Consider the following 118780-nt stretch of genomic DNA (forward strand, 5'->3'; position numbering starts at 1 on the left):
ATCCTTCCAATCATAACATTTGAATCAAATCATTGTGTGCTGCTCAACATACAGTGCCAGACTCAAAACACATCAACTGCTCAGTGCCGTGAACATGCTACGTCTATGACAGGCCGTTTCAGTTTCCCTCAGTTTTAAGCCACAGCAAAATAATCCCCCATGTTTTCCGACCTCTTTTCTCTGAGTCAATAAATACCACTCCTGACCCTGGTGAACTCTGACTCAGAGCGTTTACATTGTTGGGCCACCATAGTCAAACAATATGCTGGATGGATGGGAGATAAAGCCTTACACATTCTCCCATTACTCACATAAAGAATGCTGGCCCCTCTGCGATGGACAGAAAGCCTGGATTCCAGGGGCCTAGTTGAGCCAACACTGACAGTTATTTCTGGCCTCAGAGCTGGAATGAGGCAGACTGAAAGAAGGGCAGTCTGCACAAGGAGCCATGCTTCAACAGTTAAAAAGGCTGATCAGTTTGAGGTTGTGCAGCTCTCACTAACGTGGAAGCTGTCATTCAAGTCCAGCTACCTCTAACTGGAGGACAGGTTCCATCCATGGATCGCTGAACAACACAGACAGGCCCTTTTCAATTAGAACTGGCTGCAATGTATCTGCCCCATCTTTCACAGGCTTTTAGTTAGACATAGACGACTATACTGGGAAGGCTTCAAATAAAGATCATTATAATTAAACTGACAAAGCTTCCAGGACACAGAAGTATTAAATTAGTTCTTAAATTTATTCTGAAATAATATGTCCACTTGGTTGCTGATTGATAGAAATTAAAGTGGTACTTTTTAAAGTGTACTACAGTAGGTAATATACTTTCACTTTTTCTATTTTTTCTTTTTTTTTCTAATCTACTTTTTAAATAACAGATTTATAAGATAAAAGACTATATTCATAACTGAGAGTTCTTCAAGATTAATGTGCACGTTTTTAATTACTGCATGTAATACCTAAATTATGGAAAAGTAATAACTTACCGGGTTATCTTTAGCAGCAGCAACTACAATCAAATACTCAAGTATAACTTGGGGTTTTCATCTCTGACCTCGCTGTGGTGAAAATTGGGCACTATCATCTTTGCAGAAATACTTACTTACAGCCATGTTTGAGGCTATGCGGGCATGAACTGCACTTCTCAGCATTACAGTGGGGTTTGGGTCTGGACTTTGACTAAGCTGCTATACATTCTTTAGTGGTTGACTTAGTTTTATGGTTGGGATCATTTTTCTTGCTGTTCTTATTTTGGTTTATCACAAATACAGATGAACTGACAATCACCTTTACTTTTATGTCGTAGAAACAAACGTGTTTTCCTCAGTTATAGGAGGCAACTAGTTGTGATGCCATGACTAGAGACCATAGAAGGTGCGACATGCAAAATGGTGGGAACACAGAGCAAGCAGGTCTCAAAGTTTGCTTAACCCCAAGATAAGTGATTGAAGACTACCAATCTGATAACAATGAAAGGGTAGTAAATATGTTGGACAGCTGGAGTTTCCCAGCTTTCTGGTTTCCTCTTATAGTCCAAGTTCCTAGTCACTTTCTACATCAGCAAAATATCCCTATTTTAAGTTCAGTGTACATTTATTTAACAAAAACACACACTACATGCAGTTTTTATGTGGGCATGAACTACACTCTAGATTACATATATTTATGTACATACTGACATAATTACATAAATATAGTAGTAAGATTATAGTAGGTACATCTGGCACTGTATTTGTTGAGAGATGATGAGATAAGCTGAAAACTGTCATTAACCTTGATGATATCAAAGCTTTTCTTGTTAAGAAACATTTCCTTATGATCCTTATGATAGGTCTGGTGTTTACTGAAGTAATGTTATCAGCAGTTCTACAACCAATATATAGTGCAGACTGATAAAGTTATTGTAATCAGCCATGCAGTGTCTAGATATGCCTAGTTTTAACAGCTATCCAAATGTTTTGTTCTCTGTAAATGCCCTAAGAAAACAATGATAGCCCCCCTGTGCATGCAGTGTTAAGACAGTATTTCTCCCTATAGGCCCCACATCCCTGCAGAGGTGGCCAGTAGACTAAAGGTCACCAGCTAATGAGCCTGGCTACAGTAAAGACACAGTAACAGCTTGAACTTTTGCAGAACCTTCAAAAAATGAATTCAAACATTGTGAACAAGAACATCCTTATTATTCAGCCACAATGAATGAAGTGACCTTTTTTCCTAGGGTGCATTTCTGGAAATTTCATTTAGTTTGTTTATATATTTGCAGGCAGCTTAGTGAAATTAGTACAGTTTCATTGGAACAGCAATACTTGCATGAAGCCTGTATCGTTTTTCTAACAAGTCCATACTGAGGTATGACATTATATGTCAGCCATAAGGGAACGACTATTCTAAAAAATCTGATTGGAATCTGCGGAGTACAAATTGCTTTGTAACTCATTCCAGGATATTGTATTTCAGTCGCCTACTTTTTCTTTTCTTCTGGTACTTTTGTTGATTTCGGAATAATGTGCTACTGGTGAAACATTTTAGTCAACTTTACGCCTGTGAAAATGGTCATTGTAAGCGATGGTGTGATTAAACAAAGCTGGTAGTAATCATGTCTGGTTCAGCCGCAACCCGTTATCAGTGCAGTTTGTCAGGTGTTTTTTTGTACTTAGTAACTAAGGGGGTGTACACTTTTTCCCACAGCCGCAGTTTATCCATACATAATTCAAAACTTTTGTTTTCTCTTGTTGCCTTTGTTTTAGATTGTAGATGATCTGGCACGCTACTTAATGTCGCACATTTTGTTTAATTCCTAATGAATGCTTATATTGTTGCCATCGAATGTTTTGTATTAGCGTGCAGTCAGATAGGGTTAAATTTTACAGGCGACATTGTTATAGATAAAATGTCTGCCATGAAATGTTTTCTGAAATTGAGCGAGGAGCCAATAATTGCATCTCCCCCTTCCAGAAAGATTATCTGTTTTAGCATCATGTCTTTCCTTTGTCACAGAGGAACACCTGGGAGAGAGTGTGAGCACAGCATACACAGATTTCCGCCTTTCATGCCTTGTGAACTACTCATCCCTTTCCTGTCCATATCACACAGATAGCCGACTGCTTTCGACAAGGCTGCAATCATCGAGCCCTGATTTTTCACTCAGATCTCCACAATATCAAATTGACAAAAGGAGAAGAAGCTATTTCTGAAAGAGGCACAAGAGCATAAAAAGCCCCACAAATAGAAGAAGAATCGATAGAGATTCTCTTTTTGCAACATTGGGGATGTGCGATGTGGTGTATTGTATGGTACATCAACCTTCCACCCACACTTTGCAGATCTAAACAGACACTTCGCTTGTTGTTCGTTGTGTTGCCACAGCAATATTTCTATTTATCCTGTGAGACAGCTATACAAATAGATGAAGTGCAACAACATGACATTTTCTGTACTTCAATTACTTTGCAGGGCTGGGCCACGTGGGTTAAAAGCCAACAAACCATAACTTTCCCTGACATTTCCTCCCCCCACAGTGACCGTTGATGGATTCTCCCTGACAAAGCATTCATTATCGCAGAGAACAGAGAGTGCACTAAAATCTCTTCTCTTTTCTTCTCCCCTCCATCCTCTGCCTCTCTGTCCAAATCGAGATGAACTCAGCTGCAGAAGGAGAATGGGCTCCACACGCACACACCGTCTGAAGGAAAAAGCGTTGAATCGCTGCAGGATATTCACTGGCAATCAAAAAGTATATCCTTATTGCAAGGCAGCCATTATGGTGCAGTGGGCAGAGGGGCATATCAAATGGAAACAACTGTTCTGTGCCAGCTCAGATTTGATCCTGCTACAATGAAAAGCCTTCTATGGAAATGAGCTACGATGGGATGCCATTGAAGATTAGCTCCCTTTTATCATTTATCTCAGAGTTCAGTGCACTGAAGCTCAGTGGTCCAAGATGCATCAAGTCACCATACGTGACAGGCAGTGCCCCAACCCCACCGCCCCACCCCCCATAAGCCCTCTGGAAGGGTGTAGCTAAGATGTACTATTCAGACAGCTCAATCGGTGAAACAGTTGAGCATGCATATGCAGAGATTGAATTTGAAGTCTGGCTCAAAAATAAACCTGTGCTCCTTGTTTTACTTTCTTTCCTTTTGTTTGTTTAATGTGATCGCATAGTAGTCAAACATGCGTAAGGGAGCAATTTACATGCCAGAGTTAATGTCTTAATCACATCTCTTTTGGATGGATGCAAACAAACATACACAAACACACACACACACACACACACACAAATACGCACACATTTTATTCACCTACAGGCAGGGGACTGATTGTCTGATAGCATTAGCATTCCTGTCCAAGTCTGGTAGAAGCAACACAGGAATCAGGCTCACTTCAAGAGGTGCACATCGCAGACAGAAACACATCCATTCACTGTGGACAGGGTAATAAATAAAAGAGTAACCCTGTGGCAGTAACAAGCCTATAAAGTATAGCTATGTTTTACAAGTGAATCAGACGGATGGGCAAGAAAGATGGTTGTCTCGCGATAGTCAGGTATTTTATAAGGCTGAGAGTAGTGTGTGACTGTGCAATACTGCATTCTGCTGCAGATTGACTCTGCTTCATCATGATATGAAAATCTCACTGTCACAGCTTGAGTTATCATGTTTACACTGCAGAGATGACACGCTTCTCAGGTGATGTGCTTTTTTCGTAAGATATGAGCTGGATTAGAAATGCATCCAAACATCTTGACACAAAAACTCTCTTTTAGAGTTTAAATACACACCTGTTTAAAAGCTTCAAAGCACTTTAATTATAAACTTTAATCTGAGAACAAAACTAATTAATACATCAATGATGTAGTACATTAATTTATGGCTATAAAGTACTAAAGAATATTTTGTATATATCAATTTCCCAATCCTTATGATTTGATTTGAGTTGGAAAATTCATCAACTCTTAAGGGCAAAGTTTTGTTGTCATATAAAGAATTGCTTGAATGGCAGTAGTGGTCAAAATATGGCACTTCTGGCATCTAAGATGTATTGATCTCCTGTTTTGCAGTTTGGACAGATTGACCCAATGATCCCGTTCTGAGTAGATTATAAAAAAGTGAAATAACACATAACATGTTGTAATCTGACTGTATGACAAAATCATTTTTCTTTCATTTTTTCTCTTCTAGACACAATTTCTGGTGTTTTGTTTCAAAAACAGCTTTCAGTGATGGCACTCAGCGTGTGCCGGAGGTTCTAGTCATGCAGGATGACCTGAAACTGGAAAAATCAACCTTTTAAAATACTAATATGAAAGTAAAAAAGTCTATTTATTCCTGAAAAAGTATTGGAATTATTAATTTTGATATTATGTTGTAAATCTTTTTGTCCTTTTAAATATTACAGTATGGATACTTTACATGCTCTCCAGTGTTCTTATTACCACACTAGACATTGCAACCAGAACACAACTATATCACAAGTGGACAAAAGATAGAGAAATTGCTCTGAGGCTCCAGTCTGGCTGTCATGCCACATTCACGCCTGGTAGACACACCACTGCTCGGTAACTGACTCTATGTCAGCTCCAACATATGCACATCAAATTGTGGATCAAAACGCTGGTGGACATAGCATCTGTTTCACAAGAACTAAAAGCCAACCAATCAAAGCAAGCTAACTCTGCTGCCTCAATTACTGGGATCGCCTGAGCAGCCAAAACACTGGCCTCATCATGTGAGCGTTAGCCCTACTCCTGTCCGCCGAGACTGCAATCAGCAGCACACAACACAAATATAAACACATTAGCTTTAATTAGATTGTGGCCAGCACTTTGACTCCATCAAATCTAATACATGTTATGCTGGATGTAATCCAGCTGGTTGCTATGGTATTGTTGCTGTTGCAGACTATGGGGGCTGGGCCAATGCGTGCTGCTGTGGAAACAGATCTTTTTGACTGGAGATTTAGATGGGAGAATGTAAGTCTGGTTAATATGAATGCGTGTGCAGCTCATGCTCAAAAAATGTATACGGTTTTTCTGTAGGTTTGCATACAAGAGGGGAGTTTGTGCGAGTTTGTTAAAAGTGGTTTGGGCATAGCTGTTCGTGTAAATCCATACCGCACACACACGGGTCTGTACAACCATAAACCATCTAACATATGCTCTGTAGAAGTTCACTTTGGATGGAAAACGAATTGGGGCAAAAGGCAGGTCTGTTCATGAAACGATCCAAGAGGATAATGTGGAGCACGTTTGTGTTGGCTGCACAGATGACCCTGGGGGCCTTGAGAAGGCTGGCGATCTGTTTGCGTCCTGACTGTTATTGTCTTGTCTGTTTACTGGCTGCTGGAATGCAAGATGCTATACAGCTATGCATTCCAGCATTTGGAAGAAGTGCAGTCATACACATTGAAATGTATGCACAGTTGTAAACACATGGCATTTGACTGGTGGACTTGTGGTCGTTTGTATACAGAGTCGAAGCTTTGATGCAAAACAGCTCAGGTCTGCAGTTCATCAGATTGAAAAGCAGTGGTTACAAACAGAGTACACACAAGCACACATGCTAAAATTATAACCAAACACAAGTGTAGATAGAAATATAACTTTGCAAACATCAATACACAAATATGCATGCACATTTGTACAGGGTGAATTATATGTGTAGACACAGTGATGTACTGATTGCTTTTTTAATGCCATTAAAAATTCAAAACTCAAAGATAATTAGGAACATCACATGAGGCATAGAAAACCATAAAATTTTCATCATTCAGATGCTTAAGTGAATGAAGTGGTTTGTCCTTAAATAATGTGTTATCATAATGGTTCGTTAGATAGGATTTCCTCAGTCTATTTTCAAATGTGTCCATTGTCATAAATACGTCATGGGTATTGTCATTGCACCAACTCACCATCATCAGTAAGAACTCATTGTTGGCATACTGCCCTGCCTATATTCTACATTTCCTAGTTTTACCTTTACCACATGACACTGGTCAGAGTCTGACAGCTCCAGAGACATCACCGCTGCCATAGACCAGAGTCTCTTCAGCTCCCTCAGACAAGTCCTGCAGACATTTCAGTCCTTTCTCTTTAAATTTATTAAGACACCTAGGGGGCTGGCCCATCCACAGCCTTGCTTCTTATCCATTATGACCTCAAGGAAACCCCTCAGGTTCAGCTGTCACTCCTACTGTCTGTTTTACAATGGCATCCCTATTGCCATATTGTCATTTTGTTTACATGGTGATCTATAAATCAGAACATCTAAATAATCCTAACATGTACTTTCCATGACAAAGAGAGGTAAAAAAAAAAAAAAAAAAAAGCAGGAAGACTTGAGGAGTATTATTCCAACCTTAAAATGTTAAAGGAAGCATCTTATGTTTCTTAAAAGATAACATTTTGCCTAGTATAAGTGTTATGTTTCACACAGCAGTTATTATATCTGAGGAAGAAGATGCCATTGCTGATGGTGCTATTCAAAATACTAAACTCTTATGCGGTCCTTTGATAATTAAAGACATTGGAAAAAAAGTAAATAAAAAATGCGTGGAATTTGAAAAAATAGTAATTTCTTTGCCTTAATTACTTTGAATAAAATAAACAGAGGAATTGAATAAATGAATAAACATATATAGCTCCTGAAAGTTATGGGAATCTGCTTCCTTCATAAAGAACTGTTATGTTTCTGTCAAAATCACCCAAGAAAAATGTTTATTATAATATTAGATTTATTATACAGCAGGAATGTCATTCAGACATTGTGTTTTTTTTTCAGCTTCAGATCATCAAACTGTGACCTAATCTGCCACTTATACTTTGACAGGATGCGTATTTTCACAACAGCAGTTGTATTCCTGAAAACTATTAATAATTCCTTGAATAAGACTGTGTTATGGCCAAAAGTTGCTTGTTTTTGATTGGCTGGGATGACCACTGATACTGTAAACCCAAATATTTCAAATACAGTTAAGTGCATCTAATGATGTGTAACGGGTTGGTTACATAACAAGGCTTATATAACCAGCTTGTCATACACTATACTGATCAACATTGTTGGTCAGTCAAATTAAAGGTAAACTGTTTTCCCACTCAGAGTGCTGGACACACTTGGAGAAAATAAAGTGCCATGTTCATAAATTGCATTAGAGATGACATTAGGTGGTGGGGATGGACAGCAGTTACATAAATTACATAACTCTTCCAGCAAAACCCTGGCATTCAGAGTTCTGTTTGTGGTTTGGTTTATTCAGCAGAAGCATTTTGTTGAGAACATGCAAAAACTGTGAAAATAAACAAGCTGGAGCTCACTGTGGATTATTTCCATTCATTTAAACCAGACCTTGATCGTTCCCCACCCCTTACAAGGAGTTTTACTTACAAAATGTAATAATTAGAGGGCAACAACACAGTTCATGACATATTTGCCTTATAGTTAATAGTTTTGGTAACACAAAGACAGTTATTTTTATATTAAGATAAGTTCCTTGCAGCCTCTCCACAGGATGCAATGTGAAACTTGAAGGTTAATAGTTTTGATTATCTGTTAAGACAAACAATATAAGCTGTTTATAGGCTATTTACAATATGGTGCAAAAGTCTTGAGGCACCTTATTTCTTAATAGTTTGCTTCCAATGAGCCAAATGTTCTATATACTTTTCAAAATGGTCTCAAAAATAGTAATAAAAGTCCAGTCCCTGTACCTGACACATAACACCATTTGAGAAACATAAAAAAGTATTTTTGCACCTGCTATTACCCTGAAATCTAGAATATATGGCGTGTAATATGGAACCAGCTGTCTGTTTTATCTTTTCCTCTCCCAATATGCACCATGACCAATGTGACATTTGCAAATCCATTTCTGGACCTCCAGTAGAGCCTATGTTTTTACCTAGTGTGGACTAGTTACATCCAAATTGCATTTGTCTAGAACGACGACCCAGAAAAACCAAGGTGCTGCTAAGGCATGCCATCAAGTACGGCAACCTTGTCTCAAATATCCCACTTTGTCTAAGTATCAGCCGGGCAGGAGGTTTAGCTGTGCACCTACTAAAGCTACGAAATCTAGCACATCTGGTGTGTAATATGCCCAATAAAAAGTGTAAAACAAAGGAAGTGGCAGAAGGGTAGGATAGAATAGTATCTGAAAGCCATTGTTTTACGAAATAGAAAAAATCCAGCAAAGACCTGACACAGGACATGAAAGGTGCATCGGACCCAATACTCACAGAAGGGTCTCAGTGTAAAGTTGCTGTCAAGAAGCCAGAGAAACAGTTAGAAAAGGCTGATGTATTATAGGTGCCAAATTACACAAAAACTGGACAAAAAATTAGTGGCAACATGTCTAATGTAGTGATGAATCCAATTTTGAGATTTTTGGTTCAGATCTTCATCAATACATACAAAGGAGGTCAGTAGAGAGGTACAACAGTAAGTGCTACAGTCATTTCTAAAATCTGGTGAAGGCTCTATGAAATAATGAACTATAAATTATAATATGAACACAGATTTTGACCCACCAAGGGAGATAAAAAAGAAGAGCTTTAGAATGTCCTTCAAGAAGCCTGGTGAGCTATTTCTGAACACTACTTAAAGAAATTACAAGAAAATTGGCCTAAAACAGTTCAGGCTGTGTTAAAGAATAAAAGTGATCCAATGCGTTATATACTGCATTTCCATGTCTGTCCACACATGTTCCAAAAAACGCTGCACCTGTTTTCCATTTTCCTACCAAAATATAAAGAAATGAGGGTTGGCTCAAGAATTTGTACACTAACATATACTAGATTCAGAATGTAGATGTACTGTACGTGTGATATTGATATTGTTTATGCTGTGTATATTCCTCTATTCCACTTTTATAGAAACAACTCCATAGGTTAATTCTTACTTTGTTGTCTGTCTTACTGTGGTTCTTTATATTACCACAGCTTCTTGGCTATGAAGGGAAATACTTGAGATGGGGGTTTTTTTTCAGTGTGGAGTGAACCCAAAGAGAAACCCTACAAATGACACAGCCGCAGCCTCAGCAGATCTCTGGCCAATGGATACAATCTGTGACGCGCAGAGCTTTTGCTGGTGTAATGTGCAAACATTACTGTTTGAGCTGATCTGGCTTTAGCCTGCACTAGTCTCTCTGCCTCTCCAAACTTGGAGAGCAGCACCCAAAGCTGTGTGCAGTTACACGTCTCTAATCCTGTAATTACTGGCCCATCAGCGCCTAGTAAAACCATAATTGGAACCAGCTGTCTATTTGTTTTGTCTTTTCCTCTCCCAGTATGCACCATGACCAATCTGACATTTGTAAATGCATCTCTGGACCTCCAGTAGAGCCTATGTTTTTACCAAGTGTGGACCAGTTAGGTCCAAATTGCATTTGTCTAGAACGACAAGCCAGAAAAAAGAAGGTGCTGCTAAGGCATGCCATCAAGTACAGCAACCTTGTCTCAAATATCCCACGATTCCACTAAGTACCACCAAGGCAGGAGGTTATATATATATATATATATATATATATTAGGGGTGCAACGATACACAAAATTCACGGTTCGGTTCGGTTCGATACTTTGGTGTCACGGTTCGATATTTTTTCGATACAAAAAAATGTTCATGCATTTTTAATTTGTCATTTATTAAAATTATAAATATATATTTTAACTCAAAAGTACAGTTTTTAAATTTAACCCTAACCCTTGTGCGTGTTTTTTATTTTGACAGCGAATGCGCACCTGCGGACCACTTATGTGCAGCCCTGGTTATTTAGCTCGTCATATTGCAGCCACAGAAATTCTTTTGTCCATGAAACCATAAAGCTGCACTTTCTTTTTGCCTTATAGTCTGATTTGTCATAACTTCTCCGTTTTGTGGGAAGCTTTTCTTTGGCTGTCACTTCTTCACCCTGACCTGTCTTATTTGGCTCAGCAGAACTAAAATATATATCTGTCTGTGAAGGTTCTCAGTCATCCAGGTCATCGTAGTCAAATATAAATCCTGCTGCTTTTACACACGCACTCACATAAGCTCAGCGATTCTCTGCGCAATCAACCTCTCACATGTTTAAGCTTGCTGCGGGAGATTTCACTTGTCATGTTTGCATAGTAAGCTAACGATTAATAAGACGATGTCAGAGGAATTGGTGCACAAATTATCATCACTCACAGATCAGTGCTGTCGCTCTCTATACACAGTTAGCACGATTGCAAAGTGAAAGCAAAAAAACAAGCGCAAATTCAAACGCGACTTCAATATGTCACATATTGACAGTGGCTCACCGATGCCAATGACATAATTACCCAGCTACATTTCTGAAAGAATGCAAAAGCATTGACATATATTTTTCCTACAATAGCCCGACGGGCAAGGCAGAGATAGATTTTGGTAGCCGGACTGAAAAAATCGCTAGCTCCGGGACGTCGGGCTAGCGATATTGCGAGCCCTGTATCTGATTGAGGAATCACTCATCTTTGGAAAAGAGAGTTTATTACAGAGAAATGGCTCTTTCCAAAATAAAAGCTATACTATCCGCTTCTTCTGGGCTATATTCTCAGCAGCATAAGGAGAATCATGTGCTAACAGCTGTCTAAATGACTCGGCTAAAGTTAGTAGCATGCTTGCTTTTTTTTGTCTGCTTCCACTTGTCTTTGCACTAGGATGATGTCGGCGTAAATGTGCAGTCATATTCGTTGTGTTCCCACTAGTGCTTTCAGGTTAATCTCGTTGAAATGACCTTAATGCCACAACACGGCAAATCTCCATTAACGAGCTACCGCCGATTGCTCTGTGCATGGGGCTAGACGGCCAACACGTTAACGAGCTAACTGCGCTAGCACACTAGTTCACACCAATGTAATTGAGCATTGCATGGCACATCCAACATACTGTTTTACTTTAGTCCATGACTCGCTTACCTTCAGGGTCATACTTCACATGAAAACCAAAATAATTCCAAACGCCAGAACTGAATGAGGGTGGGGGAGGTGCCCTGCGCTCTTCCTTCTGACTATGCTGTCTGTGTTGAGCGCTCAGTGGATTTCCGCTGGACAGTGCAGCCTAGGCGGAGTAGTCGAACACAGATTCACTGAGCGCTCAACACAGACAGCATCGTCAGAAGGAAAATTGATAAAATAAATTACAAATGTTGTATTGTTCGATACATATGCGTACCGAACCGAAAGCACTGTATCGAACGGTTCAATATCGATACGAATATCGTTGCACCCCTAATATATATATATATATATATATATATATATATATATATATATATAAAGGATACTCAAACATAAACTGACAGGCAACCAGAAGATAAGGCCGAATGAGACAGTTGTATTTATGTAAGCATTTCCCAGAAGCAGCTGTGTTCTTGAAAAAAATAAACACCTTGGTTCAAGAAATGTTTTCTGCTTTCATAATAGGTTATTTCAACCCTGTTGACCTACAGAAGCAAAAATCTAAATAACTCTGTAAAATAACTCTGTACTGACAATAAAAACATAACTGTGAAAACACGGACAAATCTTCATAGTTTCATCAGTTGACACGTTAGCTACGTAGACTGACACCACCCAGTTATATGCACATGCATATGGTTACTATTGCTAGAATGCACTATAATAATTTGAGTACAAGTGAGGCAATAAGAACTTGGGCATTTCCTCTAATCTGTCATTCATTTGATAACTGCTGCTGCATATGCCCTTAGTTTTATTTGCTTGGCTAATATTTAAAGGCGCTCTGTGGTGTTTCCTTGTACTGTAAAAGTACAAAAGTTAAAGTGCAAAGCATTGCAGAAGGAACACCTCCAACTCTGAAAATTGGAGAATGGCAAAAGCAGACTCTTTTATAAACCTCTGCTGCTGTTGTGTGTGTCAAGCACAGAAAAAAAGAAAAAAAGAAAAAACATTTCTATCTGCAAACATTATTCATTGGGTGAATAAAAACAAACTGATACAAGGTTATTTTCTCACAAATAGTGAGCCTTATACACAAGTTTTAAAAAAAAATCAAAGCACATACTTGATATTTTGGTGCTCATTCCCTGTGCATAGATAAGTGTTTACTACTCCAGAGAAGATGTTCCTCACAGCTATTCTAACCTTCATTTTCATTCAATTTTCCTGGTGAAGGTCATTGTTTGCTTTCCCCCCCTCTGTATACATTACATTTCACAGTCTATTGCTTCATTCTCATCTAATGACTTGCAGGCTCCACTGTCTGATTTGCCAAAAATGAAAGTAGTCATGACAGACTAAATGACTTCAATTCTACTCGGGAGTAGAACTACATACCCTCAATGAAAACCACGCACTTGATAAATAGTGAATAGAGAAGCAGACAGAGCTATCAAGAAGTACAGTCATGATGCAATAAAGCTGAACCACAAAAAAGACACGATTAAAGTTGTTTATGCAATACAAAAAAGGAAATGGTTATTTTATTTTGAATTGTGCTTTTAAAAAATTGCATTTCGTCAGACTCTGCGTGATTATAAAAGCCGCCTGTGCGATGTTGTCTTTTAATAGTGCAACTGTTTTGTATTTGTGAATTTCATTTGGAACAAACATAAGGCACGAAACAATTCAGCTTGGACATATTTATTAGAGTTTATTCCTGATGATTAGAACTACTTTAATGGATGTAAGAGGATAACCTGCTATCTAAAATAAATGAATGAACCAAACTGTATTCCAAAGAGTTTGGATGACCTTAGCAATTATTGACACCACTTGATATGCTGTGTAACACTGATGTCTGATAATAGTACTGCTTATCTATGTTATCTCAAATTAGATAATAACCTTAGCATATAGAGTTTACAGATTTTGTTCATAGTGTTCAATAGAGTACCTTAAGCCAGCATCGCCTTTGGGCTCAAATTTAAAATGCTACAAATGCTGTAACAACACAGGATAATTTAATAGGTTTCTGACTGCCAGTCCCCAGGAGCCAACACGAGACAGGAGGGGAAAAAGCAGCTATTCTAATGTGCGCTTGGCTCTCTCTTCCTTGCAACTAGCTCTGATAGGAATGATGGTTTTTATATGTATCTCTTTCTGAGTGGAGGCAGATGTTCCGCATTCTCCAGCAGTGCTCCGTTCCAGGGGGAAATCAGGGAAAACTACGCACTATAAAATTAAACCACTGACACTTCACCGGCCCTGAAACCAAACAGGGCCTGCAGCATCGGCAAGCTGGAGCGAATCCATCATTTCTCATTTTTAGAGGGTTCCATCTGCGCTTACTTTCATTAACACTAGCTATATCTGCAGTGAGTTGCTTTATAAAAGATAAACACTGCGATACTTATTCGTCAGGTCCCATTGTGTCCTGCATGAAAAAATTTAGGAACACCACATATAAACAGGTACAAAAGCTAACATTATCTGATTTTATTATGTGCAAAACATCAGTAATTATTTACATCATTGTGTGCCACAGTGAGATTGACTCTGTCCTAACAAAGAGACAGCCTGTTCAAAATATGTGTTTCAGTCTGAATAAGATATTTTTGGCTCAGGATGGTACAGATGGTAGGGCTGATTTCCTGGATGAGTCATTAGAGCTTTATTGTTAAGTCCATTTTCCAGAAATGATTTGTTGCTTTTTCAAACTAGGAACTAAAAATCTACTAGTTAGCAAATGCACTTGAATACTGCACACACACTGGTGTGCAAATGTTTTTGCCCATAAATGTAAATTGGGGATGCTTTTAAAAATGATGGCGTGAATTGTTTTTAATCAGGATTGATTCAGTATAAAGCGGTAAACAAGGGACAAAAGTCTCACGCGTGCGGTTTTTTAAAGTAGCTGGCAGGTAGATTGTTGTAAACACCTAACATCTGCTTTACAGAAAAGAAATAGAAGTCAAAAAGCTGACATGGTAAAACAGTTTTGGTGGACGCAAATTTGTGAGTTCTTTGATTATTGGAGGGGCTACAGTTAGAAATTCACTGATATTAAGAGATTTCCTTTCTATAGAAATGACTACAACCTCCCATAAATAATGTTGTGTTAAATATGGTTCTCCAGACTGTGGGCTGGTTCTCATAAATATAGTAAAGGGGAACTGTTCTGTTGATTGAGGCTGTTTCAGATACTTGTGCCTCTTTATCTAAACTTAGTCTGATTTGATAATGTTGATAACAGATAATAGATCATGACCACATTATCGGAGAACTCCATGTTCTTCTTGTGGCTAAACTGTCTAGTACAAAATGACTCACAGTATGTTTTTGGTCATTACCATGCTGCAGAAGAAATCTTACACATGCAGTTTTTCATGTATATTTGTTACTGTTGCTCTGTTTAGTAAAATGTTTATTCATACTGCATGAGAATAAAAATAATAATAAAATGAAAGTGAAAGCAAAATGTAATTGGAAAGAAAGGATAAACATTGGATGCTTAGAACAAAATCAAAAGATGCTGTAGCTTGATGCACTCTACAGTATCTCTGCATGTTCCATTTGAAGTCAAAAGTTCAGAGAATTTTCAACTTGTAGCAGCTTCACAAACCCTGATTTAACAGTCCAAGAGGGCGCCAGCATGCACAAAGATTAGTAAAACTGCACTGCTACTTTTATGTATTTGTGATTTGCTCCACTGGCCAGACTCTGTATATGAATGTGTTGCAGCAGTGTTATAAGGTGCAAGAAAACAAGCACTGAGCTGCATTGGTAGTGATGCGTGAATGGCTCTACCTCCTAAGGAGCAAAACAAATGCTGTTTTTCTTTGTTTTTTCCACTTTATGACAAAAACACAACTCAACTCACAAGTGACATCACTCCCAGCTCCAACATCCCACTTCTGCAGTATGGAATTCAGCACCTGACCAGTTCGATCTCCCTAAGCTTAATTGATGGCGTTAATAAAATGTATAAAATCAGTGTATTTACTTTCCAACACAGATTTAGTATAAGATCCTCATACAGCCCATTTTAATTATAGTAACTCTATTAATTTCTTTCTATTTTTTTGAGTGAGTCCATTGTAACTATTTAGCCTTTAAAGTTGCCTCCACTAGTAGCCAATGACACCCAGTTGAACCTGGATAAGAGGATTAGGCCTCAAGCATTATGGAAATGGTAAAGATCAAAAGAGAACCAGCAATGGTCAGGCTGTTCATGCAGGTAGACTGGTGGAACAAAGCCTTTTTAATTACCCTTTTAATTGCCCCTTTAACAGCATGAATTAGCATTTTAATGATGGGTGTGTAATTAGGGTGGAAAAGGCTACAAGAGCTGCAGGCTGCTAATAATGCCTCTCAGCTCAGAGATCACAGCAACAGGAGACAAGAGCAGCTGCACCTGAGTGCCAACACACACTGCATCACACAGCAAACAATGAACAGATGCTACATACAAACACCCACACACACACACACACATATTAGAGCTTTCTGCACACACAGATATATGGATTCATATATACAAAAGTTTAGCAGTCACTGGGGTGAACAATTAATGGACATCCAGAAATGAAGAGAACTCAGTAACAAACATTTTCTCACACACGACTGCTTGCCAACTCTACAAACGCCTGATTAAATCATTAAACTGATCATTAAAATAATTACACATCATCAGTCACTACCCTAAACCTGGCAGTTTCTTGTTTGTGTTACATTGTAGTTCTATATTGGGAGCAATGATCATGTTATCTACAACATACAATAACAGACGCACTTGCAAACAGACCACTTAAATACACAGACTCATACGCGCACATTTCGAGCACGTAGCCTATCAGTGCACGACTTACAGAGGATAGCTTTGAGGACCTTGGCAATTACACTATTAACTACAACCTCCCGAGCTTCCCCACTCTCATGTTGAGATGGAAACGATGGTAAAGGATGAGAGTAGTTTTGCTAAAGGCTTTCCAGCTAATTAAAAGACTAACGTTGCTTCCAAATGACCATTAGGATGCATTTGGCTTGTATGCAAAAAAGGCAGAGATGTACATCTCATCGTAACATCGAAACGCAAGTTGAAAGCAGGCGCCATCAAACTTGCCAGTGTGTGTATGCGTGTGTGTGTGTGTGTGTGTGTGTGTGTGTATTATTTGTTTCAACAGAAACCTTTACCTGTGTTTACACGCAATGCAAATTGTTCAGCAATCTAATTTATTTACATATGAACAATAACTTAAATCTGCCTGTAGGAGACACAATGCAGGCAGTAATTATGTGACATAATGACGATGTTTGAAAAACAACAGCAGCCACATATCTGATTATACTCTAGGAAGAATATCTGCAGTGCAATAATGGAGGTAGCTACCTAGAAGCTCATTGTAAATTCAAAGTATTCTTTTTCTTTTCCACATAATGAAATATAAATGCGCTCCCTCTCATTGACCCTAGATTTGTATTTTATGAGAATCTTTGCTGCTAGTATTTACATTTAGACACTAATGCCATGTTTGTTTGCTTGCAGCTTTTTATTATGTGAAACTTGTAATCAGCCGCAGTCTGAAACCTGCCATTCTTTTCACTTGTCTTATTTGATTGCAGCGTCTTTTTACAAGCAAGTAAGTTTTATTTAGCACTGCAATAGGATTATTTAACCAGCACTTTGGTCTATCATGACCATCTTTGTGTAGTTTTGTTTCTGAGGAAGAGAGAAGGGGTTATTATGCTCTGGACGTTTGTCCTAATTATTTTTCCCACAGATGAGGTTGCATTCCTCATGACCCAATCACGGAGAGGGGATAGCTTGTTATTAACGATCTGAAGACAAACAAACATGCTGACTAAATGGCATCCATTCAAAATAACCTTTTTCTTTTTTTTTCTTTTTTATTTGGCTGTCCTCGCAATGATAAAATTCAAACAAACAAATGTAGAAACACAGCGAGCAAAACAAATAAGAGAATAATCTTAATATTTTTAGCATGAGACTTTCAGCTTTGGAACAATGGAACAGATTTTTCTCTTTTCCCTTGAGGCATGCAGGACTGTGGCATGATGACACAGCGGGCAATAATGCCATTAGCAGACTATTACTGTTATTTGATGTGCATGAAGCAGCCCTTCTACAGATGGTTTAGTAATGTTCAGGGTATTAGGCCTGTTGTCATGGTGAACACAAAGGCTCCAGCAAACTGTCGGGGAAAATTATTGAGATAATAAGCCTTTCTTGTCCTAATGGATTTGTTTCCAGTGATGTTAAATGTTGAACACACATAAGTGTGACAAGCCAAAAACACAAGCCAAACAGACAAATACAAACATTCAGTTGTATTTGCTTTATTATCCTTTTGATATATGGCATACATTAAATATGTAGGATTTCTCAAGTATCCCCATTCCTTTTCTCCCCTTTTGTGGTGCTTGGAAGTCAGTTGCAACGTTAGAACGAGGCCCATTCTGTTAGAAGTCATGTATACTCCACAGACATGTCAGATGATAATGAACATGAGAGCCTGTGAGTGGGGGTCTGTAGTTAAAGACTCAATAGCGGATGGAGTGTTGGATGAATATATTGGCTGTGATATCTGTTTGGTTTTTTTCACAGATATTTGTGGTCAACTTCCTTCAGCTCTGTAAATAACTATCTTGTATGTAAAAGCATATGCTAATGGAAAATGTAGTATGATTTAAATTGTCTTAACCAGCCCATCAAATACTGCTATTAAAGCTGCTGGATTCAGAGATACAAACAAGATGTCCTTTGGTGTCCCTTTATGCAGCGGCTCATGGTCTCACTCCCAACCTTTTACATGTAGCCACTCATTGTTTTCAATTTTAATACATTTGATACTATTAATCGGAACTTTTATATTTTTGATCCAAATCGTGATTTTTTTTTTTAAGTAATTTTGTTAAAATGTGGAATGAGTATCCAGCATACATCTTTAGTGACTTTAAAAAACAAGAATTGGGTGCACAAGTTTGAATTTATTTTGAATTTTCTCTAATTCACACAGGATCAAAATGATTGATGTGGGCTGAAATATACAAGCATATATGTATTTTTAAAAAGGTTCCCCACTTTCCCTGCGGGTGGTCTTCAGACCAATTTGTCTTATACTAACTAAGGGGAACTACCAGTTGTAGGTAAATGATTTTGGCCTCGTCAAGCTAAAAGATGTTGCAGAGCCTTTGGCACCAGTTAATAAAAGATTTAGTGAGTATATGTGTTTATTTGAGCCTAAATCTAAACTTTTGATTCTGTGTCGATTAGAGAAAATTCAAAATAAATTCAAACTTGCACCCAATTCTTGTTTCATTGAAGTCATTGTAGATGTATGCTGTACAATCAATCCAGTCTGAGTGAGAAACACATTAAAAACACCAAAATACCATGACATTACTCATGGGCAGGCATTCACACCTCTGATGAGTCATCATACTCTAGATCCTTTTGGGTTCCTGGATGAGTACAATTACAAATCAATGAATTTTTCTTGTCTTGTCTTTTTTTTTTCTCAGTGATTGAGGGTGGCTAACAGCATCGTCAGCATGACCTTGGTTTGTTAAGAAAGGAAAGGCAGTTAGAAAGGCAGTTAAAGTAAACTGGCCTTGTTATCTGAGCTTCTGCAGGCCCCGCTACCATCCTTGCAGTTTACTTTTTGGTACTTTGATTACAAACTCTTTCTGTTTAAGCTAAAATATCCAACCCATAAAAATGAAACAGAATCAATATAGTATGCGGTTAATATTTACATTCATGAACAACACAAAGCAATAACATGTACAGAATAATCACCAGTGGTATTAAAATCTGTTTAGACAACTCACAAAGCCTATATAGTGACACGCGTTTGCTTTTACACACTTTTTCTTATCAAATTTGATATTTCAGAGAGCTCACTTGTCCACAGTCACAATAGGAAGAGCTGATTCTGCTGAAGGTCACCCTGACATCAGAGCTGAATGAATGACATTTAGAGTACAATTTCCTATTTTTCACCATTTTCTTTGAAAGTAGTTATGCTACGTGAACAGACCATGCATGCGTCCACAGAGCCATACTCGCACACAACCATACAGAAGCCTTTCAGCTGCCGCTAAGCTATTGTATTCTACTACAGTGAGTTACATTAATGACTTGTCCTGTCCCCCGGCCACTTCCTTCCCATCAGATCCCATCAGAATTAAAATATAGACTGATGATTCAAAATGTATTTAAAATTTGAAAATGAATTGATGGTCAAACACTGAAATAGAATATACTCAAAATAAAGTTCTTAGGGAAACACTCTAAAATATTTCTTAAGAGCCTTTGGTTCTCTTCTTAATCCCCAGAAGAATCAAGAAGTACATTAGACATTATTTCAAAAGATTATGTATTATATAAACATTCTCTTTTTGCTTATATAAATTTCCAGAATTATAGCTGGTACTTTTGCTTCTGTTATTAGAAGCTGGTATTTACTTTCTAACCCTGTTGCAAAAGGACATGTCTCTTTGTGCTCCTTTCCAGGATAATCAAGTCATCCTTGTTCACATGCCTCCCTATATCTTTCCCCCAGCACCTTGACCTTTATCTTCAGCTAAATCTTATTTGCCTTCAAGACTTTATAGGGTTTCCCAGTCATTCATAATCTATTTGCAGTGTCCTACAGACTTTTCATTGCTATGACATTTGACAAAAAGCTCAATGGTAAGATATTTCAGTCCCTGTATTTGTTCACCGTTGACTTTTAGTGATTTATTTTGGAAACATTGAGTGCATATGTTGTGAGATGCTTTCCTCGGGTTATGTTTTCCACAGTTTAAGGAAATTTTAGATATATATTTCATCAATCATTTATATTTATGAAGGCAGAGGAAGAAATAAGAAAAAATATTTTTTTAATATGTTACTGTTTACTGTCAAGTTTCAACAGAATGCAACGCACTACATAAAAAAAACTGTAGAATTACAATTATTAAGTGTCACAAAATATCGAATATAGTTTATGTACAAAGTATATTTATAATCATGTAAATAATATATAAAAATCTTGGACCTTGAAATTTCTTTCTACACATTTTTTAGGATATTTAGATGCTCATATTTCCAAACTGAAAGTACCCTGGGGAATACCAACACGACTCTGATTTGCTGTCAAATCCACAGAAATAGCTGAATTCTTACCATAAACAGCTTCTAATAAGATCTGGACAATATTATCGACAGCATTTGGAAGTGCTAAATGATATGTGCATTCTAAAGTTTAGTACCATGGATACTGTTTGGTGGTATTATGCACAGTTTCCATTGACAAGAAAAGAAGAGCATAGAGCAGCAGGAATAGGAGAAAAATAGTTCCCAAATAGACATTTCACAGAACTGCAAACAGTGCACACAATGATTCAATGGCTTGTAGAATGACCTTTAACAGCGTTAACTTGAAGTTAATGCTTTCTGTATAAATTTATCAATTTCTTACACTGTTGTGGGTGAATTCAATTGAGGTTTGCAGGGATTTATTTAGGCACAGCTCTGTTGAGGTCAAATACAGCATTTAGTCATTCTGTTGTCGATTTGCTACTGTGCTTGGAATCTCTGTCCTGTTGCATGACCCAAAGTTGACCAATCTTTAGCCGTTGGACAGATGGCCTGACATTTGACTCTACAGTGCTCTGGTGTACAGAAGAGTTCATGGTCGACTCAATGACTGCAAGGTGCCCAGGTCCTTGCAGTCATTGCAGCAAAATAAGCTCAAATCATTACCCTCTCCACCACTGTGCTTGAGAGTTGGTATGAAGGCTTTGTGTTGATATGGTATGTTTGGATTTCACCAAATATTTCCACTTTGGTCTCGTCTGTCCAAAGGCTGTTGTTTTAAAGGTCTTAAGTTTTGTTCAGATGCAATCATTTTATTTTTTTCTCCTGGCAACCATTCTAAACAGGCCATACTTGTTCAGTCTTTTTCTAATTATACTATCATTAACAGTGATATTTAACATACTAGCATGCTAGGTTTTTGTAGTTTCTTTGACCATTGCAACCTTGGGTTAAATTCACTGGGAAGTCCACTCCTGGGAAGATTGGCTGTGCTGAATGGTTTCTGCTCGTGAATAATCTTTCGCACAGTAAAATAATGAACTTTAAATAGTTTGGAAATGGCCTTACAACACTTCCCAGATTGGTGGGGAGCAACAGTTGCTTTTTAAAGATCATTACTGATGTCCGTCCTCCTTGGCATTGTGTTAAAACCCCCCTGACTGCTCCAGACCTACAAACTGCCAAAACGTCTGATATAGAGGTGGTCACACTTACTGATGATCAGTTAATTGCGTGCATTTGAGTAACAGCACCTGGCTCCTCTTAATTCCTGTGAAAGAAAATTAGCAAAATGGATGAAGACTGACCTCCAAGATCATGACATAATACTTTACCAGGTTTTGCATCATTTGTCACATAAAGTAGATTTAATGAAAGAAGACAGAAGGAGAGCCCAAATTCAAAGTCTAGTTGCTCTTGCAGGACCCAAAACCTGCAGCGAAAAGAAAACAAAAATGGATGAGAAGAAAATGTTGGACTTTTCTGAAGCTGTTTGTTGTGGAATTCCAATTTAGTTCCACTTTGTTTCTAAATAGTGTGCTCTTCGCTGAGCAGAAGGGTGCCATGGAATTTGAGACAACCATATCTTAGTATTTAAAAAAAAAAAACAACTGCAGAAAATGTTGTAAATGAACTGTTAATTTAATGTGTCAGCTCTTCAAATATACTCATTTCCCCATTAAAAAACAACAAAAATGTTTTTAAAAATATAAGGTGATGGAAGCAAGTCCATATCCAAATGGAGCTGTTACAGGAATTAAAATTTGCAGGTGTGATAATGTTTGTGTTGTGAGACAATGGCATGTTTGACAGCCCACTTTTGCATCCTTTAAACAAGCACCACCAACTCATGAGTGTCAGATGACATACATGCGATTTTGTGTGCATTTATGTACCTTGAAATATTTACTTGCATCCTTGGTGTGCATTTGCCACAAAAGGTTTGAAAACCGATAGAATGGGGGTTTGCTACCAAACATTTGGGTTTAAAACCACATTATTTCTCTATAAAATAACATGTTTCTCAACAACTCTTCTTCTTTTGTCCTTTAGAGCCGATGGACTCAGGACCTCATTTATGATCTGCTTCTAATACCTGCAATCGGTAGCTATGGTGCAAGCTTCCTTGATATCTTCCTTAATGTGGTTTCTCACGTTGTCTTTAACGCCGACTTTTGCAACTTCTGTTAGGCTGGTCTTTTGCACCACGGGAGCTTGGGATCACGGGTATCGGCCCGTGATCCCAAGTACTTAAATTTGTGAACCTGAGCCTTGAGATGATGGTTGTTGTGATTTGACACTGCATAAATAAAACTGAATAGAATAGAAGTGAATTGGACTTTAGCCTGTATGAGTATGCATGAGTTCATAGTGATTCCAAAAGAGGTGTCCGTGTCTGTGAATATTGAACTATCACCAGCAAACATCAAATGAGTTAGGAAGCCATCTTCCCCAAAATTGGACTCCAGTGTTCAATTTTTCTCCTTTATAAGAGGTTTGGAGAATAGTTTATGAGTCACCTTTACTAGTTTAAACATATTTGAGAGAAAATAGTTTTTGGTTTTTTGTATTTAAGTGGAAGTGTAATAGTAATATTTGCCTCATCTGTAAGAGATGTCATAGTTTGATATAACCAACACAGTGATATATTGGCTAAAGAACCTGAGAGGACTTGTGCTTTGATATGATAATATGCACTACCTCGTTTAGATGTGTTGAACCAAAGATTCAAGCACAGTAAAAAACAAAAACAAACAACAAAAGCACTTCTTTAAGATTCCTGATTTAAACATCCTTGTTTACGTCTGGTATCACATAATGAGGCACTCTGACATCCTAAATGTATAAATTCATCTACCGCCACGTTTAATGCCTTGAAATGCAGTTGATTGATTCAAAAACGATGTTGGCATTATTTCTGAGCGTTTTCCCAACTTTAGTTTTAGTTCCCAAACTTTTACAATTCATGGTTGCAGCTTTTTCTCTTCACACTTGTTTCTGTGGGCATTATCAAGCGGAGCAATTTGGGACACACGAACAGATAGATGTCAGACCCGGAGACTTCTAGCTTTATTATACTTGGAGAAAAATTATTGTTTTGGTTTTTTTGTGTATGCCAAATGTACCAGTGTTGGGGGTCTATATTACGTCTTCAAATATAGATTAAACCAAAAACGTGTTATATTTCTGATATGAAGTCAAAGTGGGTTGCTCATTGAGAAAGTCTTAGCTATTTTTATACAATCAGCTGTTTACGAACCAGCACTCCAAAGGCCTCTGGGATCAGATGGTAGTGACAAGTTCTTAACAATGTTTTTTTCTCTTTTTTTTTGAAAACACAAAATAAAGAAAGCCATAGCCCTCTAAACAACCAGAAACATGTTCTTGCACCACACTGTGAATAGGATGGTCTCTGTAGCCTGCAGTTGTGAGGGTGGAGGAGGAGGAGGAGGAGGAGGAGGAGGGTGCAGGCTGGTTGGAATCAGTGACATTCTTCAAGGCCAGTGTAAGATTAAAGACCAGGGCTGTCGTGCCTCTGATCATATATTCACAAAAGATACCCTGTGAAGAACACATCTTTAAAGAGAGGCTGGCTGAAAATAACACCACTACTTGTGAATATTTGTGGCAGGGTATTATACATATCATATAAATGGTCTATTACTGAGTAAGGCGCTTACAAACCAAATACTTTTTGTAACTTGCCCTTCTCATTTTTTCGCCCTCTCGTTTGGCACAGTTGTGTGAGCAGCTGCCTCCAGTGGCATGAGTTTGTCCTCTGTGATTTTTTTATGTGTGTAAAAATCACAGATCCTAGATTTGGATTTAACTGAAAGACTTTGCAGTCTCTCTAGCTCTATTTTTTCTGATCGCAATACCTCCAACATCCTAGCATTGTGGCATTGAGCTTAAAGAGCACTGATTAAAAAAAGCTAACAGCCTTGGGCACAGTGTGCAACCACAAGCATTTATGCAGAAATGAAAAATGTCAATAGTGCTTCCTTCCATAATATTGCCTATTTCTCCAGCACATAACACTGGCCTGTGACTCATGAACATAAATTCAGTGCACATAGTATACTAAACCGAGTAATGATTAATATAACTTTCATCTTGGGTTTGCTTCACTTGGTGTGGCCTTGAGCTTTTTTACAGTCATGGCATAGTGGAAAAATGTAATGGCTTGCTATTCTGCATGTCCTTCAAATAAAATATTTCCATAATGGATTCTCATTGGTAGATATATATACATAGACTGCACCATAAGCTTTGCCCTCTTTGTATCTTTCACAAGAGAGTTAATCAAAAACTCTGCTTGATCTCACAGCCCCTGGAAAGCAACAGCAAATGGCTGTTGAGAAGTATTAATATAATAATCAAGCGTTTCAGGTTGCTCTTAATTCAATTGTCTCTCTTAACATTTCCCAGCTATGTCAATCAATGTGCCTGCCTTGTCTTTAAAGCAACAGAGGAGTTATCCATTCCGGCACCATTAAAACATCAATGTCTCATTTCTGCTAAATGGCAGAGGAAAGATAATTGGCATGTGTGCATGCATATTAATTAACTGATAATGAGACGATAAGGCCCCCTCTTTATCTGCAGGTGTGGAGCCACTAATCAATTGGCAGTGAAATGGGGTAAAAATGCGCTTCTTTTATCCCACTACTGAAATTAAAAACCTATTTAGTACCACGTTTTCCAACAAAGTGCTTTTCATTTATCTTCTCCGGCGCATTATTCAATCACACTTTCCATTTGTATAATGGTAATATTTTCATGTAATTTCCCACTGCCTCTGAGATGGGTATTTTTGATATGGCTTTGTAAAATGGCTATTCCATTCCAGCTCCATTCACTGGTAATAAACTTACAACCTATATTTCAGATTAAATGTCTTCAGCAAATGGAACCAGCCTCAGACGTCTCACAGCAGCGGGGGAAGATCGCTCCTGCTCCCTGGTGGCGGCAAAGGGAACTGTTTCCCCTGTCTCTATGCCCCCTGGTGGCAAGGAACATAAAGTTCTGGAAGGTCTTCTCAATCCAGCTCTTGGCAGCAGTTTGTTATTTGTTGTATAAAGACTGTCCAAATGAACACCGGTAGCAGCCCTCTCATATGCAGAGCATCCCATCTAGCTGAGAGCTGCAAGGTACACAGAGCTAGCACATAAGTTGACTGTCTTAAAGAGTTGCTGCTTTAGCCTACAGCAGTATTGGAAGCATTTAAAAGAGAGTGTTGTAACTATCAGCTCTGACCAGAGGTGTGTGAGTGCAAGTAAAGAGGAGAAGAGAATGAAAATAAATGATTGTGAAAAAACAAAGCAAGGTACGCCGCAGGAAACGACGCCTAAAAAAGAACATAAAGGCAACAGAGGTTCAAGACAACACAATGTAATACTCCAAACGATATATTTATCACAAAATAGTTTCTAGACTTTGACAATAGGAGTCGGATTTCTAGAGAAGTGTGCGTATTTGATTATGTGTGCCTGGCCCAGATGACAGACGTTGATGGACAGTAGTGCAGCGTCGCCTCATCCTGCTTACAGGTCCTCCTTCACCCTCGGACAGGCCAATCTGTGCAAACACCAACACAGACACCACAGAACGCTTCTCAGTCACCATGCAGCCCATTTGTCACGTCAAACTGCTTCAGAAAGACACGGCGGTCAAGTTACAGAGGTAATTGTATCAAAGTGACCCCTATGCAATGGTCATAGATTGCTTACTTTACAGAGAGGTGCTGTATCCTTGTTGATTGATAGAACTAAAAGGAGAATGAAAGGACATAGTCAGGTAATAACTAAAAATCTTAAAGGCAGATTATGAATAACATTTAAAGAAAAAATGTTCTTACAAGAAGAAGAGTTAGGTTCGGTGTAAAGGTGGCGCTCAGCTGGAACTCTTCGTTTTTTCATCTTTTTCTTTTGTTCCATTCGTTTCCTCTGCAGGCGCCTGCTTGGTGGAAGTGGCAGTTTTCGGCCTGTCCTCTGGCTTTTCAGAAGGGTCAACCACTGTGGCCCCCCTACTTGTGTTGCAGCCCATGATTTTTCAAAATTTGAGAGTGTGCAGCGTGTCGTTCAGCTGATGGTTGTCCACAGGAGTATGAAGTGTCAAAATCCTGGTCGTCACCTTAAAACTTGTGTGTTGTGGGCTCAGGTGCATTTGTTCTCCATGGCAACTATATGACTTCCTGTTGTGTTAACTTTGTTGGTTTATTTTACAGTCCTTTGTCTGTTGTATCACATTGCCTTTTTGCAAATACATCCCTAAGCGACAGTGGTTGAGAATTAACTCTGAAGCAAAACATGGTTACTGATAAACACTGAAGTGGGCTGTGTGTCAATCACACAGTAGCTATGGTTACTGACTTTTCCACAGTGGAAAAATTTGTGTTTTGATTCCCTTGGAGGAGTTTTAGCCATCGTCATTTCACAAAATCCAATTTACATCAAACTTTATAGAGCAGAAAGAAACAGGTGTAAAAGTCAACAACTTGTGATCAGAAACGTTAGAATTTAAAAAAAATCTTCTTTTTTTTTTAGATATTGGATCTATACATGACATGTTTCTGAATTATCTTTTTGTGAAGTGTCTTTCAAACTCTTTGAAAATTGGTTTAATTTACAGGTTAAAGTGGTTAATTTGCATTGTTGTAAAGTTTACAGTATTGTGATATGCTGGATGGTGCAGAGCAGGCTGTGGTGTGCACGGTCACTGGGAAGTTAAGAATGTCAAGGGTGGCCGACATTAAATTAAATTTAAGGGGATGATGCTGTTTAGATTCATTCACTAAATTTGACCTTATATACTAGCTTTATTGTGTCTAGGGGTTTGCTCATATCTTTCTATATTTAACTGCCTAAATCCACAAAGACCAGTAAGCAACTGGTCCTATTCTGGACACAGTAAACTCTACTGGAGCTAACCACAGGAATTCTTACGTTACGTATTTCTAAGTTATTCCGTCGCTGAAGTGCTACAGCTGAGGGTTACCCCACCTTTGAAATCGCACGTTAACTCTCGATGTAACACAACATAACAAAAAGGAAAGAGGCAGTATATTGTGGTGCTATTCAGGAATAGCACAAATTAGTTACCAATTAAATTTTTCAAGGACGCAGATTAAATTAGCAAAATAAAAATCTCCACAAACAGAACTGCGGCTGAACTGAAATTTGAAAAATTCTATAGAAATAGAAAGGCATCTGTTCCATTGCCAAACCCTAGTTTTTTACATGATGTTGCACTGGTTGGCAGTGTTTCTTGGAGGTTTCTGGTCCTCACTGGGTGAAATTGGTTGCAAAGAAGGCGCTGCACTGAACTGGTTGGGAAATAGACATTTTTCCTAGCAACAGGTAGTTGACAGGATGTCACTGACTAATCTGTAGGCCTGCATGACTGGGATATTAGCAATCATTTTCCCAGCGACTGCCACTAACCTCCAACCATTTGCAATCAACTGAGGACTGCTCATTTCCCCCCTTCATGATGGGTTGTTTGCTGAGGGGTTCACTTGATCCCACATTATTAATTGTCATCAAGTTAAAATCTTGTGGTTAGTGGTCACGTGTCTTCAAAAGCTTGGTAATACCTACTTATTGTTAAACTCAGATTTAAAGAAACTTTGTTGCATCAGCAGATGATAATAAAGCCAACTTCTGTCAACTGACACATGTATCATTCTGCGCAATAAATCTCAAAAGCAAAACACTTTTCTGTTTGGAAAAGAGCTTTAATAAAATCACCATGCAGTTTTTGATTGATGTCCTGTTGAATCAGCTGTGATACTCAGTCTGTAATAAACGGTGGCTAAAACTGCTGACTGGATTTTTAAAGATTTATTGAGACTGAATTTGTTTTAGCTTCTACATTTATGTTGACCAGTGCAAGTTTCTGCTACTGTAACAGCACTTTTCATTTATTATTTTTGCAAAAGTCTTACTTTAGTTTATCCTCAATAGTTTTGCGATAAGTTGAATGTAAAAACAACTTTAAATTAATTTAGAGTGGTATGCATCAAACCCCTAGTATCACCAATATGCAGTCAGAATCAAATCACTTCAAACTTCAGTATTCATGCAAGTCATAGACTGGAGTTAATGTTAGTATGTACACTCAAAATTCCAAAAGTAAGTCAAACATAAAAAACAGATCAGTCTAGTGAGAACAAATGAGTACATCCTCAAATTAATCACACAGGGCCTTCAAATATGGTGTCAGTTATTAGACTCTTCTTAGAGAGTAATAAGTCTTATTTTAACCTCAGACATCCAGGGTTTGGTGTTCCCCAGTTAATTTAAATCAATAATTCTGCAAATCATCTAAAAAAAATCTTGTAGCTAAATTTAGCTAAATTTAAAAAAATAAATAGCTGCCAAATTGTCCATCTTTCAACAGGACAGTGATGAGCATGCTGGAAAATCCACCAAAAATTGAGTTTAAAATGTTCATTGAAACATTTAAAATAAATAAAACATTTTGCATACATGTAAAGGTACCATGTTATTATTATTATGTGAGATTTAAGTCATTAAGATAACGAACTATAATTATATAAATGTTCTAATTATGCAAAAATGACTAAATCAAAATTTTGTTTTGTTATATTAGCTTCAGAGGCCTAAGTTACACTTTTTTTTAACAGAATTGTTAAATTTGTGCAGAAAAAAAACTTTTTGCCCAAATGTCTATTGGATGCATTTGTGGATACATTTATGTTTTCATATTACTGTAAATATTAATTCCTGTGGATGCAGACAAACACTAACTAATCTGCCTTTTAGTTGCTAAAGTCCTGTCTCAGTCCTTTTTTTTATCTAAGAAAAACTCACTGGGCACTTTGCAGCCTTGTCTTTCTTTAAATTCATACAATATCATGAAGGACACTTCCATCAGGCAGCAACCCAGGATGACCAGTCTTCTATTACTGTGCTGGGGATAAAGTGGCTTATTCACAGACCTTCACACATGACTTATGGTATCAGAAAAAAATGGTTCCAAACAAAAGAGCCAAGCAACGGAAATTTAGTCCTTTGAGCTGACAGAGAATTTGTCAAGAAGTAAATGTGTGCTTTACTTCCATCGGAGTGGAGGTTAGGCCTGTTAGCTGGAATAAGCTAGACCTGGTCCTGGTTCATTCTTGTAATGCGATCATTGAACACATTTCTCAGTCGTCTCTGCCAGGCTGACTGCCCATCCAAACGAAGCCTCTTGGCTGAGGATCCATCTCCTTCCTCATCTCTATCCAGTGATACCGCGTAGCATCGCATGTTTGGTGACCTGCCCGTTTTGATCATGTTGTTGATCTCACGCAGAAGCTGTGAACAAAAGGAAAATAATATTCTACTGTGTGCGAGCAAAGTCAACCATTTTTATTCACTAAATCATTTCCAAAATAGGAATGTAAAATGTATTCAGCCTAGATTGTACCCCAACACACAAAATTTTTTAAGACGATCATGTGAAAACAAAAACACTATATCCACACACCTCTGGAGGACTTGAGTTGAAGTAGTAGCAAAGCCCAGTTCTGTGAGGGGAAGGGGTTTCTGTGTTGTATGGTGAAATGGAGATGGACGGGCTGTTGGACAGCTGATAACAGCGAGGAGATGCTTTCCACTGTCGAGGGTATGGAGACAAAGGAGGGGTGTCTCGCTGGACAAGAAATGAAGTGTAAGCATTACATGGAAAATAAACATTTCCCATTTTTACTGAGTTCTTAGTTTTGTGACGTCAGCTCAGAAAAAAGAAAAAATGTTCACTTACTAATGAGGTTTGAGCAAACTGTTTGGCAAAATGCTGCATCTTTGTCGTGTAGACCTGGTTGTAAAAATGGATGAGATTGCCCCGTTCCTCCTGCCCAGGTCTTGGATAATGTGTTGATGGTGTGTTGGGGGTTAGGATAGTGCTGCTGTGCTTTCCGGTATCTATAATCAACAATATAATAAAAAGTTACTTATCACTGTGGAATTACTCTGGGATAATGGATATAATGCAGGTAAAATGTTGTAAGTGAATCATTTGGTAACTTGATGGGTGTCATTTTTCTTGTGCAATGAGGCATTGCTATGAGTTCTACCTCTGTATAGTACTTTATTTGGATCTAACACAACACATGCTGCATTCGTTTTCTTTAACTCTACCACCACCAGTGCCACTGTTTCCGAGCCACATAGCCAGCTAACAATACATGCGCATTTCTTTGCCCACAGTGGATTGCAAGCATGTGAGCATGCATTACACATATAAAGCTACGATGGCAGTGAGGGCAATGTGTAGTCCCATTTTCAATACTTATTGGGACGCATTATGTACATTACTGTAATTACAAGGCTATTTTGTAAGTGTGTTTTTTAAAACAGGTGTTCCATAATATTTAAAATATATGACTTTTTTATTTAAAAGCTTTCTTACTGATTTTTTTAATGGTAGAATTTTCCTCCATCCTTTCTGAAATCAGCACGTTTTTGCAGACCTGCAGATAGAAACGGTAAATGCTGAAACAAGTGCTTTGAGTTGTTACTGTCAACCTGCTAACCTCCTTGCAAGACTGAAATGCTCATGTAAAGCAGGTATAATGATATTGTCACAGTTATTTAAAAAATGTACCTGTTAACATTAAAACATTTGATGATAAACACAAAACAGAATGTCGCTAAAACTGATGGAATCTTGGAATAAGTGGGCCCAGCTGATACACGTTTCAACCTGTATCGCTATATTTTGTTAATTCACAGCTGTATACTAAAGACAGCAAAAAATAAAAACCAAAATAAAAGAAACTTACACTTTTGTTGGCACGTGGCTGTGACTTGTAGCATTTCATTATCTGTTTGAAGGGTATCTCCATCTTGGTAATCTGTAAAGGCAAATGCCACCACTTAACTGCTGAGTATGTGTTTTCCAATGAAGTCCATGCATTACCAACATGGATTCTTTTTAGGATTACAAATACAGTTTTCCTTTAATTTCATGTCAGTGAAAAGCGATAAAAACTTTTTCAGCTGTCAAGTGCCCTCACAACAGTCTTTAATTTTATTTAAACACCAAGTAGTTCTTTTCCATAAAACTGTAAATCTGTAAACCTCCCTGAAGGTTTTACTTCTCCGTGGTCAGGGTGGACTCAATTTGGGGCAGGTGTCCAACATCAGAGGTCTAAGAAGTCTGGCCATTCTGATTTACTGTGGCTTTGATTTACTGCACCGTCTCTCTGTTTGCTGTTCTCCCTACCTACATCTTGCTGGTACTGCATTAGTCATCATCTGCAAAATGCTGGTATATCTTAGCCCACCCTGAACATTTAAATGTATTCCTCACTCCCTAAGAATTGTTTAAAGTTTATTATTCATCTTCTCTGAGACAACCACTTGCATTTTCCAGTTGCATTGTCTTGCATTATTTTAGCAGATTCTGGTGGGTTTTAATAGTATCTTTTAAAACCCACCTTTGCTATGATGTAGATAGCACACATGAGCAGTTGGTCCAGGTGACGGTCTTCCATTAGACAAGAGCAGTGGACCAAGGAATACTCAAAGCAGGTCCAGATCTTTAATCGCAGCTCATCAGATATTTCCAGCGTGGAACACAGCTCCCTCAGACGCTTGGCCATCAAGCTGTAAACCTGAGATAAAGACAGACATGACCACACTAAACATGCCATATAACAACAATGGCAACTGGACGCATGATATAGAACTGACCTTCCGAGCAAACAGATGGAGGGAGCTGCATCTCTCTTGTCTGTTTATAGCTGATGGGGAACACTGCTGCTCTGTCCTGGCTGAGTGGTTCATCCCCAAACTGACATCTACTGGCAAAAATAGTTTACCACTCAATCTATAGTAATAGTGTAAACAGTTTGCAGGGAATGGTTTTATTTAAAATGAGTCTTTAGTGCACTGTGTTAATACCTCTCGGCACACCTGGATCCGTTTGCATTGGACCTTCAAGCCTATTTGGATGCATTACCTACATTTGACACAAGGCAAAACTCTCATTAAAACCCGAACTGTTCAAAGAAAAATTTAATTGCTTTGGATATGTTATAAAATTTCCAAATATTGATCATTTATGATGTCAGGCAAAGAGTATTTGTGTTATTCCAAACCTGCTGGCAGGTGGGCATATGGCCCTCGTTGGGTGTGATTTCATCCCACAGTGGTGAGTCGCTGATCCAAGCCAAGTTCTCCAAAACCTTTTCTTCCACTTGGATGAGGTGTGTGACCACATAGTGAGGCAAGCCTGACCCAACCCGCCAAACAGGCTCAATCACCTGTGAGAACAAAGAAAAACAAAAGAGGGAGCATTCAAATCACAGACTAAATGTTACTGTATCACTAAGTGTACAGTATATGGCAAAAACAAAGTACCTTCCAAAAGTGGTATGGTTCCAGTTTGAGGATCTGAAGGAGCAGCGGGAAGTCACATGGTAAGCTGTTTGAGGTTACAGCGATCTCCAAGCAACAGGCCACCAGACAGCGCTGGAAAAGATCATGCTCCAAGATGCCCTGCATCAAACACACCTGTTTTACATGCATTACAAGCACCAGCTGCTTTACTTCAAAGATGACTCAAAATAAATAAAATACATAAGTTATGAGATCACAGGTGCTGTGAGACATTTATCTGTGACTGCTCAGTTAATATGGTCAAAGCTCAGTTCCATCTTTGGCCACCAGATGGCGTGCACTTACTGAGATGTCACTGAAGCCCAGCCTTTTCCTCTCTTGACTGATCAGGCTCTCCAAGATTCTGTGATACCAAACCCCTGCCTCATAGCAGCACTTTGCTGCCAACTCTGTGAACAATATTAGATAGATTATTTTTTGGCACGTATCAACAACACGGGCTTTATTCCAGAATTTCACACCTGCTATCAAAAGACAGCCTGCTCTCTAATCATAAGAATTTCGGCTATCAACCAGATACACGCTGAAGGCCACATTCCACTGTAAAATCATCACTGTACCTTTGGTCTTCTCATTTCCCTCGTCATCCCTGTAATGCTGTAGAAACATTTGCAGCATGCATTTCAGTCTTGTTTCAATCGCCTCAGTCGAATCTCTGGAGCAAGCCCTGAATCCAAGGCATCGTCACAGAAATTTGAGCAGCACAAAAGGAAATGGAAAATGTAATTCAACAATATTCTGCCATTGGCATAAAGTGGAGGTGTAAGTTCTAAACTGTAAATGAAATGCCACACGTGTGTTTTTTAAAGCTCTTGCTTACAACAGTAGAAACTATATTAAAGAATTCCCAGTACAGAAACTTTATCAGCTCTGTGTGCTTACACATTATTGATCTTGACCACACCCTCAGTGCCTTTTAGCAAAACACCAGATGTTAACTACACTATGTAGCTGTTAAATTGATCTAGCCACATTTGTACAGTGTGTGAGGCAGACTGATGAAAGATCTGAGGCGCGTTGTGCTTTATTGCAGCTATTAGTGCTGCGAGTATCAGTATCAGGTTGACATACACACAGCCTACACAGATAAACACTGTGTGAGTCAGTAATGCTTTGTAACTGCAGGGCTAACCTCAACATTGCGATCAGACAGTCACTAGGGCCAAACCTTGGCTTTCCCACAATCCCCTGTGGCACAGTTGCCATGGTGACCTCCTCACTCACACAGGATGAGAGTCAGAGCAGGAATCAAATGGACACCTAAACATGGAGTGAAAAAAATACACATTTTGTTTACAAACTAGAGGTAACTTTGCATGAATCATAATTGAAAATATTAGCTTGTACGAGGACCTGAGGCATAGGCAGACTAAGCAGCTGCTTATCACACACCAGATAACTGCATCATCATCAGTGTCAACTAATCATTTTCATTCTAAATGGCTCAACGTGGTTCTCTATTGGACGGTGTGCTGGCAGACCATAGCGAGCTGCAGTGAGTGTGTTTTGCCACAGGGAGGCAGTGTCCAACATTTGTGGTACAATCAATGTGTGTGCGACTCTTGCTTGCGCTGTTGTTGGTCTGTGCAAGTCACGATGTTACAACATACAAAGTACTGAAGGAAAACCAAGTGTTAGAAATATTCAAAAGCGTCCACTGCAGACCCTTGTCTGCTTCAATTCTGTATTTTTGAGCTTTGATGAATTTTGGCACTTTTACTGTTCCACTTTCACCCCCATTCTTTTCCAGTTGGCTTGTCCACCAATCAGCAATCACCTTACATCCAGTTGAGCTACTTACTATTTTAGAGGCTCATGTTTGCATAGGTTAAAAACCCCTCACTGTAGGCAAATAACTAGAAAAATACACGCAACCTTTTGACAACGACTAACCTAAAAGCAACTGAACGGGGCTGTGGCTCAGGTGGTAGAGTGGGTCCGCTACTAATTGGAATTCCAGGGAGGGATGTCCGGTGTTGTGCGCATGCGCAGAAACAACGGGTAGGATGGTTTGCCAGGTAGGATGGATTCCCAGAACACCGGCTCCTCCTGGTCATGTGTCGAAGTATCCTTGAGAAAGATACTGAATCCCAACTTTCATCTGTTGGAGTGAGTTTGTGAGAATGTTAGATAAAAGTACGTAGGAACACATAAAAGCACTGCATGATTTTGTGTGACTGGATGAATTAGACTTTTAGTAGAAAGTGTTTTGAATGTTCAAATTAGTAAACGGTACTAAATAAGTACCAGTCCACTTACAGCTACACTGCTATAAAGCTAGCTGTTTGTTAATGGACTGCAACAATTGTGTCTCAAAAAAAAAATAAAATAAAACCACACTTTTAAGCCTGTTAATGGACAAATGGAGAATATATAGTTAATACTGACTGGTGATGGATTTTACTGGGAAGGGTGCCCAAAAGCCAGCTTATTTACAGAAACGTCAAACTATGGTCTTACACCTGGAGTTTTATATTTGCTGCTGCCTTTCTTGTTATGGATGCATTAGATGGCCTGGTGGTCTTGTTGACAGCACCACTTTCCCACTCTGTTCATTTGCCTTTAGTGACTCATGTGTACTTCCTGCTCTGAGGCAGCTGTGAATAGTCACTTTTGTTCCTGTGCACCTCACATACTGAAAACCTAAGAAAAACATCTCAAACTCAGTTTCCCTGTGCAGGGCAACTGTCAATTTGGCAAGTCGTGTAACAACAAGAATATTTTAGATGCCAGAGAAGACTCATGAGGAAATAATAAGTTAAATACTGAACCATCCTTGGGTCACGTGAATAATAATGGTGGATAATGTTGACTGTTAATCTCTAAAAAGTGTGTTTCAAAGCATGGTTCGATCTGCTGAGAATTGAATACTCCGTCCCCTCGCGGTAAAGTCCCCTCTTCTTTTTACAGTCTCTTTGTGTGCTACCACCAGCCTGAACGAGACTCTGTTCCTCTAACCATTCTCACATGTGCTGTTTATTACTGCCTGTGCTGAGTCAGTCTACAATGACTGCGGATGACACTGTAGGTGGATAAGAAGCAGTTTTGCTCAAAAATGTGCCATAAGGTTTTCAGAGTAGAGCACGTCACACTCAACATTACTATTGTGATTTCCTAATATTTCCTTTCATGTGGCTATACTTTTCCCCCCACTAACAAGACAAAATCAGAACCAGAATTAGTTTAATTCTGACCTTTTGCTTAATCTCCAACATAAGGACATTTCTATATACTTTTGTGATCATTGCAGCTTAATGGATGCCTTTTGATTCTCTGTGTTCCAGATTTGCTCACAACTTACTGTTCGTGTTGGTTGAAGCAGCAGCTGTCTGATGCGTTTTCCATGTGGTGAGGTAAAATGGCAAGAAAAACTCTCATCGTGCACTCCAAATTTTAGTCCAAATGCTGATATCAGTCCAATGGCATCTTAAAACATCAAGTTGTGTCTCATTCTGACGGACTTCCAGCTGCTGCATCTCAGAAGAGACAAACAGGAAGTTGGAAGCATCAATATGCATGCAGCTTCTCATAAATATGAATCACACCCTATCTTGTTATCTTTAGCAGGAAGATCCTGGAAGCACGGTGTCGATTTAAAAACACCACAGATGTGTTTTCTGCATGTTTGTTTGCTGTTTTAATTTTGCTAAAAGCTGGCACAATATCTAAATCACACCCATTTCCTGTTTCCTCTGGACTGGACTCCACTCAAGTCAACTCACATGCAACTCATGCTAAGTGAAAATAGGCCTACTTTCACTTTCTAACATGTGCTAGTCCCTTAAAGAGAATTAAACTAAACATTGCCTTTATCTTGGTTTATAATCAGACTTTGTTATTCAGTGCAAAGCCTGCTGAAAAATAGCTATATAGATGGTTAATGTGTGCAGAGGATTCTTTTATTCTGCAGCTTTTAGGAACACTGAAGCAGATCGTGTAACTGTTGCATTTTACTCCAAATAGTCAGCTGACTTCCAGTGCAGTTTATTATCTCTGTGGAACTTTCAACGTAGCTCAAGAAAACAAAACTCATAAACCAGGATCAAAGTCACTCACCAGTGTCAGTGGCTCTTCTGGGATGGTGTTAGGTCAAACTGACAGACTTCTGCTCTTAAAAATCTCTCCTGTGTGTTTGTCTAGTAGCAGCAGAGCAATGCAGCATGATTCAGTGCAGCCAACCTGCTGCTCTGCAGGGTGAGGAAGTTCAGCCCATTGGCCTCTCACATTAGACAAGCCTCAACTTGTCATCTGGTCTGGTTGCTAAGATAAGTGCCAAACAGCAGTAGAAGCAGTTAAACAGGTCACTGAGCACCACCCTGAGGAGAAAAGAAGGACTTGCAGTGAAGAAAGGCCCTCTGCTGCAAGAGTTTGGTATGTAGCCTTGTTCATTTCCAACATTGCTGGAACAATATGGGCACTAGAGTTCTGTGTCTACTAACGTTTATGCAGCGTTTATGTGCAAATGGATCCATTAAATAAGCAGTAAATTGAATATTTAAAAAAAAAAAAAATCACAAGGAAATATGTAATTGTTTTTTTAAGAAAATACTTGGGAGTGAAATAAATTATCAAGCCTCATCTAGAATATTAACAACAAAACTATGTTTTTCCTACTGCATTATTTCAGTCACACATACTTACCTGTTGTGTCTTTGCTCTACGGCCTAACAGTTTGGGTGCTCACTGCTTCATCATTGTGTGTTACTGTGAGCTAGTGCCCTGCTGCAGTATGTGTGTAACTAAACTAATGTTGAGGCTACACAAATATATACACACACACACACACACACACACACACACACACACACACATGTATTTTTGCATGTGTTGTGATGCTGAACAAAAATTTGATATATACCTGTACAATTTTTTTAAAGGATTCAAGACAAAGCGGTCAACTCCTTGATATAACTGAATTCTTCAAAAAGTCCCTGGGACAAAGTAAAAGGCACACTTAATTGATAGTCAGAAGAATATGTTTAATAAAAATAATTAAACCTCAATTTCCTCTATAGAACTTCATAGAAAGTAATCCAATAAATTACAAATGACTTTTAAGACGTGTTTTCCTGCACTACATTAAGAATTATTTTGACTACACAGACCACAACTTGCAAATATATCAACTGTCCAATGAGGAAGAAAGAAAAAAAAAAGAAAAGAAAGAAAAAGACACAAACTGACCAGGGTGACATTTAGGATACTATCAAGCTTGAAATAAAAATACAAACCCCATGATGGTAGTTTTGTCATCTCAGTGATTACATGTATGAAAACCTCCCTGTACAGCAGTAGTGTGTTTTGTCGTTCCTCTTGCATATTGGTCATTGTTTTCTTGTGTCTGTGTTTAATGCAGATTCAGCACAGCCTCTTTAGCAGCAAGCAGTGCTTTCAAGGTCTGTATACAATATAACCTCTACAAAAAGAAGGAAAAAAAGGAAGGAAAGCAATGAAAGCGAGAAGTCCCATCTTGTGTCTACATTTATCTCTTAACGAGGATTAACACAGTCATCAATCCGTCGCTGCGGGGCAACAAAAAGTAGCAAAAGTCATCAGTCAGTCACCTACAGCAGATGTAGCAGTGGCTGGGTGTTTGCATAAGGGCACTACAAGTTTAAAGAGCGTAGAGGTGCAGATATACAAAATGACAGTGGCATGTTTAAGTTCATTGCTCAGACATAGAAAAATACCGTACTGTTAGTAATAATAATTAAAAAAGAAAAAATGCAATTGCATTGCAAGCAAACCCATGACGAGGTCTATATATAACAGGCATACAAGAAAACCACATTAAAGCAACATTAGAAATCAGGCATGTCTTCAGTCTTTGTTCATGTCTGAACCCACGGAGAAAAATGCTACAGCTACACTTAAGAACTAAACAGGTTTTTCAGCGGGCTGTCACCCTCAGCCCAAACAGAAACCTCACCTCGGAAATAATTTGTGTATCTAACAGTCCACTGTGTAACAGCAGTCCTAGAGCAAGCACTGTTGTGCTGAGAGAGACTTACAAAAAGGTACTTCGGTTCGAGTGAACTCCAGTGTTTGTGTGTATATCCTGGTTACAGGTTTAAAATGGACATGTGCACAGATGCTGAGCAAAACACACAAGCATGGATAGTGAGCGTAGATGTGAGCGGTGAATGAAAGAGAGTGAGGTACAGGATAAGGGCACTTCTACATCTATCTGAAGCTCTGTTCGTCAGAAAACAGAGTTGAGGGTGAAGTGAAATAAATCAAGACAGCGCTGAAAACTCCCAGCAACAAAAGCTATTATTGAGCCCTTCCTGAAGCTAACCCGTGTGGCACTGCGTAAAATTTAATACTTAGACAATGACAGTGATACTACAATCTTAGCCAGGAACTGAACTAACTTGTGCTTGTGCCCCATGGGCTTTGTAGGAACACAGGTTGCCATGCAATGCGTATCATCAAGCACTTGAATCCTCCAAATTTCCAAAGAGAAATTTTTGACGGTATTAAAAAAACAAAACGACCAAAAAAACAACAGCAATGCGGTTTTTTACATCTCATAGCCTGTCAGCCCCCACACCACCACCTAACATACAGCCTGGTGAGTTATGGATGCGGCGAGAGGAGCAGCTCAGGAAGCAAAACACAGAGGAAGGTTTCATTTAAAATAAAATCAAAAAAGGCCTCTGACACACATTCCAGCAGAGATGAGAACATTGTGTACATTGACAGATCACACACACACCCATGCACATGTACATTTGCACAGTGAAGCCAATCCATTTAGCAAAGTTGAGGTAAGATTCAGTCAAATACATCGGGGTTGTAGAAATAATATCCATCAACACTACAAAGACCAAACAACTCCGTCAAGACCGCCAAGGGTCAAAGGGCAGTTTTTTGGCACACAGTAGAAGGTTTTTCTCTGTTACCGCAGCTCAAGGAGCTTTTAGTTATAATTAAGAGATGTGCAGGTGAATGTGAATGCCTACTGTTGGTGGCTAAAGTGCGCCTTGAACATGCTGTGGCATGTTTGTAAGGTGATGGTGAATATTAAAATGTAAAGTCAGACAGTAGAGAAATGAATTATGTTTAACTTCTTCTTTTTTTTTGAAAGACAGATTTAAGCTTGTGTACGTCTGGAAAAATAATAATTTTACCATTTTTCCAAGTCCTTACTAAGGAAGGAATCATTTCCTACCTGGACAAGGAGAAGTGATAAATAACCTCTTCAAGATGATATGAAGGTATTTGACAGGTTTGTGAGAGTTGTGCACTCGGGTGGAACATGGCAGACAGAGAATCTACAGCTTCAGTGACATTCATTAGCTGCCCAAGTTATTGCTGACATATCCAACGTATGATCTGCAAAGCATAAGTGTCAACGAACCTGTAAAAGTACTATTTACAAGAGAACCCAAAGTGTTTGTCAAGTGTCATTCCCCACACCCCTGACAATCAAAATATATTAATAGTACAGCTCAAAGAGCGTGTTGATGTAGTTTTACTTCTTTTAATAAAATTAATCCTGACATAATTACAATAATGCCTTTTTTGTTGCAATAATTGCATGGTACAAGTTCAGAGTTCAGAAATCTACTAAAGTCTGACATGCAAAATGTCTCAAAACAAGACTGTACCTTGTGAACAAACATTGACATTTTATTTCAGTTTCTTTAGGTCAGTTTTTCCTATTTTTTTATTTCTTTTTTAAAGGTTTTTGTAGTCTTTATTACAGAACATTGTAGTTAGTTCTTGTATTTACATGTAAAGAAATCACAACAGAAGTGCTGGAAAATCCATATATATATGTGAATATATGTATACATTTCTAGGCAATACATAAATAAATTTATATTTATATATTTGTAGGATCAGTCCTCATCACTTGAGTCTGAATCGTCTGAGGATGAGGAAGAGCTCCCAGACTCTGATGAAGAAGACTCTGCTTTCCCTGAACCTTCAGGACCACTGTTATCCTTTTGTTCTATGGATTCATCCTCTTCCTCCTCCTCCCCCTCATCCAAAGCGTCTTCCAAAAGCTCGTCTTCCTCCTCTCCATCCTTGTCTCCCTCTGGCTGCTCTGTCTCCTGATGTGATGACTGGGAAACTGAAGGTAGAGGAGGAGCAGTTGGAAGGGTGGGGTCACTGTTTGAGCTCTGTGGCTGTGTGGTGGACACAGGAAGGTTAAGGCCTGGAGTGAGAAGCGTCCCTGGGTAAAGCATACTGGAGAGTAACAAGGGGTTAAGAGACAGTGGCTGACTGGAGGCTGCAGAGGCAGCTGAAGCACTTTGTGTGGCGGAGGAAGAGGAAGCAGAGCTGGAAGTGGAGGAAGGAGTCGTGTTTGAGCCCTCTGTCCTTTCTCCTTTGGTGTCTGAGGTGTGAGAGGGGGCTTTAGAGGCAGTTGGCTCTCCTGTCCCACCGCTGGTTATTCCCTTTGTTTTCTCTTCAGAGCCTCCTGCAGCTTCCTGAGCAGGCTTCCCAAGCAAGCTGCCCATACTGAGGAGGTTTGGCAGTCCAGCCATACCAGACAGCATCATGGGAAACATGGCAGCCAAGTTACTTGCAGCCAGGTTACTAGCATCAGACGGCAGCCCCATCAGGCCTGCAGTGAGCTGCAGGGACTGTAAATTCTGGAGGTTTTGCTGGAAGGCCTGCAGACTCGTGAGGTCCATTCCAGAGAGGAGGCCGTTTGCCAGCAGTGGGTTCAAACCTAGTGCCGAGGCTGCCGGGTTAGGTGGTGCTCCTGCCGCTGCAGCTGCAGCTGCCGCTGCCTTGGCCAAAGGATTCTTAGGTCGCCGTCCACGCCGACTTACCTCCTCTGGAACAATGGGTCCAGTCAGGATCCTGTCAAACATGCTCTCTGGGAGGTAACCCTGGAAAAGATGGAACGATGTTGGTAGGGTTCCCCAATACAAGCAAATAGTCAGGTAGTGACAGTGACAACAGTTCACTGTTACTTAATTAGGCTCATTGAGATAAAACTAATGTTGTCCTAAGAGAAGAAGAACAGCACATATTTGAACATATGCATTAAGGTTAGTCAGGCCAGTTTTACTACTATCTGCACTCAATAACATGAATGGGGTGAATTTAAAAACCATTTCGATGGCACCAAACTGCCGTCTCTAAAATGATCAGAAACAGGTTAAAACCTTCATGACAGTAGAACTTACGCCTGTTTAAATTTTATAAGGTATAAATTTTATAATATGTGAGGGAAGTGTTACTCTGTAACTTACCGACTGTTTAACAACATCGGCCCATTCAGGCGGGACTCCATACTCTGGGTTTTCCTGAAGGAATCGGCATAGGTCCTTCAGCGGAGGAGCAAAGGCTCCACCAATCTTCAAGAAAGAATACAGACAACATAAACCCAAGTGCACATCACTGTTATAATGTACACACTGTCAAAATGATTATTAACAAATTAAAAGCCATCTTTGTATTTGTATGGCTGGTTATGACTTAAACACCACCAACACACCTTGCGTGCGTTTCTCCTGTTGATGATCTGGACCCTTTCTTCTCCCGTCAAGCTGTTCACATCAATCTTGTTGGGGTTTCTACAGCGGTGCCTTTTCTGCTTTGGCCGGCCATCCTGGAAGTGGAACTGCATTTGCATCTTATTTACCCCCTAAACATGAAATGTAACGACAGTTAGTTACATAGAATGTCTAACTACAAGAAGTTTTCTGCTCATACTGGTTCCTCTGTTTTTTTAATTAAATATGTACTAAATAAAATAATGTTTCTAAATATCTATTATTTTAGTTAATCAGGAATTGTCTCTTTTCAACAGACAAGAAGAATTTGAAGCCCTTGGAACACTTACACAGATAAAAGCTCCTGTGTCTGCCACAAAGCCAGGGTTTTCTTTTAGCCACTGCTCCAGTTCTTTCCTCCTGGGGGCATCATCCCCAGCCAGCCGGGTGCCATCTTTCAGGTTGATAACCGGGACCCTGCTCTCAGTGTCTGCAGGGACCTGACTGGGGTTCTGACTGTAGCTTGATGCAGGGCCTGGAGTCATGCCCACCTGGCCAATACCCCCCCACCCTGGAGGTACCTGAAAGCATATGAGCATGTCATTATATACTGTATACTTTGCAGAACAGCCATTAAAAAAAAAAAAAAAAAAAAATCAGAAGAGCACTTTTAACAAATATAATTGGTTCCAAAAATAAAATTAAAAAAAAATCAGGAAACTGCCATTTGTGATTGTTTTCTGATTTCTAGCATAACATACTTACTAAGAAGTATGCTCAGCTAACAGAACAACTGCTTACCTGATCGGGAACTGTTGGGACTCTACTCTTGTTCATGAAGAGCAGGTCCATTCCCTCAACGTTCTTCCTCCTCCCTCTCCTCCTTTTAACCACTGGCTGGCCATCTATTACTCCATTTGGCCTCATCTGACCAGTAAGACCTGTAGGAACTGGAGGAGAAACAGCCTGTTAGCAGTGAACTACTGTGTCAGAAAAAGGGCTAACTCTAAATCTTTTCTTAAATTGGAGCCACATTCATATTTTGGTGTCAGGACTTTGACTTTTTCTTACATTTAAGAATATTATGAACAGACCAGATGATTTTCTTACAGAATTAAGATATTTAATAAAGAAAATGTCTGTATTGAGTACGCAAAGCCAATGCAACAGTCCAGACTGTTTTTCTCTGATCCTTTGCTACCATCTTGTGGTGCTAAAGAAAAACAGCATTGTCCATTTCAGCACACTGTGCACGAACAGATGCTCAGATCTTTGCTCTATTTACATTCAGATATATTTTAGACAGCACACATCATCAGGCAATACATTTCTATAGTGCAATGTATTCCCTTTTTGGATAACACCAACTGTTTAACTGCACACAACTAAAGCCTACTCAAATATGAATGGTCAACACTACTTGGACTACAAACAGAGAACTTCTGCTGCCTAAAGTCTTTCCTGTTGCCTAGAGATTTGCGTATTCATACGCCAAATCTGTTGAGGAAGATTATTTTTAAAGAAACATACCCGTCTGGAAGCTGGACTGAGGTTTGGTGATGTCAGCAAGTCCTGTATCTGAGGCACTCTGGAGCTCATGAAGCCGAGCCAAGTACTGCTGCTGGGCCTGGGGACCTTCCTCAGACTCCAGGGCCCTCTTCAGAGGTAGACCCTGTTTCTGGAAGGTCAACTTCAGACCTCCCTCCTGTTATACAGACAACAGTGTAAGACAAGTCTAGGAAAATGACTGTCGGGGAAATGTACAGATTTATAAACAAAGAAAAGCTTTAGACTTTATTTGTTGAGTCTGTCTGAGACTTTCCTGAATGATCACATTCTTTTTGTCTTGTGATTTAAGGATGACTAGGACTGCTGTTCTCATTGCTCTCTCTTAATGGAAATGCTTACTTGAGATCTTTGTTAATTCATCTTGTAAAAAGTTTCTCACAAAATAAAAACAAATCTTGTTCAGATATTTTCTGGTTAGTAATACTGGGACACATGGACACACAGTGGGTAGTGCTTAGCAAAGCAGTGGGTAAAGCTTTTTCAGACTGGAGTTGAAAGCCATGCCAAAGCAATAGCTGCTGTCAGCATATAATATCTTAATATTGAAGGTAACAAGCTTCTGGTGTTTAATGATCTGTGATGGTAAAAACCATAAATTTGGAAAATGATCCCCATCAAAAAACAGCATAAAAGGAAAGATGAATACAAGCAAATCTGAAGCCTGCCATGTTAATGGCCACATTGCTTAGGAGCATATCAGAGAACACCCACAGCAGAGGGCTCCATTTCAATCTGATTATTAGCAAGACCCCCTTCAGTCTAGAGAGGCTTCAGACTGAACCTTATTATATTCTCATGACTGACTGATTTGTGCTCATGTAATCACAGCCCAAGAGCCCAATTCAAATTGAGTGTGTGGGAAAAGAGAGGAAGGCTGCTATTAAATTAATCTCTCCTCCTGCCAGGCAGTCAAAACCACTAATCATACCCAAAGGAAAGCAGGAAGAAAACCAGAGAAACATGCTGAACACGGCAACTAACACCGGTCATGGCAGCAGGAAGTGGTAGGGTCCTAGGATTAGGGCGAAGCAGAGGGAGGAGGGGAGGAAGGGAGAAATCAACATACATCGTTGAGTTTTACTGAGAACTCCTTGTTTTCTGCAACATGCTTGGTCACCTTTGACCCCTGTGGTGAAGCAGAGGGGTCCTCGCACATGCTGTTGGCATTGTCCAGCAGCTTGGTGGTGTAGAAGGAGGCCACAGCGCCTCCAGGCTCATAGACCCGACGTGTTCCCGGCCATTTGCCTTTAAGCACTGCCTGGCAAATGCTGTCCAGGCGGTTAATAATCACGCGATCCTTAAAAAGCAAGAGCCACAGAATTTTAGTGCGATTTCCCCACAGCACCTGACCACACTGTAAGTGGACATATTAATGTGTTTTCAGCATTACATCATCAGCAAATTATGCAAACCGCACATATGCATAGTTAATCACCTTTGGCCAGTATGATGCAGCCAGCATGTACCCTCCACCCTGGAAAGGGTGTGAAGAGTTGTTGGAGATGCCATTCTCAGCTACATGGGTGTCTTGTGTTTCATCCTGCGTAGCGCTGAGAGATGCCACACTGTCCTCATCAAATCCCTTTACACTTGTAACAGTGGGGACTGAGAAAAATCGGCAAAAAGACATTTGAGATCCACAAAGAATGAAACAGAGAAAATGCATTTATTTGAACCTAGAAAAGCTCACTGTCAGCACTCCTAACAAAACATTACTTGCTTTAAGTTTTCTGGAACTTGCATAAGAAAGTACTCACCCTTCTTTTTTCCTTCCTCTCCCTCACTTTCACTGTCATCAGAAGAAGATGAGGAGGAGGATGATGATGATGAAGAGCCAGAAGAGCAAGATGAAGAAGAAGAGGAGGAGCTGGACCCTGAATGTGATGAGGAAGATGAGGATGACGATGAAGAGGAAGAAGAGCGTGACGTCGAACTTGAGGAGGAGCCATCTGAGTCGGACTCTGTGCCATGCCTGGCTTCCTTGCGGCCCCTCTTGGTCTTCTTCGGTTTCCTCTCTGAGGAGTTGGGTGTGAGGGGTTTCGTTCGTGCTGCCACCATCTGCCTTTCATTGTCCCTGGTTACTGAAACAGGCTTCTCTTCCAGACCTGTGGGAGTAGCTGGTGCTTGAGTCGGGGTCCAACTTGCTCCCTGTCTTTCCTTGCTCTCCTCACCCTCTGAAATTGGTTCCACTTTGGGCGTGACCCCACATAGGTCTGCGTCTCTTTGAGTGGGTGGAGGCAGTGGAGAGCCTGTCAACACTGAAGTGGTAGCTTGGTACTGAGGGTGTAAGAGCGGTGTGGATGTACGTGATTGCTGCTGTGCAGCTTTTGTTTGACTGTAGTTGCGTTGGGCAGCCATGAAGCTGAGTTCAGGGTCTCTCAGAATGTGGTAATCAGTGCGACTTACACCATGCTTTGCAGCACCAATTAGCAGGTCACGGTCATGACTACCAGCCTCCCACCAAACAGGTAAGTCAGAGCTCATCTGACACAGTGGCAGACGCTCGTACAATAATTGATGTCGAAGGACTTGTTCCCTCACCTGCCGAAGCAGCTCTATTCTGTACAGGGTACGAGATGCTCGCTCTTCTGTAATGGGCTGGATGTTTAGAGAAGGGTCCACTGCAGAGTCTGGAACAAAATGAACAAGCAGGTTTGAGAAAAAAAAAATTCTCAACAGGAAACTCTCAGACTTGTTTTTGTCTGGAGCTTCAATGTCACAGTGTTTATCTTTCCACAAATGATTAACCTTATCAGTCAGTCGTCTACCTCAGAACTGCTGAGCCAGCTTGTTTACTAAGGTGTTACAGACCATCCTCCAAAACAGAACCTTGGAGTCAGGATTGAGTGAGCCACATACTACATGAAGCACTGTTTTCACGTTAAGTTATCCAACTAAATGGATTTTCTTGATGAGATCAAATGGCTTAGAGACACTAACTGTTGAAAATAATCTGAAGGATCTTCCCTTCAGATATAGGTGTGACTGGACCATAATATATGACATTGTGATCTGCATACATGTCTGCAAATAAGAAAATGAGCATCTGACCTCCCTCTTTAGGTGGCAGGCGACACACACGTCGGCACATGGCAGTAAAAGCACAAAGGTATTTCTGCAGGCTCTCATCAGTCTTCTTGTGCAGCCGAGCCATAGCCCTGAACTTGGTCCAATCAAACCGCCCGAGGTTTGGGTCAAAAACGACACCAAAAGTAGAGACAACGCGATAAAAGTCAGCCTCTTCTCGTCTGGTCCATCTGTTGAAAGTGGAAAATAAATTTAAATTCTATTAGTTAAACATACGCTCTCTCTTAAAAAAAAAAAAAAAGATTTCTGATGTCTGGTTGGCATACTATTGACCAGTCATGTTTGAAACTGCGATACTAAGAATAGAATTTGAAAAAGTGCATCAGAAGACTGATGGCTATCGTTAACAATCTTGATTTGTATTTACTATTTTTACTATTTTTAAAACTGAAAATGAATATCCATTGGCCCATTTGAAATCCTAGAAAATTGCCTGTTGCTCTGGGAGGCTATGTCAGCAGATTGGGTAATGGGTTCCCACACTGCCCAACCCCGACACATAATATTCTGCTTTTACGAGAGCATATGAATATTGAATTGCTTCTTTTTCAGCCATCACTGATATAATCTGTGTTCTAACCTTTGTTGCCGTTCAATCTTGGCAGCCATCTTGGGGTTGAGGGTGTCGTTGAGAGTGGGGGGTAGCGGGCAAAGTGGAGCAGACAGCACCATAGTCTGCTGGGAGGACTGAGACTGAGTCTGGTGGATGTGTAGGATCTGGCGGCTCTTGGTGTAGCGCTGAGAAGCTGTTATCAGACGTCTCAGCCTGGCTGTCAGCACTGAGGGGGAGGGCCAGTAGGCACTTTCACTTTCTGTCACTGGAACAGGATCTGAATTAAATAAACAGCAAAAAGAGTGGCATTATTTCTAATATTTTTATTGAATTTACCACTTGAAATCTCTAGATTTCTCCTGCCCGTGGGAGGCCTGTGCTTGTAATCATGATAATTTGCTGTGAATTACAAGCATCTAATACTTACCTCCAGCACTGTCAGTGATAACCAAGTCTCCAGGAGAAGAGGCGTCGTCCTGAATGAGAAGAATATATGTTTAAAGAAGATTACTGGAGAACTGACAACCCCAACAAGTCAAATTAAGTATCAAATATCTTGATGCATGCTCAATCATCCAGGTAAGGAAATCCTAAAAAGTTGATTCTGTTCAGCTGAACAGAAAAACGCTACATCCACATGAACAGAATAACATTTTGGGGAATAAATATCAAATAGCAACATTCACCTTTGAGTCTTGTGACCTTACCTCCATGTCGTCCTTTAACAGTGCTGGAGCAGGCTTGTATTCTGGATCATCCACATCCCTATCCACATAGAGAAAGTTTGTGTCTTGTTGGGTTTTTTTTGCAGATGACAGATTAAAAGATATCTGGACCAGCCTAATCAAATGAAAGTAAAAGACAAAGTATTTTAACAGTTCAGGTGGGTGTCGTGTACTCACCCATCCATGAAATCATTGTTTCTCTGTTCAGCAGCGATGGCCTTCTCATCTGGTTTTCCCACACGCTCTAGGAAACACAGGGTAGGGTCTCCACGAATAGTGTTGTACTTCTCATAACCTGGGAAAGCACAGGAGGATAAGTAAACACCAAAATTAGTTAAGGATAATGCATGGAAACAGATATGAAGTAGACAAGCTGGTTCATTTCCCACCAACGAAAAATATTTTAGCAGGTTTCCACTGATGGTACTTTAAATAACAAATGCTGACTTTTCCTTTTCACCAAACTCACCACTATCATCACGGAAAAAGCTTAACTTAAAAGCTAACTTTTAGTTGGAACTTAAAATCCAGAATTACATTTTTTGTACTGAAGTTTTAAAACAAACAAACAAACAAGCAAGTCACATTAGTAGAAAAACTGTGTTACCATGCTTAAAGACACCCAGCAGAAGACACTTGTCAGAGATTGCATCCCACCACAGTGCTGGAAGCTCTGAATTGTCAGGCTCTGGAACCCAGATCTTTACTTCACTGTAGAGGACAAGAAGACGCACAGCTTTAGACGGGTATTATGGGGAGTGATGTTTATACATTTCAATATACTTGCTGATAGTTGTGACCGTTTTTCAAAAGATACTTCTTGATGCATTTTTAAAAAGCAGCTGGATTTGATTAAACAACTTTTTTTTTTTTTTGGTCGTTAAGAGCTTTATTTGATATAATGATTTTCTGCTCAGAAATACAAATGTACTGTTTGAAATAAACAATTTAGCATAAAAATATATATATATATTTTTTGATTAAACAACTTAAAAAAAACAAAAAACAAAACCCTTATACATCTATTTGCTTCAATACAAACGTCTTTTATTGTTAATCCATACAAAGCTATTTGTAAAATGTAAATAGTCATTTCATGTTCATGGCAGTTGGCATGTTTTTGAAAAGATCACAATGTGGCATTATACCTTAAATACAAATAAGGTTGCTATAGTGAATTTAGTGTTGAATCTGGCCACGTCAAAGATGCAAAAGCACTGTAGTTGAACCATCTTGTTCTTGAGCAGAAAATAAATAAGTCCCGTCTTTCACCAGCAGGTGGAGCTCTGCAACCTTCTAATGAATTTGGCTGATCATTTGTTCCCTCAACAGGTTGATACCATAGGCTAATGACACCACTCCAGGAGAGAAGTCTGTGGCAACGCCTTTAACCCTTTAACCAGAGTTGTCATTTAACATCTCTATCAAGGCATTTACTGTTGTATTAAGGCAGAGGAAGCATTGGTCTTTTCTGTACAGTGAGATTGCGAGTAGTGTACAATTATAAAAATGCTGCATAAAGGTTTAAAAGCTGTCTACTGCTAAGTATAAACAGATGAGTTATGTCCTAAGAAGAGTATAGTATAGTCCTTGCCAAAAATAAATTCTAATGGAGACCCAAGCAATAAGAGTTTCAGGAAAAACTCATCTTAGTGATAAACGGTTTTAATTCTCAGTGCAAACAACCCAAGTTGACATCATCAGACTAGGTAAAAGTCAAGCTCACCTGGAGTCCACGCCATCTAGCACCTTCTGGGCCTGGCTTCCTATCACCTCTTGTTTCAGGTAGTAGAGCATTCTGACCCTGAGCAGCACCCTGCACAGAGAAAACCCACTGGTCAGAACAAAGCCCTGACCACTCAGCCCTGCTGAGCAAGCAGAAGTAATACACAATACACAGACATACGCACACAGACTCACCAATTTGTTGGGCAGAATGCAATTAACTGTGTGGTCAGACTACAGACTGTATTGTATACTCATTTCATTTTCACTTATACATTTAGTCACATTCATCAATTTATGCCTATAATCTCTCATCTTTAAGTGTACTAAGAGCAAAGTACAGCTATAAATACTCCACTGTACTGGCCTTTGACGGAGCAGGAGACTCTACCCAACTCTTCTGAAGAGACCGGCATATGTGCCAACCCTGATCAATTAACTATGAATTATTGTATCACTTAGAGTGACATTATTGTATAGACGTCACAAGGGAGTCATGAGCACATCCACAGCTCGGCTCTGAGGACTGAATGAACAGACAAGCGTCTCTCTCCAGTTGTCATGTGGTTGTACTGGCAGTAGATGAAGGCTGGGAAGTCGAGGCTGACAAGGTAGAGAGGAGGCTGACTCACAGGGGAGACATTAGCTCTGTGATGCATGATCGCACATTACAGGCAGCAGGCTTTGAGCGCAGACAGTGAAGTGCTGGGAACCGATGTGCTGGTGTACCAGAGCTGTAGCGTCTAGCAAGCCTTGAGATTTTCTTGGTGACGAAGACCTACGGTCTAGTCATTCTGTAAGAACACATCATGATGCCTGTTGGCCAATTTTGGCTCTCAGGTTTCAAGGACAAAAATAAATAAATGAATGAATGAATTTTGAAAAATCCTAAAATGATTTTTTTAGGTCACATCTCTGTTAGTACCATTGTTGGCAGGCTAGTCTGCTTCCTTGTATTTGTGATCACTTTTTCTCATCACTTATACCACTATATTCATACATCATCATATGGATCCATTGCTTCTCCTGCCAAGGCTTCTTTTCAGCACAGCTTTTCTATCAAGAGCACTGAAAAAACTGTGGGCTGCTGCTCACAAATACATCATGTCAGGCATTCCATCTTTCTTCTGGTATAACTAGGCTAAATATTGTTATAAATGAGCCCAAAATCCTTCTTTCATTTACTGACACGACCATGAACAACCGGAGGGCTCCAGAGTCTGTCCATCTGTAGGAGTGATGGATGTCTGTGTTGACCGGCCTGGACTTGTGGCTCTGGTAAATTAGAGCTGAACGTCCTCCTCCCTCCGTCCTCCACCCTCCATATTCCTGTGTGACTGGACCCGCCCAGGAGCAGCTGCTGCTTCCTCTGCCTGTCAGCACCCCTTTTCCAAGCCTCTGTTAGTTGCATTTGTGTTTGTGTGTGAGAGATGTGGTTCACTCAGAGAGGCTGCAGAGGATCTCAGCACAGTCAAACACAGTCTTTCAAAAACAAATAACCCAAGTATGTCTGACATGAGTGGCATGCAAAAAATCTCCAATGGGCTGTACATAGAAAACACCATCAGCGTAACAGAGAGATTCTTCATCATAGATAATATTCTCATCCAAAACACGCAATGACCATAAAATGTCTTCTTAAACCTGCATAGTATAAGTATATTTTCATAATTATATTATTCAGCATGCAGTAAAAAGGGGAAAAAAATCTACTGCATTTTATTCAGTAAGGTCCAAGATGTTCACATCGTTATCACCCACTATGATCCAGTTTCATAACCTGTTGATGCTTTAAACTTTTCAAGTCTTTTAGCAAACAGTCTACAGTAATTTACCCCTTCTTCCTATAGCAACCATTGCTGTGCAAGAGCTGTGTCCTACATTTGTGGGTCTGTTAAGAAGCCAGTGCACACCCCCACCCCACCAGTCACATTCCAGGTCCTCAGAGGGAAAACGCACAAGTCAGCAAACCCTGCTAGCTGCATGTCCCCAATTGCCCGGTGTGTCACATATCAGACAATCCCTGGATTCAGCAATACTGGAAAAGGAAACAATGGAGAACTTTCTATGGAAGCTTCAGTGCTCTGCATCCAAAGCCCAATGGACACAAGCTCTGCGTTTTACAGCGCTATTCCCCCCTCTGTAAATAAGAGAGATCTATGACAGCCATTAGATGGGCTGAAGCCTCATGAAGATTCTTATCAGCTAGTGTCAACGTCAAGTCTGTTAATCAATCAGCGAACTGTCAGCTCCAATACATGTTTTAGTGCTTCCTAATTATTGTTGCTTGAAGATGCCGCGGTTAAAATTTGAGCCACGTGCAAACTGTATTTTCATACACTTAGGCTTCATTACACGAAAAATAACTTGAGATCATCTTTGTTAAAAGAGAATAATCACCACCTGCCAGTTTCTATAATAGCTTAAAGTTTTACATCAGCACTCACACACCTCTTTCTCATGCACGGGAGACTAAACAACACAGCAATAGACAATTAGTCCCCATCTCCACTATAAGCCAGTTAAATGCATACTCTCTTTTATCTTATAATGCTTTTGAAATAGCAATATAGAACCTCTATATTGTGGTCATTTGGAACATTATTTGTCTTAATTGATGAAACTCAAATTGGATGAAAAGTGCCATAAGTGAATACTTACTTGTTGCAGTGGTGTTTCAGGTGCTTCTTATAGCCATCGTCCTGAAGCATATGCTCAGGGTTGTGCTTCCTGAGCCACTCAGCCTTGTGGATGTCAAAAGAACTAGACTGGGTCTTCATCTTTTTACCCTTTCTCCCCCGAGGAACTGGGGCAGACAAGCCTAGCAAAATAAAAAAGTGTTGTGGTTCAAATTAATTCTTACTACTTACTGATTGTAATAAAGTCAGTAAATGTCGGCTTGAATTGCTGAGACTCACCTAAGTGATTCTGCAACTCCTTTGTGCGTCCATCCTCGGTAGGGGCTATGAGGTCCCACATGAAGCTTTTGATTTTGTCATCTCCACGATAATGGACCAGGCAGTAGGCCAACAAGGCCCTGCAGATGGACTCCACATCCCACTCAGTCAACTGCTTCTTAAAACGGCCATGGTTGAGGATATCCTTCCAACGACCCCATCTGGAAACAGAATGGGAATGCCACACTTAGGAATACTCATTTGAGTATGGAAGCAGACTCTATATACAGTTTGGATAATGTTTTTTAGTGTTAAAGCAAAAATGCATATTGCTGTAATTTATAATCCTGATGGTCTTGTTTGTTTGTATGTATATGGACAAATTCAAGTGGAGATAATAGGATGTTTAATTCAATCTATTACAAATTTTTCAGGAGCCTCTTTGTTGACAAAAATTCAGGTAAGTCCTTCCAAATACCAGCTATGTTATTTAATAGTTAGTATTAGGTTAAACTTATTAAATGTATCTTACCCATAGACAAGCAAGTTCTTCTCTACTCTGAAGCACTCTGTGCGGCCATAGCTGTTCAGGCGATCGTAGTTTCGTCTGAGCTTAGGTTTGGTCTCATCGCCGTCACTCTCGCCCTCTGAAAGCTCTGCTAGCTCATCCTTGGTGGCACTAAAGGGCCTTGTCTGCTTTCTGACACGAGGAGTGTCAATGACCAGGCTGTTCTGTAGAGGGGGAAAAAATTTCATGGACTTTATGTCTTTTATGCAGTTAAAAGGGAATAGATGTCCTGTGTATGTCACATTCCAATTATCCATTTCTGTGGATATTGTATCCATTTTAGTCTGGTACTCACTCTGCCATTGACCATATCCATATCAATGTCAGCCTTTTTGGCCCACTTGTCCCAGAAATTAGGGTCATCCAGGGAGATGTCTGTACGGTTTCCAGATGCTACAAAACTGGCCTGAAAGCAGACATCAGAATCACATTAAGTTATAATCATATTTGGTTTTCCCCGTATCCCTGAGTCAGGAATGGGCACAGGTTGAGAATTTTAAATAGCCAGCGATATGCAATCTCCACACTCATGTACACAAAAGGCGATAAAGCTGATGTTAAATCATTTGTACTTAACGAGTTCTATTTATCAGATTTCTTGTTTTTTACCTTGGCAAAAGTGGATCCTCGTCCCTCAGACTCAATGGTAATGGTCTTTGTCCTGCGCTGCAGGATCTGGTCAATGTCCTCCTCACAGAATTTGGCCCCTTCATCCTCCTCATCCATGATTGCCCCGTAGGCCCCACGTCGCAACAGATCTTCAATCGCCTTTTTGGACAGCTGCTGCTGCACAGCCTGTAAGGTAAAGAAAAAAAAAATCACATTAAAGTCATGAAACTATAACACTGTTATAATTACATGATAATAGACCTGAAGTCTACAAAATAGACTTCAGGTGTGAAATGGAACCACAGGAGGAATGGCACTACATAATGCATGAGTTGATCAAATCTCCAGTTGACAGAAATAGCACACTAAATGCAGGCACACAGATAGAGCGACAAAAAGCGTGCCGAATTATTAAAATCACAAAATTAGCAGCTATATATCCAACCCCGGCATTTGTTTAGTATGCAGATATGTTCAGTCAAACCAGATGTAGAAAACTGCTAATACATCCTCCTTACTGTTCATATAACTCCCAGGGGACACAAACTGCAGCTAAGCATCCACCTACACACCTCACAGTGTTGACACACTCCCTCACAAACAGATTAGACTAACAGGATCGGTTACACTTCAAGTGGAAATTTTAAGAGTGACCTTCACGTTTTAGTTTTTATTTTTTTGTTGGCTTGACAAGAAAAAATTGGCTTAGTGTCATTTCACATTTGCTACAGTGTCCTCCTAATGTAATTCAGTATCCCGGGTATGTATGTCAAAACTTTTATGTTACTGGAATGGCAGCTGAAAGAAATGCAGCATTGATCTCTTGTCTTTTATAAATGTAATAATTTTCAGGAGATCATTAACTTGTTTCATATCCAGCTTTTCAGAGTTTAAGATGGCAAAGCTGGAGAAGAGAGTGGACGGTGTACTGTTCGTTAACAATAAACAGAACACTTCGATCAAAAAACAAAAAACATGTTATTATAATTTATTTGCATCTCCCCATATGAGGCATTAGTCATTGGCGCTGGGGCTCGTGTAATTCTGCAAGATGGTTTCTAATTTACAAGATTTCAAGATTTAACTACTCATTTCTATTCCAGACCGTATGGACAATTCTCAAACTTACCCCTCCCCCAGTGCCTCCTCCCAGGCTGTTATCTCGGCCACTCATGCTCTGCAACACTGCTTTATCCAAACCCAACTTGAGGCTGGCGCGATCAAACATTTCTCGCTCATATGAGTTCCTGGTGATCAAACGGTACACCTTCACTGCCTTGTTCTGACCGATGCGATGGCAGCGAGCCTGGGCCTGTAAAGTATACAAAAACTGAGGAAACTGCACCGAGCATATAATTTGTTTTCATATCTACACATTGGTTTGACAGACAGCTCTTCTTAAATGACTCATTAAAATGAGATTCAACAAATAACATGTAAGTTGTTTGTGGAATGACTGAGCATTCACAACATGTACTTTTTACTAGACACAGTGTAATGCACTTCCCATGGTGGCTAGTTTTGCTGCCTATTAATTGCACGAGCAGATCCCAGATAACTGTTAGTATGCCACTTTCTCGAAACAGCAATAAAACAAAGTCTACAGCATTTCGCTGAACCCACTGCTGAGTCCTACCTGCAGGTCGTTTTGTGGGTTCCAGTCAGAGTCGAAGATGATGCAGGTGTCTGCTGCTGTGAGGTTGATTCCCAGCCCACCAGCTCTTGTACACAGAAGGAAAACAAAGCGATCTGAGTCAGGCTTACTGAAGCGGTCGATGGCAGCCTGTCGCAGATTTCCACGAACCCGTCCATCAATACGCTCGTACAGATACCTGCAACATAAATGAAATAAATATGATGAATGTTTGTACAATACCTTTTTAAATAGTTTATTCTGAGTTCTTGTACATGGGATCCAGGTATAGTGCTTATCTAATCAAACACCAAAATGTGGGCGTTATTCTTTGACAGCCATATTAATTTATCCATACTCAAAACAAGACCACAGTACTTATGGTCTTCACACTATCAAGTATTCTTGTTTTGTTTTGTATTCCCTTTTTCTTAACCCGAGAAATATAAAACTATTTCTACAAGAGGTGAGTATGCTCTTTCATCCTCGAGTCCACAATCATCCCCTCCTACAATCCTACCCCTTGCTCTTCCTGGGGTTATCCACTTCCACTCAAGAGAAACCTCAGAATCTCCCACTTGTCTAATGTGATGGAGCCCTGAGGGCTTTTGTAACCTACTGCTGAACCCTGTCTGAGGTCTGTGTTGCACAGCACCTCACATGTTTACAATAGCTTGAGGTTTGTTCTAGCTTCTGGTGGGCAGCCAGCAGAAAGAAAGAAGAGAAAGAGAAAGGAAGAGCTAGAACAGGACAGTGAAGGGCTTTAGCTGGAACTTAGTTTGTACACATTAGCTTTATATCTTTGATGAAAGAGAAAAAAAAAAATTCACGTATACTGATTGAAATAGCTCCGTGTATTGCACTCTGAAATTTAAACCTAAAACCCTGTGATGGAACTGAGACATTATCAAGTTACAAATGCTAAAGAGAAGATTAAAATAGCAGGCTGTCGTGTAAAGTGCCTGGCAGTTTGGTGTGATAATTTGACATCTCTTTGAACATAAAGGAAATTAGAAATTTAAACAATGCAGGTAGAAAGGAACATTTAAAACTACTACTAAGTGTACAACTAAAACCTTGTTTGGTTGTGTACAACAGATATGGTGCTTCCTTACTATCAGACTGGATAGAACGAGGTCAAAGGTAAGCGAGTAAGGGTGATATCACATTTGAACTGCAGGACTACAGTTTGTCTAGTTACATCCTGTTACCTTCTCTGAATGAGGTAGTCTTCCAAGATGTCCAGACAGCGGACCATTTGGGAGAAGATGAGCACCTTGTGCCCTCCTGCCTTCATTTTAGGCAGCAATTTGTCAATGAGGACGAGCTTCCCAGCAGACTGCACCATAGCCTGCAGGTGAAAGTCTAGGGCAGTAGGGCTGTGCACTTCCCTGAAGTCTTCTAGGATCTTTTCCTCTGCTCCTGTCATAGCAAAGACATGGGCGCATTAAAAAAAAGTATTGTCAAAATTAATTATTTTATTTAAAGCCGGATTTCGATTCAATGACTGATATTTAAGAGCATAATTATATGAGAAACAATGGTACTTGTGTACCATAAAAAAGCAGATTACAGAAAGAAAGTAAATTGGCTAAATTTGGCTGTTAGCTCTAGAAGGTGAGAACAAAAGCTGTTAGTTTGCAGTTATTACAGAACTTCTTTATTTAAGCTTTCAGCGCTGTCCTACCTTTGATTAGGTAGGGGTGGTTGCAACACTTTCTTAGCTCCATCATAGTGTTGACCAGGTTGGGCATATTTGCCGGGCCAGCTCCTTTAGCCAGGAAAGAAAAATTCTTCTCTAGGATGGCACGGTAGTATTTCTTCTGAATGTTGGTGAGCTCAACTTCAATGATGGTTTCCTCTTTCGGAGCCAACTTCTTCTCCACATCTTCTTTCAAACGACGCAGCATCATAGGCTTCAGGATACCCTGAAGCTTTTGCACCTGTGGGTCACAGAGACAGTTTGAACTCACCTTTGGCAGCTGCTTCTATGCTGCACTTGTTTGGGGTCTAAAAATTGTATGTTTGAAAAGGATACAACTGTAGCTGTGTTGGGTTATAACGAACAGTATTATCCAAGTCATCAAATTTCAATTTTCAAATTTAGATTTATTGCATTTAATAAGTGTATTTTAAAAGTTACAGAGCAGCAAAAAATGAAGAAATTCAATTTCTGTTCCATATCATAGACAGACACGTATCATTACACATGGAAATGTGTATTTCACAAGTATAGCGGGTGATGCAAAGAACCACTAAAAGTAGATAACATACATTATGTAAATAATCACTGGCTAGAAGTGTAACTCGGTGTTAGCTCAGCAGTTGACTGCAAAATTATTTTCATTTCCAGCTACTGTTAAGAAATGCCACAGTGGGGAAACTATTTGCATCATTTGGTGTTAAGCGCAACCATAGTAACACATACAATTTCACTCTTAAAGCAGAAGTCGCTGAAGAGTAAAGCTGATCCAAGCACAGTATTTTATATTACAGAGTCACCTTCTACATATTATCATTATTATTGTAGCTTGCCAAAGAGGTATAATCTAGGCCATCTCATATGTATGTCTAGTAATTTTTCCTTCATCTTATGAAGACCTACATCTCACAAATCATGAATTTGTGCTGTAGTGCAGCATCACGGTGTAGATACTATTACACTCCAAGGACTGGGCCAGCTTTACAAAGTGCTTTTTTTATTACACACCCTGTGCAGGACTTCATTTAATATCAGTTATGCTGTGTGGAGAAAATAAGTCTCCTAACAGCACCAGCAGCTTTTACTATGAAAAGAATTACACATTTCTAAATTTAGTTCCATGTGTTGAACACTGGCTGCTCCACACTTCCACACTCCTGACATTGAGATGTTTTCAGCAGCCTTCCATTGAACACCTCTTTGGTAACACTGACTAAAAATGAAATGCCAAACAGCAGTATGTAGCAGGAAATGCGAAACTGTCACATAGTCCAGCACTGAGCAGTGCAATACCTGTTATCAATTGTTATTATTCATCATGTGTTGGATGTGTGCGTTTTATGACTGTGCCCTAGTTAGAATAGGCTCCAGTTCAACAGTATCTTCACTGATGAGCAGTGTGTTTGAAATTTGGCTGCCCATTCATAAAAAAATACTGAAACCAACACTGAAAAGAAAGATCTCTTTTAGATTCTGCAAATATTAAGGTGCTGTGTGGAGCCATAAAAGCACAACAACACAACACACATTGATGCAGTTTTTCTCTAAGGTGTATTTTTGTCATGGAGAATAAAACTCTTGAGACAGAATGTGCACATATCTAAGCTCACCTGCTCTTCAGTCTTAAGGTCTCCAAACTCCTGCATGAAGGTGTTTTCAGAAGGGAAGCGTGCCGGCTCCAGAAAGTGAAGCAGGCTGAAGAGCTCTTCCACTGTATTCTGGAGAGGAGTACCTGTCAGCAGGACCTTGTGTTCCTTGAAGAGGACAAGAGTTTAAATGTAAAGTGAAAATTGCTTCAATTGGTATTTCTGAATAAAATTCGGACAATGTGTAATAATTTTCTCTAAGCTCATGATTTATCTACCAGGTTCATGAGCTTGAATCCCTCTAGCAGCTTGCAGTTCTTGTTCTTGAGACGATGGGCCTCATCAATAATAACGCAGCGCCACTCTATGGCATTGAGTTCGGGACAGCCTCCAAGAATCATCTCAAATGTGGTAATAACAGCCTGAAACCTGTAGGCACCACGTATGATACGACCCTGAAGACAAAAAGGGGAGAAGTGTACATATTTCATCCGTTTAGTTAAAATATCGTATTTTATTAGCTGAAGTATGCTCAACGTGTTATGTGATTAAAACAATGTTGTTTTCTATTTACACAAGCACTGAATCTGAAAAAAAATGTACTGGAAAAAGTGCTATAAACAGATGCACATGAAAGGTACATAGTTCTTCTGACAAAGCTTGTCCTTTTCTGTGTTGACATTAGAAACCTACATATTTGCAACCTTTTTAGCTGTTGACAGCAAACACAGGGTTTCCTTTATTTAGACTTCTCAAACATCAAAAAACATACATTATGGTTAGGAGGCTATCTACAGCATATCCAGTACACAAGCACCTGCCAGTGAGTATTTATTATTTGTTTATTTGTTTGTTTGTCTGGGGAAGCGTTGCTTTCCCCCGCCCCTCCATTTGTATCCATTGCCTTGACAACAGTCCTCAAGGGATACTCAGTTATCCAGTAACCCCCTCCCACAGCCAGCCAGCCAGCCAGCCAACAGGCTGCTGTTGAGGAGTCAGCCACTCTGATATGCCTGAGCAGCGATGACAGAGATCTCCCCGTGGGGGCTGCTATGACATCACAGGCTGCCTGGGAGACAGGCTGGTGGCGGCTCCACTCTGTTCTCCTCTCGCCTTAGATTCCTCCTACGTTTCGTCAGAATACTAAAAGGTCCTAACTGCCTGCTGTGACACATCACATGGCCTGCCAACCACATAAAGCTTCTGTTCAAGGCTCACTAACTACCTAGCAGCCTACATATTGTCAGGCACGGGCCCTATTTGGATTCTTGCTATATGCATATCTTAGTATTATAAACCAGATATTTGTTGAAACGCTATCTCTCTCTGAGCAAACCCAAGCTGTTTATAGATTTATATTTTATACAGGCTGACAAAAATCAATACAGCTACAAAGTGATACCTTTTCAAGCGATTCTGAACACAGCCTTGACACAAACCTTACAAACAACTTGCACCAAGCACAGAAATCCACTGTGCTTGAACTGTTGTTTGTTCCTGTCTTACAGCAGATGAGTTTTCCTTGAAAAACATGGTGTTAAATGAGGTTGCTGCACTAGCTATAGGACTGTAAAGGGTATCTAGCGTTTGTGTTGCACACACAATCACGGTTTTCCTGGCTTTTCAATATCCGACTCCTATTGTTATAAGAAGGCCTCCTGCTTTGAAACCTATCATTACACTACTCATAGGATTTCATGTTACTGACACAGTGCTGCTGTTTTTTAAAAAGCACTGTGATTACTTTAATCTAAGTGAATCACAGCCTTTCACTCTTAAAAGGTAAGCACAGCAGAATTGAGTTCTGCTTGCCTGTTTTTAAAAAGGAAAAATTAGGTATATATATTAAAATGAACTAAAAGACCTCCAAATCCTTACATTTCTCTATGTGGTTGGTAAGAGAAACAAGCTGGGAGTACCCCTGTGCATCCAGAGCTGATTCCTTTATAGGTCCTTAAGTCTTCTCATAGCCAAAAACAGCCAGCGTGGTGATATACAATCATATTACGGTACCTACTACACATTGGCCAAAACTATATGAAAGGATGCAAGTAATACATAGCACATTTCAGCTTCTTAAAGGGCTCCTTTCTATATTATTCTCTTGATTGTGTGACAGAATAACACTGGTACTTGTAAAATAAGAACTACTGTACTCAAGAGCAATAATTGTGAATTCTTGTGTTGAATCTGCTGTACTCATTTTAAAATGTATTATTTTCTGCACTTGATATATTCATTTACCTGTGCATCCCTGAAATACATCTCATACTGCTGGAGCATCTGCCTGCTGACCATGCTTCCATGGTAAACGATGACATTGAGGTGGGTCCAGGTACGGAACTCCCGCTCCCAGTTGGTGATGGTGGAGAGTGGGGCAATTATGAGAAAGGGCGCTTGGATTCCAACGCGATGGATTTCTTCTAGGAAAGTGATGGACTGTATTGTTTTCCCTAGGCCCATCTCATCTGCCAGGATGCAGTTCCGTCTTAGAAAAGAAAACACAGTGGATTTAGGACAAAAAGAAAGCAGGAGAAAATAAATTCCTTGCTTTGTACAAAAAGTAAAGTAGGTGTGTGGGGGGGTGCAAATGTTTTGAATCTAAGTACTGTATGCAATTTTATCACAAACACAGCGTGGTGTATATTATGAGAAATTCTTCTCTTCTAACAATATACAAAATGTGTACAGATGGCCAGGGGAATAGGTGAAAAGAGGAAGAGCAAGAAAATGAAAGGAAAATGCAGAACTCCGGTGACAATAAAAAACAAACAAAAAACAGTGAAAACAAGATAATCAGCAGTAATAATAGTCCCAAGATATCATACAGCACACAATGGTAAATGCAACTGCCTCTGCTGCGTGGTGTACTCCAGCTAACCATTTATTCAGCTGTCCAGTGGGTGGGGGTATTATGTCTTGATGCTAATTGCAACGTGCAGATATTCCCACTGGCCTCTTAAGCAGCTCTCTACTTTTGATGAATCTCTCTGCGTAGGCATACACAAACTCCTGCATGCTCACACATAACAAAACCAATTCCCAGGGTTAATGCAAGCGCACTGACACTGTGTTCAGCAGATGTACTGTGCAGCACATCTTTTGAGATTGTAGGCGAAGAAAAGCAAATGTCGCAACAGTATGCACCTTGACAGGAAATTTGACTACCCTCACAGGCCTAAACAAATAATGTGAATACAGAAAAACACAAGATGGTCCCACACACGCAGGATTCAAAGCAAGATAAATCATTCATTATTTATTATCTGCAATGCCAATACACCCAAAAGACCTCTTCTTGAAACACAAAATGTATGTAAAATAAATCAAATATACTACAGTATCCTGAACTGATGGACGTTTCTGTTATTAATCCAATTTGCACTGATACAAATAGAGCAAAGAAAACAACAAACAAACCTCTTTGTACAACGCTAAACAGATTAGCAACACTACATATTATCCCCAAAAGAGACCACAGAATTGGATAAGCACATCTCTGAAGTATAAAAAACAAAATATTATTACCTTTATGAAATTAGGGCACATTACATAACCACTGCAATTTGTGATGTGTATGAAATTATATGCCTTTATTTTTATAAAACAATGGTTCCATAATTAAATTTGATCTCACTTAAATTAAAAAGAAGCGTGTGTGGGGGGCTCTGTGCAACGCGTCATACAGTTGACTGCTTTTGGTTTGAATCATATCTATGAAATAGACTCCAATTTGTTCATGTAAATGGAGAGTCCTCTTCAAACACCATAGGTTAATTATGGAGTTCCACAGAGTCACGTGCTAGGGTCAATTCCTTTTACATTATATATGCTTCCCTTAGGCAATATCATGTATCATAGCATACATTTTTATTGCTTTGCAGGTAATACCCAACATTATCCATTAAGCAAGATAGCACACACCAATTAGTTAAACTGCAGGAATGCCTTAAAGACTTAAAGACCTGGATGATTTTCAAATTTTCTGCTTCTAAATTCAGATAAAACTGAGGTTATTGTACTCGCCCCAAAAATCTTAGAAACGTGTTATCTAACCAAATGCTTACTCTGGATGTCATTACCTTGGCCTCCAGTAACACTGTGAAGAATCTTGGAGCCATTTTTGACCATTTAATGTGCATAACAAACAATACGTAGGAGTACTTTATTATATTTGTGCACTCTCTCTAAAATTGGAAATACCCTGTTTCAGAGTGATGCTGAAAAACTAGTTCATGCATTTATTACTTCTAGACTGGACTATTGTAATTCAGTATTAGTAGGCCCTCCTAAAACTCCTTGAAAAGCCTTCAGCTGATCCAAAATGCTACAGCAAGAATATTAACAGGGACTTGGAAAAGAGAGCATATTTCGCTCATGTTGGCTTGGATCTTGTTAAATCATGTCAAATCTTATCAAACAGGTTTCTTTAACACGGCAATGACTTCAATGGAATGAAATGCTCTCCAGGTTTTCTATTGGGCTGTGATATTGCAACCCAATAGAGCATCTCTGGGGTGTGGCTGAGTGGGAGATTAACATCATGGATATCCAGCTGACAACTACAAAAACTACATGATGGCATAATTTCTGTACTGTGATACCAGTTAAAAGCTATTTGGGTTTTTCACAATAGCTGCAGATTTTTTACAGGTATGCATACTCACAGTGCTTAAAACTAACCTGTTGTACCAGTTGAAAAGAAGCCAGTTGACTCCTTCTAGCTGGTAGTCCCTGAGGCTGTTGCCATTCCTGTATTGCCTCGATTGTTCCCTCTTCTTCCACAGATTGGCAGGAGGACGCTCCTAAGTGACATATATGGCAGATTGGAAGTTAACTTTACATTTTTGATGAACACTTTTCCATAGAACGTAAATATTACAAATGCATGACACAATTTCTTATACATAATGTTAGCATTATGACCGTACAATTGACTGGCACCCCATCCAGGGTGTACTATAGCCGAGATAGGCTAAAGGATCTGTAACTTATACAATAGTAAATTGGATGTGGAGCTAGCATCAGTGTTCATAAGCAAAATGTTGGTTATTCAAGCAAACTGGAGAATGACATTGGTTTAGAATATATAAAAAATAAGGAAATCCAGCAGTGTGACATACATGCAATATAAAAACAAAATCTCCAGCACGCCAACCTTTCTGCATCTGCAAACCTATATGGTAACATTGCACGCAAAAAGATATACACACAGGTGTAGAGGTGTAAAAACTGACCTATTGTTACAACCACAGGTATGCAAAGTGTGAACTATTGTAGTGGACAGGGAAATAAAAGACGAAAGATAACCTGAAACAAAAACTGTCAGTCTTCATAGTACAAGTTACACGACTGATCTCTGTGTAGTCTAGTTATAAATACAACAGTTTGTTTCTCAATAAAGGGGAACTATAGAGTATGATAAAAAACAAAAACAAAAAAACATTGTTCTCTTTGAAGATTCGTCTATTTCGTTTCTCCTAATTTTGACTTCCGTCTGTTCAGTACGTCTTGTGAATCTTCAATAGAAAATGTTTTCCTAGTTTTACCTTTCCAATAAAAACATCATTCACTGATGTTGAAGTGACTGACAGCAGGGGTTTGTCTTTCAAGCTCGCTCATACCCCTGTGTGAGTGTTGTCTTATTTAGATCACTGTAATATGTGTGTACACGCACACGCGCAAGAGTGATAAAGAAACATGGAAATACAGCGATAACTGAAGAAGGCTGGCAGGCACAACTTACCACCCTGCGTGAGTCTGGCTTGGCTGCCTGCAGCTGCTCAAACTCCTCAATCTTGCTCTGATCTACATCGTCCTTCAGCTCCCAGGTGCTGTCTTCATAAGGCAGAGAGCACCACTTCACCAGGTAGTACACCACTTCCTGTAACAAGCAGAGGAGGATTAGCACTGAAAAAGACTAGAGTGAGGCCAAGCTTTGCTTTTACAATATTAACAAAGGCTGCAAGGAAGCCCATTAGGATGGCCTTGGGCATTTCTGAGATACAAAGACATTGCTAGAGTGGAGAATCTTTTGAAAGGAACAAAACCAAGAAAACCGTTCAGGAACTTACACAAATACAGAACTCACGTATGTGATGAAATGAAAAAGGATTCGCTTACCTCTCTTGTATCTTTGTCCTCGCAATATGACACCTCCAGCACTCTATCTACTTCTACATAGTCAGGGTTAAATGGCTCCTCTTCCATCTGAGCGAGACAGAAGGAAAACACAAAAGGAAATGAAAAAGATTAAATAAAGGGAATAAACCAAAGTGCCCACTCACCATCTGGAAACTGAGATAAACATTATATTGTATCAAATGAGTGAGTAAAGAGACTCAAATATATGCACGCAGATGTGTACTGAACGTGCAGTTGCATCCTAAAAGACACACCAAATTGTGGAGACACGCACACCCACTTATAGAAATGTCCTCGACAAAAAGAACCCCCCCCCCCAAAAAATAAATAAAAATAAATAAATAATAACCAAATATTTGTGTCGACACGGGTAGTACAGTACGTCCCCAGACACAAACCAGTCGCACATCCTTACATCTGCAAAGAAGAGTGCCCTCTGTGCCTGTTTCATCTTGAAGCGTTTGATCTTCTGCTGAATCCTCTTGTCCTTCTCCAGCTGCTGTTCTGTGGCCCACTCACAGTGTAGGTAGGAGCTGACACACACACACACACACAAGATCAGTAAGGTAAGGGACTCTTGCAATCACCTAAACAGCATCTGGGGGAATTGCTGAGGCCAGCAGGTGTGATCACAGATTGCAGATGTGGTCACAGTATCCACTGGCATGCTGTTCTCAGTCATATTTGTTTAGAAATATTAAAGTGTTTTCACATTCATATTTCCATCCTCGTTATCATTTGGCTGTGAAATGATGGATGTGATCTGGCTGATGACAGATTATCTGCCACACACAAAAAAAAATTCTGGGAAGCTGAGTATGACACTTAAATCTTAATTTCCAAAACATTAAAACTGATAATTTGGTGTGTGAATACGCTAGAATTTGTATTCTTCTTTATTAACAGAAAAAACAGTCATCATAACATTGAGGACACGACAATACTAAAAGTTGTCCCATGCATGCCTGTGATGTACTGACATTTGAAATGTCAAAAGTTCTTAATTACATCCTCTAGCTTTCATGTTGCCTCTGTCTCTATAGATATATCTATAGACAAAAACATATTTGCCACTAACCACCCAGAAACTACATATGAATAACTTACTAGTTTTTGTATTTTACAAAAAACTCTTCCACCTCAATGACCACTCCTGGAGAGACCTAAAGAAAAAGAATGCAAAAACATAACAATGAGAAGCAATGCTTTCATTTAGTTTTAGTGCTATAATAAGGGGGAAAAAAAACATAATACAACTCAATACATAGTCCCAAAAATCTATTAAGCTAAAAATTTGCAAGAGAAGCTTTTATCACAACTGTGCAATGGTTAAAAAATAAGGCAAAACAACAAATTAAATATTTACCTCCTTCTTAGCAATACGAGAAGACATGATTTTGTCAACAACAGCAGCATCCTCTTCACTGGGATTCTCCTAGAGAGAACATGATATGGTTAATGTCAACTGATAAATTCATAACAGTCACCCCAGAGCATTAAGTTGCATAAATGTCTTCATAATATGATAACAAAAACAAACACCAGATGCTCTCTTACGCTTTACACATCATAAATTCCTTTGTCAAATTTGTGATTCTGCATTACATAAAAATATCCCAGAACTGAAAAAAAACAGTTTTAGACAACAGAAATTAGAGGACAACTAATTTTATTTTTAAGCATTAAAATGTTTCTGTGGCCCTTTCTGACTTCTGTGCTGTTGCATCTAAATCATAAAAAAAGGACAGTGAATATTATCCTTCTTCTTTTTAAAAGCCTTACTGCAGGGGTCCTGGTTTGTACGTCACAGTGTGTTGTTGAAAAGAACAGGCTATTCAGCAGAGCAAGCAGTCCTATTGTTTTTTGTTTCGTTTTGTTTTTTTACTGAGTGTGTTTGTGTTCTTTTATGGTACAAAAATAAGATCTTCCCAACAATGTTTATGTGCATTATTTCCACAAACAATTCTATTTCTTTTCAAGTCAAAACTCTTAATACATGTGAAAAAGAGAGACAAGACCAAAGTGGAGAGGTTTGGTCATAGACCAAAGCACCATGGTTGACAAAAATCAAACAGCATATCAGCACAAACACCTCATACCAACTGTTAAGAGCAAGTTGGAGGGACAATTATTTGGGCTTGTTTTAAGGCCACAGGACATGAGCACCATGCAGTCACCAAGTCGACCACAAACTCCCCTGTATACCAAAGTATTCTAGTGCCAAATGTTAGACCATCTGCCCAACAGTTAAAATCTTGGTCTAAAATGGGTCATTGGACCATGATCCCAAACACACCAGCAACTTTACAATAGAGTAACTGGAAAAGAACCAAGTTGTTGCAGTTGCTCAGTACAGACTTTAACCCAATTCAAATACTGTGGCGGGACCTTAAGATAGCTGTGCATAAACAAATTCCCACAAACCTGATAAAACCATGCAGAAAATAAGTTACTTCAAGTTATTGCTGCTAAAGATGGTTCTACCAGCTAGTCAATCATAGGGTGTACTGTATCTTTTTCACAAATGCAACATCCACTGATTCCAGTTAATACACTGAAGCTCTATTTTCCCATTTATGTTATAACTGAAACAACTGAAATTAAACGTGTTTCCCACAGAGTTATATGCAGAATTACTTACTACAAATAGCTGAAGAGCGGGTTCCTTGGATGCTGCAGTATTGGTTTTCTTGGCTTTGACAATAACCTTGACTTCTTCATCTGACAACCTGGTCTCCAGCTCTTCAGCATACTTCTTCCTCTTCACCTGTCGATTAGACCGCCTCTTCTAAAAAATTATAAGATATAAGCCAAAAAAAGGAGTAAGAAGCACATTTACACAAAAGACAAAACAAAGTAATCTCAAATACTTCATTAATCAATTTTGAAACTGCAAAATAAAATTGGTAATTAATGACTGCTTCACATGAAAATTTCCCATATGGCTCTAAGACTGAAGATTTGATCAAGACTGAGCAGATGTTTTCTAACAGAATCTTGAGCATGGACTCATTTCATTCTTAACTAGTGTGCCTGTTACAAACCAAAGCAACAATGTAACTACATCACATAGGTCGCCAAAGCAAGGTAATAAACTTAGCTAAAGAAAACACAAAGAAAAAAAACGCTATATGATCAGGTTCATGATTGACGTATTATCAAGGCTCAGAGTGTCCTAGGGCTGTTCGATGTATATATATCGGATGACGATATAAAAACGTCTATCGTTTCATTTTACGTTATCGTTTGTTTCGTGGTGTCGCAAAATAAACTGTTTACGGCAATATTTTTTCATCGTTTTGATGGTCACTGTAGTGGCTATATTAATTACTTAAAGTTCTCTCTTTCTCTTATATTTTATATAACCACACTATGGACGGACAAGTGCCTGTTTTTATGCATTGTGGTTAGCAACAACAACGGTAACAGCATCGTGTGTCCGCTTGTTTATGTTCCACATAAACCTTTCACAATAAAGCTCAAGATCCTGTTGAGACTTTTCAAAATAAACTGAATCACGTGAAAGAGCAGATTATTTACGGATGAAAATTTAAAAAAGAGCCGCCAGGTGCTAAAAAAATAAACCTTAGACTCAAACGTTAGAACGCCGTGTAATAAATACAAAGAAAACGGCGGCCTTTACAACTTATGTGTAAAAATGTATAGTTTCATGCATCGGTTAAAACACTCGACTCCAGCTACATGACGCGCAGCTGGAAACACTTCCTGCAAGACGAGCTGCCCGAGATTCACAGAAAATGTTAAATTTTTGTGATTTATATATCGTTATCAGGACGATAGATTTCTTATATCGGGATATGATATTTTGGTCATATCGTACAGCCCTAGAGTGTCCCACTGCTTAGTTAAGGCAAATTACACATGCATTTACGCTTAGTGTGATTTAAACAGACAGCAACAAAATCTACAAACTATTTTAAAGTTGTGACTAATGAGCATGCTTTTACTCATATAAATCCCTGCCAGTACTTCCAACATTTTATTATTAGAATTTAGAATAAGATTAGAAAAGCATTAGGCTAACAATCAGGTCTACTGTCAAATATATTTTCTTTAATATTCTATGATCACAGATGTTATCCTTCTTCTTGCTGGTTGAAAACACAAATGGCAAAAGCTAGGGCTGTGCGATATGACCAAAATCTCATATCCCGATATAAAACATCTATCGTCCTGATAACGACACAAATCACAAAAATTTAACATTTTCTGTAAACGCTGTGAATCTCGGGTAGCTGAAGTTTTTCCAGCTGGGTGTCGTGTACCTGGAGTCGAGTGTTTTAACTGATGCATGAAACTATACATTTTTAGACATAGGTTGTAACGGCCGCCGTTTTCTTTGTGAGTATTTATTACACAGCGTGCTGCGGGGGAAAGCCTGTTCTAATGTTTGAGTCTAAGGTTTATTTTTTAGCACCCGAAGGCTCTTTTTTGCTTCTCATCCATAAATACTCTGCATACTTTTTCATGTGATTCAGTTTATTTTGAAAAGTCTCAACAGGATCTTGAGCTTTATTGTGAAAGGTTTACCTGGAAAATAAACAAGCGGACACGCGATGATTTTACCGTCGTTGTTGCCAATGACAGCACATAAAAACAGGTGCTTGTCCATCCGTAGTGTGGTTATATTAAATAAAAGAGAAAGAGAGAATTTTAAGAAATTAATATAGTCACTACAGTGACCATCAAAACGATGAAAAAATATTGCCATAAATAGTTTATTTTGCGACACCACGAAGCGTAAAATGAAACAATAGATGTTTTTATATCGTCATCCGATATACATCGTTATATCGAACAGCCCTAGCAAAAGCACTTAACATTTATACATTTCCCTGTTCAGAATGATAATATAGAGTTTTCCATTGTGCAGGCCATTGCCCAACATAACCTATTACTGGCCTTACGTTACTAAAACCAAGTCAAAGTCCAGAAAAATATCCTTAAAATCAGAAAAAAAAGTGCTCTAAAATCCGGCTTCTTTCTATTCCTTCCTGTCAAGCCTTTATAATTATCATATGCGTGGGCAGCTGCATCCTGCATCAATACACGAGCCCCTCCTAATGATAATATGTAGTTAATTAGGAATAAATGCCACTGAGCCACAGTTAATTAGGTGTGCAGCACAGTATTCCCGTGGAGATATACCCTCACATTCACAAACCCAAACTGACCAGAAGCTGGAGACTCAAACCTGCCGCATGCCACAACAATAGGAGCGAGCCCCTGAGGAGATCATGCTCCTGTTCCAGCCGGCGGCCAAGCTACTTCAACGTCTTCCACAAGATCATCATAAATGAGTCATCCACCGACTATTTTAATTAAGTCCTGGGGTGCCACTTAGCGGGCGTAATTATATCATACAACACACTGTAGTTAGTGGGGTGTCGTCCCCAGTCATTCATTCATGTCACTCATAACCTTTTGGATATCTGTCAGAACCTACTAGTGAGAAAAGCTCCACACAGACCAGAAGTGTGTTTTAAATGCTAAAGGGTAAACTCAGGTGACACCTAGTTCAATTTGCCATTCTATCATTGATGCTCTGACCTAGATAAAAACCTCTGCTGTCAGTTTTCTCAATCATCAACACAGATGAGAATGTGCACTTGAGATAGCCACCCACTGTATGACCTCCATATGAACCAGAGAGTGGAGCCTTCCAGAATCAGACTAAAGCTGTTAAGTCTTCTATAATGCTCAGCAGCAGTGTGAACAGCCAGGCCGAGGACACCACTTAAGTTTTATCAGAAAGCTAACAGAAAAAGAGTCTCGTATTTCTCGTCTGCTCTCAATAACACCTGCACAAAATCTGAATAAAGTGGGGAAATAACACAGTCAAATATAGCCAAGTTCCAACTTAAAATTCTAGTGTTGTCTCATATGTAAGGTTCATAGTTTGGTTTGATAAACGGCAATGAAATGCACTAATTTCTCCCAGTCTCATTAGAGCCCCTGTTCCTTGTTGGCTTGTACTGTGCATGTATGTCTGCATAAGTTTGTGTATACTTTATACTGGAACTCACAGAGTCATCATCCTTCAAAGTGTGTTGAGGGGGAGGGTCATCATCCGACTCCTCTGAAGACTCGGGCTTTCGCCTTTTCTTCTTTCCAATCTTGATGACAATTTTCCTAAGAGAGAGAAAAAGACCCCATGAAAACAATAAAAAACATGTACCAAATATACAATTTTTACTCTGCTTTAGGCATATTTTAGCTGGACAAATGCCCTAATGGTACAATCCAGAGGCTTCTGATTAGTGTTTTCTGCCTTTTCGTGCTTGATTCGACACTGTAAAATTAATCTACATTTATTTTCAAAACATTGTTAAAAATCTTGTTTATCTCACAAATGTGTCCATGTCTAGAGTTCTTAAATATGAAATGATAAAAAAAAATATCTACCCAATAAACGTGTTCAAGTGTATGAAGTCCTGCTAAACATTCTACAAGCTGTTTATCAAGTATAAATATTCTACATGGGCAATTTGGCTTGTTCATTGTTTTTGACAATTCTGCACTTGCATAAACTTTAGGGAGTATATTAATGCAAAGTGAATGCATTTTTAAGAGCTCATCACAGAAAGCAAAAACACCTCAAAAGAACTGACATTTATTTCAGAAGAAACAGGGTTATTTTGAACTAAATCTAAAGTGAGACATTTTAACAGCTTTTAAGTGGGTGGATAAGGAACTACTTCTAACAAAAAGGCTATCATTAATGACTTCTAAGAGAAGGGTGGAAAGACAACCAAAACTATTGGGCCCCTTGCAAACATATACATTGAAAAAGAAAAGCATTTGCTGCACTGTACTCCAAAAGGAATAAATGCAGTTTAATGTCAAACTCCAACATACATATAACAGCAGTGGAACGATTGTAGAGAATGGCTGCACGTATTAACATGCTCACAATGGACGCTGCCTCAGTTTATACAGAGAGGAATTCGGTGCTTTACTAAAGCTCCTCCTTAAATGGAAGATTCACACCAACGTCATTCGATCCTAATTTGGTAAATATTTTTTTCCTCTTTAAAATACCATTCCTAGTTTGTGGGTGATGAAACTCTTACCTTGGTCTAATATACATTTATAGTACCAGAGCTCCAGATATCTTCAGCATCTCAGCAAATATCACTAAACTGCAGAATGACTATATGCAAGCTTTAAATTTTTTGCCAGCATTTCATATTCTAATCTCCTCTCTTTCAGTCACATATCATTTCTGTGACCTTTCTCCATATATTCTCTAACCACATATGCAGACACTTCTCCACATGCATAATCTCTTGCTAGCCGCAAGTGGTAAATCTTTGGCTTGGTGTGATATTGATAGGAAATATATATCTTCTTCCCTATAAGCTTTCAAACATGTTAAGAGTGTGAGAGGAAAAATATGTGCAACTAGGACAGCAAAGAAACAAACTGTCAAGATAGCAACTTCAATATGTAAAGCCACTAATTTTGTTGTTTCCAATTTATCATTTCATTCCGATTTAAGACTTCTTTAAAAGTCTTATCTTCGTATATATTTGTAAGTGTGCATAAATATCATTATAACCCAATTTTTTTCATAGTTAAAATAAAGTAAAAACAAACAAAATAAAATTCCTCGAAAACATATTTTTGACACTTTTTCACACATTTCACTTTTAATGTCAAAAAATTAATCATCTGAAGCTTATCTACATGGAAAAATACTTGAAGCAACATAGAATTAGTGGTCTGATAGACTAGATACATTTCAGGTGATACAAACACTCATCCACATACCCATTATAATATCTGACTGTGTAAGGTAGAAAATAACAGACTTCCAGCAACACTGAAGAGCTGTCCCCTCAGTTGGCATCCCTGTCCCTGTCCCTGCCCCTCCACCCCTCTCTGGATGATATTACATCTCACAAATCCTCTTGACAATGACACTTTATGGTTGCCATGCAACATGCCCTTGGGAGTGTATTTGGCTATGTGGGTGTTAAATCTTCCTCATGACATCACTTCCTGTGAAAACAACACCAGTACATGGTTACTAACGCTACGAATGGCTAAGATATATGCCAAGTCAGAGTGACACAGTGGAAGAAAAAAGAAAGTTTCCAGCTCTGACGCCAAGAAAAGAAGACAAAAACCAAAATGAAACAACACAAAAACAATACTGATAATAATGATAATAAAGTAGCTAAATGGGACTGAACACAATGTTTATCGTTGACTAAATAAAAGCTGGCTGTGATATGGGTCTTGCTGAATAGCAGTGTCACATCACCATTTAGCAGCTCGGCAACTAACAGCACATAACAGGGCTAAAGCATCTCTCTGACCCCCATATGGGAAAACTTGAACTGTGAAGCAAGATACTTGAGGACTGTAGAAACATCAATTGAGCCAGAAAGTGAAGACAGAAAATACGGATGCCGGTGTGATACATTTGTATCGACATCTGCTGCATGTGTGCATGGCATTTACGAGAGTCACGTGATTTACATAGATGCCATAGTAATGAAAAATAGATTCTACACTTGCACACACAAAAAACAAAACCCACATCTTAGTGATGGTAACATCCTGTTCCACCGCTTATGTGGCTGATACACAGGACCACCCAAAGATTTACTAACATCAATACTAATGCACATTCTCCCTTTGACTGGATAGCCTTCCCACAAGCTGAAATATGGTAACTCAAATGACAGGGAATAAACTCAGACTTTGAAGTCAACCCCTTACTGACAAAAAGTGGTACAAAAGCAGACTCTTCTGGGTAGTAGTTAGTTCTCCCTGATGCAAAGAACTTTAAAAGATCAGCATGAAAACCACTGAATTACAAAAATTCTATTCATTCTCCTAAGTATTCAAAATGCCTAACAGCCTGACCAGGCAAAGAGACAGCTGTAAAAAGAGTTTTGTTTTTTTTATATTGAAGGAAAATGCCAAATTTATGAGAAAGTGAACACAAGAAGAAACTGTCTGCAACAAAGTCTCTGTGGCATGTGTTAAACAAATAATTATCTTATAATACCAACAGTCAACTCTATATTGATGCAATTTCTCATGTTGAATTTTATCAATCGGGTCAAAACCATTTCAAATTATTAAATTTGTTCTCACTGATGTTTCCCAATCTTGAGCAAAACAAATGACCTTCAGACCAACCCTCCGAAACATTATTCGATGAATAGTTTGTCCATTAAAACTAACTGATATCAGAAGGTGACCTCATAACTTTGGCAACCATGTCATGTTTCTTGACATGTGATAACCACTATGGTTGCAGAGGACACCACTTCTACTCATTTTTGTTTCCTATATTTGTACTTTATGGTGCATTTCCGCCCAGAGTTGCTGGGTGGAAATGTTTGTTCCTGATAAAGATTCCAAATTTTACAAGGCCATGTTCAAGACATAATCCTACATCTTTAATTTGACTACAGTTGTCCCTGATCTGACATTACTCTGTATCACTGATGATAGGCTATCACAAGCTTTTTCCTGAGAGTAATAATCTAGTTGCTCGGCTTTCTTGGCTGCTTTTCCCCCATTGTGCCAAATAACCCCATCCCTTGTCCCCCAGTGTTGTCCTGTCCTACTTGGCATGCCGCCAGTGAGAGTGCATGAGTGAGGGTTTGATTTTAATAGAATCAAGATCTGATGGTGCTTTGCCAGCCAAAACTGCAATGAGGCATTTCAGCATGTCGGAGGAACAGTATTCACCTATTAGATAGCCTACCTCAGAAAATTATGATTTTGAGTGAACGAATTATACTCAAAAATGCCGTTTAGTATGCTGCGTGTTTGTGTGCGTTTCTTATCCTGAGGGGCTTATTGACACAGCAGTGCAGGTCGTTCTCAGGAAATCCCCCTTCTTATGAATGGAAGGCTATAATCTCAGTACCACATAGCAAACAACTGGAACAGTAGCAGCAGCAGCAGCTCTATCAAGCACCCTCTAAAACACAAATACTATATCAGCGCAGAGCACATGGCCTCATGGGATTTCTGCTTTATACAGCAAACATATTTTTTTTTAAATTAAAAATGGGTAGTAGCCTCTCTCTCTTCCACACAGACACACACGCGCGCACGCACGCACACACACACACACACACACACACACACACACACACACACACACACACACACACATATAAGAACATCTGAGTTTGCATTAAGACATGCACAGACCCCCAGAATGTTTATATATCACATGCCTGCACATGTGAACACGCACAAAAATGCACCCTGCAAGGGATTAACTAGGAAAACAATAAAAAAAAAAAAAAAACAGCTTTAGCTTTCCCTAATGAAAAAAGTGAGGGAGAAGAGATTAGACAGCTAGCAGGCAAGCATTGAAATATGAACAGCTATACGCTGCAGCACATACACTAGACTTAAACCTCCATTTTCTATCATGTAATTGATCTCACAAGCACCATTTTGTTTGATATTTTCCTACTACCCTGCTGCTTTGTAGTATCAGCATATTTATAACATGCCTGCTCACAGGAAGCATTGGATGCACAGCTTTGAGCATGCTGATTGAACCAAATTTATATTAGGAAAAAAAATGTAAAGAGGAGGGGGAGGGTGGAACAAAAAGAGCAGCACACTGCTTTCATCTGATAATTATTTGAGGGTATTTTTCAGCAGGTAGGCTGCACAGAAAAGCACATTCCAGCCTACAGAGAGCCGTGATCGGTCAAGCCTATCCAGTAAAATAACCACCTCCTCTCCTTAGAGTAGATAATGTTGGTTAATATTTAAATTTATAAAATTCTGGCTGAAAAGCGAAAAGAAAAATCTATCAGTGCCCTAGTCCTGTTTATTAAGATTAGGTGTATTTACACAATATTAAAAACAGGATATGCAGGTCCTATGGTGACCCTGAAAAAGGCATCCTGTCCACAACATCTTTTAGGGTCAGTCCATCATGTCACGCTGAAAGCAAGTAAAGCTTTTATAATTAAAAATGAACTATTTTACAATGATGGGTTAACTCACTAATCTGTTTTACTATTACGGTCTGTCATTTCCAAAGCATACCACAAGCAATTTTATGTATGATATTATGGTATGATATATCTTTGAGGCACAAATACGTGCTTAAGTAACGCCCTTTTGATTAAAACAAAAAACGCTACAAACGAGTGAATCTGAAGATTCAACATAAACACCTGTAGTACTAACAGTTGAAATGATTCCCCAGGGTTATCGCACCTTATAGCAGCAAAGCATAAGAGCTTCCATGATGATGTGTCTGATTTGCCTAAATGCTGTGGGATCTAATGGTCTATGTTTAAGCTTTGATAAATATTCAGCAGTCATAGTGATTAAAGTCAATTTAATTATTAAGACGGTTATAAACCAAGTTGAAAATTAGTCTCTAGAATTCCCCAATAGCTGATTTTAATGTACCACATCTTGTTTTCCCAAAGTAGGACATCAGTTAGGACTTTAGTGTTGGGAAATTCTTGTTGGGCTATAGTTTCATTAAAAATCCCCAGATAAGAAGAGTCATTTGATACTGAAGCATATTAGCCAAGACAAAGATAACAAATATGTAACATTTGTTCTCCGGTTTGATTTTTCTTGGATATCTGTCATGTCCACCTGTCACAGCGGCTGTTGCACCCATATTTTAATCGGCTGCATTAATTTATTTATTCTCATCAGACAGGCAGATTTTCCATATGATTGTATGACCCCCCAATTTGCTTTCCAAGCATCTGGTGAGCAAACTATCCAAGTAATCCAGAGGACACTTATTAGGCATTAAACAGAATTGATTCTCCGAGAAACATAGGTAGTGATGACAGTATAGTGGTCTCAGAGAAACAGAGCCTTAAGTATACCGACAATTAGGGTAATGGTCTTATCGTGGGATCCAATTCCCTGCTTAAAGAACAGTCAGACGATGCGATGGAAGAGTGAGCACATACTCAAACAGCACCAAATACACACAACCTCCAGCTTTCAGAACACAGCCAAGCACACACCCTCAACAGAGCAGAGCCTGAATTAATGACTTTAGCGGAAGGTTAGTACCTCTGCAGTCGGTATACATTAATATTTTATGTGGAGATCCTTGGTGGTGCATGCATATAAACAGGACTCTCTCCACTATGAATACAGAAAAGACGCTTCGTGTTATAGTCTCAATCACCGCAGTCTTCATCACAAGTGCAACAGATCTACCCCTCCCTGTACATATATAAACATATTCCAACTGCATCTGTGTGGAGCAAAAATAGAAACTGAATCTTCTTCACAAAAAAAGAAAGAACTAGTAAACAGACTATGCATTATACAACATATCTATAATTAATTGTGTACTCTTGAATGTATGCAAATGTGTGTAGAATTGGGCTTTTATTGCCAGACCAAGAGTCAACCTGGGCAAGAGGCCAAGGCACAGTCAGAAATACAGCCATTCATAGCCTTAATGCAAGAACACTATTATGGATAGGCCCTGTGAAGTAGTTCTACAAGTCCATAGTCAAAATGTACAATGCAAAAATGAAAATAAACACTGTAACTGTTACAACAGTGCCAGTCACTTCAGTCTTTTATAGCTGGTATGTTTGTTTTGTTAGCCTGGAAAGTTTTCTCCTTTCTGTCTTTCATCAACAAGTAGTCACTCCCTGTGCATTTGCAATAATACATTTACTTCATTACTGTTTAGAAAAAAAAAGTGGGTGTTGAAAATGGTATTTATGACAAAATCAGGCCATCCAGTGCTCAGGACAATGGGTTTTAGTTTTTATGTTTATGATTAGAGTGCTGTGAGACTGTGGCGGATCATGTTTTGACTTCGTGATTCAAGGTCTACACCTGCCTGTCTCAGTTAAACTGGACTTGCTGGATTTAGGTGAATGCACATTCTATTCCTGTAAGTGTCTTTGTTTATATCAACATGGCCATCAAGAGTCACAGTTATTTTGGTTTTTGAGTCTTCAAGCAGCATCATTAAGTGGAGCTCTTGAAAAAGATCCGCTCCAATTTGTCTGTTCTTTATTTGCTAATTAGCAAAGTAAAAGCTCCATTAGCCTCAAGATTTTCTTAGCTATGAATCTTCACACCTCAGAGGAAACATTCACACACTCCTACAAACCTCTTGTCATATACAGACAGCTATACGTCACTGCCGTGTTCGCACCAAAGTCTTTTGCATTTTAACAGCTTAACATATTTAAGAGCAATTTTAATAGCTTAAATAGCTTAAATCCCAAAATATGATTAATTAAGGCATAGTAATGTCATGTAATGTTTAGCAAATAATAAAGCAAAGCAGTCAAACTAATTTGAAATGTCGTGCACTTTATAAATTTCTCAGTATGGTCATTCTAGTCAGATGACCGGTCCATCATCTGACCTGAATACACTTCATTTTTCAAAATGGCTGGAATACATGAAGAAATGGGTGCTATAAAATGTGGTCTATATCACTGACTGTATTTTGGTCTGACTGTTTTTTTGTTTTTTAAAACAACATTTACCCCAGGTATGGTTGCTTGGGTTACTTAGCTCATTAGCTTATAACAACAATGACTGTTATCTGTGACACATTTAAATGACAGACTGCAAACACACGGTTAGCTGTCCTTTAAAGCCATCAAGTCTTAGACTGCACTTGATTACATACTGATGGTTTTAAGAACTGTCTCAACGGATGCAAGGTGGTTAGAAGAGTAAAAGATCTGGGTGTGCACTCTCTAACCAATATGAGTGAAGCTTCCTGATCTTAAAAGTCAAAGATAAATAACAAGTTCAAACAACGCTTTCATTTTAAGATCACACCTGAGCTTGTTCAAAAATTCAATCACATCCACAAACCTCATGGAGCTCATCATGGAGCTGAGACATGACTTAATGTGAACACCAACAGACACCTACCTCCAACTAAACCTGAAAGTGTAGGCAGACTGTATCACAATGACTGATGCCTCCATCATCTCACTGTTCTCCCAAACATTAGCACTTCCAAAACTTTGTCATTTTCACACACAGGACATGTGAAATTCATTATGTGCTACAGATTTTCTCCCTCAGCATACCTCATCTAATTATTAACCAAGGCCGCAGCCAACCAGATATTCAGTTTGACCATTTCCAGCCACTCTCACGCTAGGTTTCAAATGTGGGTGCTGCTTTAAAACCAATAGTGATTTTTTTTTTTCTAGCTGTACAATGTGATATATTTAAACATTCCCCCATTCCTTCAGTTCCCTGCCTTTGCATTCACATCTGCACCAGCTGATATCTTAACAGGCTGCGCTGGGTGTGGCTTAGAGCTACATACTGCTTATAGCAGTTAAAAACGGGGGGATGGGAGACAGATTAAGGTATCTTTACATCAGCACTACTCACAAAAACATACTAAGAAGCACTGTCCTGCATGTAAATGGAGTCTTTGTGTGCTCCTCCCATGTCTATGCTGATGACTGAGCCTGGTTTATTGTTATGGCGTGCAGTAAAGTCTGTTGAACTTTGAGCTTCCATCTTGGCAACCACAGGCAGAAAATAAATGTAGAAATGTACCAATAAAAATCAACCGATGCACAAGAACCTAAAATCAGTCAAATGCTGCTGCTTTATTGATGCAAATAGCAAGAAGGAATTACCTTAAGTCAGAAAAAGACAAAGTACATGTATAGTAACATTAATTCAAGTTTAAACTTACTGATCTGTGACTTGGGAACTTGAAAAAAAAAATTTTCCCCCTATTGAAAATTGCTCTTTTTAAACTGGCTCTTAAATCAAACATTTAGAACAATCATCATAAATATGTAATAGTTTCAAACTCTAAACCATCCCTTTAAATTCCTAAGCTTCAGTGGGAACTGTTAGAAAAGTGGATGTGGATGAAGTGAAGTGAAGAGCCTCAACATAAACGTGACTTTTACTGAACGCAAGCTATGTGTTTAACCATTTTCCAGTAGTGACAAAATAGTGATCAATAATGTTAACATGTTTTTCACTACATAATCTATAGAAAATACAATAGCTGACATAAGCTTTCCAATATGTAAGATTTGGTCCTGTAACTTTTCATTTTATATGAATCTCTGTCTCAATGTATTGTTTATCCTATTTACATATTAAAGTGGTGTATATTATTGCTATACAATTTTTTAAAAATCCTAATTTGAATTCTGAAACGCTGAAGCTACGATTTCTTTGTCTTTTGTATATTAAGTATAATGACAGATAGTTAATCAGTGGCACATGTTACTTGCGCATACGGGCTCATGAAATGCCGCTGTTACTAAAGCATGAGTTGAGTTAAAAGACATGAGATCAAAGCGATGCTTAGTGGATTATTTTTTGCCAAAGCAACAGCGCACTGCAGCAGTTTATAGCTGAGCATTAATGGTTGTGACTACATACCCGATCTTGGCCTTCTGCTTGGGCTTGGAGGAGGGTACAATACAAGCTTTTCTGCAGGCCTTCTCCTTGGACCGTGCCTTCCCATTTCCTTTGTGCTCATGATCACGGTGGGCTTTGTACTGCGAAGAAGAGCTGGGGAAGCTCTCTGGGCTCATAACCCTTGGGATGTTTTTCTCCCCTCTTTGCCGAGCCTTTGCAATAGCCTCTGATATTATCCTATTTGCCTTCTCCTGCTTGTCCTGTGGAGTTGAATCCATCTGATGATGCGTCCTCCGTGGAACCCTTTTCTCTGATGAGGAGCTGGATGAAGATGAAGAGGAAGATGAAGAGGATGATGACGAGGATGAGCTGCTCTTCATTGGGGGACTGAGGACCCGTATCTGGCTTCCGGGACCATTAGCGTTCTTTCGAGGCTATGGTCAAAGAGAAAAATAAACAGAAACATAGTGAGCATGGTACTGTAAAAGGTGTGTGATGTCATCGAGCCTTCGAAACAAAAAGCTGCACCTTAGAAAAATCTAGTGATGCAAAGATCTTTAAAAAGAAAAAGCTTAATAACAAAACAAATGTCCAAATACTAGCTTCAAAACACTGACTCACAAAAAATTAATAAAAAATGCAAAACAGGAAAAAAAACAAAAAAAAAACAACAACATCAGCCTTAATTTACATAATGCATATAACAGATTACAAAGCCAATGAGGTACAATGTGGATGTACTGATACAGCCTGCAGCCATTTACAGGTTATGCATTTCTACTTATATAGGTGTGTTGTCACTAGGTTTGGTAACAAACAATTTAAAAAAAAAAAAAAAAAAAAGGAAAAAAAGATATTGTTCAAAACATCTTCCTGTTTTGTAACACCATAAGCATTTATTAAAAAAACAAAACAAAACAAGCCATTAATACCACTGCTTGTATTTATAGCTGCATTCAGCATGTGGATCCACTATAGTCACACAGCTCAGCTAACACAATCGAAATATTGTTTCCTTCATAGAATATCGTGGAAGCACAGTGCGATGCCATTTTACTGTACAGTAAGCAGCTGAATGTAATAAATATGAAACAAGGTCTAAAACAAGGAAGAAACTAAATGTTAAAATCCAGCCTTCTATGAATTCGCAACATACTAGGGTGCATTCGTGTGACGAATGAAAATATCACTCATTCAGAAAAACAGAACCTTCTCAAGGCTGTGTGAAGCACTCCGGCAGCAGAGCTTGTTGCTGTCCCCATCTCAAAAGCTGGGGGTGGGGGGTGGACCTGCCATGCTCTGCATGATGCTCACTTTAACTCTACTCTACTAGTAGACACTGAGCTTGATGAAAGGCCAATGTTTCCTCCAAGAATTCATTTAGATCAAGGGCAGACGACCCTCTGTCTGAACTCTGAAACCATGTGACATCAAAAGTCAACTGAAATTCTTTTGGCTCAAGTAAGCTTTTCAAACGGAGGGTTAAACACTGGTTCAATGTAGCAGGTCACAGTGAGCCTCGCAGACATAAATAATCTAGCCTGCCTGATACATGATAATATGTGCATAATAGATGGCGTGACTGCGGTTATGACTACACAAGCACCCTGTGGTGGGCTTTAAGCCCAGCAGAGAGGGAACCCATAAATGGATGACCTAATCTAAAAATGTGTTGCGTATGCCTACATGGCCCAGGCGCGGCTGGTTGCTTTTTTTCCACACTGCTAGCTAAATAAAGAGAATTAGCTTGAACCTCACTGACAAAGTGGGGGAGGGAACTGAATAACTAGCAATTCATTTGGAAGAAGTGGGGAGAAAAAAATACACACATACACACAAAAGCTGCATTATGATTTTCACGTGTGCCACGCCGCTGAGGCTATTAGGAGGAAATTTACCAGATCATGCTGGAATGTTCTCATTTAAGTTATTGGTGAAAAGAAAGAAAATAGAGAGAGAGAGAGAGAGAGAGAGACAGAGGGAGGAGTAGAAAGTAATGTTTAAGAGCGGAAGAACATGAACGCACATGAAAGAGGTAGGAAAGAGGAAGACTAAATATGAAAACAGGTTTCTATCAGAAAGGCAGCGCAAGGGAGAGAGAGAGAAAAGATAAAATGCACCAAAAGTGAGAGCACTGCAGCTGTGTAATACATCTATAAATAACTGAAATTACAGCCTGCCAGCACTGCAGTGATTTCAATCTCTCTAGCAGCACGCAGTCCCATGAAAACGGCAGGGACTATTACAGCTAATGAAAAGGTAGAGTAAGCTCCATTTGGGCCGGACACCTTTCCCTCGCTCCCACCCTCTCATTTCCACATGTAGTGAGGTCTCTGGTGACTGACAGGCTCAACTCATAGAGGGCACAAACACATGCGCGCACACGCACACACACACACACACACCATACACTGTACATAAACTACAGAACAGGGCAGCAGAATTCAACTGAGAATGAAAAGTGATGTATGATTGGACAGTGGGGATGGGGAAAATACTGTACATCCAGTAAACCATGCTAAGGTCCAGCACAGCAAAGCAAATGAATATAGAGGGAAAGGGGAAAAAAGCAGCAATGAGTTCAAGATGGCGGCAGTGCAGCATGAGCCAGTAGCAGAGGAGGTTGTTCAGTTCCTGCCGGCCCCTCCTCCTCCCCCTTGTCCCTCCTCCCTCCCAGCTCTCAGCACAGCTCACTTACCCTTCCTCTTGGCCTCTTCACTGTAGACATGGTGTTTTTTTTCCCTTCCTCTTTCCTCCCCCTCTCCAACCGGCTAACAAAAGCCTTGCCCTTTCGCTGGGTTTCTTCTCTCTCCGTTGCTCACTCACACTTTCTGTTACAAACACACTCACTCTCTCCTTTTCGTTTGTCTCTCACTCTTCCTTGAGCCGTGTGTCCCCCCCTCCCCTCCCTCACTCCTCGTTTGCCTCCCCTCCTCCTTCCCGGTCAGCTCTTCTCCTCGGGCAGTGCAAGAGCGCCGGATCTGTTCGTCTCCTCCTCCCCCAGCAGGCAGGGCTCAAGAGGAGCGCATGGGAGCTCACTCTCTCTCCTCTCTCTCTCCCACTCGCTCTTTCTCTCTCACCCTCGCCTGTCTCTTCACAGGGTGATGGGGGAGCAGCGCTGTTGGCGGTAGAGGAGGTGCGTGGCAGTCCAGGAAGCTCTCATTCTGCTGCTGTGTGCTGCTTTACTGTCGTCCGGCTTCACCCAAGTCTCCCTCACTCACTCTGTGTGTGTGTGTGTGTCAGAGTTGCCTTCCTCTCTCCTCCCCTCTCATTGATTCCTCTTTTTGCCTGCCTTTCGTGAGTGCACTCAGTGCCTCTCTGAGCCTTCACCCTCTTGTTTCTTGTTCTTTCTTGCTCTTCCCGCTTAGTCGTTTCTCTTTTTGTGCCTCTCCTCGTCTTCTTCACCAGCTGGGATAAGGTAGGTTACTCCTTTTATTACACACAAAAGCCTTTTTTGTGTTATCTTGCTCGCTTGTTTGGCTGATTGTTTTTTCCTCCTTTCTCCCCCACTTATCTTTTTCCTTGTTCTCCCTCGCTGCCCTCCCCTCTCCTTGGCTCGGGCGTGTGTGGCGAGCTCGAGACTCTGGCAGGCAGAGCGACGGAAAATGAAAGCACAAAGCAGCAAAATGCATCAGCATGAATATTAGAGATGTCGTTAAAACCCAGACTCGTTTTTCTCTCCCTCTCTCTCTCTCTCTCTCTTACTCACTCTCTCTCTCTCTCTTTGTAAGGAAGTAGGCCAGCAGATGGTGCTAGCAGTTATTACATTAACTTTCACAACTTAACCCCCAAAGTACTGGATTTCTCCCACGCCACAGATTGTCAACATCGTAGCTTTTCACTTCCTCATATTGGTTACTGATAGTGATATGTTGATTTATAAATAGAACAGCAGATTCCAAGAGAGACAGAAGAACAAACAGAAAAACAAATTTCCAAAGGCTAAAAATTAATTTCTCATACAAACAGAGTATAACAGATTTCAACTTCCTAATTAAATTGGCACACACAGCCTACACTGTCTCCAGCGGTGAATTCAAACACTTTTACCGGGTCAAAGCCAGGTCACCCTGCTACGAGTCTTGGGGGAGGGGTGACCAAGAGTGGAAGCTGGGATGTGTCCAAGACATGGAGCTCTTCCTGTGAACCACAAACTCTTTGAGCTAGAAGGCCTTTCAGGGAACTCCTGACAGCACAATGTAGGGTCCATGGGCACAGCCTGGCACATGGTATTGGGAATTATTTAGACACAGGCTGGCTTGACGCCAGGTACAATACCCCCCAACGACTGGGTTAGGCCTGAGCTACTGACGGACGCCATCAGCTGTTTTTAGTCTGTGTTTACTGTGCAAAACAAGGTAAACCAATATCCTTCCCACACAACACAAAGTCAATTTCAAATGCAGCTGCACACAACACAGTTTGTTGTCTGTCCAGTTCAATTCAAGGAAGGACACACTTTTCATGCCGTTTCTAAAAAAGAAGTTATTCTAATGGCCAAATCTAAGACACCAAGAAACTAAAGGACTAAATGGTTGCATTCATGGGATGAATAATTACCACAATTCAAAACACGAACAGCTTTTGAAACACATGCCATCTGACCGGTCAGGGTGACACAAGCTGCATGGCGGTTGTGAAGACATTAGTAAATAAAACGCAGAGTAAGACATTATCCTAGGAAGCAAGGAGTCAGACTTCCAGGCAGGAACACATCCCATATAGTGTTACTTTATATATAACTTATTATATTATTAAATGCCGATCCTCCTCACATGGGTTGTGAGTTTATGGTGTGAAATGTGTGGGGTAGTGTGTTGAGGTTACAATACAATATGGCTTTACACTCCATGTTGTACACATATTCTAACAGCCTTATTCAAAATCTGTATGTGTGTAAATGGGGGTGTTGTTATAGCAGTGGCTTTAGAAATTCTCACACCATCTCCCTCTGGTTTGCTCTTAAAGCTCTATATTGTCTTTTCTACAGAGATCACAGCCATGTGTGCACAGCAATATTCCTTTCTAAGTGTTTGCAGCAGCGTGCCTTGTATCAACCTGCCAAGTCAGGCCTTGGAGTTTGGACTTTAAAGCAGACCACATGCTTGCTGCGAGCAGAGCAACAGCATTATCTCCAAGCGAAACAAATCTATTGTCAGATAATGTCCACCAGGCTACACTCCCCAAGGATGACTCGACAACACACACACTCACACTCACATTGTAATGAGTTCACAGTCACATATTGCATAGTCATATATTCAATCCACCCTAGACAAACATAAACATAACTAAAAATACAGTCTCCTCACAGTCCTCATTAAACTGCAACAGTGAAAAAATAAAGAAACTTTGTCATTCATTACTTTAACTGCCACAGGTTTACACAAGTATGCAATTTTGTACATCCCACAATGGTTTATCTTCAGGAAAAAAAACATCAAGTATTTGAAGAATAAAATAACCTGGTACAAGCCTCCAGAGAGTCGGAATAATGCCTCATTTAAAACCAGATTCAGTAACTATGTTGCTTTTAATGAAACATTTTTGCTCCATGGTAAATGTTTTTTCTACCCGGACTAGATTTTAAAAAATGAAGGGGAAAAAAAAAAAGTATAGCAGTCAACAACGTACACATGCTTCAACGGTCACATGGCATGAAGCCACAGCTCCTTGGCAACTAGACAGTTAATATGCAAACAAGCCTGGCAGCTCTGTACAAGGGGAGTGGCTTCGTTTTAGGACAGATGAGGGAGGGGAAAGGAAGAGGGGAGGGAAGTAGAGAAGGGGAGGGGAGTAGCAGAGCTGGTAAAAGGAAGCGGGTGGGAAAAAAAAATGTGTGTGCGCATAGAGAAGCAGCGTGGCTGCAGAGGCACAGGTGTCTGTCGCTGAACACTCCATTACTTCCTCATCAAAGGGTCTGTATTAGTGCGCTACTGCTCTCATTTCTTGCCTGAACCACCATGAGAGTCTCCACCAACTCACCATTAAGAAAATGGAGAGCTCAGAGCTAGCAATGCACTGGCTGTAAATGACAAGATGGCTAGCACCCACGAGGCTCTAGAGCCAAAAGCCAGCTGTTACTCTCATATCCCAAAAATTAATTCCTTATCCAGCTCAAATGCAATGACACCAAGTGTCAGTGACAACACTGTGCGGGATGAAAAAAAGGCTGCACTGGAATAGACAATGCACACACTTCACATTTTTAAATGTTATTTAAGAATTAAATTTGAAAAGGTGATTGATAAAACACTACTTCTTTCATATAATGAGGTTTTCACTGGTGAATAAGTTTACTGCCATGTTCTCAAGCTAAAAATAAAATACACACAAAATCAAGGACAGCTATTCTGTAGCGGAGACTTAACTGTGTGATTTTGTTTTGTCTTCAGTGACCAATGCTAGATCCAATCTATCCTTGCCATGATTCTGAATTAGACATGCTATGATGAAAATGGATGGTGTCCTGTTTAACCATTTTTCTTTTTAGCCAAAAAAAGAAAGAAAGTTTAAACAGGCCTCAACAATATAATGATTTATGCATTTCTTGGAAAACAAAGCCAGCCTTCAAAATTTAATGAGAATCAATTCACAATATTCTATTATATCTATCTACTATTTTCATTTCATTTTGTAGCACAGAAGTAGATAGTCCACTTAAGTTGCAAGTGAATGAACACATAAAATCACCTGTAGTGAATTCACCAAATAGTTACCTGCCTTCTTGTGCTAAACGTATGGTCCTGTGATTTGTCCACGTACACTTGCAAACGTACACTTGTGCAGTCCTCCAAAATCCCAACTGCTCATTGCTGGATATGGATGACATGCATTGCATTTAACAGAACAAGTAAGGGAGTGATAGTGGCATTTAACCGGAATGGAAAAAGCACCCCCCAATAAAACTCCAAAGTTAAAGAAATAAAAGTATGAAAGTAGAAACCTAGTTGCAGTGGATTCATTTTGTTGCTTTAAAACACTGTTTCATTTCAGCTCGTTGTATGTTTATAACTTCGCTTTTCTCCGTGGCTGGCTGATGGACCAACAATAGCACAAGCAAGAGTAGCCCACAGACCGGTTTTACCACATACTTCTGATACTGCCCCTATCTAATGATTTCTACAGGTAGATGGGCAGTTTGTAGCTGCCCATAGACATCTAACACACTGCCAATGCACTACAATCCCATGTGCACAATGAAACATGACATGGACCTTTTAACTAGGGAGCTCACAGAGTAAAGACCACTTGATGACTGCTTGAGCTGAACCTGTTATTTGTGTTCTTACCTCCACCTCAGTCTGGAAAAATTCTGGATGACCATGACTGTTTAATTTCAGCCAGGTTGTATGTTTTGAAAGGAGATGGGCAGGTTATTCATTCACCTTCCAAACAGGTGTTCTAGTTTAGAATAACAGAAATTGTTTTGCAAATATTTAAACTTAAAAAACAAACAAAAACAAAACATTGATACCAATGAAAGAGGTTTTGGCTTTCTCCAAAAGAAAAAACAAAACAAACAAACACCAGAACTGCTATTTTTCACAAGGACTTTCTAAGCTGGGTTTAATATACTTAAGATCAAAATGTATTTTTCTTTTTCATATGGTGAAATTTAAGAGGGAAATTGAGAGACCTCACTTAAGTCGCTGCCTGAACTATGTGCCAGTTGTTCTTATATTCTGAGTCACTCCCTAAACATTTAAACCAGGAAGAAGCCAGCTTTGAATATTTTTAATAAACTTTAAATTAGACATAGCGTTTCTCTGTCTTCTGCAAGTGTGAAATGTGTTAAACCATCAAAATGCTTGTAATGTAGGTGTTTTTAAAAAGGTGATGCTGCAGCTAGAAATAACAATTGGTCACATGGGAGTTGTTCAGGCCACTTTCATCTTACTATTAGTTCAAAACATTTAGTATAATACAGATAATTATAATGCTGCATCCACTGGGTTAACCATTCAATAAACCCAACACACCCAAAATAAGTGAATGAGCATGAAAACTGTACTAGCCTAAGGAGAAACAACACTGTCAGCACACTATGCATTGTGTGTGCACATGTATGCATCTGTGAAGATAATTATAGATAACGTGCAAGTAAACCAGGATCTCAAAGCCGAAAAGGACGTTTTCTTTCCTCCATCCTTTAACAAACAAACAGACTGCATGATCTTTACATCAGGGTTATTTCAGTACAAATACAACACTAAATGTACTGGATACAGTTAACTAACTAATAGGTCCAGCAAATTGAAGGACAGGCTTTATAAATGTAATCATGCTACACTCCTTAGAAGCACAACAACAGATCCAACAGGCTTTCATAAAGAAAGACCATATATCCTTGTGTTTGTGCAATGCACTATTTGACTTCTTCCTTTATTTAAACAAGTTTAGCGCTGAAAGACATTCTTAATTCCAACAAAAAGCCTTTTGGGCGCAGATGGGATATAGGTATAGTATGCTGGACGTAATCATCTAGCTATGTCAGTTTTAAACACTAGGGGGTGACTGTGAGGAGACAAAGCAGGAATGTGAGGTATAGAGAAAAGATGTCTACAGCCACCTTATGTGATTCACATCCAAGTATGAGTCCAGAGTAAATGTCAGGCCTTTGTCTAAATTCCACTAACAAAGCAAAAGAGAAAAAAAAGAGGAAATTGATTTTACATTAAACAGTATTGTTTTTAACTCCTGAAGTACTATCAAAAATGGGTAAATATTTGAAACTGTTTCTCTCTTTGACTTACTACCCACTTAACCAAATAAAACGGAAGCACTGTCTGCCCCGCAGCAGTGTTTCTAAAGTTACTAATTAAACTAAAGCCATGTGAATAGCAATAACATCTTTCATTATGCTGATGACTAGATTTAAAATCATATTTTGTTAATTAACATACTGAGTTTTGTGTTTGCTTTGCTTATGATGCTAATTTTCCCAGTGAGTGAACATTTTTAAAAAAATTAACAGCCATGACGTGGGTTTGGGACTTGGTCAGAATACATAGTATGGTCTAGTCTGGGCTCTTTGACAACCAGGGCCAATGACTGAGAAGAGAGAGAGAGCAATTCTAAGTAGGACATTTGCCCCTCTTGCATCTTTAAGTGTCAGCTCAGAGGGCAGACACTCAGTGAGATTTAAGATGATATTTCAAGGACTAGCAGCACTGCTTGCATGCACGAATGAGTAGGAGTCAAAATGAAAGCAAGAGACCATCCATCCAGAGAGGGACAACTCTCACAATTAGTAGCTGACAAACACACTTTACATACCAGCAGCGCAACTAAGGAGCCTCACTTCTGAGTACTGGTTAATATAATTAGTATACTTTATTCTTGACATTCAAAACAAATCTGTGTATGTCTTATCGCACATAAACACCCCCACACACTCGGTCTTATCTTTGTGGAAGTGCTATCTATTTGTATATCACTTTCAAACAGAGGAGAGGACCCTATCCTAGACAGAATATAAAACACAAAGTCAATGTGACAACACCAGTTAGTGAAGTCCTGTCATGAAGGGTCAGTTTTGACTATTGCCATCTTGTTGCTTTGAAACTGGACTTTTCAAGCAAGAAGTGTAACTGACTAAGAAATTGACGGACGGTGCATCATAATTTATATGAACTTCCTCAGTCTTGCTACCCCCTATTTATACATCACAGTTTAAGTGTAGGGAGAGTTTGGAAACTCATCTATTCCCTACAAAAATTAGTTTTTATGTCGAATCAAAAAGCTATTTGAGCTACTTGTATTGTAATATTTTTGATTCACATGCATTCTCCCAAATATATTTCTGTAGAGGGTCTACTGTTAGTCTCAAATGCAAGTAAATTCTTATGCTGCCCAAGATAACTAGCATTGCCTCCCTTGCCTCCAATCCACATAAGCCTCTTTACTTCACTTTAATGTGGAAAAAAAAACCCTACTAACAAGGGATGACATTTTTCAAGGTAAACTCATAACTCTTATTGGTGGTAACTCCATCACTGATCACCACAGCTGGCCAATCAACACTGTTTTCCCCTTCAACTCTGATAAATCCTGAGCTCTGCACTCTTTAAAAACATCTGTAGCCATGGCGTTGATTCATCATTGGAACAAAACTAGAGAATGCAGGAGGACCTCTTTGTCTGTTATCTTGATTTAAATTAAAGCTTAATGTAAAAGTCTGTTTGCAGAGATACTCAGTTATTTCCCCCCTACCTCACTGTAGGGGCCTGTTTGCAAATGAAAGACTCCATAGTGTGGTGCCTTTTGAAGAAGGGAGGAGAGACAGACAAGCTATTTAATACTCATAGCAACAGAATGAACGGAACAAGTTAGAACTTTAAGCATAAAGAAAAAAAAGAAGCAGCAGCAAATTCAATGACTTAAGAGTTTTAACTTTGTAGGTGATATCCACAAATGTACGCCCACTAATTACGGTAGGCTCGTTATGATCATTCAACACCATATATGCACAAATGTCTCCTGCTGGTATAGCCTTACATGTCAGGCTGGAATTAGAAAATAAATCCAATTGTGTCTCTTTATTTTGCTAGCAGTCGAGCTAGTTGGATAGCTTTGCTCTGTGTTTGAGCCACACAGTACACAAACATGGAGATTGGACAGTGCCACCTTTGCATGACTTGTCCCTGCACAAGTGGTTTCACTTACTGGCAATCTCACAGGAGGGCAACAAGACCAATTCAGAAGATTGCCCAACCCTACCATATTCATTCAGTGGAGACCTGTCAATCACAATGTAGGCCCACTCTAAAGGATACCCTGCGTTACTGTACTTTTTCACTATCAACTGAAATGATAAAGTAATAAACATAACAATCATAGATCAACTGAGCAGTAGGGTGGTTTCCATTTTCATTTGTAAACTCCTACTTCTACAAATGGACATCCAGATGAGTTACCTGGTCATGAGAAAGAATGCATGTTAAAGGGATCAGTGTGTCTGTACTTTATATTGATTGATTGATTGATCATACTTTATTCATCCCGAGGGAAATGGTAAATGGTTATGGAGTCCATGGTCCATTCTCAGGGCTATGTGCTCATTCTAAAGTCAAATTTCATGGGACTTTGTTCATGCTGGAAGACTCCACTAAGGCAGAAACAATTTAATATGGGGACCAATCTGAATTGCTCTCTTAAAAATTGTGAAATGGGACATTTGCCTTGGTGGAGGATGTGCTTTGAAAGTGCCCTTCTAGAGGTTTTTTGAGTTAGTGTGTGCTGTGGTTGTTCTGAGTAATGATGTGGTGCTCTCTGAATCAGAGATGGCACAGCAGGTCAGACACCAGGCAGTGAAGTGGAACTGAACTGTGCAAAACAAGCAAGCCGGATGATGCCATTCATTAATGGGAACATCGGTGCAAACTGAAGAGCGGAGCCGAGAGGAGGTCCCTTAGGATGCAACAGAGAGAGAGAGAGAGAGAGAGAGAGAGAGAGAGAGAGAGAGAGAGAGAGAGAGAGAGAGAGAGAGAGAGAGAGAGAGAGAGAGAGAGAGAGAGAGAGACAGAAGGAGAGGGAGGGAGGATGGGAGGGATGAGGTGGAAGAGAACTCAGCAAAGGGCTTACTGCCAGACCTTTACAGCTCCTTCATTATTGAAGCAGTGCAAAGGCAGAGCAGGGCCAGTGCCTGCGTAAGGAGGAACACACATAGAGGCAACCACATACATTCATGCACAAGAAGCACAGTGCAGGTGTGTAGTTAACCTACAGCCTTCAAGATTTGATGAAGTGAGGACTTTTTTTTCCCCCCCCAGCTTTGATTTCTACCTTCTCCTGTGCGCATGGCAGATATCTATGAAACGAAGAGAGCGAGAGTGCAGAGCAGAAGCGTTTTCCCCGCAAAAATGGGAAAAAAAAAAGGAAAAGAATTACCTTAGTTGCATCTTAACTTTATATTAAGATAATGACATTTTAACAGTTAAATCCAAATTATAGATCATTTTTATGACATGTCTCATAAGCTGCAACATAAAACTGAGTTGTTGTTTTTTTTTTCCAAACTAATATGCAATCTGAGCTAAAGGTAAAGAAGGTAAAAGAGCATGGTGAGGTCTAACAAGATCGGGTCGTCACCCCCAAGCCAACTGAGGCATAACGTAATTCACACCTCATCAGGGGTTCCCTGTTGACTAATTTACTAGTCAATTAAACATGAAAGAAAAAATACACTCAAATTGAGAACAATCAAAAAGGAGTGGAAACTGTATCCAAACAAATGTGGTTACACACTGCTCCTGTCGAGTTGCTACGTGCCAATTTACTCATTTTTTTGGTCAAACTACTGCAGTCATCTGCCTTACTTTACCCCTTACTAGTGGTAGGTGGGTGTGTTACATCTTTGAAATGAACCTTATGTGTAAGTTCAATAAGGAAGATGTGTAATCACACATCTGTGTACTACCCGAATGTTTGGAGGCTAGACAGTGCTTTTCATTACTTCCACTTTCCCAAGTTATCAAGCTCACTGCTGACATCACTGGTCTGGACCAATCATCTTTCGGCCCACCATCTTCAAGCCAATCGGCCTCCACTTTGTGCACTTTCACTCAGTGCTCATCAGGCATTCTCCCTCAAATTCAAATTTTATTTGTGTCACACACACACACACACACACACACACACACACACACACAGTATGACATGAGGTGAAATGCTTATAGCTGTGCAATGCCCGACCATTAAATGACAGTAGGTTTACAGTAAGATATACAATGAAATAGGGCTGCACGATTAATCGTTAGAAAATCGCGATCTCGATTCATACTGCACTGCTGGAAATAGTTTGTTTTGATGCACCTGCTGTTTTCTTTGCAAATTTGCATCATAGGATTGTTTTTTTGTTTTTCCTGCAGTATATAAAAATTGCTGTATCTCCAAAATAAAACTATGAAGACACTCAAAATAAATTTCCTGTTGTTGTAAACTATTTTTTGCAATTTTTTTGTATTTAAAGTTTTGAGGGATAAACCTCTTAAATTTCTCCAAGTAGAAATATATGTAAAAAAACAAAAACGATTTTCAATTTTCTTGTAGTTTATTGCACTTTTTTGCAATTAATGTAGTTACTATGGACTTAATGCATACATATTATTAAAATATGGGCTATAACAGTTGTATAGCAACTTGAAATGCTCCCACAAATGGCACTACAACATGTAAAAAAATAATATAAGCTCTGGTGGACTTGGTTCTATAGTAGGTCTTAAAGGGTTAAATAAATATCGTCAAATAATCGAGATCTCAATTTCAGTGAAAATAATCGTGATTATCATTTTTGCCATAATCGAGCAGCCCTACGAGAAAGTGACAGGAGAAAATCCGTTCCGGTCAACCACCCAAACATCAATAACAGGAACCTTATACAGCGCTTCCCTATACACGTCGAACTCCCGCAGGCACAAAGAAATTACGGAGGCTATCACTTATCACCTGACCAAAGATATGGCTCCCATCAACACTGTGCAAAACGAGGGATTTAGGAAAATGATCAACACCCTAGACAAACGCTACACAGTGCCGTCCCGCAACTATTTTTCTATTGTTGCACTACCTGCTCTATACACGCAGCGTCGAGCAATGGTGGAGACGGAATTTCAAGTAGTACAACATTTTGCGGCAACAACAAAACGTGAGACATTTGTTGTTTTTATGTTTATTTATTGTTTTTATGTTCAGTCTCAACTGATACGAAGTTGATGTGCAGTTAATAAGTGCAATAAATATTTATACTGGAAAAGAAAATCGTGAGAGAATCGTGATCTCAATTCTAAGCCAAAAAATCGTGATTCTCATTTTATGCAAAATCGTGCAGCCCTACAATGAAATATACAAATTTACAGGTTACCTTCGTGTAAACCACCAGCTCCTCATCTCTGCCTCTCTCACATTACCAAGAACTTCATCCAAGCCTCCGTCTTCATCACCACCACCAGCATCTAGACTCCAGGGGGTCTTGCCTAAGTCATCACTAGGAATCTGTACAGCTGTGATGGGCCATTAAACGCTAGTTGCCAAATAGCTTAATTCAATCATGACTCGTGTTCAATCCACCCTAATGATCTTTTCTTATTAAACTTAAAGCTAACTGAAGTGAAATCAACAATATATGATTAGTTTAACCAACTAGCATTTCTGGTGCCAACATTTCATCAGTTAGTCAACTAGTCACACATTTCACTAGTCCCTTGTGGGGACTATATTCCTGGCTTTACTTAAATTGACAAATTTGTCCATCTTTTGTACTAGTATGAAATCACCTTAAGTCAAAGACAGACAGCTGTCAGCCACAAATGTCTAGCGGCAGGGACGAGTTATGGCCAGAGAAGAAGCAGCTTCCCTGCTGATACTGTTACAGCTGAACCCCAAAATAAACACAGAAATGCAGGGTTTAAAACACACTTCATTTCATAGTTATTCAGTTTCAAACAGACTGTCAAATTTTCATCAGTAAAGAACAACATTATGAAATGTTTGGCCACAAAATATAAACTAAGGCTCTTCAGGTTTGTTTTCCTGATGCATTATTGAACAAAGTACATGAAACGATAGTTATTTTTGATAAAATTTGTAATTTTAAGACTATTTTTATTTTTTTATTTTTTTTTAATTTTTAATCACAAAATAAAATACAAAAGAGTCCAAAATATTTATAACTGAGTCAGAAATACTAAAATGAAGTATAAATATATTAAAACTATAGTTAGGTAAATTACTTGACCAAATATACTGGTACCATCCATGCTCTTATTCAATGGCAACGAAACAAGTTGTATGAATCATATCAACAGTATTTGTACTATATTTTATTTTTACGTTTTTATTCTTTTCCACTATGATCTCAAAATTGTAATGCAGATTTATGGTGTGTGAAAAACTCTGAAGTTATTTTATGCTATTTGCATTTCTTCTACAAATATTCCACATTTAAATGACAAAAAAATAATTTAGCAGTTTTTAAAGGGAGCAAGTTAAAGCAAGTCTTCAATTATGCTTCTGATTTCAGCTTTATTTAAAAAAATAATCTTGGCTATGGTTGAGTTTAATGTTTTCAGAATGTACTTTACAAAAATGTAAATGTATTTTTTAACATACAATATATGTATTAATTTTACTGGTGTGATCAAACTGGGCTATAGACACTACAGTACAGAATAACCCCCTTACCTCACTCTAAGACTGCAGACTTACTTTCCTAATGTACTTAAAAGTAAAGTGGGAGGTACAGCTTCAGCTTCCAGACCCCTCTTCTGTTGAACCAGTTCCCAGGTTGGATTCAGGAGAGAGAGACACCTACTCTACTTTTAAAATTAGGCTTAAAACGTTCCTTTTTGATAAAAGTTAGGGCTGGATCAAATTACTCTCGATCCTCCCTTAGTTACGCTGCAGTAGGTCTAGGCTACTGGGGACTCCAACTGATGCATTGTTTCTTTTTCACTCACTATGTATTTATACACCACTCTGTATTTAATCATTAGTTATTATTAATCTCTGGCTCTCTTTCACAGTGTGTCTCGTCTTGTCTTCCTCCCCTCATCCCAACCAGCCGCAGCATATGGTCGCCCCTGCCTAAGTTCTGCCGGAGGTTTCTTGCTGTTAAAAGGGAGTTTTTCCCTTCCCATTCTCTCCAAAGTGATTGCTTTAAGGGGGTCAAACAATTGTTGGGGTTTTTTGTTTTCTTTGTGTCTAAGGGAATGGGGTTTTGGGGGCTAACAGGAAGAGAGAAACTGCATAGAGCATGCAAGACTACAGCTCTGCTCGGTCCCAACTCTACATAGTTATGCATCACACAAACAGCAGGTGCTGCTCTCTCAAACCCATTATTTTCAGTGGCTTTCACAGTACAACAAAGAATGACTGGACCTTGTGGTAACTTAAAATGGGCCTTGGGGTGTTGATGAAGCAGCTAAGTATGATTAACTCAGTTGCATCCGCACTTTATATAGCGATATAGCATTGTCCACATAACTGTTTGCATTTGTTAAAACAGGCCCAAGAAAAAAATCCTTGTGCCAAAAAAGTCCACCAGAGGATTAAATGACTACAGGCCTGTCGTGCTAACATCTGTGGCTGTGAAGTCCTTTGAAAGACTTGTGTTAAGCCACCAGAAGGACATTGCACTGGAAGTTCACCTAGCTTCCACCTGTCAGTGGATCATCAGACCATTAGCACCAGCCTCATCCAGAGATGTGTTCTCTCCGCTGCTCTTCTCTCTCTAGACAAATGAGTGCACCTCAGGAGAACCATATGTGAAACTCCTATAGTTTATCAAGGACACCACTGTCATTGGTCTGATCCAGAAATATGATGTGTCAGCATACAGACAGGAAGTGGATCCCCGCAATCTGAAGTGGTCCTCACATATAAACTCTGTCTGAAAGAAGGCCCAGCAGATGTTGTACTTCCTGCAGCTACTCAGGAAGTTCAACTTGCCACTGAAGCTGCTGGTCATGTTCTACACTATCATCATCCAATCTGTCCTATGCATGTCAATCACTGTCTGGTTCAGCTCAGCCACAAAGCAGGACAGGGCCAGACTGGAAAGGACAATCATGTCTGCAGAGAGGATCATTGGTGCTGATGTTCCCTCCATCCAGGACCTGTACAGGTCCAGGGCTAGGAGATGGGCAGAAAACAGCGCTACAGGATGTCATTTACTAAAACATTTGCTTTGACCACAGTTTAGGTAAAAAAAAGATTACACCCCCCCCAAAAAAACAAAAAAACATCTGCAAACGTACAAATAGCAGCTGTTGATATAGCCGGTGTGAAACACCTCCAAACGGCTGGTGTTTGCTAGTTTTGCTGAACAAAAGAGAACAGCTATGATTGAACTGATGGATTGTGTCATTGTCACCAATATGCGATCCACTTTTTTAAATCAGTATCAGATCAGTATTTGGTTCAAATACTTGACTGGCACATGGCTAATATGGTTAAGTGTGGGGTAACTTACTTAACAGATCTCTGTGCATTTTCCTGTTGTTTCTGGATATTTAAAAAACAAAAATTAAATTGAAGCTTGATGAAATGAAATTTTAATGGCTGTTTTTTGTTTTGTTTTCCTTTGGAAGGCCAGCACCTCTTTGATGGTGACCAACATTTTTTGTCATATGCAAGAAAAACCCTGGCTCCATGTGGATTACATTTTGTAGGTTTGCTACAGCATGATCAATATAAAAAAAATATACCCAAAAAGACACAAATAAAAGTCAGATTTTCACATTAAAGGCCCAAAATTAAGGTGACTAAAATACTCTTGTCATTTTTTTAACCTTTGCAAAGCCTGTCTGACAACACTGTAGCCTGACTCACAAAACGGGGAGCAATGATTGATTATGACATACCGGTTTCAACAGTCAACCCTCTTCTGCTAAGGTAAACAGTCAACTGAGTAAGTCAAATGTTGTTAAAAAAATGAAAAACAAAAAACACACACACAAGCATAACACACAATAAAAGTCTCCACTTACAACGTCCATGGCAACTATTTAATGACTTCCTACTGACACAAACCTGTTTGCTGAAGTTACAAATCACTAAGCCAACTGCCGTCTCTCGGGACAATACAATTGACATTTAGTGTGTCAAAGTCAAGCTGTGGTGCAAAAACCACAGACTGGAACAGAATGACAGACTTATGCACTTATTCCAGTCTTATTCACTTTAGATAACTTTCCTTAAGTTTTTAGTCATATTAAGGGTTTGCTCAATTTTCTCACTCATTGTATAGGTGTAAACACAAGGACAAAGGGGTCATTACTCCTCTGCGTCTTTTCTTATTTCATCTGTTGCACCCTATACTGAAATAATTTACAAGTGATTTTTAAGATGTCCCCCTTGAACTGAATCTTTTCATACTCAAGAGACACTGTGGTAGTCCAACCGCCCTTTCTGCCAGTCAAAGGTTAGCGTGAGTTCAAGAAGGTTGCGTCACAACCAAAAAGACATTCCAGTCACATACACACACAAAAAAACCCTTCACATTTTGACCGCTGGGCAAACACTCACCCACCCATCACCCCCAAAAATATTCAAAGCCATTTAATCCCTGGAGAAGGAGGCAAAAGAGAGTAGAAAGGAAAGAAAAGCAGCATAAAAGGGCATACTTTAAATTCAGACCTACTGTGCAGTTGAGGCTGGCAGCGTTCCCACATGCTCCTGACACACTCAATCCAAGTACAACTCCCTCCTCCCTCTCAGTTCTCAGCCCCTCCTCCCACTGAACCCTCCCCTTCCGCTCACAGCAAAGGCCGCCTGACTTCCTGTCTACCTCTGACCCTCAGTTATCCCCCGCCCTCATCTGGCAGGCCTCCAAACAGACAAGACAATCAGAGCGGATGAAGCAGACAGAATGCTTCGTAGAGTGAGCAACCAAGACAGAAAGTGAAAGACAGACAGAAGAAGAAATGCACACATACAAAGCTCTGCGTGTCACACTGGAGCAGGTTATTAGACAAAGTGGAAAGTGTGTGAATAAGACAGGCTATCACCATGTGGGCACAGGTTTCTCCAAGTACAAGTGTGTGTGTGTGGCACATGTCGGTTGTGGGGTGACAAACGGGGTGACGCATGGTGTCATGTTTCAGTACTGATTATGGCATTGCTTGCCCAGTTTGGGTGGCTAGAAGTTACATAAACCCCAGAGAGGTCAGGAAGTACTCAAGCTAGCCTGTCACAGAAACAGCAATCCTTTTTACAAGCATGCATATTCAAAGTTGATGACTGGAAATACAACTCAGAGGAAAAGGCTGGGCAGAGAGGGGAAAGCAGCAATACACCAGCGATATAGAAAGCCAGCGGGGATGTACCTGCTCAGTATCACTGCTGGGGGGCCCCCCAAATGACTACAGCCACCCGGGCAATCAGTGTTCATCAGTCTCACTTCTCTTTTCTATTCAGCATGAAAGCCGTAGCCTCTAGTGTTATGAAAATTACAAACAGTAGAGTGTAGTAGCATGCCAAAGAAAAAATGACAAAGCCATTCATTAACACAACAAAGCTAGCACTCCACACATCCAGGTGCCAAAACAATGACAAATAGGGCCTTATATTTGCCACAACAGAATAAAATGAACTGAAGCTGAAATAACATCACATGGTAAAAACATGACTCCATAAGAAAGAGAGGCTTAATGGCAAAAGTAGTTGTCTTATTTCTTTTTTTATAAACTTGCAGCATCAAAATCCCAGTCCCAATCAAATGTGTAAGACCAAAATATGCAATGTAATGTCATATCGGCCTTATGGACTGTCAGTGAGCTGAGTGCCCAGAAATATTTTGGTTTTGAATGGAAATGGGTCCTCAACACCAAAAGGCAATACATTCAGTATTCAGCCTTTTGTTTGGCAAATATCTGTTTGGCAAATATCTTTCAGTTTGAGTACACTAGGAACAGAAGTTTCAAATAAATGAATTTTCGTTTTTTCCACCCAAATTTAAGCCAGCACACTGGACTGCTCTGAGACGTCTGAAATTAGTCAAGTACAACATTCAACCACTAAAACAATTTCTTCTTTTTGGGTATGCAAGTGAATAACAGTAATTTGGCATCTTAATAAAAAAATAATACTGTGCTTCACTTTTTCCTGCTTTTATATAAAACAGTCCATTTTAAAATAGTGGATAGCAACAATATGTATTAAAACATTTAATTTTGATAAATAGCATTTTGTTAAAAGAGCTTGCACACATACTGGTGAATTAACCACTACAGAAACATAGAAATTTCGTATTTAAGGAATTTGTCAATCTTCTCAGAAGTGGATGCCCAAGTCTCAATGTTTTATCCAGTTTTCTTTCTGATTTTAAATCAGAAAGAAATACTTTTTTTCAATTACTAGTTACTTTTTAGTTTTACTAACTAAAGCACACAAGGTTCACATATTCACATAGTGCTTTTAATACAAACATTTCCTATTACACATATTTACTCCTATGTCTGCATCAAATATGCTGCTTGCAGCCTGTATTACATATATTTACCTTCTTAATATTTTTCTAATATCACAGAATCATCATATCTTCCTTTATAAAATTGGCCGCTCTGCTAATATACACTTATAATGTAGAGCTGTCCTTGTTTGGGACTGGTCATATGCTGCCAACTCTACACCTTTCATGTGAACGTGTTTGTAGTTACATTTGGAAACCTTAGGTTGACTTTTCAAGTTGATAACCACCTTCTTAAGGCCAGATAATGGAAAGATATCCTGGGTAGGCTGAACTTGTTTTGTAGTATAAGCCTTGGCTGACCAACACACACAATGAAGCATTTTCAAGTAAAGCTAAAAAGCTCTAGCTGAGCTTGCTAACTAGTTTAGTCGATAGCTGATTTAAAAACAGGGCTAGACAACATATTGATATTCTTAAAAGAAGAAAAAAAGGGGGGGGTGAAGATAATCATATAACTTATATATCTAAGGAGATATCAATGTTGAGATTTTAAAATCATCTGTCCTTCACAACTAGAATCTCAAAATTCTGAGGACACAGCTGCCCTGTTTCTTTGTACAGTGATAAATAAAGTTAGAAGAAAAAAAAGCAAAAACAAGAGCATGTCCTCGGGGTTGGAAAGGCCACAGTGAATTCAAACCCAGGACCTTCTTGCTGTGAGATGACACGCACCATTGCACCACCTATATAACCAACAATTAATTTTCAATTTGTAGCTCTAAAGGATTACCATACCCTTAAGTCTTTTCTGCAAAAAAGCCTAAGTCAATATGACTTGCAAAAAATAAACAAAGTGATATGTGTGTGTATTTAGCAGACTTTCATTTTGCTTTACTGGGTACACTGCCAACATAGACACCAAACATTCAACAACCTATGACACTGGATAAATGTCATTATTTCAAACATGCCTTTATCAAATCAATTCAAATTTCAGTGGCCAGTGTGACTGCATGGTGGATGAATATAAAATGAGTATTCATTGCAGTCTTCTCTTTGTATTACTCAATACAATTTCCTGACAGCACTAGGGATGTCAGAAGACCGATCCTTACAACACAATTTAATATCAAAATCCTGAAAACGTGATGGTACTTGGTTTTTTTTTGGCATTGTAAGCAGTGTACTGACTGAGGTGGCTACTCTTCCAGAACTGCAGGGGGAGGCACATGGCTACAAGTATTCTAGTCTAGCCTTACCTATTGAAGAAGAAAGAAGCAAAGGCAAAACTAGAAATGGCACAACATATGAAAAATAGTGAGTAGTGTAGTGGTCACAATAGCTCTGTTCTGAATCACTGATGACAAGGGAAGATTCAGCTATAGAAGCACTTTGTGTTTAGAGTAGGGTGGGTTGAGTTGGTGGACCAAGACATTGATTTAATTGATTCACAAAAGCCAATATCCAAACGATGCTCTTTCAGTTTTTGAACAAAGGGACGAAATACTTCCAATTTAGTGAAGACAAGCCTCCAGATTTCTTCAAAGTTTCAATTCACGGTAACGACATCCACAGTATTACCTCTCTAATTTTATCCTGAAATGCTTGTTACTATTTTGTTTAAGACAGCTGAGACTGATATTCTGAAACCAGCTTTACTCCAGATACTAAAATACTTTTCAATGGCTAAAATTAAATGCCTATGCTAACATAATATAACTAACAGTAGTAGGCCAGAACAGCACAGTAAGGTGGTGGTTAGTAGGGCTGGGTATCGTCACTGATTTCTAGAATCGATTCGATTCCGGTTCACAAGGTCCCGAATCGATTCGATCCACGATTCGATCCAATTCGATTCGATTTGAATCTGGGAAATTTTGCCTCAGACGTTCAGAAATATCATAATTCAGATCAGTACATTTACATATTTTTGTATCTATAAAAAGGAAGCTGACACTCGCAAGACTTTATCAAAGGTGTAAGCATCACAGCAGATGCCTTTGTGTCAAAGTAACTGAGGATAAAACACAGAAAAACACCAAGGTGATTTTCCTGGCCTGGGATTTTATAAAATTATTCTGCAGTCGATCAAAAACGAAAGAAAACCATTAATCAACATATGAACATTACCTCTGAAGTTACAGAGGTTTTATTAGAGACACGACTAAGCGTTTTATTGTAGTGAAAGCAAAACAGCAAAAGTCTGAGTGAATTCAAGACAATGTTTATGTGAAGTGTAGTTTGGATCGTCTTTTGTTGCTGGTTTGGTCAATATTGTTTGGAGAGAGATAAAGCTTCAGAATCAGCACAAAAAGGGCATAAGCACAAAGCGTGGACCCGCTGAAACATCAGAATCAGTGAGCTGTTGGCTTTCAGCCCCGACCGTGTCCGTGCCGTCGGGTGAGAAAGGCGACATCTCACTGCTTCTGATCCGTCGGCGGATCTACGCTTTGTGTTTACATCTTTGTGCAGAATCCGTGTACCTGCTCTCATTTACTGTTTTAGCTGTTTGGTGGTTGTTGAAATTTTATGAGGTTTAACCTGAAATTCTGGCTTTTCGGGCGAAATAAATTTATATTACAAAATCGATTCAGGATTTTAATGAATCGATATCACGTTATCCAAGCCAGAATCTATTTTAATCGATAAATCGATTATCAAAACCCACCCCTAGTGGTTAGCACTGCTGCCTCACAGCGTAAAGGACCACACAGTTTGCATGTTCTCCCCTGTGCTTGTGTGGGTTCTCTCAGGGTTCCTCTCACAGTCCAAAGACATGCAATTAGTTGGGTTAAGTTAATTGCAGATAGGTCTGACTATGAGTGTGAATGGTTCTCTGTTTCTCTGTGTACAACCTGACCAGGGTGTACTCTGCCTCTCGCCCTATGGTAGCTGAGATAGGCTCCAGCCACCCCCAAGCAAACAAAGGACTTTGTGTTTAAGTACAACTGAATTTGGCATTGTGAATCTTTTAGTTCTATTGGTATTGGTACCAACTACTAAATTTCTAGTACTGTAAAATCCCCAGTCATCACTAGCTCTAGTTTCATTATTGCTTTTACTACTGGATCAAGATGCTGAGAATTAGAGATGAACCCTCAGAATTTTCCCACGCCTAAAAAAATAAATAATAATGTAGTATGATCTAATTGATTATTTACTCAAATTTGCAACTTAGTGTAGAGATGAAATGACCAGAAGAAAGGTACTTTTTAGTTTACCCATGTTTAAGGAACAAACTAAACAATTACCAAATGACCAAAGAAATGCGAATCATGAGAATCAGCCCACTAGCATGGAATACATGTTGCCAAATTGATTCATGGAAATAAAGCAAGAGTTCTACACATATCTAGTAGTAGCTGAAATACTGCTGTGGTATAATTTTCTGTCACTGTGACAAAATGTGGTACTATTGCTTCTGGAATAGCAGGAACTATTCCAATGTTGTCTTGAGTACATCTGGCAACCGTTTATGTTTGAGGACTGATTTTTGTCAACACTACAGTCGTTCAAAACCAAGTCGAGAAACGTAACAGGTATGTAGCAAAAACCAAAATGGGTGTGGTTCAACCTTTGCTTATGTAATAATGCAGAAATTGCTACCAGGTAGGGTGTACCCAGCCTCTTGCCCTATGACAGCTGGGATCATGGGCTGCCCTTCCACTAAGCGAAAGAGGATAACCAAAGCTATCTCACTGATTTAATGTCAGTATGCTGACAGACATGATATTTGATTTGGTTCCATTGCAAGAAGGTCTGTTGTTTATTTTTAAATTTATTTCAACCGAACTTTGACATTTTCTAAATATTTAATTATGTAAAAGTACAGAATATTGAAACCTGTGATAAGTCTTAAATCTTAACCCTGGCGAGTCATTACATCTGTAGCTGACCATTACAAACATTGGAAATCCTAATTAGCCACATTCACTGTGGGGGAGTGAAGAGTGGGCCGCTATCCCCTGATGCCTTGCCTGTTCAGCAAACACACTATCAGCAGGCTCTTCACACATCAGTGCACATGAATAGCACAGTCAGCCTGTAAGCATCAACACAGGGCTGGATGTTGACACAGACAGGGAGAGGCTTGTTCATATGGCTGTGGTTCATGGCCCCATTTCAATCAAGGACCTTTGCAGATGAGCAAATGGCCTGTGTGGATGAGCTCTGGTTTAGGCGCAGCACCAGTTTTGTTATCACCTGCTGAATGCTGGGGTATAGATGAGCTACTCAAAACACAAGTTTTGTTTTGGCTCTGGGGCATATATTTGCTTTTAAAATTGGGGAGACATAATGGACCTGCTGCTAGTAAGAGGTCCCTGTTTACAGAGATTTAAATGAGTCACTCAAACACATACTATAAAATTGTAGTAATATAAGTGTTTACTACACTAGGGTAAGTGCAGATACAGACAAAGGTGAGGTTGGTACAATATTGCCAAACAACACTTCTGTACGGTTAGTGGTTATGAGATGTTTTGTCAGTAGAGGGCCATAGGAAACACAAGTGCTTTTATGGTTTTAAAAAAGTGCCTATATATAAAGCGTGCCTTAAAAAAATAATTTTCATTGTTTTAGTAACAAAAATTCTGAAATCTAACACAAATGTTCTCAAAAGAAAACACAAAAATATGTTTCTATCTACATATGCACATAAAGTGTGCAGAGCATGATGAAAGGTCTGTGACTTTAGCTGGTGGTCATGTGTCACTCATGGGCGATGGTAGTGCATGGATGCTGCTAAGTTACAAGCCATCTGAGGTCCAGGAACCGCCTGAAGCCTGTTACAGCCAGCTAATGCATTCACCCAACCTCCCCCTCCGCTTCTCTTCTCTCTGTCATGCTCTTCCTCTCTGTCTCTTTCCCTCCCTTTCTTTCCTAAGCTCTCCTTTTTCCATGAGCTGCTGCCCTCTCCATCTCTCAAACCCCCTCCCCCGCTCTGAAGTGCTAACCACTCTCCTTCACCGTGCTCTTTTCCTACCGCTCACTCTCTCACACGTGCACACGCACTCACGCACAGACACACACAGAAACTGTGGCAGCTACCACAACAGCGTGCAACCTCCCCCACACTCCAGCGAGGCAGTGTGCAAGTGCTTCTGGCTTGCCCTGACCCACATCTTGATATAGCCCTAAGTATGCTTACAGCTAAGTCCTGAAGACTCTCCTGCCACTCTTAGCCTAATCAGGCCTGAGCTGCTGTCAGTGCACTGCCCAGACAGACAGGCCAGGTTGGACTGACCATTATCATTTTCAGATAGCTTTCAGACTGCCCAAGATACACCTTCCCCTTTCCACTGCTGATTGCAGGTTTTCTACTAGGCAAGCACATGTTCTACCTGAGATAGCTAAGCATTATATGAGTGGCCGAATTCTGTGCCATAATATGGAAAGAAGAAAATATTTCTCCATTATTAAAGAAAAAAAATATTTAAAATTGTGAAATTCAACACATCACTGTTTCATTTCATTCAGCTTATTCATTTTCATTCTTGTCACTGACTATAACTTAGAAATGGGTGTTAAGTATGAGGTGTATGGTTATATATAAAGATCAGTGCAGTGCCTTTAAACAAATGCTTTAGGAACAAAAAGGATGAAATGTGTTACCTTATCTTCACTGTACTCAATGGGTGATGGTTTCCTGTACTCAATTCCAATCTCCTGAGTAGTATCAGTCCAGCCACAGTTAGATTTGTCCTCTTGCTTAAAAACATGCTCAAGCTGGGGCAGTAGGTCAGGCAGGAGGTCAGGAGGCTCCAGGCCATCCAAGTCTTCATCATGAGCTGCTGATGGTAAAAGGCTGTCTCCCAAAGCTTGGTATCCATTAGTGTTGATAACCCTACAACTCTGAGGCTGCTCAGAAGGCAGGTGGGTGGTGATGTTGGGGTAGGGTCGCATAGATTCACCAAACAGCTCAGATGACTTGCAGTTTCCTTGGGTTTCTCTGGAGCAACGTATAGCACGGAAAGGACATTCCTCTGCCTGGCTAATTGGGGTCCTAGTGTGCTGCTGACTCAAATGTGCAGTGGATGAAAACTGGCATGGTGTCCCTGTAAGTTCGGGTATTGTAGAAGTGAGTGGTGCAGTGGTGTTGCTGGGCCTAGACACCGAGGCTGAGGACAAAGATTGCTCATTGAGACTGGGTAATTCTGGCTCCCCAGGATAAGTAGGGTACTGAGTTGGTTGATAAGCTCTGGCAGAACTGACAGAGCATATGGGCAGGGAATGAACCATAGATGATGAGTGCATGGGAAAGGACAGGTTAGATTCTTCCAGTCCTGTTCCAGGGAAAGCTTGACATTCCCTGACCAACTGGTAGTTACCTTGCTGTGGCTGTGTTTGCAAGCAAGTTGCAGTCATAGAAGCATTCTGACTTTCCAAATAATGCTTACTTGGAAGAGCTCTTGAGTGGAACTGCTGCTCTCTCACAGTTAGTTGGCGCTGAACCTGCTGCTGAGTGTGGTGAATTTGCTGTTGGCTGCTGGACTGGCCTCCCTGGTGAAACGGGAAATTGTGATGCTGCTGCTGCAGGGACACAGTCTGTGTGTTAATTTGTTGGTGCTGGTTTAACAGCTGTTGCTGATGACTTTGCTGTTGTTGCAGCTGCTGCTGTCGCATTCTGTGCTGCTGCTCCTCTTGCTGATAACAGGGATGGTGCTGTGTTTGATGTCTGCCATGAAGTTGCTGGCTTTGTAGTTGTTGCTGTTGATGACAAAGCTGCTGTTGAGGTAAGGCCTGGTACATGTTCCCATTCTGGTCTTGGTTACCCCACATCGGACTGCCACTGTTACAGAAGAGCCCATTGGATTGAGGAACTTGACTCATGGGAGCATTATGGTATGAGCCATGTTGCTCTGTAATCATGCCTTCACTTATGCCCTGAGAACCAGAAAATGCCTGAGCCACATTGGCCTTAATGTCAATGTAATGACCCATTGACTGGCTGTAACTAGGCATAGCTTGTTGGGTAGAAGCTGGTGGCATCATGTCTTGATGCTTCCCAGGGCCAAGAGGCTCCACTTGGAGCGGTTCAAAGTCAGCAGTAAGATTTAGCTCATCCACGAGTGATGGTGCTGAAGCGAAGCCATCGTCATCCAGCCCTTCCAAACCTCCACCAAAGAGGCTAGGGTCATTAAAGAAGTCCATGGTGGAGGCTGGAGGATGACTGGAACCTCTGGAACACCAATGGATCCAAACTGGTCCCCAAATGCCTCTCTTTAGAGCTACAGCATGCCGACTATATAGTTTTCATGCCCTAAAATGAAGAGAAAAAAATATAAATTATAATACTTATATCAGATGATAAAGTTTCAGCTGGTAATCTATGGCCTACATCAGATTTCATTTGGTAAAAAAAAAAACTTATTAGCATAATCAACCTTTAAACACATGCACAAATAATTTCCAGTTAAAAGATGACACAACAGTTTATCAAGTATATTTTTGTCCACCATATTGAACTTTGTCATCCACTTCATCATCAATGATGCATTCTTTGAGAGCAGTAAAACTGCATGACTCTATCAATCTGACATATAAAAGCACTTATCCAAGTGAAGGCTATGTCATGGTTCTGGAGAAACTTGGTACTGTCAGTTATCTGTCAGCATTGCCTTTCATGTGTGCAGCAAAGCAGCTGGTGCAAACCAACCGCCAGCCACCAGCAGGTGCCTCTTCCTGTACCCCCACCCTTTTCAAATACACACATACGCACAAATGCGCCTCAACCCCCTACCTTCACAACCAATGAAGCTGCCTGCCCTGCTACTGCAGAATGTGTGGGAGGTGCAGACAGCTGATAGAATTTCAACAGCTAAGGACAGAGGCAAAGGAGGCCCTTTAAGCATGCGCATGTGCGTGTTCTGCAACCACAGACCAGCGGAAGATGACAGAAGCCTACCGAGGTCAGTTATTATGCTGACTTAACATGCACACAGGCACACAAATGAACACAGACATTTGTCCCATATTTTTGTCTGGCATCTTTTTCTTTATCACAGCATATATTTAAAATAATAGCCATGCTAGTAAATGGTTTAACATAACATTCTACCAGCATAAAAAAAATTATGGTGCTCTCAACTACTGACTGTGTGATTTGTTATCAGAGACACCAGCCTAATATGGATAATATTATGCAAAAAACAACAACAACAGAGCAATGTGCACAAGCTAATAAACTAAAAAATGATTCCTAAAAAAGATAAAGTCATAAGTTTGATTTTTCTTGTTTAACTGGCAGTTATCCAGCTGCTGCTGCAGTTTTGTGATGGCTATAAGAAAAGCCCACCTAAAAAATCCTTTTGACTAAGTGATTCTAACAGCCAACTTCTCTGTATGCAAGTTAAGTTCACCTTAAGGTGAACCAGCATAGGTGGCCTGCTTGGCCCATAGCAACAGAAATGTCTACATGAACTCTCAGAGTTAAACAGTTCCACTTGCTACATTACGAGTTTTATAGTGACTTTATAACGTTACTAACATCAAACCTGAGAAATGTGTAATCTCATATATTAACAAACAATTCATAACATTCTCACCACCTCATGCCACTGCTTTGCATTTTGAAAGCAATATTTAAATCTTAAATTAAACATACAGAGAAAGGAAATCTACTTTACTGTACTATCACTACATTTCCTTTTAAGACTCATTGTCATGCACATTACCACTCTCCCCACTAACCACCAGGTCCCTGCAAAAGTCAATTCACACAGGCATGAAGCAATTCCTGTTTTCACATTGGGCTGTTCTTCAAGCTCAAGACTCTCTCCAGTGCTTTCTCTAGTGATCATTATGTTTATTGGGAAATCATGTGACTGCCATGTAATTACTTGTCAGTTTTAAGTTTCTGTAGATCCCTATCTATATGCAGGTTCCCTATAGCTAAACCAAGCAACTGCTAACCTTCAAACGCCACCCATCTGGCTCCGAGGCATAGACCAGTCCCCTCTCCCCTCTGATGCTTTCCAGCTGTTTCCTTCATAATTGTGACGTTGTGAGCACCATCCAGGCACGTGCAACTCATGCCTAATATCAACATGAACTGTGTTTATAAACTGCTCCTGAAATTTGGGGAGATGTCCGTGTAAAACTAACAAAATTGAAACAATATCAATTTAACTGAAAGTTGAAGCAAAAGCTAAGCGCGTATACGAACGCTTTTCAGTCCACTTTTAGGAAACTTCCAAGGTTGTTATTGGTAAAGTGTCTCAGTTGGCGACATGGCTATACCTCTGTGGTGTTTTCAAAGCCCTTAAGCGACCATGTTTAAGCAAGACACCGAGCTCACCTCTTGAGTTAATATCATCCTCTTCATCTTCCCTCAGAAATGGCTACAGCCTCTGCGAGCGCGGTGGTTGATAAGCCGACGAGGCGGCAATGTGTTGCGCTACTTTAAGCGCAACTGCTCGGCGAGCGGAAAGAAAATGAACGCACGTGGAACATTTGAGTTTTAGATATAAAACTGTTTGTCGAGGTGCGCACGTGCACTCGAACCGTATAACCTAAGGATTCAAAAGGTGTCGTGACGCTGCTCACAGAAGAAGATAGGGAGGGGGAGGGGGCCGGAGATGGATGGAGAGGTCGTCAATGATTGTGACCGTGATAACAGCCAACTACTTTATCCTCGCCTGACTTTCGTTTTCATTTCAAATAACCTGTCGAAGTATTGGCACTGTTAAGTACATCGGCGTCCACATTCAAGTGCCATGCTGCTTTGAGCCCGGCTGGTCGCTGTCAGTTCAGGACCACCATGACCAAGAAGAACCCACCAAGGAGTACTTTGGAGACACGCGCATTTACATGTAGGCGTCAAACTCTGAAAAAGTACGATGATATTTGCTGCTTTCGATGCGAATTCAAAGAAAACAAACAAGTTTTTGGCTCCTGAACACCCTTGCTTCTACAGGGAAGATACACAGCCAGCTAGGCGGTGTGTCATCAGACAGCTGAGGCGACCCTCATTGACTCACTGTCCGAAATTTGACAGCTACTTGACTGTATGAAACAGAAGCCCACAAGTCCAAACGCGTCTCAGAAAAGTCAACGTAATTAGCGCAGTTTCTTACCTGAAAGAACCACAAAGCGCAGCTCCAGACGCCAATGAAGACAGAGTGGTATTAGCGAAGTTGTTACTGTGTTGTTAGTTGTACTCCTGCTGGCGACCACGGCACAGCGGCTCTGCTGCTGCTGCTGACGTGACTGTGATAACGCCGCATTTGCATATTAGTAACCCTCTCTGTGATTGGACCGCTGACAATTTGCCAAAATCACTAATTTCCATGTTAAATTAAAAACCGGTTCACCAACTGTGACTACTTTGAGGACGGTGGCGCCAGGGCGTTGCTGATTAAATCATGTCATCGTTTGTAAAGTTGCTGTGTTGACAGAGTGCATAAGATGGCCGCGTCTAAACCGGAGCCAATCCGGAGAGGTTTTATATTCGCACATGTACCCTAGTCTGTCCTCAGTGCGAACGTGACAGGAGCCTGCTTTCAGCTGTGGGTACATAACGCCATCTGTTGCCAGAGGGAAATACTTCGCTAAAATAAGTAACTTCAAATTTGAACGTAGTTTTCTTTGATAGAATCATTTCTAGTATAACAGAAATCGCCACTTTGTATCAGTAACTGTATTGAGTAATTATGTTTGAAATACGTTTCTTGTAATCAGGTTTTCATTAGTTCAAAACAAATACTTGAAAAAAAATACATAAACATACATAGCTTTTAAAAATCCTTTTATTGATTTCAAAGAATACCGTTTCAATTTCAAACCTAAGCAGTCAAGAACAAATGGTTCACGCATCAACACATCTGAACTTCTGAAGAGCCCAAATGGCATCATGTAAATTACAATTATTGTTACAACTTTCCCTCTTACAGCAGCTCAAACAACTTTGGCCAACATACCTGCTGTGCTCATTTCTTTATTGAATTTATACTGATTTTAAATCTATTTTCCTACAGTATTTCCAAATACAGCAATCAAGCCAAATTCCTCTGCTTGAAGACTTCAAGTTTGAACTGACACTGGCCTGTAACTAAAGAATATGAAGCACCCCAGTTTATTACCATCCTATTTTGCTGTTCAGAGTGTCCTAAATAACTAAACTTTATCAAAATAAAGGCGTTTGTCTTCCAGACTTCTGTAATTCTAGAGTAACGTCATTTATTTGGGAGTAATTTACAATTATCTACAAAAAAAAAGGAAAAAAAAAAAAGACATTCTCTTACAGAGCACCAATGCAGATTTCTCTTAAACCTCAGCATAGAATCCATTATTTACACATCAAACCTTTAATAACCAATGATATATATATAAAACATTCAAAATTATTTCAAATCTGGCAAAATACATAAGCTTACTTACTTAGAATCTTATTTAAAACCATATTTGCCAACTCTGCTGCAAAGTAAGACAACCGTTTACACAGTGGAAATAAAAAATAACTCATTGTCCAATAAAACACAAATATAAAGCAAATGTCAACCTAACTTGGTAATAGAGGAGGATGTGACAGGGTTTTTTTTTCCCCACCAACACAGCTGTGATTAAACATTCCGAGTCTTACAAATAAACAGTCCTGAGCCAAATTGAACAAGTGGTATTGATATGCAATCCACTGTACTTACAATAAGAATGAAAATAATTTCACTCACATCGTCCACAGCCTTTTGCAGCTGTATGTCATAACGTAACTAAATATGTGAATGGATAAGAAAACGAAAATGAGAATGTACTTTGATTGCATCTTACCCTAAAGGATGTTGACGCATCCATTTGTCATTGTTGATTTAAATATGATACAAACTTGGTTTCCTTTTTCTAAAACTCTTTGAGGCCTAAAAAAAAGCTTTTAAAGCCAAGCAATAAATGTGAAGAGCTAATATAAAGTTGCCAACTACCAAGGTTCTACTTTCACACAGATGGCTGATGCAAGCCTGTGGCATGGAATCTGATGCTTCTGACTCCCTCTAGTGGCCACTATCTTGACATTGCAGATTCAGCTCTGGGGAGGATTGTCTTCTTTGCTGAAGGGCTGTGTCGAGCCAGGCTTTACCCAAGACAAACCCGATGCCTGAGATGCCTTGTGGTGATCCTCAGGTCGTCTCTAGGGCAACAACAACAAATTAAAAGCTGCATAATAAGAATCACCAGATAAAATATGCAGATTAAACTCTCTCCTGCTTCGAAAGTGCAAAGTTTTAATTTAGCAAAACTTACCTTGTATGTGAACATCCTGTCTTTTGCTTCTTCATGTACAGCTGGGTTCCATGGGGAAAAACTGAAACCAATGGATCAAAGTGGAGAACCGAACACAAGATAATTTTTTCCCTCTTTAGAGTTTTAACAAACACACACACTTTTTTCCTTATTGTGGTCAGCACTAGAATGTGAAATGGACAGTTGACCAACCTTATTGCGTAGGGATCATCGATCTTTGGCTGATCAAAAAGATGACTGTTGCATAGTTTCACACTATCTACCACTTTGCTTTTGAACAACTGCACATCCTTCTCGTAGCTGGGGAAAAAGAAAGAAAAAAAAAAAAAAGCAAGTGTCAAACTTATTTAGCTAGAAACATCACTTTGCACCGAGTGCTAAAAGACCAGTTTCTTAGTCGAGATTTTAATTATGTTTTTCTATAAATGACTAACAAGATTTTTTTTTTTAACATTTTCAGAAGAAAAATAAAATATACACACACAACAAGTTCCATTAAGGGAAAAAAAAAAAAAAGGCAAAAACCAAGAATGTTAAACTCACAGTACAGCAGCCTCTGGGTTGAGTGGGTCTGTGGTGTTAATCTTGTAAAAAACTGTACGTGCATACATCAGGACTTGCCAGATGTGGTTGTGATTCCGTCTACACACACACAGGTGGATGAAGTCAGTAAATGTTTGATTTATTTTAATTCAGTTACATATCGTATATAGAGAGCCAAAAAAATAAAAAATAAAATAAAAAATTACTGTCGCCCCAAGGTGCTTTATATTGCAGCATAAAGCACATATAATATTACTTTATGAATTAGTTGGTGTCACTAAGATGATTCCAGTGCAGCAGAGAGAAATACTAAGTTTGTTGAAGAAAACTTGCTAGCAAGCAGGTAATTTGTAAGTTAACTCTGCTTCAGGAACAGATGAGTTTTCCTCTGTTAACAAACAGAGCTGTTAGCTACATCTGCATCATGGAGGAGTGCCAAGATGCCTTTAAATGCAAAACTTGTACTACAGTCCATGCCACTGTCAGTCCTTGCTGAATAGCATAATAAACTTGTTTTTACTGCCTTGTGCGTAGTTCAGTTTTTGATAACGTCGAGAAGCACAGCTAGTCATGGCATACAGTTTTTGGATTTGTGTTACTTTTCAGAATCACGTTTCCTGGTGCATATCTCTCTCTCTCTCATATTTTACACCTGTTCAACTGTATGTTACAGCAAATATCTCAGGCAATCGCATGACAGTAAATCAGTCAGGCATGTAAACCTGGTGACGTGCTGAATTTCAAACCAAACATAAGAATGGGAAAGAAAAGTGATTTAAATGACTTGCTGATGTTTTCTATTTTTAGACTGTGTTTTAAACCCAGTAGATCAGCATTTTCTTAAACAAACAGACTAGTTTGTCTGGTGCCCACACCCATGCTACCACCCAGTCATTCAGTTTGTTTAAGAAAATGCTGATCTACTGGGTTTAAAACACAGTCTAAAAATAGAAAACATCAGCAAGTGGCAGTTCTCTGCTGAAAATGCCTTGTAGGCACCAGAAGCCAGCGGCGGCCAGTTTCCTTCCAGGTGATAGAAAAGTAAGTTACTCAAATAAGCATTTGTTACAACCAAGGTATGCAAAAGAGCACCTCTGTTGAACCTTGAAGCCTACAGCAGCAGCCCACACTGAGCTTGGTGATTCATTTAGTTGCTCAAGTTTTTCCAACCTCCCCCCCAATTCCTTCCACTTCAAAATATAATTCGAGAAAAGTAACAAAGCAAAGTACATAAGCAGAAAAATGATAAACCTACCTCCATTTGGTAAAAGCTCTTCTGACATCAAGCTCTCCAGACACAGGGTCAACAAGTGGATGGAAGACTGGTATGTCAAATACTAATTTCTGAAACAAATTGTTTGCACCATTTTTTCTTAAACCATATTTTATGACAGTTTATGTATACATCATTTATGCTGCTACTTCTTATTTATAATGACATACATCTTGCATTTTCCAATGTTTACTCTTTTTAGCTAAATCATGCAATCTCACTTTTTGGTAAGGGGCAAAATATCAAACAAGAACATTTTTTTAATACTTACAGGACACTCCCCATCTGGATAATTGTCTGGAATATACACAGTGAACTTGAAGACACCATCCTGGTACAAGCCATGTCTGATGAATATGACACCAAACCACACTAGACAGTGAGAGATGCCATTTTAGAATCACTTATCACTTTTTTTGTCTTTCCCCTGATATATAAAAAGTGATTAATTGCATGAACTTTTAAAAGTGGAATCCTTACTTAGTGCAGACTTGTAGGATGGCTGGACATAAATTCCAGGGAGCTTCTGCTTTATCACTAATGTGCTGCAGGTCACAAGAAAAATCAGAAGGGAAACCAAATAAAAACAATTTAAATGATACTGTGAAACTAGTTTAATACAAAATGTATACAGTGGGTATTTTAAAAACAAGGGCTACCAGCATATTGGAGCATGCCAAGAAATTAACAACAAACTGAAATTTAAATTCTGATACTGGACCAATACGTACAACTCAGCCAGCAGAGAGTACTCCAAGTAAAAAGGGCCATAAGAGGCATGCGTGCCATTGGCAGACTGGATTGGGGTACCCATTGGGGAAGGCTTGGTAATAGGGGCTGCATTCTTAGGAATCGGCGGAAGCTGCTTTCTGCCGAAGGGCATCCGGGCTGGACTGGCCCTCTGCTCCCCATGCCCGCTTTGTTCCTCGTTGTCAGATCTCGGCTGTTCAGGATTGAAAACATGACAGGGATCTTAACACATCAAACATTAAAGCTCATGCTATGTGGGAGGGGAAAAAAAATCAGAAGGAACCCCCTCAGTCAAATTTAGATAGTGTATATAAATGCTCAAACGGTAGACCTAAGGAGTAATCCGATGGCACAGGGTAGTGACCATGTGCTGTGAGTGACCTCTCAAGTTACACTGCCCATCTGGTTTGTAGCTCGTCAGGGAGCCATGTCTAGACAAGAGCAAGCGTTTTCATGCCTAGCTGTAACGCCATCTTACTGATGACGCAAGGATGATAGGAGGAGTTGCGGTAAAGTGTCACAGTGCACTCTGAACACAAAACAGAAGAATGCTGTTTTGAATGGCAGGATACATCAGGAAGCCATAAGAAACAGTGCAAGAAATGCTTGCAATAAATATTGCACTTAAAAAAAAATCACTTTAAAAAAAACAAAAAACAAACAAACCCAACAACAACAACAACAACAACAATGACAACAACAAAAAAACAACCCTTGACTGTAGAATGTGTTAAAATGTACCTTCAATGAGACAAACAAGGTCACTCACACCGTTTTCGTCCCTCCTAAATCCCCTCCCCACCACTGTGGGTGCTGGTGGAAATTTAGTCAAGCAGTAGCAAACTTCACCAAACACCACAACACAGAAAGAGTGGAGACTTTGTTATAATGTAGTTTTAAATCATATGGTTATAGTTAAACTTCACACAATATAAGCATATTTCCCCCAAAATGAGTGGAAAAACCACACCCTTAGGTCGAGTATGAAAGTTTTCCAGTTTAACAAGATTTGTTAACAAGCTTAACAATATGAATCCAAGTGGGAACAGGTGCGGGAATCAAGGCTGAGAAAAGACAAAGCTATACATTTTCTCAGTTTGATGTTTGTCCCCTCAAATGTTAAATTATTAGGACTATCGAAATCAAGTTTTGGCAGACAAGTACAGGTTTTATTTATTTATTTATTTATTTTAATCTTAGGAAGTGCAATCAGCAGAAATACAACCTTTGTAACCCATAGTAAGCTCTACTATACTCCAGGTTTAATAGGCAGTCAAAACATTTTATATGTGAAGATTTTAGTTAAAACAAACAAAACTTACTGCACTGTTAAGTCATCAAAAATCTCCTTTGCAAAGCTCATGACTATCATGTGCAGCACATTTTAGAGAGAGGTTTCCACAGGCTTGTACATATCTGAAAGGCACCTAAGGGCAAGCTTCTGGACACTAAAGTGTTGTATCAATATCAAGTTTGCCATTTTTTCCACAAAAAATACCGAATGGGAATGGCAATGTTTACAGTATGTTTACAGCTTAAAACAAACAAACAAAAAACCTCCACAACGTTTACCTTACGACTCGTATTGGTAGACATGCTCCAGAAGGGGTTTAAGTTCATCACTCGTTCAGAGGTTCAGACTGATGTCCCTCTTTTTATGAAGGTCCCACGACAAGTAGTCTCCGGGCCATTCGCTGCCTTGGTGGAAACAGGAAATAAATGCTATAGTTGAAGTCAAACACACACAACCTAAACACGCATCTCGAAAAAAAATAAATAATAATAATAATAACAACAATAATACCAATCAAGCATCCCATGCAAATTTAGCTAGCATAGCTACTTGCCACCACAAAGTTAACACTAGGACGGGTTGTTTCGGCTAGCTTAGCTTCGTGCTAACCTAGCTGTTTCATTGAAGAAGTTTTAAAGCTTGTGTGTCTAACGTTGTTTGTCGGAGCCGTAACAAATTTTAAACGAATGTTCTGATTTTAACCAAATGTATTGTTAAAGTCTCGTTATTTCTAGTACAAGCATGAGCGATAGTGTCATTCACCACAATCTGAGATTACAGTGCTACGTTAGCAAATGTTATGGACCAGGGTGTTGCAGCTGAACGTAACATATTTCTACTTGACAGCTGGAATTTTGGCAACATAAGCGGTCAAAGCATACGACGAGTTAATTTTACCAGATTTACACAGTCTCATTTGTTTTACTTGACTTACCTAACGTCAGCTTCAGGTTTAAGGTTACATTTGACGTTGCTAACAAAACCAGTCTTTAACTGTGGATCTTGCACTTAAGAGAGCTTATTAATTAAACTCACCGTATTTGCTAGAACTGTATAAACGCCCCTTTAAATATTAATAAATGTTAAGGCGTGTTCCACCTTAATTTTCGAAGGAAAGTGCACAGCTGCTCACCATTCCTTTGGTTACCATTCCAGCTAGCTGGCTAACGTAGGTTAGCTAAATAATTTGACAAACAGAGAAACCGGAGATCAATCTAACAAATGAAGGGCGTTTTGCTGCTGTACAACGCGTCCTTATTGGTTCATAAGGAAACAAATCTTAGCAGGTGATTTGCTGGTGACTTCGTCACGTGATAGACAGCGTGCCCTTTAACACACAGGCCTCGAATTCAATGGGGACTTGGATGTTTGAAATAATAATAATAATAAATAAATCCACAAATAAATAAATCTAAAAAAATAAAAAAATCTAGAGAATAATGACATCCGAAAAACCCCAGAAGAGAGCAGTTCCACCAGCACAAATATTACAGTCTTCTATTTATGGTGACTTGAATTCAAAAAAGACAAATACTGCAATGTGAAGAAAATGTTTGATGTTTAATGTTTAAAGTTTAATTTAAACATTTGCGAATAATACACCTTAAAAGTCATTGTCTGTAATGTGGATGATAATTTATGTGATAATTTCTGTACTCTAAGTAAAAAAATAAAATAATAATCATTCATATATATATATATATATATATATATATA

At 39.5% G+C, this 118780-nt stretch overlaps 3 protein-coding genes and 1 long non-coding RNA gene across 16 annotated transcripts in view; all 4 read right to left on the reverse strand.

Moving 5' to 3' along the window:
• LOC309711791 overlaps positions 1-12020 on the reverse strand; it is a 69178-nt gene extending 57158 nt beyond the window's left edge. The window contains exon 1 of the long non-coding RNA XR_014278105.1: positions 11915-12020. This is a non-coding gene — a long non-coding RNA (uncharacterized lncRNA). The remainder of the gene's footprint in view (positions 1-11914) is intronic.
• A 16699-nt stretch (positions 12021-28719) lies between these two features.
• On the reverse strand, positions 28720-38206 carry LOC309711719 (retinoblastoma-like protein 2). Of its 4 annotated transcripts, none has more exons than XM_082542188.1 (16): positions 37472-38206; positions 36717-36885; positions 35309-35516; positions 34584-34675; positions 33976-34082; positions 33701-33804; positions 33377-33529; positions 33115-33279; positions 32918-32975; positions 32708-32817; positions 32452-32628; positions 31795-31866; positions 31422-31482; positions 30774-30934; positions 30498-30662; positions 28720-30325 (listed from the first exon to the last, which is right to left on the reverse strand). In XM_082542188.1, exons 4-16 carry the CDS (start codon positions 34619-34621, stop codon positions 30125-30127), a joined length of 1572 nt encoding a protein of 523 aa, XP_082398314.1. In that variant the 5' UTR covers positions 34622-34675; positions 35309-35516; positions 36717-36885; positions 37472-38206; the 3' UTR covers positions 28720-30124. The 4 variants fall into 4 exon arrangements, with proteins under 4 accessions (XP_082398314.1, XP_082398311.1, XP_082398312.1 ...); XM_082542185.1 differs by having other exon boundaries at positions 34548-34675; positions 37472-37914; XM_082542186.1 differs by having other exon boundaries at positions 32708-32814; positions 34548-34675; positions 37472-37898.
• A 167-nt stretch (positions 38207-38373) lies between these two features.
• On the reverse strand, positions 38374-111398 carry chd9 (chromodomain helicase DNA binding protein 9). 7 transcript variants are annotated; one of them, XM_082542026.1, is made up of 39 exons: positions 111047-111398; positions 106584-108231; positions 81080-81492; positions 71719-71824; positions 68313-68459; positions 67038-67106; positions 66779-66834; positions 66087-66204; positions 65651-65737; positions 65274-65411; positions 64211-64332; positions 61772-62015; positions 59806-59982; positions 59552-59695; positions 57927-58182; positions 57451-57661; positions 56243-56438; positions 55736-55918; positions 54607-54792; positions 54293-54403; positions 53962-54161; positions 53451-53650; positions 53194-53353; positions 50534-50623; positions 49415-49518; positions 48985-49102; positions 48790-48847; positions 48510-48558; positions 48110-48359; positions 47494-47699; positions 46200-47072; positions 45878-46047; positions 45560-45739; positions 44404-44578; positions 43675-43823; positions 43224-43454; positions 42876-43025; positions 42631-42735; positions 38374-42264 (listed from the first exon to the last, which is right to left on the reverse strand). In XM_082542026.1, exons 2-39 carry the CDS (start codon positions 108120-108122, stop codon positions 41263-41265), a joined length of 8973 nt encoding a protein of 2990 aa, XP_082398152.1. In that variant the 5' UTR covers positions 108123-108231; positions 111047-111398; the 3' UTR covers positions 38374-41262. The 7 variants fall into 7 exon arrangements, with proteins under 7 accessions (XP_082398152.1, XP_082398150.1, XP_082398151.1 ...); XM_082542024.1 differs by having other exon boundaries at positions 45509-45739; XM_082542025.1 differs by lacking the exon at positions 111047-111398 and adding an exon at positions 110269-110469 and having other exon boundaries at positions 45509-45739.
• Positions 111399-111700: 302 nt separating this feature from the next.
• Positions 111701-118298, reverse strand: aktip (akt interacting protein). 4 transcript variants are annotated; one of them, XM_082532276.1, is made up of 10 exons: positions 118197-118298; positions 117343-117468; positions 115752-115963; positions 115501-115565; positions 115292-115392; positions 115003-115091; positions 113748-113846; positions 113397-113504; positions 113205-113265; positions 111701-113091 (listed from the first exon to the last, which is right to left on the reverse strand). In XM_082532276.1, exons 2-10 carry the CDS (start codon positions 117388-117390, stop codon positions 112984-112986), a joined length of 891 nt encoding a protein of 296 aa, XP_082388402.1. In that variant the 5' UTR covers positions 117391-117468; positions 118197-118298; the 3' UTR covers positions 111701-112983. The 4 variants fall into 4 exon arrangements, with proteins under 4 accessions (XP_082388402.1, XP_082388401.1, XP_082388400.1 ...); XM_082532275.1 differs by having other exon boundaries at positions 117343-117464; positions 118100-118288; XM_082532274.1 differs by having other exon boundaries at positions 118100-118288.
• Positions 118299-118780: the final 482 nt, after the last annotated feature.

This window comes from Aulonocara stuartgranti, assembly GCF_965226115.1.
Source record: "Aulonocara stuartgranti genome assembly, chromosome: 1".
NCBI classification, from domain to species: domain Eukaryota; kingdom Metazoa; phylum Chordata; class Actinopteri; order Cichliformes; family Cichlidae; genus Aulonocara; species Aulonocara stuartgranti.

What these genes read in the sequence shown, in the direction of transcription:
- LOC309711719 (XM_082542185.1), bottom strand. Translation starts at nt 34,621, where the DNA reads ATGGCAACTGTGCCACAGGGGATTGTGGGAAAGCCAAGGTTTGGCCCT. An exon ending in TGTCTGATCGCAATGTTGAG is followed by an intron (nt 34,083 to 34,547) that starts GTTAGCCCTGCA and finishes CCTTGGATTCAG; the next exon opens with GGCTTGCTCCAGAGATTCGA. An exon ending in GGGAAATGAGAAGACCAAAG is followed by an intron (nt 33,805 to 33,975) that starts GTACAGTGATGA and finishes TATTGTTCACAG; the next exon opens with AGTTGGCAGCAAAGTGCTGC.
- chd9 (XM_082542024.1), bottom strand. Translation starts at nt 108,122, where the DNA reads ATGGACTTCTTTAATGACCCTAGCCTCTTTGGTGGAGGTTTGGAAGGG. An exon ending in GATTCAAGCTCATGAACCTG is followed by an intron (nt 59,696 to 59,805) that starts GTAGATAAATCA and finishes GTCCTCTTCAAG; the next exon opens with GAACACAAGGTCCTGCTGAC. An exon ending in AAGATTGAACGGCAACAAAG is followed by an intron (nt 47,700 to 48,109) that starts GTTAGAACACAG and finishes CACTTTCAACAG; the next exon opens with ATGGACCAGACGAGAAGAGG.
- aktip (XM_082532276.1), bottom strand. Translation starts at nt 117,390, where the DNA reads ATGAACTTAAACCCCTTCTGGAGCATGTCTACCAATACGAGTCGTAAG. An exon ending in ATCCAGATGGGGAGTGTCCT is followed by an intron (nt 115,092 to 115,291) that starts GTAAGTATTAAA and finishes AATTTGTTTCAG; the next exon opens with AAATTAGTATTTGACATACC. An exon ending in ACAGGATGTTCACATACAAG is followed by an intron (nt 113,092 to 113,204) that starts GTAAGTTTTGCT and finishes TTGTTGCCCTAG; the next exon opens with AGACGACCTGAGGATCACCA.